The sequence below is a fragment of the Helianthus annuus genome, chromosome 2, assembly GCF_002127325.2.
Source record: "Helianthus annuus cultivar XRQ/B chromosome 2, HanXRQr2.0-SUNRISE, whole genome shotgun sequence".
Taxonomy (NCBI): Eukaryota; Viridiplantae; Streptophyta; class Magnoliopsida; order Asterales; family Asteraceae; genus Helianthus; species Helianthus annuus.
Window position 1 is genome coordinate 40950189 of NC_035434.2, and position 144179 is coordinate 41094367.

Genomic DNA, 144179 nt, shown 5'->3' on the forward strand with positions numbered 1-144179 from the left:
TTCCCTTTCTTGGATCCAAGTTTCTTCTTCAAATTGTTGATGATGATCTTGTTGGATGATTCTGCTTGACCATTAGCTTGTGGGTGGACTGGTGTTGATGTTATCATCTTAATCCCCCAGCTGTCACAAAAGTTAGTGGTTCTGCCCCCAATAAATTGGGAACCATTATCACATATAATTTCAGAAGGAATACCAAATCTAGTTATAATATTTCTCTTAATAAAGGATATAACTTCCTTCTCTCTGACTTGGGCAAAAGCTTCAGCCTCTATCCACTTGGAGAAGTAATCAGTCATAGCAAGCATGAACACTTTCCCACCAGGTGCCTTAGGGAGCTTACCAACTATATCCATCCCCCATCTCATAAATGGCCAAGAGGAGGATATAGGATGTAGAAATTCAGCCGGCTGATGAAGGATATTGCTGTGTCTCTGACAAGGATCACACTTCTTAGCATATTCCACAACATCTCTTTTCATAGTTGGCCCATAGTATCCTGTCCTTAAGATCCTTGAGAACAATGCCCTGCCCCCAGTGTGGTTTCCACAATCTCCTTCATGGAATCTTTTAAAACTTCTTGGACTTCAGGATCCTCAATGCATCTTAAATATGGTCCTGCAAGAGATCGCTTATACAACATATTATTTAAGATTGTGAATTGAGATACCTTAATTTTGAAAGCTCTAGGGTTTTCTCCCATAGGAATCTCTCCGTGTTGTAAGTATCTCATGATTGGTGAGATCCATGATCCTGATCCTGAATGAGATTGAGTATCCTCACTAGGGATAATCGCAGAATCCACTCCTATTTCCATCGCCACATGATCCTCGATGGCAGGAGCCAGGATATGGATAATGGGAATGCTTATATCCTCCGGGATCTTCAAAGATGATCCCAAATTAGCCAGTGCATCAGCTTCTGTATTTTCTTCCCTTGGTACCTGTGTCAAACTAAAGGAAACAAAAGAGAGTGCCAATTCTTTGACTATCTCCAAATACTTGGTTAGCTTTTCACCTTTAATAGCATAGGATCCATTAAAGTGATTTGTAATTAACAATGAATCTACATGTACCTCAAGATACCTGATTCCCATATGCTTAGCAATTTGCAAACCAGCAATCAAGGCTTCATACTCAGCCTCATTGTTAGTGGTTTGGAACTCACAAGCTATGGAGTGGGGTATTATGTCCCCCTGTGGCGATTTTAGTAGTATACCAAGCCCTGTGCCTTTGACATTTGAGGATCCATAAGTATGGAGTATCCAAGGATCCTTCGTCTCTTCCAGCTGCTGGACTTCTAACTCGGCTTCCTTCTGTAAATCACTACTGAAATCAGCCACAAAGTCGGCCAATGCTTGGGATTTGATGGCTGTTCTAGGCTCATATCTTATATCATAGGCACTAAGCTTCACTGCCCACTTAGCCATCCTTCCAGACATCTCTGGTTTCCTGAGGACATTCTTAATTGGAAAATTAGTTTTAACGACAATAACATGAGTTTCAAAATAATGTCTCAACTTAGTAGATGCCATGATTAATGCAAGAATAAGCTTTTCAAGGTGTGAATACCTGGATTCAGCATCAAGTAAACTCTTACTTACATAATAGACAGGATGTTGTGTACCTTCATGATCCTTAACAAGGACTGCACTTACTGCTTTTGAGGATACCGCAAGATATAAGGATAACACATCTCCTTTTTCTGGTTTCATCAAGGCTGGAGCTGAGGATAGGTATTCTTTGAGAGCTCGTAAAGCACTCTCATGCTTCTCAGTCCACTCAAACTTCTTGTTCTTCCTTAGGATATCATAGAATTCTTTGCACTTCTCTGAGGATTTGGATATAAATCTGTTCAAAGCTGCTATCCTGCCTGTTAGCCTTTGTACATCCTTAGCATTGGCAGGAGATTTGATGTTCACTAAGGCTTTGATTTGTTCCGGGCTAGCTTCAATGCCTCTCTTGGTTACCATATATCCTAAGAATTTACCTGCTTTAACACCAAAGTGACATTTTGAAGGATTAAGTTTCATGTTATATCTGTCAAGGATATCAAATGCTTCCTCCAAGTCTCTTAGGTGATCCTCAGCTTTTATGGACTTTACCACCATATCATCTATGTAAACCTCCATAGTTTGTCCAATCTGATCCTTGAACATCATATTCACCAGCCTTTGATATGTTGCACCTGCATTCCTTAATCCAAACGGCATAGCAATATAACAATATATACCGGTTGGGGTCATAAAAGCCGAATCCTCTTGGTCAGATGGTTCCATCTAAATTTGTTGGAATCCAGATGAAGCATCCATAAAAGTCAACAGTTCATGACCCGCCGTTGCATCCACCATGGAGTCAATGTGGGGTAATGGGAAAGGATCCTTGGGACATGCCTTATTTAAATCGGTGAAATCGACACATACCCTCCACTTTCCATTTTTCTTTTGAACAACAACCAGATTGGCCAGCCATCTTGGATACTTCACCTCTCTAATCATACCTGCTCGGAGGAATTTTTCTACCTCTTCCTGGATAATGGCATTTCTTTCTGGTGCAAACTTCCTCCTTTTTTGATGGATTGGTTTGAATGACCTGTCAATGCCAAGTTTATGAGTAATAATATCCTTAGATATACCTGTCATATCCTCATGTTTCCATGCAAAGGTAGTCTTCCTTCTTTTGAGGAAGGATACAAGGTCTTCTTTCATCTTGCCAAGGATCCCTGACCCGATATAGATTTTGGATTCAGGATCATCAGGATCCATGAGGATTTCTACCACATCCTGCTCTCTTGCCTCCAAGACATCCCTCGGAGGATACTTTGATTGCTATTGATCCCTTGATTTTGAGGTTGGTTTCATTGATGAAGTATAACAATCCTTAGCCTCCTGCTGATCACTATCGATCTTGACTATTCCCCAAGAGCTAGGGAGCTTCACACATTGATGGTAGGTAGTTGGGACTGCCTTCATATCGTGTATCCAGGGCCTGCCAAGGATAACATTACAACAAGATAAACAGTCAATAACACAAAATTTCTGATAATTATGTAATCCTTCGACATAATGTTCATTGAGCTTCCTCCGTCAGGGTATTCTTAGTTTCGCCACTAAATCCCACAAGCACGGAGGATCTTGGTATGATATCTGATTCAGGGATACCCATTTTCAGAACATCTAGCTGGATAATGTTCATTGAGCTTCCTCCGTCAATAAGGATCCTGCGGACAAAATGGTTAGAAATAAAGAGAGTAATAACTAAACCATCGTGATGAGGATCCTGGATGTCAACACGAGCATCCTCATCAAAGGTTATGACTTTTCCCTCAGAGACACTTGATGTTCGAACAGGTCTTTCTGCATTATCCATTTTAGCTTCCTTTGCATGCCTTTTAGCTGCTGAGAAGGATGTACCACAGATGTCTGATCCTCCAGAAATAAAGTTTATCACTTGTGCATCTGCCGGAGGGGCTGGAGCTTTCTCAGGGATCCTTTCAGGATCCTGAGTCCTTGACTTTTTTCTACCCAGCAATTCTTTTAAATGCCCCTTGCTCAATAGATATCCAATTTCCTTTCTCAATGCGATGCATTCCTCTGTTAAATGCCCAAAATCCTCATGGTATGCACACCACTTTGATTTGTCTTTGGTTGCGGCCGGTCTGTCATTTTTTCTAGGCCATCTGGCTTTATCTCCTAGATTCTGCATTGCAAGGATTAGTTCATTGTTATCAACGGAAAAACAATATTCAGAAATTGGAGGCCTCAACAGCCATGGCTATATCCAAGTTAGGAATGTCTAAGGACTCTTTAGTAAATTTGGTTATGTAATCCCTTAATGATTCATTATGACCCTGAGTTATCCTATATAAATCACTAGTTAATCGTTCAAATTTTCTACTACAAGAAAACTGATTATTGAATAAGTTAACTAGATTAGCAAATGAGGTAATAGAGTAAGGGGGAAGACTTAGCAGCCACTTGAGAGCTGATCCAGTAAGAGTGGATCCAAATCCCTTGCATAGGTATGCGTCCTTTAACCTTTCTGGAATTGGATTGATCTCCATCCTCTCCCTGTATTGTGCTATGTGTTCCTCAGGATCCGTCGAACCATCATACAGCTTCATGGTTGGAACATGGAACCTTTTGGGTATCTCAGCATCACAGATTGGTGGTGCAAAACGAGATATCTTATGGCTTCCATCTGCAATCTCCGGGATAGGTTTGACCACTCCTGGAACACTTGATATCATATCCTTCAGTTTTTGCAACTCTCTGGCCATAGCATGGTTGATACCTGCATTCTGCATGAATCCATGGTTAGTGGTAAGAGAATTGTTAAAAGTGTTACCTCCCATTGGGTTCAAGTTAGGAACACTGGATGTGAATCCATATTGCTGGGACTCTGGGATGATGGAGGGACCAGTGGAAGCAATGGTCTGCATTGGAATAAAATCTCCCTGATGGACATCTGAACTTCCTGTTTGCAAACTCCTCAAGGATCCTGGCATCTGGAAGGATCCCTGAAACTGGGATGATCATGGAACAAAGGAGGATCCTTGAACCTGGGATGATCCTGGAACAAAGGAGGATCCTTGTACCTGGGATGATCCTGGAACAAAGGAGGATCCTTGAACCTGGGATGATCCTGGAACAAAGGAGGATCCTTGAACCTGGGATGATCCTGGAACAAAGGAGGATCCTTAAACCTGGGATGATCCTGGAACAAAGGAGGATCCTTGAACCTGGGAGGATCCTGGAACAAAGGAGGATCCTTGAACCTGGGACGATCCTGGAACAAAGGAGGATCCTTGAACCTGCTGCGCTCCTGAGTAGGCTCCTGAACTCATGAAGGATCCCATATGCTGAGGATAGGATCCTGCTGGCTGGAAATATGAACCTGATGCCTGAGTCATTACTGTTGATCCGTAGTGCACTCCTTTTGGTCCACCCACAATACTGAACGTCTGGAATCACCGAAGGCTGAGAGGTAATCACCGGAGTATCAGAATTCAAAGATCTGGGCAGCAGTGGGGAATGATCCTCTGCCCCTTTCTTTTGTTTCTTGAGATCTCTGATTTCTTTGAGGATCCTGTCATTGGTCTTGTCCTGTTGCTGTATGTGATCTCTCATCTGCAAAATCAAGGTAAACATGTCACTAGTAGTGGGGGTAGAAGAAGCAGAAGAAGTTGGAGGTTTAGAGAAAATGGGAGTTGGTTTCTTCTCAGCATTTTTCTGAGATCCATCAGGTGGTGGAGGCAAAGGTGGAATGCCCTGAGACGAATTGACCGCAGACATTGCCGTAGAGGTATTCTTCACTGATGAAGCCATGTATTCGTATGCAATGAACCGGAATGATCACCAACAGAAAACTTCTTATAAATGAAGCACTAATTGCCCCACGGTGGGCGCCAAACTGTTTTGGTCAAAAATCACACTAGGATAATGCAACCAAACACCAAGTTACGGGGAATGATGCTTGAAATGAAGAACTATGATAAGGATCACTATGATATAAATTGCACGAACAACACAAGGATTTATACGAGGAAAAAGCCCTTGATCAATGAATGATCTCCGGCATAAAAAACCTCGAGTGATGGAAACTACCAATCACCAAGCTCAAATAAATCAATTAAAGTTTACAACTTCGGATAGTGACGAGCTAAGTACAAGGATCACTATGCTTAAACGTGTAAAAGTGTGAGAAATGCTAAGTGTTTGCTGAGAGCTTTGTGACTGCAACTGTACGAGATTGTGTGTAAGCAAAAATGGCTAAGTGTTCTAATTTTAGCTCGTCACCCCTTTAAATATGAAAGCTAAACTAAGCTAACTAACTGCCCGACTTTCATGCCATTCTCCCACGTTCTCACAACGTCCATTTTCGTTCAAATGAGTGCGAAATACCCAGGGAATATTCCATAGTAACGTTGCCAAGACCAAGTCAAGCTCAATACTCCTGCAAAATAATACGAAATACAAACAGCCAATCGTTAGTATGAGGATCCTTAAGGTGATCCATGATCCTGATCCTGAAGCTCTTCTGAGGATCACTATCTGTCACATAAGTAAGGATCACTTGTCAGGATAATAAGTAAGGATCACTAATTGTTAGAAAATCCTCCCCTAACACTTGTTAAGCAAGGGGAACTAAAGGAACTTTTGGGGCGAAAGAAATCAAGAACCCAGGATCCTGAAAGGATCCCAGAAAAAGCTCCAGCTCCTCCAGCAGATGCACAAGTTATAAACTTCATATCCGAAGGATCAGACATCTGCGGTACTTCCTTTTCAGCAGCCAAAAGACATGCCAAGGAAACCAAGATGGATAATGGAGACAGACCCATTCGAACATCCAGTGTTACCAAAGATAAAATCATAACTTTTTATGAGGATGATCGTGTTGACATTCAGGATCCTCATCATGATGGTCTTGTTATCACTCTTTTTATTTCTAACCATTTTGTTCGCATGATCCTTATAGATGGATGTAGCTCTGTGAATATCATCCAGCTTGATGTCCTTAAGAAGATGAATATTCCCGAGTCTGATATTGTGCCAAGATCCTCAGTACTTGTGGGATTCAGTGGGGAGACCAAGAATACTCTGGGGGACATCAAACTCCCAATTTATATCGAAGGATTACATTCTTATCAAAAATTTTGTGTTATAGATTGTTTATCATGTTGTAATGTTATCCTTGGCAGGCCTTGGATACATGACATGAAGGCAGTCCCATCCACTTATCATCAATGTGTGAAGCTTCCTAGTCCATGGGGGGTGGTGAAAATTGAAAGTGACCAACAAGAGGCTAAGAATTGCTACACATCATCAATGAAACCAGCCTCAAGGCCCAAGGAGCAATAGCAGTTAAAGTATCCTCCAAGGGATGTCTTGGAGGCAAGAGAGCAGGATGTGAAAGAAATCCTTATGGATCCTCATGATCCTGAATCCAAGATTTATAAAGGATCAGGGATCCTTGGCGAAATAGAAGAGGATTTGGTATCCTTCCTCATGAGGAGAAAATCTACCTTTGCATGGAAACACGAAGACATGACAGGTATATCTAAAGATATAATTACTCATAAACTTGGCATTGACAGGTCGTACAAACCAATCCATCAGAAGACATGGAAGTTTGCACCAGAGAGAAATGCCATTATCCAGGAGGAGGTAGAAAAGTTACTCCGAGTAGGTATGATTAGAGAGGTCAAGTATCCAAGATGGTTGGCCAATGTGGTTGTCGTTCAAAAGAAAAACGGAAAGTGGAGGGTATGTGTCGACTTTACTGATTTAAATAAGGCATGTCCCAAGGATCCTTTCCCATTGCCCTACATTGACTCCATGGTGGATGCTACCGCAGGTCATGAACTGTTAACTTTTATGGATGCTTCATCTGGATTTCAACAAATTCCGATGGAACCATCTGATCAAGAGGTTACAGCCTTTATGACCCCAACTGGTATTTATTGTTATATTGCTATGCCATTTGGACTAAGAAATGCAGGTGCAACTTATCAAAGGCTAGTCAATATGATGTTCAAGGATCAAATTGGAGACACTATGGAAGTCTATATAGATGACATGGTGGTTAAGTCTATAAAAGCTGAGGATCACCTTAGAGACTTGGAGGAAGCATTCAATATCCTTGACAAGTATAATTTGAAACTAAATCCTTCCAAGTGTCACTTTGGTGTTAAAGCAGGTAAATTCCTAGGGTATATGGTGACTAAGAGGGGCATTGAAGCAAGTCCAGAGCAAATTAAGGCAATTGTGAACATTAAATCACCTGCCAATGCTAAGGATGTGCAAAGATTAACAGGCAGGATCGCAGCCTTAAACAGGTTCATATCCAAATCCTCTGAAAAATGCAAGGAATTTTATGACATCCTAAGGAAGAACAAGAAATTTGAATGGACTGAGAAGCATGAAAATGCCCTCAAAGCTCTTAAGGATTACCTATCCTCAGCTCCCGCTTTGATGAAACCAGAAAAGGGGGATATATTATCCTTATACCTAGCAGTATCCTCAAAAGTAGTAAGTGCGTTCCTTGTTAAGGATCACCAAGGTACACAACATCCTGTTTATTATGTAAGTAAGAGTTTACTTGATGCTGAATCCAGGTATTCACATTTAGATAAACTTATTCGTGCATTAATTATGACATCTACTAAATTAAGACATTATTTTGAGACTCATGCCATTATTGTTAAGACTAATTTTCCAATTAAGAATTGTAGGTCCCTTTTTAACAGGATCTGATCGACTGGAATGTAGATGAATCGGATATGATCAATGCGCGAAATTCATTGAATCGCTTCTCTCCCACGGTAACAAATTCAACTCTGAAATATCCAGAACGTAGATGAATCGCTTCTCTCCCACGGTATTCCTGGCTTCTCCACTAAATATCCAGAACGAGCAACATCGCCTCCTGTCCACTGTACTCGTCAGCTTTAGTGGAGAAGCCAGGAATACCGTGGGAGAGATTAAATTACCAGTATATGTTGAAGGGGTCAATTCAATACAGCGCTTCTGTGTGATGGACTCCTTATCCTGCTACAATATCATATTGGGCAGGCCATGGATCCATGATATGAAAGCCGTACCGTCAACTTATCATCAGTGCATCAAGATCCCTACACCCTGGGGAGTTTTCAAAGTAGATAGTGACCAGCAGGAGGCGAAGGAGGGCTACTCATCCTCCATGAAATCCTCTACCAAGCCTAATGCGGCATAACAATTAAAGATACCGGCCCATGATATTGCGGAGGCTTCGGAGCAGGATGTAAAGAAAATTATCCTGGATCAGGATAATCCGGATATCTCGGTGCTCGTGGGAACTAATATCCCTCAGGATATTGAGGACCAACTGACTAACTTTTTGAAATGCAGGATCTCAACATTCGCGTGGAAGCATGAGGATATGACAGGTATTTCCAAGGATGTTATAACACACAAGCTTGGTATTGACAGGTCGTTCAAGCCTGTCCAACAGAAAAGAAGGAAATTTGCTCCAAAACAAAATGCAATTATTCAGGAAGAAGTAGACAGATTGTTGAAGTCGAAAATGATCAGAGAGGTCTAGTTTCCAAGGTGGTTAGCAAATGTAGTGGTGGTACAAAAGAAAAACGGGAAATGGAGAGTTCTACACAGACTTAAACAAGGCTTATCCAAAAGACCTATTTCCTCTTCCTCATATTGACTCAATGGTAGATGCTACTGCCAGCCATGAAATGCTAACCTTCATGGATGCATCCTCAGGATTTCAGCAGATCTAGATGGAACCTTCAGACCAAGAGGATACTGCCTTCATGACACCAATAGGTATTTATTGTTACACTGCTATGCCTTTTCGTTTGGAAAATGCAGGTGCAACGTATCAAAGATTGGTAAACATGATATTCAAAAACAAATTGGGGGACACTATGGAGGTGTACATCGATGACATGGTAGTGAAGTCTAAGAAGGCTGAGGATCATCTTCAGGAAATTGAAGCAGCATTTGATATTCTGGATCAGTACAACATGAAGCTGAATCCTGCTAAGTGCCATTTTGGAGTGGGGGCAGGAAAGTTTCTAGGATATATGGTAACTAAAAGAGGGATAGAAGCGAGCCCAGAGCAGATCAAAGCCATCCTAGACATCAAATCACCTTCTAACATGAAGGATGTTCAAAGACTGACATGACGAGTAGCAACGTTAAATAGATTTATCTCAAGATCCTCAGAAAAATGCAAGGAGTTTTATGATATCCTAAAGAAAAATAAGAAGTGTGAATGAGGGGAGAAGCATGAAGCAGCCTTTCAGGAGTTGAAGCAATACCTCTCAACTGCACCTCTACTGATGAAGCCTGAGGATGGTGAACCATTATCCCTGTATCTTGCTGTTAGGGCAGGATTTTAATGACCTGTGATCCTTACATGATATCCTAACGAGTGATCCTTGTTTCTTTGGCAGATAGTGATCCTCAGAAGAGCTTCAGGATCAGGATCTTGGATCATCCTAAGGATCCTCATACTAACGATTGTTCTCTTTGAATTTAATGTTGTTTTGCAAGAATTACGAGTTGGACCTGGTCTTGGCAACGTTATTAAGGAATCTTTCACGTAAATCTCGCACATACACCGCCGGAAATAGACGTTGTGGAGAATAAGGAAACTCAGCACAATTTACGGGCAATTAGTTAGGCTAAATTTACTTCTATTTCTAAAGGGGTAACGAGCTAGTAGTTAGGTGACTTGCCTAAAATTCGACCACACACGCTTATATAAATTGCACTCTTGAGCATTCGGAAGACACAACACACTTCTTACACACTCTAGCATACTACACCATAGTGATCCTTGTACCTAGCTCGTTACCATCCAAAGTTGTAAACATTGTTTATTATATTGAAGTTTGGTGATCGTTAGTTTCCATCACCCGAGGTTTTTTATGCTGGAGATCATTCATTGATCAAGGGCTTTTTCCTCGTATAAATCCTTGTGTCACTTGTGCAATTTTCATTTAAGTGATCCTTATCTTTTTTCATCATACCAAGCATCATTCCCCGTTTACAAAGAGTTTGGTTGCATTATGCTTGTGTGATTTTTTGACCAAAACAGTTTGGCGCCCACCGTGGGGCAATTGGTGCTTCATTCGTAAGAAAGTTTTTCTGTTGGTGATCATTTCGGAGTGTTGCATGGCTTCATCGTTGAAGAATACATCCACAACGATATCTGCAGTCAATTCATCTATGGGCATTCCACCTTTGCCTCCACCACCAGCTGGATCTCAGAAAAATGCTGAGAAGAGACCAACTCCTATTTTCTCTAAACCTTCATCTTCTTCTGCTCTAACTTCTTCTGCTCCCAGTACTAGTGATATATTTACTTTGATTTTGCAGATGAGGGATCGTATGCAGCAGCAGGATGAAACTAATGACAGGATCCTCAAGGAAATCGGAGATCTCAAAAGGCAAAAGAAAACGGCAGAGGATCATTTCCCACTGATGCCCAAATCTTTGAATTTTGATACTCCGATGATTACTTCTCAGCCATCAGAGGTCCCAGACATTCAACATATGGGTGGACCAAAAGGAGTGCACCTCGGCTCATCAATAGTGACTCAGGCACCAGGCTCATATTTCCAGCCGGCAGGATCCTATCCTCAGCATATGGGACCCTTCGTGAATTCAGGAGCCTACTCAGGAGCGCAGCAATTTCAAGGATCCTCCTTTATTCCAGGATCATCCCAGGTTCAAGGATCCTCCTTTGTTCCAGGATTATGCCAGGGTCAAGGATCCTCTTTCGTTCCAGGATCATCCCAGTTTCAAGGATCCCTCCAGATGCCAGGATCCTCGAAGAATTTGCAGACAGGAAGTTCAGATGTCCATCAAGGAGATTTTATTCCGATGCAGACCATTGCTTCCACTGGTCCCTCCATCATCCCAGAATCCCAGCAATATGGATTCACATCCAATGTTCCTAACTTGAACCTGATGGGAGGTAACACTTTTAATAATTCTCTTACCACTAACCATGGATTCATGCAGGATACAGGTATCAACCATGCTATGGCCAGAGAACTACAGAAACTAAAGGATATGATATCAAGTGTTCCAGGGGTAGTCAAACCTATCCCGGAGATTGCAGATGGAAGCCATAAGGTATCTCGTTTTGCACCACCAATTTGTGATGCTGAGACACCCAAAAGATTCCATATTCCAACTATGAAGCTGTATGATGGTACAACGGATCCTGAGGAACACATAGCACAATACAGGGAGAGGATGGAGATCAATCCTGTTAGGGCTGGATTTTTAATGACATATGATCCTTACATGATATCCTAACAAGTGATCCTTGTTTCTTTGGCAGATAGTGATCCTCAGAAGAGCTTCAGGATCAGGATCATGGATCATCCTAAGGATCCTCATACTAACGATTGTTCTCTTTATATTTAATGTTGTTTTGCAGGAATTACGAGTTGGACCTGGTCTTGGCAACGTAATTAAGGAATCCTCCACGCTAATCTCGCACACGTATTACCAGAAATAGACGTTGTGGAGAATATGGAAACTTAGCACAATTCAAGGGCAATTATTTAGGCTAAATTTACTTCTATTTCTAAAGGGGTAACGAGCTAGTAGTTAGGTAATTTACCTAAAATACGACCCCACACACTTATATAAAAGGCACTCTTCGCCATTTGGAAGACACAACACATTTCTTACACACTCTAGCATACCACACCATAGCGATCTTTGTACCTAGCTCGTTACCATCCGAAGTTGTAAACATTGTTTCTTATATTGGAGTTTGGTGATCGGTAGTTTCCATCACCCGAGGTTTTTTATGCTGGAGATCATTCATTGATCAAGGGCTTTTTCCTCGTATAAATCTTTGTGTCACTTGTGCAATCTACATTTAAGTAATCCTTTACTTTGTTCATCATACCAAGCATCATTCCCCGTTTACAAAGAGTTTGGTTGCATTATCCTTGTGTGATTTTTGACCAAAACAGTTTGGCGCCCACCGTGGGGCAATTGATGCTTCAATTCTGAGAAATTTTGTTCATTTCATTTATTTCGGTTCATTACCTTCAACCACATGGCTTCTCCAGCGAAGAACACTCCAAGCTCTATGTCGGCGGTCACTTTTTCACAGGGCATTCCGCCTTTGCATCATCTCCCCATTGCATTCCAGAAAAATGCTGAGAATTCTCTGAAAAAGACAACCCCCGTTTTCACAAAACCAACTGTTGTTTCTTCCTCTACACTTACTAACAGCGATTTTTATGCTTTGATTGTGCAGATGAAGGATCACATGCAGCAGGACAAAACTAATGGCAGGATCCTTCGCGAAATTAATAAAATCAGCAGAGGATCACTCCCCTTTGATGTCGTGGTCGCTGAATTTCGACACTCCGGTCATAACTTCCCAGAACTTTGCAGCTCCACATGTCCAATACCATGGTGGATGAACAGGAATACGTTCTGGATCATCGGCAATGTCTCAGATTCAAGGATCCTCGCAGGTTCAAGGATCCTCTCAGGTTCAAGGATCCTCGCAGGTTCAAGGATCCTCGCAGGTTCAAGGATCCTCGTAGGTTCAAGGATCCTCGCAGGTTCAAGGATCCTCGCAGGTTCAAGGATCCTCGCAGGTTCAAGGATCCTCGCAGGTTCAAGGATCCTCGTAGGTTCAAGGATCCTCGCAGGTTCAAGGATCCTTTCAGGCTCAAGGATCCTCGCAGGTTCAAGGTTCCTCCTTCCAGAGTTTAGGTGACAAGGTTAGGTGGCCAAGGAAGAATGACAAACCGTCTGCCACCGAAGACGAATCGAAATGGTGTGCTTACCATGGGTATTCTGGTCATCTCATAGATGAGTGCATAGCATTTAGGAAGGAGATAGGTTATCTTTAGAGCAAAGGATACTTGAAGGAATTGCTTGGAAGGAAAAAGTCAAGGATCAAGTATCCTGAGAAAATTCCTGAAAAAGCCCCTCCTCCACCATCCGATGCTTGAATCATCCATTTCATCTCCGGAGGTTCTCAGCAGCTAAGAGACGTGCAAAGAAAACAAAGATGGAGAATGGGGGCAAACCTGTTCGGACCTCCATCCTTACCCAGAAGAAAGTGATATCATATGATGAGGATAACTGTGCGGACATTCAGGATCCTCATCACGACGGTGTAGTTATTACATTATTTATATCTAAGCATTTTGTTCGCAGGATTCTCATTGATGGGAAAAGCTCAGTGAACATAATCCAGTTGGATGTCCTCGATAGAATGAACATCCTTGAAACCGATATTGTCCAAAGATCATCTATCCTTGGAGAGACAAAGATTACATGGGGGGACACCAAACTTCCTATCTACATAGAGGGAGTAAATTATGTTTAAAAAAAAAATTCTATGTTATTGATTGCTTATCTTGCTGTAACGTTATCTTTGGCAGGCCGTGGATACACGATATGAAGGCAATCCCTCTCAACATATCATCAATGTGTCAAGGTCCCAACTCTATGAGATACGGTGAAGATAGAAAGTGATCAGCAGGAGGCAAAAAACTATTACACTTCTTCAAAAGAACCCAGCCTCCAAGGAGCAAGACATCATGGAGGCAAGAGAGCAAGACGTCAAGGATATTATGTTGAACTCAGAGGATCCTGAATCCAAAATTTTTATAGGATCTGGATCCTAGACAGTATTTAGCAGGATTTAGTATCCTTCTTGGAAAGAAGAAAATCTACCTCCGCTTGGAAACATGAAGATATGACAGGTATAACTAAGGATAGTATCACTCATAAACTTGGCATTGACAGGTCATTCAAACCAATCCACCAAAAAAGGAGAAAGTTTACACTTGAAAGGAATGCCATTATCCAAGAAGAGGTAGACAAATTGCTCAAAGACAAGTTTGAGTGGACTGATAGGCATGAAGCTGCACTTAACATTCTTAAGGATCATTTATCCTCAGCTCCAGCCCTGATGAAACCAGAAAATGGAGAATCGTTATCATTATACTTAGCTATTTCAGCTAACGTAGTGAGTGTGATCCTAGTTAAGGATCATGAAGGCTCTCAACATCCGGTATACTATTGATCTACAAAGGGAAGCTGAATTAGAAGTTCAACAACTTGAGAAGACCAGGGATCTTTGGACACTCTTCATGGATGGAGCTTCAAATGTTAAAGGAACTGGACAAAGCACACTACTAAAATCGCCACAGGGGGACATTATACCCCAATCCATTGCCTGTGAATTCCAAACCACTAATCATGAGGCAGAGTATGAGGCCTTGATAGCAGGTTTGCAATTAGCTAATAATATGAGAATCAGGTATCTTCAAGTATATGTAGATTCTCTGTCAATTACTAATCATTATAATAGTTCTTACACTGTCAAATGTGAAAAGCTAATCAAGTACTTAGAAATAGTCAGGAAACTGGCAGATTCTTTTGCTTTTTCAATCTACCACAGGTACCCAGGGAAGAAAATAACTTACCTTGGATCATTCCTAAAGATGCCAGAAGGTGTGAAAAATACTCATTACCCATGTTTTAACTCCTACAATTGAGGATCACATAGCCATGGAAATAGTGAAGGATTCTGCAATCATACCTGGTGATCCTGCACAGTCGAATTCAGGATCCTGGATTCCTCCAATCCTAAGATATATACAACATGGAGAGATCTCTACAAGACAAAATCCTAAAGCTTTCAAAGTCAAGGAGACTATGGAAACCACACTGGGGGCAAAGCACTATTCTCAAGGATCCTTAAAACAGGATACTATTGGCCTACCATGAAGACGTATGCTGTGGAATACACAAAGAAGTGTGATGCTTGTCAAAGACACAGTAATATTCTACACCAACCAACATAACATCTGCATCCTAAGAAGAAGCTTTCGCTCAAAGACAGAAAAAAGGAAATCGCCAGTTATCAACAAAGAATGGTTGGAGCGTACAACAAGAATGTCAGGATTAGAAAGGTTTCAAGTTGGTGATTTTGTGCTAAGAAAAGCATTCCAGAACACTACAAATCCTTCTGATGGCGAGCTATCACCAAAGTGGGAAGACCCCTATCTAATTGAAGCTGAATCAGGAAAGGGGGCATATCATTTGATAACAATGGATGGTGATCTCCTACCAAGAGCTTGGAATGCTGTTCATTTCAAAAAATACTTTAAGTAAGAAGGATCAGGGATCCTCAGCGATACTGGTATTTTGATTAAGGATCCAGGATCCTCAAAGGATATATGATTCTACATTTGGTAACACATTACTTTCATTTTCATTTTCACTCATTTTATACCTATTACTTATCATAAGTTAAAGATGTTAATCAGTTAACATCTATTTTCACAAAGTTTAAGCTTTTGCAGAGTTGTTATCATTTTACAGAAGATCAAAGTGGTTGGCCAACCCTCCAAAGTTTTGGGCCTGTCCCCAGTTTGGGCTTGTCCCCAGTTTTCGCCTGTAGCGCACAATGATCCTGGTATAGTTCACGTCTTTGTGACCAGTACCCGCTTTAGGGGCTGATAACCTCATCGTACTGGCTATACCTAGGATCCTACGTATAATGGTAGACGTACCATACATCCGTTCCTAAGGTTTCTAACGTTTTCACGTTAGCTAAGGTTTTGGCATTTTCATGTCACTAAGTTTGGATAGTCGCCAGTAAGGGCCATACTCCAGTTTACATACGATCCTTGGGCTTGTCCCCAGTTATCCTTCGGGCTTGTCCCCAGTTATCCTTTGGGCTTGTCCCCAGCTATCCTTTGGGCTTGTCCCCAGTGATCCTTTGGGCTTGTCCCCAGTTACTAACTTGTCTTTTATATTGGCTTAGTCCCAAGTTATGTTCTACTTTTCAGGTTTTCAAAGTTAAACAATTAAGGATCCTTAATCCTTATTATCCACTAAAAGTTTCACTTATAGTTATCCTGATTAAAGGTTAGGATCCTAACTTGGATCCTCAGGTATGATCCTTAACTATTTTTAATTTCATTCATTATTCATTTGAATAACCCTTAGACCTTGACAACTGAACCTATGATCCTTAAAATAAACTACTTTGAAAATTCTCGATTATAGGATATTTGATCCAGGATCATATCCTAAAATTCTTAAATATAATCTGCTCAACTTTTCTCACTCAAACAAACATGTATCAAAACAATTGGAAATTAAAAGGATAACAACACAAGATAAGCGACAAAAGTTTAAGATTTTACTTATTAACAAAAGGATTAACCCTTCAAAGGTTGTCAAAATTACCTACCCCAAGCATCTACCAGCAATACGTGGCCCGTCCGCTAGGGTAGGTAAAGGGTGTCCATGATAATAGGTTCAAAAGTAATGCAGGGATATAAAGGCGGCAGGATCACAATGGCTTCATCCCCCAAACAGAGGATCCCTCCACCATTTGCAATCCTACCTATTGTCTGAAGGATCCTGGATCCATAATCCTAAAACTATTGTTCAAAGTTACAAACCATCATCGTTTAAAACATCAACAAACACAAAAAAAAAAAAATTGGGCTCCGGCTATGTCTAGAAGTTTCCTTCATCGCCCAATCCTGCAGCTCAATCCTTGGCTGCACTATCACCACCAGCTCCACTAGCCTCCCCAGCATGATCCTTGCCTTCAAGCATCGGTATCTCCTCAGCCTCTTCATCATCCTCCAACTCTGCCAGCCTCGCCTTCCAGCCCTCCACGTCCCATGTGCTCTTGTCGAAGGAAGGATCCTGAGCCTCCGCAGCCATCTGCAGCTGGATCTTATACATGGTTATCGCAGCAGAGACCTTGGCATCCTGGGTAATGTCATGCTTCTCATAATCAAAATTGATCAGCATCCTGGCAGCTTTATCCTTGGTGGCCCGGAGCTCCTTCTCAAGATCAGCAATCTTGAGATCCTTCAGCACACCCATCTGTTGGAGGTCAGCAATTTGGCGATCTTGATGCTCGACGTGGCCAACATAAGTTTCTATTTCAGCAAATTTCTGCAAGGAAAGCAAGGCATAGCGTCAGAAACAAGTGATCCTCAAAACTGTCAGGATAACAAACAGGGGCAGTGATCCTTACCTCGTTGAAGTAGTCCAGAAACTGTTGGCGGAGTAGGGGCAGACCTTGTAAATCCTCAGAGGCCTTTCTCTTCTTTCCTTTACCCCTAATAGGTGCTTTAGGGGCTGAAGCAGTTGGGCTAGCAGCAGGAGTCTTCTTCCTTGCAGATTTGACATTAGCAAGATCATCAATACCGAACTTTGAAGCAAACTTAGAGGATTTTCCAGCACCTACACAACCAAAATAAGATAAGTATTCTAATTAAACTTGAAAATCCTACATAGAATTACTTTTTAAATGAGGATACTTACTTGACATTGTGACAGAGGCAGAGGATACTTCTTGGGAATCCTGGGTAGCAACCTGGAAAGTTCTTGTCTCCGGATCAAGCTTCTTAAAGGCCAAAAGTCTCTCTTTTGCAGCAGGTGTCAACTTCAGATGAGAGATGGAGATAGCTGCACAAAAGATAACAGAACATCAGTAATCCTTATGCTAAAAGATAGGTCCTACGGTGATCCTTCCAGGAACCTCTATCCTACCATGAGTAGCCCACTCCTTGGGCAAATCCTTCCCATCAGGGATGGTATCTCTCCTAACAAAAAAGAACCGTCGCTTCCAGTTCGTGTCGTTCTTGGTAACTTTGAAGACAGGATGATCCTCTCCAGCTTTTCGCTTAAACAAGTATCGGTGGGATCCGAAAGTGGTAAGATCATACATCTCAGCTAACTCCGCCATGCCAAGGTCAATACCCTCTTGCCCAATGATCCTTTCAAGGGTGTATAACACCCTCCAGATCATCGGCATAGCCTGGATATAGCTGATGCCGGTAAGGGAGAAGAAAGATTGGGTGAATTGGGGAAAAGGATACGAATATCCTATCAAGAAAGGAGTGACCAGGAAAGCTACCCAAGTCTCAGAGATGAAATCACTCAAACCGGTAGGACTGAAGGACTTGAAGAGGGTGTTCGCCGGAAAGTAATGACGGATTTTGTCGATTTGAGGGTCGGTAAAACAACACCTCTCGGTGGGAGAATCCTTGATGATCCCTTGACCCTTCAAGGGGCTGTTCTTTTTGGGATCCTTGCATGGAGAATTCCGGAGCAACATACTGAACGAGATATGAAAAACAGAGTAAGAGAGAAGAAGATGAAAAGGAGAATACCTGGTTGACCTTCTGAATACGGTTATAAAGGGAGTTGCTTTGAATTTAAATGCATTCGATCCTATCCCTATTTCTATTTATAATGATGATTTGTGCAGGGCTGTTACTTCCATGACGTCAGATCGCAACGGATAGTTCCATCTTAACGGCTATATATCCGTTGAGTTAGTTATGGATAAGACCGGCAAAATATAACTCGTCTATATTAGATAAATACTCCTTATATTTTGGGGGCAATTGTTAGGGCTGGATTTTTAATGACATATGATCCTTACATGATATCCTAACAAGTGATCCTTGTTTCTTTGGCAGATAGTGATCCTCAGAAGAGCTTCAGGATCAGGATCATGGATCATCCTAAGGATCCTCATACTAACGATTGTTCTCTTTATATTTAATGTTGTTTTGCAGGAATTACGAGTTGGACCTGGTCTTGGCAACGTAATTAAGGAATCCTCCACGCTAATCTCGCACACGTATTACCAGAAATAGACGTTGTGGAGAATATGGAAACTTAGCACAATTCAAGGGCAATTATTTAGGCTAAATTTACTTCTATTTCTAAAGGGGTAACGAGCTAGTAGTTAGGTAATTTACCTAAAATACGACCCCACACACTTATATAAAAGACACTCTTCGCCATTTGGAAGACACAACACATTTCTTACACACTCTAGCATACCACACCATAGCGATCTTTGTACCTAGCTCGTTACCATCCGAAGTTGTAAACATTGTTTCTTATATTGGAGTTTGGTGATCGGTAGTTTCCATCACCCGAGGTTTTTTATGCCGGAGATCATTCATTGATCAAGGGCTTTTTCCTCGTATAAATCTTTGTGTCACTTGTGCAATCTACATTTAACTAATCCTTTACTTTGTTCATCATACCAAGCATCATTCCCCGTTTACAAAGAGTTTGGTTGCATTATCCTTGTGTGATTTTTGACCAAAACAAATCCGATTCCAGAAAGGTTAAAGGAAGCATGCCTATGCAAGGGATTTGGATCCACTCTTACTGGATCAGCTCTTAAATGGCTGCTAAGTCTTCCCCCTTACTCTATTACTTCGTTTGCTAATTTAGTTAACTTATTCAATAATCAATTTTCTTGTAGCAGAAAATTTGAACGATTGACTAGTGATTTATATAGGATAACTCAGGGTCATAATGCATCATTAAGGGATTATATAACCAAATTTAGTAAAGAATCCTTGGACATTCCCAACTTGGATGTAGCCACAACTGTCGAGGCCTTCAAAATGGGGTTGCTTAGGGATTCATTGTTCTATGATGATCTTGTTATGACACCATGCAGGAACCTAGACGAAGTAAGGACTCGGGCACTCAGGTTCATCCGGCTAGAGGATGACAAGAGGATCCAGGAGAGACAAGTAGGATCCTCAAAACAAGAAAAGCAAGGATCCTCTTTCAAAAGCAACAAATTCAAATCCTACAATAGAACTGACAACCAGAACGTGCATGCTGTTGACCAAGAAGAGGATGATGAGGATTATCCTCCAATTTCTGAATACTATTTTTCCGTTGATAACCATGAACTAATCCTTGCAATGCAGAATCTAGGAGAAAAAGCCAGATGGCCCAGAAAAAATGACAAACCAGCCGCAGCTAAAGACAAATCAAAATGGTGTGCATACCACGAGGATTTTGGGCATTTAACAGAAGAATGCATCGCATTAAGAAAGGAAATTGGATATCTGCTGAGCAAGGGGCATTTAAAAGAGTTGTTGGGAAGAAAAAAGCAAAGGACTCAGGATCCTGAAAGGATCCCTGAAAAAGCTCCAGCCCCTCTGGCAGATGCACAAGTGATAAACTTTATTTCCGGAGGATCAGACATCTGTGGTACATCCTTTTCAGCAGCTAAAAGGCATGCAAAGGAAGCTAAAAGGATAATTGAGAAAGACCTATTCGAACATCAAGTGTCTCGGAAGGAAAAATGATAACCTTTGATGAGGATGATCGCGTAGACATCCAGGATCCTCATCATGATAGTTTAGTTATTACTCTCTTTATTTCTAACCATTTTGTCCGCAGGATCCTAATTGACGGAGGAAGCTCAGTAAACATTATCCAGCTTGATGTTCTGAAGAAAATGGGTATTCCTGAATCAGACATCACACCAAGATCTTCTGTGCTTGTGGGATTTAGTGGCGAAACTAAGAAAACCCTAGGGGACATCAAACTCCCAATTTATGTGGAAGGATTACATAATTATCAAAAATTTTGTGTTATTGACTGTTTGTCTTATTGTAATGTTATCCTTGGCAGGCCCTGGATACACGATATGAAGGCAGTCCCATCCACCTACCATCAATGTGTGAATCTCCCTAGCCTTTGGGGAATAATCAAGATCGATAGTGATCAGCAGGAGGCTAAGGATTGTTACACCTCATCAATGAAACCAGCCTCGAAATCAAGGGAGCAATAGCAATTAAAGTATCCTCCAAGGGATGTCTTGGAGGCAAGAGAGCAGGATGTGGACGAAATCCTCTTGGATCCTGATGATCCTGAATCCAAAATCTATATCGGATCAAGAATCCTTGGACAAATGAAAGAAGACATTGTATCCTTCCTCAAAAGAAGAAGATCTACCTTTGCATGGAAACATGAGGATATGACAGGTATATCTAAGGATATTATCACTCATAAACTTGGCATTGACAGGTCAGTTAAACCAATCCATCAAAAAAGGAGGAAGTTTGCACCAGAAAGAAATGCCATTATCCAGGAAGAGGTAGAAAGATTACTACGAGCAGGTATGATTAGAGAAGTAAAGTATCCAAAATGGCTGGCCAATGTGGTTGTTGTTCCAAGGAAAATAAGGCATGTCCCAAGGATCCTTTCCCATTACCCCACATTGACTCCATGGTGGATGCAACAGCGGGTCATGAACTGTTAACCTTTATGGATGCATCATCTGGATTCCAACAAATTCAGATGGAACCATCTGACCAAGAGGATACGACTTTTATGACCCCAACCGGTTTATATTGTTATATTGCTATGCCGTTTGGATTAAGGAATGCAGGTGCAACATATCAAAGGCTGGCGAACATGATGTTCAAAGATCAGATTGGACAAACTATGGAAGTATACATAGACAATATGGTAGTAAAATCCAAGAAAGCTGAGGATCACCTAAGGGACTTGGAGAAAGCATTTGATATCCTTGATAGTTATAACATGAAGCTTAATCCTTCAAAATGTCACTTTGGTGTTAAAGCAGGCAAATTCTTAGGATATATGGTGACCCAGAGGGGCATTGAAGCAAGTCCGGAACAAATCAAAGAATTGGTGAATATCAAATCCCCTGCCAATGCTAAGGATGTGCAAAGGCTAACAGGCAGGATAGCGACTTTAAACAGATTTATATCCAAATCCTCTGAAAAGTGTGAAGAATTCTATGATATCCTAAGAAAAAACAAGAAATTCGAATGGACTGAAAAGCATGAGAATGCTTTACAAGCCCTCAAAGAATACATGTCCTCAGCTCCAGCATTGATGAAACCAGAAAAAGGAGATGTGTTATCCTTATATCTTGCGGTATCCTCAAAAGCAGTAAGTGCAGTCCTTGTTAAGGATCATGAAGGTACACAATATCTTGTCTATTATGTAAGTAAGAGTTTACTTGATGCTGAATCCAGGTATTCACACCTTGAAAAACTTATTCTTGCACTAATTATGGCATCTACTAAACTAAGACATTATTTTGAAACCCATGTTATTATTGTTAGAACTAATTTTCCAATTAAGAATGTCCTCAGGAAACCAGAGATGTCCGGAAGGATGGCTAAGTGGGCAGTAAAGCTTAGTGCCCATGATATAAAATATGAGCCTAGAACAGCCATCAAATCTCAAGCATTAGCAGACTTTGTGGCTGATTTCAGTAGTGATTTACAAAAGGAAGCCGAATTGGAAGTCCAGCAGCTGGATGAGACCAAGGATCCTTGGATACTGCATACTGATGGATCCTCAAATGTTAAAGGCACGGGGCTTGGTATACTACTAAAATCGCCACAGGGGGACATAATACCCCACTCCATAGCTTGTGAGTTCCAAGCCACTAATAATGAGGCTGAATATGAAGCCTTAATCGCTGGTTTGCAAATTGCTAAGCATATGGGGATCAGGTATCTTGAGGTATACGTGGATTCATTGTTAATCACTAATCACTTTAATGGATCCTATGCTGTTAAAGGTGAAAAACTAACCAAATATTTAGAGATAGTCAAAGAATTGGCACTCTCCTTTGTTTTCTTCAGTTTGACACAGGTACCAAGGGAAGAAAATACAGAAGCTGATGCATTGGCCAATCTAGGATCATCTTTGAAGATCCCAGAAGATATACGCATCCCCATCATCCATATCCTGGCTCCTGCTATTGAAAATCAGGTGGCCATGTAAATAGAAGAGGATTCTGCAATGATCCCTAGTGAGGATACTCAATCTTGTTCAGGATCATGGATCTCACCAATCATGAGATACTTACAACACGGAGAGATTCCTATGGGAGAAAACCCTAGGGCTTTCAGAATTAAGGTATCTCAATTCACAATCTTAAATAACATGCTGTATAAGCGATCTCTTGCAGGACCATATTTAAGGAAGGATCCTGAAGTTCAAGAAGTTTTAAAAGACTTCCATGAAGGAGATTGTGGAAACCACACTGGGGGCATGGCATTGTTCTCAAGGATCTTAAGGACAGGATACTATGGCCAACTATGAAAAGGGATGCTGTGGAGTATGCTAAGAAGTGTGATCCTTGTCAAAGACACAGCAATATCCTTCATCAGCCGGCTGAATTTCTACATCCTATACCATCCTCTTGGCCATTTATGAGATGGGGGATGGATATAGTTGGCAAGCTCCCTAAGGCACCTGGTGGAAAAGTGTTCATGCTTGCTATGACTGATTACTTCTCCAAGTGGATAGAGGCTGAAGCCTTTGCCCAAGTCAGAGAAAAGGAAGTTATATCCTTTATTAAGAGAAATATTATAACTAGATTTGGCATTCCTTCTGAAATTGTATGTGATAATGGTTCCCAATTTATTGGGAGCAGAACTACTAACTTTTGTGACAACTGGGGGATTAAGATGATAACATCAACACCAGTCCACCCACAAGCTAATGGTCAAGCAGAATCATCCAACAAGATCATCATCAACAATTTGAAGAAGAAACTTGGATCCAAGAAGGGGAAATGGGCAGAAGAATTACCTTATGTGCTTTGGGCTGATAGGACAACCCCCAAGAATGCTACTGGTCAAACACCATTCTCTTTGGTATTTGGGGCAGAATCAGTGATCCCAACAGAAATGGTGGTTCCAACTGCTAGAACAAATACCCGTGATCCTGAGGAAAATGATGCAAACCTAGCTCAAGACTTGGATACTATTGAGGAAATCAGGGATCTGGCTAGGATAAGGATGGCTAGCTACCAACAAAGAATGGCTGGTGCTTATAACAAAAATGTCAGGATAAGGAAATCCCAAGTTGGGGATATGGTATTGAGAAAAGCATTCCAGAATACCACCCATCCTGCTGATGGGAAATTGGCACCAAAATGGGAAGGCCCTTATTTGATCGAAGCCGAAGCAGGAAAGGGGGCATATAGACTGCTAACCATGGAGGGTAATTTTTTACCAAGAGCCTGGAATGCTGTCCACTTGAAGAAATATTTCATGTGAGCAGGATCCTTCTGGCACATATGATCCTTACATTAGAAGTATCCTTCAAGGATCCCTGAAGTATCGGTAATCCTTGCTCTGGTAATGTCCTAAGCTCGAACTCTTATTTACATATTTTCTTATTTAAGGATAAGGATCATGTATCCTTCATCCTTCTCTCACGAGATTTTGAGTTCTGATAGTCCAGGTATCCTTAGCATATTGTCGACAATCTTCAGAAGCAACTCAGATCCTTAGGTTCAACCCCAGTTGTTTGGGCTTGTCCCCAGTTATCCTCGGGCTTGTCCCCAGTTTCGCCTGTAGCGCACGATGATCCTGGTATAGTTCAAGTCTTTGGGACCAGTAGTCGCTTTAGGGGCTGATAATTCCATCGTACTGGCTATACCTAGGATCCTACGTATAATGGTAGACGTACCATACATCCGTTCCTAAGGTTTCTAACGTTTTCACGTTAGCTAAGGTTTTGGCATTATCATGTCACTACGTTTGGATAGTCGCCAGTAAGGGCCATACTACAGTTCACCTATGATCCTTGGGCTTGTCCCCAGTTATCCTTTGGGCTTGTCCCCAGTTACCCTTTGGGCTTGTCCCCAGTGATCCTTTGGGCTTGTCCCCAGTTATCCTTTGGGCTTGTCCCCAGTTACTAACTTGTCTTTTATATTGGCTTAGTCCCAAGTTATATTCTATTTTCAAGTTTTCGAAGTTAAACAATTAAGGATCCTCAATCCTTATTATCCATTAAAGTTTTTCTTATGGTTATCTTGATTAAAGGTTAGGATCCTAACTTGGATTCTCAGGTATGATCCTTAACTGTTTTGATTTCAATCATTATTTTGAATAACCCTTACACTTTGACAACTGAACCTATGATCCTTAAAATGAACTATTTTTTGGAAGTTTTCGACTATAGGATATTTGATCCTGGATCATATCCTAAATTTCTTAAACATAATTTGCTTAACTTTTCTTACTCAGACAAGTATAAATCAAAACAATTGAGAATTTAAAGGATATACAAGGATAACATCGCAAGATAAGTCAAAAGTTAAAGTTTTATTCATTCACAAAATAGTTAACCCTTTAAAGTTGTCAAAATTGCCAACCCACGTTTCTACCAGCAAAATGTGGCCCGTCCACATGGGTTGGCAAAGGGTGTCCATTGTTCATGCGGTCATAGCAGTGCAGGAAATAAAGGTCGGCAGGATAACAAGTGGCTTCATCCCCCAAACAGAGGATCCCTCCACCACCTATTATCCTACCTACTGTTCAAAGGATCATAGATCCTTACCCTAAAAACTATTGTTCAAAGTACAAACCATCAAACTATTCAAATAAACAACCACCAAACAAAAAAAAATGGGCTCCGGCTAAGTCTCGAAATTTCCATCATCGCCCAATCCTGCAGCTCAATCCTTCGCTGCACCATCACCACCGGCTCCACTTGCCTCTCCACCCTGATCCTTGCCAGTGTCTCCACCCTCGAGCACCGGGATCTCCTCAGCCTCCTCATCATCCTCCAGTTCAGCCAGCCTAGCCTTCCAGCCTTCGACATCTCAGGTGCTCTTATCAAAAGCAGGATCCTGGGCTTCCATGGCCATTTGCAGCTGGATCTTGTACATAGCTATGGCGGCAGAGACCTTGGCATCCTGGGTGATCTCGTGCTTCTCATAGTCAAAGTTGATCAACATCTTGGCAGCATCATTCTTGGTGGCCTGGAGCTCCTTCTGAAGATCGGCTATCTTGAGATCCTTCAACACCCCAACCTGTTGAAGGTCAGCAATCTGGCGATCCTGATCCTCAACATGGCCAACATATGTCTCTACCTCAGCAAATTTCTGCAAGGAAGACAAGGAATGATCTCAGAAACCAAGTGATCCTTAGACTAGCAGGATACACAAGCAGGACAGTGATCCTTACCTCATTGATGTAATCCAGACACTGTTGGCGGAGCAGGGGCAGACCTTGCAAATCTTTAGCTTCAGGGGCGTTTCTCTTCTTGCCTCCTTTTCCCCTGATAGGTGCTTTAGGGGCCGAAGCAGTTGGGCTAGCAGCAGGGGTCTTCTTCTTAGAAGATTTGACGTTAGTAAGATCAGTGATGCCGAACTTTGAGGAAGATTTGGTGGATTTTCCAGCACCTGCACAACCAAAACAAGATAAGTATCTTAATTTTATTTGACTCTCATTATACTCCTTAAATAAGGATACTAACTTGACATTGTGACAGAAGCAGAGGATACTTCCTGAGAATCCTGGGTAGTAATCTTGAAAGTTCTGACTTCAGGATCAAGCTTCTTAAAGGCCAGGAGTCTCTCTTTTGCAGCAGGAGTCAACTTCAGATGTGAAACAGAGATAGCTGCACAACAAGAAAACAACAGAACATCAGTGATCCTTATACTAAGGGACAAGTTCTACGGTGATCCTTCCTAGGATCCTCTATCCTACCATGGGTAACCCACTTCTTGGGCAAATCCTCCCCATCAGGGATGGTATCTCTCCTTACAAAGAAAAACCGCCGCTTCCAATTAGTATCATTCTTGGTAGCCTTGAAGATCGGATGCTCCTCCTCGGGTCTACGTTTGAACAGATAACGATGGGAACCAAAGGTGGTCAGATCATATAGCTCACCCAACTCGGCCATACCTAAGTCAATCCCCTCTTGCTCGATGATCCTCTCAAGGGTAAACAAAACCCTCCAGATCATCGGCATGGCCTGGATGTAAGATATGCCGGTCAAGGAAAAGAAGGCTTGGGTGAAGGCTGGAAAGGGATACGTATAACCTATGGAAAACGGGATCACAGGAAAGGCAACCCATGAATCGGAGGTGTGATCACTCAGGGCAGAAGGATCATAAGCTTTGAACACCGTATTTGCAGGAAAACAGCACCGAATCCTGTCAATCTGAGGATCAGCAAAGATACAGCGTTCTTTAGCAGAGTTTGTGATGATCCCTTGGCTCTTAAAGGGGCTTTCTTTCTGCTGATCCTTGGCAGGAGAATTCCGGAGCAACATTTTGAACACAAGAAGAAAAACAGAGCAATCGAGAGAGAAGATGAAGGGAATACCTGTTCAATCCTCTGGTTGCGGTTAAAAAGGGAGAAGTTCTTGATTTTAAATGCAAACGATCCTATCCCTATCTCTATTTATAATCATGATTTATGCAGGGCTGTCACCTCCGTGACGTCAGGATTGCAACGGATAGTTCGTTCACAACGGCTATATATCCGTTGAGTTAGTTACAGATAAGATCAGCAAAATATAACTCGTTAATATTACATAATTACTCCTTATATTTTGGGGGCAATTGTTAGGGCAGGATTTTAATGACCTGTGATCCTTACATGATATCCTAACGAGTGATCCTTGTTTCTTTGGCAGATAGTGATCCTCAGAAGAGCTTCAGGATCAGGATCATGGATCATCCTAAGGATCCTCATACTAACGATTGTTCTCTTTGAATTTAATGTTGTTTTGCAGGAATTACGAGTTGGACCTGGTCTTGGCAACGTTATTAAGGAATCTTTCACGTAAATCTCGCACATACACCGCCGGAAATAGACGTTGTGGAGAATAAGGAAACTCAGCACAATTTACGGGCAATTAGTTAGGCTAAATTTACTTCTATTTCTAAAGGGGTAACGAGCTAGTAGTTAGGTGACTTGCCTAAAATTCGACCACACACGCTTATATAAATTGCACTCTTGAGCATTCGGAAGACACAACACACTTCTTACACACTGTAGCATACTACACCATAGTGATCCTTGTACCTAGCTCGTTACCATCCAAAGTTGTAAACATTGTTTATTATATTGAAGTTTGGTGATCGGTAGTTTCCATCACCCGAGGTTTTTTATGCCGGAGATCATTCATTGATCAAGGGCTTTTTCCTCGTATAAATCCTTGTGTCACTTGTGCAATTTTCATTTAAGTGATCCTTATCTTTGTTCATCATACCAAGCATCATTCCCCGTTTACAAAGAGTTTGGTTGCATTATCCTTGTGTGATTTTTGACCAAAACACTTGCAGTATCAGGGAATGCAGTAAGTGCTGTCCTTGTAAAGGATCATGAAGGTCAACAGTATCATGTTTATTATGTTAGCAAAAGTTTATTAGATGCTGAAACTAGATATCCTCTTTTAGAAAAGTTGATATTGGCCCTAGTTATGGCATCAACAAAGCTTAGACATTACTTTGAGACCCATAGGATTCATGTTAAAACCAATTATCCTGTTAAGAATGTGCTTAGGAAACCTGAAATATCAGGTAGAATGACTAAATGGTCAATAAAGTTAAGTGCTTATGAACTAGTGTACGAACCTAGAAATGCCATAAAATCTCAGGCTTCAGCTGACTTTGTGGCTGATTTCAGTAGTGATATTCAAAATGGAGTGGACCTAGAAGTACAACAACTAGGAGAAACCTTAGAATCCTGGACATTATATACTGATGGTGCATCTAATGTTAGAGGAGTAGGATTGGGTATACTACTAAAATCGCCACATGGGGACATAATACCCCAGGCTATTAGATGTGAATTTCCTGCTACTAATAATGAAGCAGAATATGAGGCTTTGATTGCAGGATTAGAATTGGCTAAGAACATGAATATTAAAAGTTTGCAAGTATATGTTGACTCCTTATTAATCACTAATCATTTTAGTGGATCCTATGCAGTTAAAGGTGAGAAGTTAATTGAATATCTCGATATTCTCAAAAAATTAGCAGGATATTTCGATGTTTTTACACTTGAATAGGTACCAAGAGAGGATAATGCTGAAGCGGATGCCTTGGCAAACTTAGGATCATCAATCAGGATACCGGAGGGAACCCAAATACCGATACTTCAAATCCTGTATCCTGCCATGGATCCATTTAGAGCTCAGGATAAAGAGGTAACAAGCATTCAGGATCCTGGTCATGATCCTGAGGAGGATACTGGATCCTGGATAACTCCAATCGTAAGATATCTCAAAGAAGGACACATTCCTGACAACGAGAATCCTAAGGCATTTAGGATGAAGGTATCATGATTCACCATTATAAGTAATATTTTGTATAAGAAATCTCTTGCAGGTCCGTACCTAAGATGCTTGAAGGATCCTGAGGCCATGGAAGTGCTTCAGGATATACACGAAGGGGATTGTGGTAACCATACTGGGGGCAGATCTTTATTCTCGAAAGTGTTGAGAACAGGATACTATTGGCCGACAATGAAGAAAGATGCTGCAAAATATGCTCGAAGATGTGATGCATGTCAGAGGAATAGCAACATATTGCACCAACCGGCTGAACCATTATATCCTATAGCCTCCCCTTGGCCATTCATGAAATGGGGAATGGACATAGTAGGAAAGTTGCCGAAAGCTCCGGGAGGAAAAGTTTTTATGCTAGCAATGACCGACTATTTTTCTAAATGGGTTGAAGCTGAAGCATTTGTCCAAGTTAGAGACCAAGAAGTAGTATCCTTCATAAAGAAAATATCCTGACCAGGTTTGAAGTACCAGCTGAGATAATCTGTGACAATGGTTCTCAGTTCATAAGCAAGAGGACCACTGACTTTTGCAAGAGTTGGGGGATCAAAATGATCACGTCTACCATGGTACATCCTCAAGCAAATGGGCAAGCAGAATCCTCAAACAAGATAATAGTCAACAACCTGAAAAAGAGACTAGGAGCTAAAAAAGGAAGATGGGCAGAAGAACTACCCTTTGTTTTGTGGGCTGATAGAACAACAATAAAGAGTGCAACTGGCCAAACTAATTTCTCCTTAGTATTTGGAGCAGAAGCGGTGATCCCAACAGAAATGGTGATACCTACGGCAAGATCCAATCTCCAGGATCCTGGGCAGAATCCTGAAGCAATGTGCCAAGAATTAGATACTGTGGATGAAACAAGAGATGCAGCAAAGCTAAGGATGACAGCATATCAACAGAGGATATCCAGAGCATACAACAAGAATATAAGGACTAGAAGGTTCCTGTTAAGGGAGGATTTTCCAATGATCAGTGATCCTCAATTGCTGTTGGGTTTAAGGATCCTTAATTATGTTTGAGTTTAGGATCCTCAGAGAGTATTGAAGGATCAGGATCCAGGATCATCATAGTGATCCTTACACTAACGATTGTCTGCTTTGAATATGGAATTGTTTTGCAGGAATACGTGCTTGGACTTGGTCATGGCGATATTCCTGGAGCATATTCTCTTTTATTCCACACGTGCTTGACCATTGTGAACGTTATGGAGATCGTGGGGAGAGTGCACGAATTGCGGATAGTTAGTTATCTTATATATTTACTAAATTTAAAAGGGGATAGCGAGCTTGATTAGGACACTTGGCTATTTTTGGCTAAACACACACACTTATAACTGCTCTGATTAGCTCTCAACTGTTCGTTCGGCGATTACACACTTTTTTGCACTTTATACTTTAGTGATCCTTGTAACAAGCTCGCTATCATCCGAAGTTGTAACACATTTTGTTTAATCTGAGTTGGTGATCGGTAGTTTCCATCACCCGAGGTTTTTTATGCCGGAGATCAACTCTTGATTAAGGGCTTTTTCCTCGTATAAATCATTGTGTCACTTGTTTATTACATTTTTGAGTGATCCTTAATATTGTTCATTGATTCAAGCATCACACCTCACATCTAAAGATTTGGTTGCATTATCCTTGTGTGATTTTTGACCAAAACAGTTTGGCGCCCACCGTGGGGCAATTGGTGCTTCATTTCTGAGAAATTTCGTTCGTTTCGGTCATTTCAGTTCATCACATTCAACCAGATGGCTTCTCAAGGAAAAACCACTTCAAGTGCAATGCCAGCGATCAATTTATCCCATGGCGTTCCGCCTTTGCCTCCACCACCTTCTGGATCCCAGAAGAATGCTGAAAAGAAACCGACTCCTATTTTCTCAAAACCTCCAACTTCTTCTGCATCTTATACTCCTACTACTAATGACCTTTTTACTTTAATTTTGCAGATGAAGGATCACATACAGCAGCAGGATAAGACTAACGAAAGGATTCTCAGAGAAATTGGAGATATCAAGAAACAGAAGAGATCGGTAGAGGATCATTCCCCATTGATGCCTAGGTCTTTGAATTTCGACACTCCGGTCATAACCTCCCAGCATTCTGCAGCTCCAGATGTCCAATACTTGGGTGGAATAAGAGGAGTGCATTACGGGTCATCAGCAATGACTCAGGCCCCAGGATCATATTTTCAACCAGCAGGATCCTTCTCTCAACATCAAGGATCCTTCGCTAGCTCAGGAGGATACATGGGGACGCAGCAGGTTCAAGGATCCTCGCAGGTTCAAGGATCCTCTCAAGTTCAAGGATCCTCACAGGTTCAAGGATCCTCTCAAGTTAAATGATCCTCGCAGGTTCAAGGATCCTCTCAAGTTCAAGTATCCTCGCAGGTTCAAGGATCCTCTTCTCAGCCTCAAGGATCCTCTTAGGTTTTCGGATCCATGGATTATCCTCCAAGACCCCCATTCACAGTGTATCAAGGATCCAGTGTTTCTCAGGATCAAGGATCCTTAAGAAGTTTGCAGAATGGAAGTTCAGATGTCCATCAAGGAGACTTCATCCCAATGAAAACCATTGCTTCTTCTGGTCCTTCAATCATACCAGAATCTCGACAATATGGATTCACATACAGGATTCTGAACTTGAATCCACCAGGAGGTAACACTTTCAATAATTCTTATACTACTAACCATGGTCTTATGCAGGATACAGGTATCAATCAGGCTATGGCTAGGGAGTTGCAAAAGCTTAAGGATATGATATCCAATGTTCCAGGGGTGGTTAAGCCTATTCCTGAAATTGCAGATGGAAGCCACAAGATATCTCGTTTTGCATCACCTATTTGTGATGCTGAGATACCCAAAAGGTTCCAAATACCAACCATGAAGTTATATGATGGCTCAACAGATCCTGAAGAACACGTGGCTCAATACAGAGAAAGGATGGAGATTAACCCCATCCTAGAGAGGTTAAAAGAAGCATGTCTATGCAAGGGTTTTGGATCCACACTGACAGGATCAGCTCTTAAATGGCTGCTAAGTCTCCCCCCTACTCTATTACTTCATTTGCTAATCTAGTTAACCTGTTTAATAATCAATTTTCTTGTAGTAGAAAGTTTGAACGTTTAACTAGTGATTTATATAGGGTAACTCAAGGTCAAAATGAATCACTTAAAGATTATATCACTAAGTTTAGTAAAGAATCCTTAGATACTCCTAACTTGGATATAGCCACGGCTGTAGTGGCCTTTAAAATGGGATTACTTAGGGATTCATTATTCTATGATGATCTTGTTATGACTCCATGCAGGAATCTCGATGAAGTAAGAACCAGGGCCCTTAGGTTCATCCGTTTAGAGGATGAGAAAAGGATCCAGGAGAGACTAGCAGGATCCTCGAAACAGGAAAAGCAAGGATCCTATTTCAAGAATAACAAGTTCAAATTCTACAACAAGTCTGATAACCAGAATGTGCATGCAGTAGAACAAGAAGAGGATGATGAGGATTATCCTCCAATTTCTGAATACTGTTTTTCTGTTGATAACAATGAACTAATCCTTGCAATGCAGAATTTAGGTGAGAAAGCTAGGTGGCCAAGAAAAAGTGACAAACCAGCTGCCACGAAAGACAAATCAAAATGGTGTGCATACCACGAGGATTTTGGGCATCTCACCGAAGAGTGCATTGCTCTAAGAAAAGAAATTGGTTACTTTTTATGCAAGGGGAACTAAAGGAACTTTTGGGGCGAAAGAAATCAAGAACCCAGGATCCTGAAAGGATCCCAGAAAAAGCTCCAGCTCCTCCAGCAGATGCACAAGTTATAAACTTCATATCTGAAGGATCAGACATTTGTGGTACTTCCTTTTCAGCAGCCAAAAGACATGCCAAGGAAACCAAGATGGATAATGGAGACAGACCCATTCGAACATCCAGTGTTACCAAAGATAAAATCATAACTTTTGATGAGGATGATCGTGTTGACATTCAGGATCCTCATCATGATGGTCTTGTTATCACTCTTTTTATTTCTAACCATTTTGTTCGCAGGATCCTTATAGATGGAGGAAGCTCTGTGAATATCATCTAGCTTGATGTCCTTAAGAAGATGAATATTCCTGAGTCTGATATTGTGCCAAGATCCCCAGTACTTGTGGGATTCAGTGGGGAGACCAAGAATACTCTGGGGGACATAAAACTCCCAATTTATATCGAAGGATTACATTCTTATAAAAAATTTTGTGTTATAGATTGTTTATCATGTTGTAATGTTATCCTTGGCAGGCCTTGGATACATGACATGAAGGCAGTCCCATCCACTTATCATCAATGTGTGAAGCTTCCTAGTCCATAGGGGGTGGTGAAAATTGAAAGTGACCAACAAGAGGCTAAGAATTGCTACACATCATCAATGAAACCAGCCTTAAGGCCCAGGGAGCAATAGCAGTTAAAGTATCCTCCAAGGGATGTCTTGGAGGCAAGAGAGCAGGATGTGAAAGAAATCCTTATGGATCCTCATGATCCTGAATCCAAGATTTACATAGGATCAAGGATCCTTGGCGAAATAGAAGAGGATTTGGTATCCTTCCTCATGAGGAGAAAATCTACCTTTGCATGGAAACACGAAGACATGACAGGTATATCTAAAGATATAATTACTCATAAACTTGGCATTGATAGGTCGTACAAAACAATCCATCAGAAGAGTAGGAAGTTTGCACCAGAGAGAAATGCCATTATCCAGGAGGAGGTAGAAAAGTTACTCCGAGCAGGTATGATTAGAGAGGTCAAGTATCCAAGATGGTTGGCCAATGTGGTTGTTGTTCAAAAGAAAAACGGAAAGTGGAGGGTATGTGTCGACTTTACTGATTTAAATAAGGCATGTCCCAAGGATCTTTTCCCATCGCCCCACATTGACTCCATGGTGGATGCTACCGCGGGTCATGAACTGTTAACTTTTATGGATGCTTCATCTGGATTTCAACAAATTCAGATGGAACCATCTGATCAAGAGGTTACAGCCTTTATGACCCCAACTGGTATTTATTGTTATATTGCTATGCCATTTGGACTAAGAAATGCAGGTGCAACTTATCAAAGGCTAGTCAATATGATGTTCAAGGATCAAATTGGACACACTATGGAAGTCTATATAGATGACATGGTGGTTGATATTCGCTAATTTACACATATTTTAGTCCCCCGTTTTACCCCTATTTTATGCGTTTTCGGCCGTAAAACCGTCATTCGGATACTTAATTATCTACACTTTTGTTTACAGGCCTAAAACAGCATACCAGACAAGATGATAGCAAAAACGAGGACTTTCCGGACAAAACGATGAAGCTGCGAAACTTCTGTTAGAAAACTGACCTGGGCGTGTGGAACGGTCGTGCGACCTGATGCACGACCGTGCATCTCCGATAAATCAAGAAGAACCCGGCATTGAACGAGGGTGCAACACCGCGTGCAACAAGAACTCGGAACAGAACGACCGTGCCACATGAAGAATGTGACAACTCGAATTTTCACGATTTTTATCTTCGCACTTATTACACGTTAATTGGTTGGATTGTTTGTTTGTTTGTTTATTTGTTTGGGTTGTGGTTTATAATTATGAGGTGCAATATAAGTGTTACCGTGTATATTATGTATGTATATGTATGCATATCATGGTAAATGATGGAACTTTGGCCAACACATTAACCCACACGAAAACACATTCCCTTGAAAACACCCCTGATGAAAACCCCCTTACTCATGAAAACACTTTTAGATGAAAACACAAATGTGTTTTCGTCCACTGATACCCAACGAAAACCAAATGGGCCTTAGCCCACTGTTGATTTAGTATATGTTGGATTTCGAGACTTTACGTGATAACTTTTAATCGGCAAAAACCCTAGAGCACCTCTCTAACTGTGACGGCAACTGCAAGCCTACGGAGCCTTCGTTTTCGGTCAATCCACTAATTTTTCCATCTCGGTTAGTTCGCACCGTAGTTCATTGTGTATAACTTTCGACAGATTGTTACATGCCTGCGTATGTGTATATAACTGGTTATAATATATATGTGTGATTGGGATAATATCGATGATGATGATGCAATTTGATTGTTGTAGTTCCGTGAGTTTTGGTTATACAAATTGGTAGTTAAAGATAGGGTCATGACTGTGATCGGTTGTATGAAGTTATCAAACAGATCGTGATTTCATGTGAAAGCATATGTGATTAATTTAGTGATTTGCTGATGGATTGTTAATCTTAATATCTCAATGATTTGGAAATTCTTATGTGCACACACATTGGCTTAGCTTGGTCGAATTTATGAGGAAATTGATGAACTGTTAGAATTATGGGGACTCGTAACTGTTGCTGTTGATGATGGCGGTGTACCAGCGAAATCATGGGGGGGCTACGAAAACACACAGACGAAAACACAAGTGTTTCCGTCACAATTGAGGCCCGACGAAAACCAAAAGGGTTTTCGGCCCAAGGTGTTTTCGGCCCAATTGTGTTTTCGACCAGCAAAGTGAATTCGGCCCATCTAGCATTTTCGGCCCAAAGTGATTTCGTCTATTAAAGGGTTTTCGGCCCAATCAGATTTCGGCCAACTAGTGTTTTCGGCTATAACTGTTTTCGGCCCAAACCAGGTTTTCGTCCATTAAGTGTTTTCGCTTGGTGATCTGTAACTGTGTATCTCGTATGTTAATATTGTTGCTGGGTTAGCTCTGTTAGGTTTAACTATGTTAGTTGATAAACCATGTTAAATTGATTAACGTAGTTAAGCACTTTATTAACCAAGTTATATGTGTTAACTCTGTTGGGTAACCAATGCTATTAGTTTGATAAATTAACACTGTTTGTTTGGTAAAACTGTAAAGGGTTAACTCTGTTAAGTTAAGCTCGCAACCCCGTTGAATATGTAACTCAGTTAAAGGTGTTGATTCCGTTAATCTTGTTGACCTTGTTAAGTGTTGGTATTGTTAAACCTGTTAATTGATTTGACTGCTTACGTGACATATGATATTAAATACTAAGCACCTTATGACCTAGATTTAACTGTGAAACATTTTGAGTTCGAAACTGATTATACATACGTGCGTACAATAGGTCGTGACTGATTAACAGTGAGCGCGTGTATTTCTTTAGCATACCGAGCAAACCCAAGGTGAGTTCACACTCTTACCAAGGCATGGGATTCCCGGGGTGTTGGGAATGGGATTGAAAGGTTGATTAGATACACTATTGACACTATGACTAGACTACCACATTACTATCCTCGGATGTGAAGGATACTTATACTGATCACTATCCTCGGATGTGAAGGATACTTATACTGATCACTATCCTCGGTTGTGAAGGATACCTATAGTTACGAGTAGTCTAGTGGTTATACAACGTGGAACACCACCACCAATAACGTGGAACACCACCACCAATAACGTGGAACACCACCACCAATAACGTGGAACACCACCACCAATAGAACATACAAACGGCCCAGTAGAGCCACCTGTTACAAACGAACTTACTATTACGCATTTACTTTCTGTGAACTCGCTCAACTAGTTTGTTGATCATTCTGTTACATGCCTTGCAGATCGTTAGGTACTTGGAGCTTGCACTGGAGAAGCGGGTCGTTGTGGACAAGGATCGTGGCTTTTCTGTTGAGCTATTATGACACTTAAAACTGTTAACTACTACTGGTTTATTTACTATGCTTCCGCTACATTTTGAAACGATGATTTGTTTGATCACCTTTTGTATTGAATGGATGGTTTTTAGTTATTTTACTTAATATTAAATGCATGTTCAATATGATTGGTGGCTTGATCCTGGTCGGTCACGCTCCCAAGCGGTGATACTCCGCGTGTGGATTTTGGGGGTGTGACAGATTGGTATCAGAGCCATTGGTTATAGAGAACTTGGTTTTAATATGGAAAAACGTTTTTATTCAAAACCAGACTATAACCAGAACAGTGCTCTCAACGATCCACAACGACGCTTCGCTCCACGTGCAAGACTCAACTTCCTAGGTAATAAGGTTTATGTTTATTGCCTACATGCTAGAATTTGCATAGAACTTTGCTCGTAGTATGCTTACATTACCTTGCTCACAACTTGTCATTGCATGAGAATACTTATGTGCTTACACTCTTCTGTCATCGCACTATTCGCGAACCTTTCTCACTTATGTTGCCTTTGATGTGAAGATCAATGGCCGCACGAATTACCATGACTCAAGCCCAGCTAGAGGCTCTCGTTGCTGCGGCAGTTGCAGCCGCCCAAGCAGGTAGTATACCCTGCAGTATAGACACTAGGATCCTTAGATCCTACATTAATTCTCGTACTTAACTTTGCCCTATTCGTACACAATAGGTCAACCCGCTCAGCAACAACCTGGGTGCACCTTCAAGAATTTCATGGAATGTTGTCCTAGCTCGTTCAGTGGCACGGAGGGAGCAGTTGGACTCCTCCACTGGTTTGAAAAGCTCGAGTCGGTTTTCGAAATGTGTGAATGCCCTGAGGCTCGCAGGGTGAAGTTCGCCACTGGCACACTTGAAGGGATTGCGCTCACTTGGTGGAACGCACAAGTGCAGATCTTAGGGTTGGCAGCTGCTAACGCCACACCCTGGAATGAATTCAAAGAACTGATCAAGAGGGAATACTGCACTAGAGAAGACATTCACAAGTTGGAGGACGAGTTGTATAACTTGAAAATGGTTGGTTCGGAAATCGAAGCTTACACCAAGAGATCGAATGAGTTGGCTGTGTTATGTCCAACTATGGTGGACCCTCCATACAAGCGTATTGAGTTGTATCTCAAAGGTTTGGCACCAGAAATACAGAGCCACGTTACCTCGGCTAACCTCAACAACATCCAGGAAATCCAGCGTCTCGCTCATCGCATCACCGATCAGGCAGTGGATCAGAACAAACTGCCAAAGCGTATCAGTGCTACTGCTACCACTACTGCTTCTACTACACTTGCTACTCCCAGTGAAAGTAAGAGAAAATGGGATGGGGATTCTAGCAAGGGATCAGCTTCAGTGCAGTCGCAAGCTCAACAGCGAAAGACAGACAGTTACCAGAGTCCAAGTCAGCACTCCTCAGGCAGCCACAGACAGGGAGGGTATCGAGGAAATCTCCCAAAGTGTAACACCTGCAACAAACATCACAGTGGCCAGTGTAATAAGGTCCGTTGTCAAAGATGCCTCAAGATGGGTCATGAGGCCAAAGATTGTAGAAGCGCTCGACCTGCAAACCAGAATCAGCAGCAGCCACCAGCACAGCAGAATCAACAGCAGGGTAACAAAGGGTGTTTTCAGTGCGGTGCAGAGGGTCACTTCAAAAGGCATTGCCCTCAGCTGAACAGAAACCAGAACAACAACAACCGTAACAACAATCAGGGTAATGGTAACAACAACAACGGGGGAAACAACAACAACAACGGCAATGAAGCTCGTGGTCGTGCTTTTGTGTTGGGTCGAGGAGATGCAGTGAATGATCCCAATGTGGTTATGGGTAAGTTTCTTCTCGACGATATTTATGTTACTGTCTTATTTGATTCGGGTGCTGATACAAGCTATATGTCATTGAAAATGAGTAAATTATTAAAACGTACACCAACACCCCTAGACACCAAACACGTCGTAGAACTAGCCAATGGTAAAAGTGTAGAAGCCGCACAGGTAGTCAAGGGTTGTAGTATTGTTCTAGCGGGTCAGACTTTCTCGATTGATCTCATACCCATAGTTTTGGGTAGTTTCGACGTCGTCATCGGTATGGATTGGTTATCCCAACATCACGCGGAGATCTTATGCAAGGAAAAAGTTATTCGTATTCCTCGCTCCAGTCAGGAACCCCTCGAAGTACAAGGTGACAAGAGTGGTGCTGTGGTTGGCATCATCTCTTACTTAAAGGCGCAGAAATGTTTACGAAAGGGACATACTGCCGTTCTGGCACTTGTCACTGACGCATCAGCAAAGGAAAGGAAGCTGGAGGATATACCAGTTGTGCGTGATTTTCCTCAAGTGTTTCCTGAAGATTTACCTGGTTTACCTCCTCATCGTCAAGTCGAGTTTCAGATTGAGTTAGCTCCTGGAGCAGCACCAATAGCCCGCGCACCGTATCGTTTGGCTCCAACCGAACTGGAAGAACTGTCGAAGCAGCTACAAGAGCTCTTGGAAAAGGGCTTTATTCGCCCAAGCTCTTCGCCTTGGGGAGCTCCAGTGTTATTTGTAAAGAAGAAAGACGGTACGTTCAGGATGTGCATCGACTACCGCGAACTCAATAAGGTGACGGTGAAGAACCGTTATCCTCTTCCGCGCATAGATGACCTATTCGACCAATTGCAAGGGTCGTGTTACTATTCCAAGATTGACTTAAGGTCAGGGTATCATCAGCTGAGAGTCCGGGATGAGGACGTCTCCAAAACCGCTTTCAGAACTCGCTACGGTCATTACGAGTTTCTTGTCATGCCATTCGGGCTTACGAACGCGCCTGCAGTCTTCATGGATCTTATGAACAGGGTGTGCAAACCGTATCTTGACAAGTTCGTTATCGTTTTCATAGACGACATTTTGATCTACTCCAAGAGTCAGGAGGAGCACGAGCAGCACTTACGCCTTATCTTGGAACTTCTTCGGAAAGAGCAACTGTACGCAAAGTTTTCAAAATGCGACTTCTGGCTTCGTGAAGTCCACTTCTTAGGCCATGTGGTGAACAAGGATGGGATTCATGTTGATCCATCCAAGGTTGATTCGATCAGAAACTGGCCAGCACCGCGTACACCGACAGAAATACGCCAATTCTTGGGTTTGGCGGGTTACTACAGGCGATTTATTAAAGACTTCTCCAAGATCGCGCAACCACTTACTATGTTAACACAGAAAGGTGTCGTTTACAGATGGGGTAATACGCAAGAGACCGCTTTTCAGTACTTAAAGGATAGGCTTTGCAGCGCACCTATTCTCTCACTGCCCGAGGGCACGGATGACTTCGTGGTTTATTGTGACGCATCGATACAGGGGCTTGGTTGCGTATTGATGCAGCGGGATAAAGTTATTGCATACGCCTCTCGGCAACTCAAGGTTCATGAACAGAATTATACGACGCACGATCTAGAGCTGGGAGCTGTTGTTTTCGCGCTTAAGATATGGCGACACTACCTGTACGGTACCAGGTGCACGATTTACACCGATCACAGGAGTCTCGAGCATATTCTTAAGCAAAAGGATTTGAATATGCGTCAACGGAGATGGGTTGAACTTCTGAACGACTACGAATGCGCCATCAAGTATCATCCAGGCAAGGCCAATGTTGTGGCTGATGCCCTCAGTCGGAAAGACACTCTACCTAAGCGCGTGCGAGCGCTACAGCTTACTATTCAGTCCAGTCTTCCTGCACAGATACGAGCTGCTCAGTTAGAAGCACTGAAACCCGAAAACGTCAAAGCTGAAGCCTTACGCGGCTCAAGGCAACGCATGGAACAAAAGGAAGACGGCGCCTACTATGTAACGGGGCGTATTTGGGTCCCACTTTATGGCGGTTTACGCGAACTTGTAATGGATGAAGCTCACAAGTCTCGCTATTCGGTACATCCAGGGTCGGATAAAATGTACCACGACATCAGCACTACTTACTGGTGGCCTGGTATGAAGGCTCACATCGCTACGTACGTTGGAAAATGCTTAACCTGTGCGAGAGTCAAGGTTGAATACCAGAAACCAGCAGGCCTACTTCAACAGCCCAAGATACCTCAATGGAAATGGGAAGGAATTTCCATGGATTTTGTTACAGGCCTACCTAGATCCCAGCGTGGGAATGACACTATTTGGGTGATCGTTGATCGACTCACAAAGTCTGCTCACTTCTTGGCTATCAAAGAAACGGATAAGTTTTCTACCCTAGCAGACATCTACTTGAAAGAAGTTGTTTCGAGGCACGGAGTGCCCACCTCTATTATTTCGGATCGCGATGCACGGTTCACGTCAGAGCTTTGGCAAGCGATGCACAAATCCTTCGGCTCACGATTAGACATGAGCACAGCATATCACCCTCAGACGGATGGGCAGTCTGAGCGCACGATTCAAACCCTAGAAGACATGCTTCGAGCGTGTGTTATCGATTTCGGCAACGGCTGGGAAAAGCACCTCCCTTTAGTGGAGTTTTCATACAATAACAACTATCATACCAGCATTCAAGCCGCTCCATTCGAGGCATTGTACGGACGTAAATGCCGGTCACCTCTCTGTTGGGCAGAGGTGGGGGATAGTCAAATTACGGGTCCAGAGATTGTAGTGGACGCCACAGAAAAGATTGCGCAGATACGACAACGCATGGCGGCAGCACGCGACCGTCAGAAAGCCTACGCGGACAAGCGTAGAAAGCCATTGGAATTTGAGGTCGGGGACCGGGTTTTATTGAAAGTTTCACCCTGGAAGGGTGTGGTTCGATTTGGTAAACGAGGCAAACTGAATCCGCGGTACGTCGGACCATTCGAAATCTTAGAAAAGATTGGCAAAGTAGCCTACAGATTAAACCTACCAGCTGAACTCGGTGCAGTTCACAATGTATTTCACGTGTCGAATCTGAAGAAATGCCTATCAGATGAGACCCTTATAGTTCCTTTTAAGGAACTCACTATCGATGAGCGGTTGCAGTTCGTCGAGGAACCAGTTGAAATCACGGACCGGGATGTTAAGGTCCTCAAACACAAGAGAATCCCTCTTGTTCGAGTTCGTTGGAACTCCCGACGTGGCCCAGAGTACACCTGGGAACGCGAAGACCAAATGAAAGAAAAGTATCCCCAGTTATTCGAAAACCGTGCAACCACTGCTGAGGCTGAAGCTACTACTACAGAATTTCGGGACGAAATTCCAAATCAACAGGGGGATGATGTGACACCCCAGGAAAACCAGTGAACGATGCAACTCACCTAGCTTCCTCAGTGAGTGCGTACCAAATTTCGGGACGAAATTTCTTCTAAGTTGGGGATAATGTGACAACTCGAATTTTCACGATTTTTATCTTCGCACTTATTACACGTTAATTGGTTGGATTGTTTGTTTGTTTGTTTATTTGTTTGGGTTGTGGTTTATAATTATGAGGTGCAATATAAGTGTTACCGTGTATATTATGTATGTATATGTATGCATATCATGGTAAATGATGGAACTTTGGCCAACACATTAACCCACACGAAAACACATTCCCTTGAAAACACCCCTGATGAAAACCCCCTTACTCATGAAAACACTTTTAGATGAAAACACAAATGTGTTTTCGTCCACTGATACCCAACGAAAACCAAATGGGCCTTAGCCCACTGTTGATTTAGTATATGTTGGATTTCGAGACTTTACGTGATAACTTTTAATCGGCAAAAACCCTAGAGCACCTCTCTAACTGTGACGGCAACTGCAAGCCTACGGAGCCTTCGTTTTCGGTCAATCCACTAATTTTTCCATCTCGGTTAGTTCGCACCGTAGTTCATTGTGTATAACTTTCGACAGATTGTTACATGCCTGCGTATGTGTATATAACTGGTTATAATATATATGTGTGATTGGGATAATATCGATGATGATGATGCAATTTGATTGTTGTAGTTCCGTGAGTTTTGGTTATACAAATTGGTAGTTAAAGATAGGGTCATGACTGTGATCGGTTGTATGAAGTTATCAAACAGATCGTGATTTCATGTGAAAGCATATGTGATTAATTTAGTGATTTGCTGATGGATTGTTAATCTTAATATCTCAATGATTTGGAAATTCTTATGTGCACACACATTGGCTTAGCTTGGTCGAATTTATGAGGAAATTGATGAACTGTTAGAATTATGGGGACTCGTAACTGTTGCTGTTGATGATGGCGGTGTACCAGCGAAATCATGGGGGGGCTACGAAAACACACAGACGAAAACACAAGTGTTTCCGTCACAATTGAGGCCCGACGAAAACCAAAAGGGTTTTCGGCCCAAGGTGTTTTCGGCCCAATTGTGTTTTCGACCAGCAAAGTGAATTCGGCCCATCTAGCATTTTCGGCCCAAAGTGATTTCGTCTATTAAAGGGTTTTCGGCCCAATCAGATTTCGGCCAACTAGTGTTTTCGGCTATAACTGTTTTCGGCCCAAACCAGGTTTTCGTCCATTAAGTGTTTTCGCTTGGTGATCTGTAACTGTGTATCTCGTATGTTAATATTGTTGCTGGGTTAGCTCTGTTAGGTTTAACTATGTTAGTTGATAAACCATGTTAAATTGATTAACGTAGTTAAGCACTTTATTAACCAAGTTATATGTGTTAACTCTGTTGGGTAACCAATGCTATTAGTTTGATAAATTAACACTGTTTGTTTGGTAAAACTGTAAAGGGTTAACTCTGTTAAGTTAAGCTCGCAACCCCGTTGAATATGTAACTCAGTTAAAGGTGTTGATTCCGTTAATCTTGTTGACCTTGTTAAGTGTTGGTATTGTTAAACCTGTTAATTGATTTGACTGCTTACGTGACATATGATATTAAATACTAAGCACCTTATGACCTAGATTTAACTGTGAAACATTTTGAGTTCGAAACTGATTATACATACGTGCGTACAATAGGTCGTGACTGATTAACAGTGAGCGCGTGTATTTCTTTAGCATACCGAGCAAACCCAAGGTGAGTTCACACTCTTACCAAGGCATGGGATTCCCGGGGTGTTGGGAATGGGATTGAAAGGTTGATTAGATACACTATTGACACTATGACTAGACTACCACATTACTATCCTCGGATGTGAAGGATACTTATACTGATCACTATCCTCGGATGTGAAGGATACTTATACTGATCACTATCCTCGGTTGTGAAGGATACCTATAGTTACGAGTAGTCTAGTGGTTATACAACGTGGAACACCACCACCAATAACGTGGAACACCACCACCAATAACGTGGAACACCACCACCAATAACGTGGAACACCACCACCAATAGAACATACAAACGGCCCAGTAGAGCCACCTGTTACAAACGAACTTACTATTACGCATTTACTTTCTGTGAACTCGCTCAACTAGTTTGTTGATCATTCTGTTACATGCCTTGCAGATCGTTAGGTACTTGGAGCTTGCACTGGAGAAGCGGGTCGTTGTGGACAAGGATCGTGGCTTTTCTGTTGAGCTATTATGACACTTAAAACTGTTAACTACTACTGGTTTATTTACTATGCTTCCGCTACATTTTGAAACGATGATTTGTTTGATCACCTTTTGTATTGAATGGATGGTTTTTAGTTATTTTACTTAATATTAAATGCATGTTCAATATGATTGGTGGCTTGATCCTGGTCGGTCACGCTCCCAAGCGGTGATACTCCGCGTGTGGATTTTGGGGGTGTGACAAAGAACAGTCGTGCCATATCGAATCCGGTCAACGATCTGATGACATCATGCAGTATGGTGGCCCACCACCAATAATTGCTTAAAGTGCACGATCGTGCGATCCGTGCACGACCGTGCGACATCGAAAAAGCATAAAAACAGAACAGAACCATTCTGTTAGTAACTCTGGAATTTTGGAGAGCTTTGCAGGCGATTTTGAGGCTCCGAAGGCTTCTGCTTTCACTCGGATTCAAGCCACATTGCCCGGTTTTGCTCGTTTACTATCCGGATTCTTAATCTTGTGCTTGTTTATGGTTTGGATTTCTAATCTTTCCAGAATTTTGTTAATGTTTCAAGCATTTAGATTAATATTTATGTATTATTGTAGCCTTAGGGCAAAAACACAACAATCCCTTGCTTGATTATAGCCATTAGTAAGTTAATCTTTGTTTGTAATGACATTTTGAAGTATTTTTTATGATTATCTTTGATGATTAGTTTGCAACCTTGTTATTGATATTGATTTCTTGATTATAAGTAATTGTGTTGGATGATTGGTGCTTGGTTAGTTAAGATAGTTGAAAAATGAAGCTTAATTAATCATGTATTAGTAAACTTTTAATTTGGTTAACTAGTTTAACTTGGTTAAAATGTGGGCACCATGATACTAGAAATGGTTAGTGGTTTAATAAAATGTAATTATTGTTAATCAAGAAAGCTTGCCCTCACGGAAGGACTCTAACGGGTTAGATGGTGTTGTTATGAATTCTTGCCATGATTTGTTAGCTTAGTTAGTAGTTTCGGCCAAAATTGCTATCTTGGTGAATTTATGTGCAAGATTTGTAAAATGAACTCGGTTGTGATATAATCTAGTTTATGTTTGTCTCGGTGGTTGCATTGTGTTTATCGGTGTCGCTTTCCTTGATTAAGTGAGGTTAGAAAACTCCTAACGGATGACTAACTTATTTTTAGGAGATTTTTATAGACATTTATCAATTGCACGTTAAAGAACAATTTTAGGTGGTTAAAGTGTGTTTATCGTTTTAACTTTCCGAATGATTGTCATGTTAGGATTCCCGAAAGGGATACTAATTGTCTCAAAATGGAAAATTGACCGAATGCTTCTAGTGCCAAAACCGACTTAGTTAACATGCTTTGGTTGTATACTAAGCAAGGCTATTTATCTATTTTAGTATTTGAAATCTACTATGTTTTATAAGTATGTATTTATGCTTACCTTAGTTTAGTAAAATCAAACAACTTATGTTTTTACCGGTAGCTTAGTGACAAAGGTCTAGTATTATTTCTCCGCCCATTTCCATGGATCGATACTTGGTTCTTACCGATACTTTATTACATATATGACGGGGTACACTTGCCTCTTTCGTGTGTGTTTTGATGTAAAAGTAATAATCACTTTTATAAATTTAAAACCAAATCGTGTGTAATTTCATTGTAAAAATATGTGTATATACGCACACGCCAGTGGTTAAGTCTATAAAAGCAGAGGATCACCTTAGAGACTTGGAGGAAGCATTCAATATCCTTGACAAGTATAATATGAAACTAAATCCTTCCAAGTGTCACTTTGGTGTTAAAGCAGGTAAATTCCTAGGGTATATGGTGACTAAGAGGGGCATTGAAGCAAGTCCAGAGCAAATTAAGGCTATTGTGAACATTAAATCACCTGCCAATGCTAAGGATGTGCAAAGATTATCAGGTCGCAGCCTTAAACAGGTTCATATCCAAATCCTCTGGAAAATGCAAGGAATTTTATGACATCCTAAGGAAGAACAAGAAATTTGAATGGACTGAGAAGCATGAAAATGCCCTCAAATCTCTTAAGTATTACCTATCCTCAGCTCCCGCTTTGATGAAACCAGAAAAGGGGGATATATTATCCTTATACCTAGCAGTATCCTCAAAAGCAGTAAGTGCCTTCCTTGTTAAGGATCACCAAGGTACAAAACATCCTGTTTATTATGTAAGTAAGAGTTTACTTGATGCTGAATCCAGGTATTCACATTTAGATAAACTTATTCTTGCATTAATTATGACATCTACTAAATTAAGACATTATTTTGAGACTCATGCCATTATTGTTAAGACTAATTTTCCAATTAAGAATTGTAGGTCCCTTTTTAATAGGATCTGATCGACTGGAACGTAGATGAATCAGATATGATCAATGCGCGGAATTCATTGAATCAAACTACAGATGTACGATAACAAATTCAACTCTGAAATACTGTCTGATCTTTCATTAATTGATTATAAAAGTACACAAGCTCCTTTGAAAGGTCAGACTGACATGAGTTCGCCAGAGAGTCAAAATAGCAAAAGTTACAAATGAGCTGCTCGGCCAGCTATTTATAGATAGAATCAGGATAGAGTGAGTGCTTGTCGATCGGCTGGGCTAGCCGATCAGCTAACATTGCTTACCGATCGAACAGCCTATCCGATCGGTTGGGCTGTCCGATCAACTGGGCTAGCCGATCGGCTGGCATAGTCAACAAAAGTCATCACTTAACAAAAATGCGCCATATCCTGACTTGCTATACAAACTAAACATACAAACATAAACTATTCACAAACATACAAAAACATGACTACATGCTGAGGTAAGCTACAGACGTTATTGTACTAACAGACTCCCCCTCGGATGTAGCTGTAGTTCCTTCCAGCATAGTCTTCATTTCTTCTTGTTCCTCCTTCGCTCTTTCGCCTTTTGTCTCTTCTTTTCTTCTCTTTCTTCTAACATCCTTTGTCTCTTGTGTCTACCTTCAGTCATCCACCATTTCCTGTAATCTGGGTCACCATCACGCTTTCAATCCCATTTAGGAATTTTATTTTCTTCAGATTCAATTGGCGTCTGATCTGTAGGTGGCACAAACCCCATTTTTCGTCTTCCTAATTCGGCTGCTCTCTTTGCTATCTCTTTAGATCTTTGACTGCGCTTGTATCTTTTCAAGAACTCATCAATTTCAATGTCTCTCCATTTAGACTTCCAATATCTTCCTGAATTAATGTCTTGAGCGAAGCATACATCCACAATCCCTTGATATTGCATTGCTTGAGCCTTGTCTCTCTTCTCATAAACAATCTTGTTAAGGAACAAGCAATCAATGTCTTTCTTTGAGCAATTAATTAGCCACATCGGATCCAATATACTGATTCTTCTAGATTTTCCAGTGGACTTATCATAAAGAGAGATAACTGCCTCGGCCGTAGTTTCATTGTAAAACCACCCTTGAAATAGATCATGAAAATCTTGCTCGATGGCTCTGAGAGGCATGTTCTTCAGACACTTGGGCAGCTTCACATCCAGAGTTATACCTTTCTCTCCGTTTTCCAAGTATGTGACAATCTGTCTTGGATACTGTGGCTTCCAATCAGGATAGCCATTCTTTGCTTGCAATTTGATGTAGTTCCACAGATCTTGATCATGTTGTCTAACTTCAGGACGATAGTAGAACTGCTTGATGTTCTTTGTCTTTACCAACTCATCCACATCCCACCATAGTAGAGAACTAATATCAGATAAGAACTCGAAGTATTGAACTCCTTCTTCTCTCCTGATGGCATACACTTTGAGATCTTCAAGGTATCCCCAAGATAGAATATCTCCCCATGATAGATTTTTGTTATGAGTGAAGTACTAGAGAGCTCTGAGAGTTTTTCTTTCTTTAGGCATATTTTTGAACCATTTCTTTCTTTCTTCTGCAAGAATCTCTCTCGGAATAGTTTCAGGAACACCTTTTGTGGAGATCTTTTCAACAATCTTTCTTTTAATTTCAGCTTCATTTCTGTCTTTAAACGTCTCAGCCAATGAAGGAAACGTTTCATCAACCCCAGCATAGTGAAAATCAATTTCATCTTCAGAAGAATCTGAAGCATCTTCAACAATTACATCATCATAGTGATCTGCTTCATATGCATATCTTGACTCAAAGTCTTTTGCTGGTGACTGAGGAATCTCGTCCTCAATATCAAACTTAAACTTTCCTTCTTCTAACCCCAACTCCTCTAGCATTTCAGCTCTAGTTCTTTTAACCTCAACCTCACCTTCTTGTTGAACATTCAAGTAAATAATAGTTGGGTTTGAAAGGAATACCTGATCAACATGCTGCTTTCCTGATGATGAGGCTTCATTTTGCAAATCATCCTCTTGTTCATTGATCTCATCATTCATCAATTCATTGATTCTTTTTTGAACAATTAGATCTCTGATCAATAGCCCGGAAGCACCATGATCGTTATCATCATCTCCTTTATCATCTTTATCATCATGATCATTAGGCTTGTCATTCTTATCATCATTTTCATCTTCATTTTCTTCTTCATCATCTCCAAATAACTCAACATCGGAGTCATCATCAACTATTTCTCCACGAGCTTTCTTTGCCTTTCTTCGCCTTTCTTTGACTTTCATTTCACGAGCAACTTCTTGAACATTGTAAGGCACTGGATAGGCATCACCAACAAGTACAAACTGATCTGTCTTCCACTCTTGTAAAAGCATTTCTCTAGCCTTTCTCTTTCTTTGAATAATAATCACTTTTCTAAGAACATTTTCAGCATCCAAAGGCTCAGAAGACTCTCCAACCATCTTGAAATCTTGATCAACATGTTTCTGAACATTTTCAGCATCTCCAACCATCATGAAGTCTTGATCAACATGTTCCTGAACATCTTCAGCATCAACCATTTCTATATCTTCTTGGTTTGATGATCCACCAATTTCAGGTTGACTTGACGATCCACCAGCTTCTTGAGTATCATCAATCACACCTTTGTTCTTTTGGGTGGCTTCTTCAGCTAGACGTCTTTCACGTTCCATTCTTCTTTCTTCAGTTCTTTTTACTTCTATTTCATTGAATGCAACATGAACATCCGTCTTGAAATGACTCTCCATGACAGAATATAGCATATGAAGTTGTTCATCTTTTACCACCTTGTCTGCCTCCATGGCTTCCATCTCTAACTTCATCGCCTTCATTTCGTTTGATGCAGCTTCACTCATCTTACTGAGAAGCTGATTAAGCGTCTGATTCACATCTTCCAAATTCTTTATCTTCACATTCAACGAAGCAATTTCTGCCGTCAACAGTTCAAACATCTTTGAATTATTATGAGCTTCATTCTTCATTTTGTTCATTGTTTCTTCTTGATCTATCAGCACTGCTATGACTTAATCAGAACCTTTCATCAAATTGTCAACTTGTTTCTTTAGAATATCATGCTCTAATTCTGTTTTGGCTTTTTCTTTTTCCAACTTGTTGACTTTTTGTAACAATTCTTTAACTGCTTGATCAACTCTCTACTTTGGTTTGTCTTAAAATAAAGCAGAAGAAAAATCTTTTTGGATTTTTTAAATGCACATTCTAAACTAGAAATGAATTTACAGAAATTAAAGTACGGAATGTAATGAAAGTAAACTATTTACAAACCTATTTTTGGAGAGTGTGTTAGGGAATCATATCAGCTACTGACAAATTTCAAGTACCGTTAAGCTTGACAACATTATAAGCATTAAGCAATTCACATTGATTGTCAACATATTGATCCATTTTAAATTTTTATACTAGTTTCAATCTGTTCAGGATACGAATTAGGTGAATTAAGAACTTAAACTTATTCGAGTGTCCTACCTCTTGAATATACTCCCGTATCCAGATCCCAATATTCAGTCTTATAGGTGAATATACCATAGATGATATCTGTAAAGGTTTAGATGTGAGGGTCGTGAGAGCTCAGGTTGATACTTCCGTATACCCAGAGAGATGACGGCTTCGACTTTTCGGTGTGTCCCCTTTAGAGAATCTTTTATACAACAGCAATGACTATCAATTTTATTGTTTCATCAATTTGCTGAGGGCTGTGCTATGTTTCAAGCAATGCGGAAAGCATTATTCGGGGACTAGGTCAGAACTTCCATTCAGCAGAAGTCCCGGAATAATACCCCAGATATCACTGAGTATAAAGACCTAATATTTCAGAAAGAGGGATCTTTCAAACAAGATTTCAGGGGTTACCTATATATCCAAGTAGTGTTCCCCACGAAATAAGTAAGTTAATGTTTTATGTTTATATCCTGAACAAATCTATTAAGTGTATAAAAACCTATTGACACATCATCAGCGAGATTGTTTAATGCTATATTCATTACATATCTTTAGCTTACTGAAACTGTCTAGCTGATGTACTATCATTTTCCCTTTTTACACAAGCTCCTTTTCAGTTTTCTATTGTTTTTGTATTTTGGAATTTTCTCATGTTTTTGGGTTTTTCAATTTTTTAATGTTTTTGGATTTTTTGAAAGTATATACAAATATACCTATCTCCCCCTAAAGACCAAAATAGGTAAAAAATCGACAAACCATTGCAGATTGTTTTTCAACATCATCTACAGTGGACTCTTCATCAATGCTAACAATTTCCTCCATTACCGACAAAAGCTTCATACCATTCAATTTTAGCAGATATAGAAAACGTTTTTTTTATCAAATGCTTTGGTATGTAAATCAGCTTTTTGCTCGTCAGCATGGATTTTCTCAATTCGTATCAACTTCTTCTCGAAACAATCGCGAATGAAGTGATGACGAATTTCAATATGTTTTGTTTTAGCATGATGAACGGGATTTTTAGTGATGTTTATTGCTGCCTCATTATCAACAAATATAGGGGAGTTCAGAAATTGCAAACCATAATCGCGCATCTGTTGCTGAATCCACAAGATCTGAGAGCAGCAACTGCTGGCAGATACATACTCAGCTTCACAGGTGGATAAAGCAACAGAGGTCTGCTTCTTGCATTGCCAGGTGACCAATCGTGGTCCGAAAAACTGGCACCCTGCTGTTGTTGATTTTGCATTGACTTTGCAGCATCCAAAGTCGGAATCAGAGTACCCTTCGAGTGTGAAGTCGCCTTCTTTAGGATACCACAACCCCAAAGATGGAGTTCCTTTCAGGTAGCGTAATATCCTTTTCACGATTACCAAATGCGAAGCTCTGGGGTTTGACTGAAACCGTGCTGCGAGGCAAGTGGGATACATAATATCCGGCCTTGAAGCAGTCAGGTACATTAGCGAACCGATCATTGAGCGATATAATGTTTCATCCGCTTTATCTTCGGTGAGATCAGGATGTATTCCATGGTTCGTTGCTAATGGGGTGGACATTGGTGACAATCCTGACATCTCGAAGTTTTCCAAGATATCATGAACGTACTTTGTCTAATGTATGAAAGTTCCCTCGGGTAGTTGATCAACTTGTAGTCCCAAGAAGAACTTCATCTCACCCATTGATGATATTTCAAACTTCTGCTTCATAACATTTTCAAAGTCTTTGCAGAGTTGTTCATTTGTAGACCCGAAAATTATGTCATCCACATAAATCTGTACTATTAGAAGATGTCCGTCGACTTCATTTGTGAAGAGGGTGGCGTCTATCTTTCCTCGGATGAAGTGATTGGCTAGCAAATGCTGAGACTGAGTCTCATACCAGGCTCTCGGGGCCTGGTGTAAGCCATATAATGCCTTATCCAAAAGATAAACCTTGTCTTTATGGTATGGGTCGGTGAAGCCCGGTGGCTGTCCGACATAGACTTCCTCCTTCACTTTACCATAGAGAAATGCCGACTTAACATCAAGCTGGTACACTTTGAATCCCTTCCATGATGCAAATGCTAGGAAGATACGAATTGCTTCAAGCCGAGCAACGGGCGCATATACTTCTGTGAAGTCTATACCCTCCTGCTGACTGAAGCCTTGGACAACGAGTCGAGCTTTGTTTTGAATAACAACCCCTCAGCCGTCTCTTTTGCACTTAAAAACCCACTTGGTGTTTATCTTTCTGTGACCTTCTGGCAAATCCACCAGCTTCCAAACACCCAATTTTTCAAACTGGTTCAGCTCCTCTTGTATAGCGTTGACCCACGAATCTTCAGTAAGTGCTTCCTTGTACGTTTGTGGCTCAATCTGCGAAATGAAATAACTGAGTCAAAATTCATTTTGTAAAGGAGCAATACTAGAATAAAAGCAATTAAGCCCTTGATCAATCTGTCGTCTGGTGCGAATGCATGTTTGTAACTCTCCAATTATCAGCTCTTCAGGGTGATATGAAAGAGTTCTTGGCATCACCTCGCCTAGAACGTCTACCTCTCCTTCCAAATTTGTGACATTTTGGTTTGCATTTTGCTCACTGATAGGATTTGTTTGATCTGAAATCTGGATCTGCTCCCCCTCAGACTCTGAATCACCATGATCAAATGTTGGACCGATATCAGGTGTTAATTCATCATTTGTTGTTGTCTGATTATCGAGAGCTTGTTCTTGTTCAGAAGGAGTTTGAAGAATATCATCATGTTCTCCAACATTACTAGGACCTGCTTGATCGTCATTTGAAGTTTGTTGTGGTCGCCTAGAATATTTAGCTGGAAATCTTTCGTCTGATGACTCATAATCTCTCAGAATATCCAATTCATCAAAGAATTCCGGTTCATCTTCTATCTGTTCTTCTACGTCAAGTGAATCCCATAACTTGTCATAATTAAAACGCCATGAATCTCCAGGATTTTGCGGAGGCATTGTATGACCTTGACATTCAACATTGTGAGCCTCAATAATCCTTTTCAAACTCGGAATGAACACTCGTCGTAATGTACTTGAATACCCAATATACCATCAATGCTTTTCACATTGAACTTTCCAAAAGGTTATAGAATGGTACAAGGTGACCCGAATGGTTCAAGATACTTCAGATTAGGTTTGCGGTTATTGATTAACTCAAAACATGTTTTGTTGAACTTTTTGACAGTGAGAACTCTGTTGAGCGTATAGCATGCGGCGGAAACAGCTTCTGCCCAAAAATTTATCGGAAGTTTTGAATCTGCGAGCATTGTTCTAGCCGTCTCGATTAGTGTCCGGTTTTTACGTTCTACGACTCCATTCTGCTGTGGAGTGTATGGAGCACTAAATTCATGCAATATACCTCTTTCATCACAAAATTCTTCCATCTTGCTGTTCTTGAATTCAGTACCATTATCACTTCTGATTTTCTTGATACGCCTTTGGTACAGATTCTCAATCTTTTTGAACAATGCCATCAAACTTTCAAACGTTTCATCTTTTGACTTCAAAAACGATACCCATGAAAATCTGGAATAATCATCAGTAACGACCAAACAGTAGTAATCTCCTGCAATACTTTTGACATTCACAGGACCAAACAAATCCATGTGAAGTCTCTCCAGAGGTCTTGAAACTGAATTGACTTGCTTTTTAGGGTGTGACTTCTTCTTCTGCTTGCCTTTGATGCAGCAAATACACTCCCCTTCCAGATGAAAACCTTTCACATGAACACCCAGAACTAAATCGTTATGTACTAGGTGATTCATCTTTCGTAGGTGAATGTGACCCATTTTCCTATGCCACAATCTTGATTCTTTCTCCGTTGCTCTAGACACAAAACAATTAGCCTGACCTGTGGTTGTAGTAGCTACACTCATGTCCAACACGTACAGGTCATTAACTCTTGGTGCCCTCATGATTATCCATTCCTCAGGGATAACAAATCCTGGTTTCAAGATCAAACACTCTTTGTCAGTGAAATGAGTGGTATACATTCTGCCACAAATCTGCGAGATACTCATCAGATTATTCTCCAGCTCAGCAATGTAGTTAACTCTTTCAAACGTCACAATTCCATTGGATAAAGTTCCTTCACCAATAATCCTACCACCTTGATTTCCTGCAAATCCTACATAACCTCCATTGAAGTTTCTAACATCATATAACAACGCCGTCTGCCCCGTCATGTGCCGAGAAGCTCCACTATCCATAATCCAACGTGAAATGGATCTTGGAAGCCGCTGCACATATCAAAAATACTTAGTTATATTTTGATGCTACCCAAGCCTTCTTTGACTCGGGTAACTTGACATTGATGTGAGTTGTTTTTGTGTAAAGCGGGGGGAAATTTTTGTCGTTTATCTTCAAGCTCTCCTCAAACCCAATCTCAACCTCTTTGTATAAAGAAACATCCTTTTTCGGAGGTTGACTAGATGATTGGTCTTTCTTCACCACATATTTCTTTTCAGAATTTGATTTTTGTTTCTGAAGTTTCTCATACAAATCCAAAGGTACATACATCTTCTTGGTTGAAGATGATGACTTTTCAGTCTCAGAAACCTTTGGTTTTGGAGAACTTTCTTTCTGATCAACACATTTTGGCTTCCAAGTTTGTTGAGATGAGGCAGCTCGTTTGTAAAACTTGTCATTTTTAGTTACCTCAATCTTAACAAATTCGGTTTTGATTTTGGTGTTATCATTTTTCAAAACCTTTTTCTCAACAAGTAATGGAGCTTTTCCTTTTCCATCAACTTCCCTTTTCTGAAACTCATCAACTTCAGTCTTAGGCTTCAAGTTGGTACACTTTCGTGCAATATGTCCAACTTGATTGCATTTAAAGCATGTTCAGGTGTCAACAGTCCGACTTGTTCCTTCAGACTGAGGTTGTGAGGCCTTCTCCTCAAAGAACTCTTTGTTTGATTTTGAAAAGATTTTAGGTTCTTCATCAGAAAGTGAACTTGAACTCGAACTTTTCACAAATACTTTCTTCTCTACAAATTTTTTGTTTTGAACATTCTTTCTTGGATAATTCTTTCCCCCTGATAACCGTCCGAGCAACTGTTTTGATTGTTGTTATGAAAACGCAGAGGTATACCAGGTTTTTTGTAGTAAGATTTATCTTTTTCAAAGTTCATTTCCTTCTTAGCACTTTTTAACCCATCAATTTCAGACACATTGATTTCAATTAATTTGAACACATTTTTTATTTTGTCAACATTCACATTTTCTATCAGAAAATCAAAATCCGAATACAACTTATCAGATCCAACCATCTTGTACATTACAAGATTTGGTTCCTCATTTAAGTTGTTTTTGGATTTCGATTTTGGAATGTATTTGTCAAGAAAACATTCATCTTCCTCAGAAGTGTCACTTTCAGATTTCAAAACATTTTGAATAACACTTTTCACAACTTTCGATTGAACACTATCTTCATCAGAAGATGAAGTGAATGTTATATCGATTGTGTCCGGAAGTTTTACTTCATTAACTTCCTCATCATTAACCAACCCAGATTTCTTCTTTGAGAAATTGTTTAGAACTGGTGGTAGAACTTGATGAAATCCCACACCAGTTCCATCAGAGTATACATCTTCTCCAGCTTTGTTCTTTCCAATTGGTTTTGGAACAATATGTTGAAGAACAAAACTAGCGGAGTTGTAACTGTTCAATTTCAACTGGATGCGTTCATTTTCAATTTTAGCTTCTTGAAATTGAAGCTTCAACTTTGCAATTTCATCCAGTTGTTGATTGATCAATTCCTCTTTTACTCTAAGCACTCTTGACAGTTGAAGATTTTCTTTTGTTGTTTTTCCATTTCGTTCATCAGAATCTTTAACCGTTCGTTTAAGCTTCTCAAAATTTTCGGTGATGTGACGATTTTCATGATTCAGTTTTTCATTTTCTTTTCTAATTCTTTCTTTGTCACTTTTATCATTTTCAATTTTTTCATTTAACTCTTTAGCTCGTTCGTTTGAAGCTTTCAACATTTTATCCTGGTTTAAGATTTGATCTTCAACATCTCTGACTCTTTTTGTCAGATCTTCAACCTTTTTGTTCTTAAGGTAAGCAATAGTACTACAATCCTTGCAGTTTCTCATGCAATTCTTGCAGTCATTTTCAATGTTAACTTTCTTACCTGACTCTTTGTTTGTATCAATCTGACTGACCTGGCTTTTTGACTCAGTTCCAAAACTAGAAACTACCTCTAGCTCCTTTGCAGCAAGAACTCTGTCAGCCATCTTCATCAGATTTTCAGCAGTAAACTCTTGTGATGTATCGATAATCCCATCATCAATCTTCTGTGTCTGCTGCTTCTTCTCTGCCTCCTTTTCTTTTTCAACTTTCTCTTCCATTTTCTCTTCACCACCACCCCACTATTCTTTTTGTCTAGCTTCCTCTGCATCAGCAAATTGTTGAATGAGAGCTTTGACACTAATGGATTCAGGATCAACTGCAATGTTACCTTGAGGATCAAGATAACACTCTCTGTCTACATCCCATCTCTTTGCCTTTTTGGCTTCTCTGTAAGTGTTGTAGATTCTGCTCATTCTTGATTGGGCTTTCATTCTTCGGTTGACAAACTTTTCTTCTTCCGTTCGGTTGTCCTTAAAAGGAACAATCTTTGCAACAAAAGCGTAACCAACCGCATCCTCTTCCGGTAGCAACTCACTCCAGTCATAACCTTTGTCATCATGAATCATGGCGAGAGCTCTGGATTTTTCTTTTGAGGTATCCTCAAGTTGTTTCATCCTCGGCGGTTCTGATTTATTCTGATGATAAATCGCTCTCTTGTAATAATCTTCTCTGAACGGATTTTCAGATTCATAAACATAAGCATTTCGACTCTCGCGCTTAAACTGACCTTTCTGCTTACATTTGAAACACATCACTTTTGTCTTGTCAAACCCTAACTTGGTAGATGGTCCACCAATAGTTTTTCTCCTAGTTATCTCCATGAAACGCTGTGCTCTTCTTACAGCACTGGCCATACACCACCTTATATCAATCAATTCCATTTCCTCTGGATCGATTTGATCATAGTCTTCTTTCGTAAGGTTGGTATTGCCTATCTTCCCAGCCACAAGACTTTCATATGACTCTAGCACAGAGGCTAAGAACACCATCTGTTGCTTTGTTGACTCCTCACTAAAATTTTGACCATTTTTCAAATCCACAGCGATGTTGCATTGAAATACATTCTTTAGTGCTGATTGCTGTTGACTTGAAGTAGTAGAAGACGATCCATGACTTGAAGCATTGAAAGACATTCCTCCATGGAAACCACTGTTTAAATTTTCTTGATTGGTCGGTTGTGAATTTTCAGCTGAGAAGGCTGTTTTGGGGGAAACTGTCTTCGGGATCATACTACCCCTATAATACAGTTCTACATTCTGCTGGTACGATGAGTGATTGACTTTGTTCAATTTCTTTATTTCCAGCTCATGACTTTCTAGTCTCTCAATCAGCAGATCAACAGTCAACTCTTCCGGCTTTATCGTGTTCTTTAACATTAGGGCAAAGTATTGCCAATCTTTGTCATCTGGTAAAGAATCAAACAGCTTATCGACTAGCTCTTCTCGAGAATATATGACTCCATGTCTTGCCAGCTCCATCTTTAAGTGCCTAAATCGCTCAATCATTTTAGAAATAGACTCATTTTTTAAACATCCGAACAAGTCAAATTCTTTTCTCAATAACTTTTTCTTGTTCTTGACTATTTCAGCAGTACCAACACATTTAACTTTTAATTTTTCCCAAAGATCTTTTGCGTTTGTGTATTCAATCAATGAGATTATATCGTCCCTCACTGACTGGTGAATCAATGCTATGCATTTCCGCTCAGCCACAAAATTTTCGATGTCTTCTGCTTTTGTCAGATTTTCACAGTCTATTCTTCCATTGTTGAAACCGTTCTTTAAACTTTTCCAGCTTGGGTATGCGAATGCTTTCAGCCATTCATAGAATCTTTTGCCCACCTATTATACTCTTCGATCGCCATTAACTTTGGTGGTTTGTTATATGTACCATACGCGCTCTCTACGCTTAAGGCATCGGACAAAGTCTTCTTTGTACTTGGAGAATTTTCATTTGTTCGGTTTGACGTATCATCTCCGGTGTTTCCAGCAAATGCATACATGTCACTAAAAGGGTTCATGAACTCGTCCATTTTTAAGTACCCGAAACAGTTAATCAAACACTTAGAAGAATCTTTGTGATTTTCAGAAATCTAACACAAATGCACTTGGATCGAATGACTTGTTCGATCAAACGGTACACACTCAATCGGTTAGCTTGTTCGATCGATCGGCTTGTTCGATCGAACTACCTGTTCGATTGGATGTCAAATGATGATAGTAACAGCAATCAATTACTGTCTGATCGGTCGGCTTGTCCGATCGGCTAGCAATATGACGTAAGCAAAAGATATCAAAGATCAACAATGCTGTCCGATCGATCAGATTATTCGATCGGGTAACACTGATGACGTAATCCACACAATCTGTAAGCACTCTAAATCAAATCGTTCGATTGAGTTGATGATGTCAGCAAGTCTTAACAATAGCTAGGTAGTCCGAACGGCTGACATCAGCAACCAAGAACAGTTTTTCATAGTTTTTGATGAATTTGAACAAGTTTTTGATCGAATTTTGTTATGAAAACTTGAAGAATTATACTTCTGATGATTGTGAATCGATCTATAGCAGATTTATCAAATTTTAACCGTAAAATCACTCTCAATTTTAAGTTTTTCCTATTTTATGGTGACAAAATGAAAAATAAAGCTAGATCTGAGTAGAAAGTAGAAGAATCTGTCAAATTTCCGGTGAAATTTGAATCGAATCGGCAGAAATAACAAATTTCCGGTGAATTGTCTCTAAATCAGCAAAAGAAGCTCAAATTCCGATGAATTCGTCATCGTATATCTCGATTCAGCTCCCTGATGCTCTGATACCACTTGTAGGTCCCTTTTTAACAGGATCTGATCGACTGGAACGTAGATGAATCGGATATGGTCAATGCCCGGAATTCATTGAATCAAACTACAGATGTACGATAACAAATTCAACTCTGAAATAGTGTCTGATCTTTCATTAATTGATTATGAAAGTACACCAGCTCCTTTGAAAGGTCAGACTGACATGAGTTCGCCAGAGAGTCAAAATAGCAAAAGTTACAAATGAGCTTCTCGGACAGCTATTTATAGACAGAATCAGGATAGAGTGAGTGCTGGCCGATCGAACAGCCTGTTCGGTCGGTTGGGCTGTCCGATCGGCTGGGCTAGCCGATCGGCTGGCATAGTCAACAAAAGTCAGCACTTAACAAAAACGCGCCATATCCTGACTTGCTATACAAACTAAACATACAAACATAAACTATTCACAAACATACAAAAACATGACTACATGCTGACGGAAGCTACAGACGTTATTATACTAACAAGAATGTTCTCAGGAAACCTGAAATGTCAGGAAGGATGGCTAAGTGGGCAGTAAAGCTCAGTGCTTATGATATAAGATATGAGCCTAGAACCGCCATTAAATCCCAAGCCTTAGCTGACTTTGTGGCAGATTTCAGTCGTGACTTGCAAAGGGAAGCTGAATTAGAAGTCTAACAGATGGAGGAAACTAAGGATCCTTGGATACTCTTCACTGACGGAGCTTCTAATGTCAGAGGAACAGGACTTGGAATACTACTAAAATCGCCACAGGGGGACATAATACCCCACTCTATAGCTTGTGAGTTCCAAACTACTAACAATGAGGCTGAATATGAAGCCTTGATAGCTGGTTTGCAAATTGCCAAGCATATGAGGATCAGGTATCTTGAGGCACATGTAGATTCATTATTAATCACTAATCACTTTAATGGATCCTATGCTGTTAAAGGTGAAAAGCTAATCAAATACTTAGAGATAGTCAAAGAATTGGCACTCTCTTTTGTATCTTTTAGTTTGACACAGGTACCAAGAGAAGAGAATGCAGAAGCTGATGCACTGGCCAATTTAGGATCATCCTTGAAGATCCCAGAGGATATCAAAATCCCTATTATCCATATCCTGAATCCTTCTATTGAAGATCATGTGGCTATGGAGATAGGAGAGGATTCCGCAATCATACCTAATGATGCTCCGCAATCAGGATCCTGGATCCTCTCAATCATGAGATACATCCAACACGGAGAGATCCCTACAGGAGAAAACCCCAGGGCTTTCAAAATTAAGGTATCTCAATTTACAATATTGAATAACATGCTATACAAACGATCTCTTGCAGGACCATATCTAAGATGTATTGAGGATCCTGAAATTCAAGAAGTTTTAAAGGATCTCCATGAAGGAGATTGTGGAAATCATATTGGGGGCAGGGCACTATTCTCAAGGATCCTGAGAACAGGATACTACTGGCCTACTATGAAGAAGGATGCTGTGGATTAAGCTAAAAGATGTGATCCTTGTCAAAGACATAGTAATATCCTTCATCAACTAGCAGAGCTCTTGCATCCTATATCCTCTTCCTGGCCATTTATGAGATGGGGAATGGATATAGTTAGTTAACTTCCCAAGGCACCTGGTGGTAAAGTATTCATGCTTGCTATGACTGACTATTTTTCAAAGTGGATAGAGGCTGAAGCCTTTGCTCAAGTCAGAGAGAAAGAAGAGATATCCTATATCAAAAGAAATATTATTACTAGATTTGGTATCCATTCTGAAATTGTATGTGATAATGGATCCCAATTTATTGGGAGTAGAACTACTAACTTTTGTGACAGCTGGGGGATTAAGATGATAACATCAACACTAGTCCACCCACAAGCTAATGGCCAAGCAGAATCATCCAACAAGATCATCATCAACAACTTGAAAAAGAAACTTGGATCCAAGAAAAGGAAATGGGCAGAAGAGTTACCTTATGTATTATGGGCTGACAGGACAACTCCCAAGAATGCTACTGGCCAAACTCCATTCTCTTTGGTATTTGGAGCAGAATCAATGATCCCTACAGAAATGGTGGTTCCTACTGCAAGAACAAACATCTGTGATCCTGAAGGAGATGCTGAAAACTTGGTTCAAGATCTGGATACTATAGAAGAACTCAGGGATTTAGCAAGGATAAGGATGACCAGTTATCAACAAAGGATGGCTGGAGCTTACAATAAGAATGTCAGGATCAGGAAATTCCAAGTTGGTGATATGGTACTGAGGAAAACATTTCAGAATACCACCAATCCCGATGATGGAAACTTGGCACCAAAGTGGGAAGGCCCTTACTTGATCGAAGCTGAAGCAGGAAATGGGGCATATCGGTTGGTAACAATGGAAGGTGATTTGCTACCAAGAGCTTGGAATGCTGTCCATTTGAAAAGATACTTCATCTAATAAGGATCCATGATCCTTAGCCAACAATAATCCTTGAAGGATCCTTGATCAACGGGGGATCCTCGTTATGGTAATAATTTAACCTCAAACTCTTTAACTCCTTATATATCATGTACTTAAGGATAAGGATCCTGGATCCTTTATCCTTCTTTCACTTGTTTCTAAGTTATGCAGAAGGTTTGAGTATCCTTGGCAGAGGATAAGTCTTCACAGAAGTATCCAGTTATTTGGGCTTGACCCCAGTTATTTGGGCTAGTCCCCAGTTTGGGCCTGTCCCCAGTATCGCCAGCAGCGCACAATGATCCTGGTACAGTTCATGGCAATGGGACCAGTACTCGCTTTAGGGGCTGACAATTTCATTGTACTGGCTGCATCCGGGATCCTACGTATAATGGTAGACGTACCATACATCCGTCCCTAAGGTTTCTAACGTTTTCACGTTAGCTAAGGTTTTGGCATTTTCATGTCACTGAGTTTGGATAGTCGCCAGTGAGGGCCATACTCCAGTTTACACAAGATCCTTTGGGCTTGTCCCCAGTTATCCTTTGGGCTTGTCCCCAGTTATCCTTTGGGCTTGTCCCCAGTTATCCTTTGGGCTTGTCCCCAGTATATTGGGCATGTCCCCAGAATTGTTGGGCTTGTCCCCAGTTACTAACTTTTCTCTTATAGTTTGCTTAGTCCCAAGTTATATCCTATTGCAGATCTTTGAAGCTAAACAACCAAGGATCCTTGATCCTCAGCTTTTATTAAGGTTTGTCTTTTGATTATCCTGATCATAATTGTTAAGGAGTTAGGATCCAAACTTGGATTCTCAGGTATGATCCTTTATCACTTTGATTGTATTCATTATTTATATAAGTGTCCCTTATCCTTTGACAACAGAACTAACGATCCTTAAGTTTCATAACTTTTCTGAATTAGTTGACTTTAGGATATTTGATCCTTGATCATATCCTAAAACTTTTAAACGTGATTTATTAAACTTTTATCCTTTATTTATAAATTCAAACAAAATATACAACAACAGTGGAAAAGAAAAGAATTCATAAGGATAACAATACAAAAAATAGCCAAAAAGTTAAAGTTTTATTTTTTCACAAAATTAAACCCTTTAAGGTTGTCAAAATTGCTAACCCAAGTTTCTACCAGCAATACGTGGCCCGTCCACTTGGGTTGGCAAAGGGTGTCCATTGTTAACGGGTCTTAAGAGTGCAGGAAATAAAGGGCGGCAGGATAACGAGTGGCTTCATCCCCCTAACAGAGGATACATCCACCACCTATTATCCTACCTGTTGTCTGAGGATCCTTGATCCATAAACCTAATAACTATTGTTCAAAATACAACCCATCATTGTCTCAAAACATCATAACCAAAAACCACTACCAAACTATAAAAAATGGGCTACGGCTGCGTCTAGAAATGTCCATCATCGCCCATTCATACAGCTTATACCTTTGCTGCATCACCTTCACCAGCTCTCCCAGCTCCACCATCTCCACCAGCCTGATCCTTGCCACTGTCGGTTGCCTCAATTGCCAGAACCTCATCAGCCACTTCTTCGTCCTCCAGCTTAGCCAGCCTAGCCTTCCAGCCCTCCATGTCCCAGTTGCTCTTGTCAAAAGTAGGATCCTGAGCTTCTTGGGCCATTTGCAACTTGGTTTTGTACATGGAAATGGCAGCGGAGACTTTAGCATCCTCCATGATCTCATGCTTCTCATAGTCAACGTTGATCTGAGCTGCAACCGCCTGTGTCTTTGCATCATTGAGGTCCTTTTCTAGGGAGGAAATCTTATGATCCTTGAGCAATGCCACTTGTTGGAGGTCCGAGTATTTTTCCTCAATTTCTTCAATGCTCCCTACGTAGTCTCGGATTTCAGCAAATTTCTGCAAAGTAAAGGATACAATTCAGGATCCCTTAGCCTCGGTATGGAAGGATCATGTACAGGAATCATATTTAAGGATCGGTTATTCTTACCTCAGCAACATATTCCTCAAACTGATGCTGGATCAGAGGTATACCTTCAAGGGTACCGGCAGCCTTCCTTTTCTTTCCACCTCTTCCCTTCGAAATGGTTGCCTTGGGGACTATGACGGAAGGGCTAGCAGCAGACTTCTTCTTTGCAGATCGGACGGTATCGAGGTCAGTGATACTAAAACGAGAAGCAGACTTTGATGATTTTCCAGCACCTACACACCCAAAACAGATAAGTATCCTTATTTCATTTCTATTTATCTATTTATTTAAACATCTAATTGTGCAAAAACAGGATACTTACTTGACATTGTTACAGAACCTGAGGATACTTCTTGAGAATCCTGGGTATTGGCTTGAAATGATCTTACTGCAGGATCAAGTTTTCGGAAAGTAGCAAGCCTCTCCTTTGTGGCAGGTGATGGGATAATATGTGAAACAGTGATAGTTGCACAGAAGAAACAAAAGGATGTTAGTGATCCTTATCAGAATCAAGGTTATTCGGTGATCCTTCTAAGGATCCTCTATCCTACCGTGGGTGGCCCACTTCCTTGGCAGATTCTTTCCATCCGGGATGGTATCCCTTCTGACAAGGAAGAACCGCCTTTTCCAGTTGGTATCATTCTTAGTGGTCTTGAGGATGAGGTGTTCTTCTCCTGGTTTGTGTTTGAGTAGATATCAGTGGGATCCGTGGCTTACAAGATTGTACATCTCTGCTAACTCCGACATTCCCAGATCAATGCCTTCATGCTCAATGATTCTTTCAAGGGTACTCAAGACCCTCCACATCATTGGCATCGCTTGGATATAGGAGATGCCGGTGAGAGAGAAGAAAGACTGGGTGAATTCAGGGAAAGGATACGAGTATCCTATTGAGAATGGGGTGACCAGGATAGCTACCCAGGTTGCAGAAACAAAATCGCTCAGAATGGTGGGATCAAAAGTTTTAAAAATGGTGTTCGCCGGAAAACAATGGCGAATCTTGTCTATCTACGGATCAGTGAAACAGCATCGTTCCTTCGCAGAGTCTTCGATGATCCCCTGGCTCTTAAGAGGACTATCTTTTGTGTGATCCATAGCCGGAGAGGATCTTAGCATCATCTTTTTCATGATGAGGGTAAAGAAGAAGATGAACAGAAAGAAAACGTAAAGGGAGAAAAGGAAAGAGAAATACCTGCCTGATCTTCGAATGTGGATTTAAAGGGAGTCTAACTTGAATTTAAATGCACATTTATCCCTATCTCTAATTTATAATCATGATTTTGCAGGGTAGTCACCTCAGTGACGTCAGATTGGTAACGGCTAGTCCGACTACAACGGCTATTTATCCGTTGGTTCGTTGCGGATAAGAACGAGAAAATATAACTCGTTTATTTACATTTTTACTCCTTATATTTTGGGGGCAATTGTTAGGGGAGGATTTTCCAATGATCAGTGATCCTCAATTGCTGTTGGGTTTAAGGATCCTTAATTATGTTTGAGTTTAGGATCCTCAGAGAGTATTGAAGGATCAGGATCCAGGATCATCATAGTGATCCTTACACTAACGATTGTCTGCTTTGAATATGGAATTGTTTTGCAGGAATACGTGCTTGGACTTGGTCATGGCGATATTCCTGGAGCATATTCTCTTTTATTCCGCACGTGCTTGACCATTGTGAACATTATGGAGATCGTGGGGAGAGTGCACGAGTTGCGGATAGTTAGTTATCCTAGATATTTGCTAAATTTAAAAGGGGATAGCGAGCTTGATTAGAACACTTGGCTATTTTTAGCTAAACACACACACTCATAACTGCTCTGATTAGCTCTCAACTGTTCGTTCGATGATTACACACTTTTTTGCACTTTATACTTTAGTGATCCTTTTAACAAGCTCGCTATCATCCGAAGTTGTAACACATTTTGTTTAATCTGAGTTGGTGATCGGTAGTTTCCATCACCCGAGGTTTTTTATGCACGAGATCAACTCTTGATCAAGGGCTTTTTCCTCGTATAAATCATTGTGTCACTTGTTCATTACATTTCTGAGTGATCCTTAATATTGTTCATTGATTCAAGCATCACACCTCACATCTAAAGATTTGGTTGCATTATCCTTGTGTGATTTTTGACCAAAACAGTTCCAAGACGGAGATTGGGTGTTAAGGAAACCTTTTCAGAATACTACGAATCCTGCTGATGGAAAGTTGGCTCCATAGTGGGAAGGACCCTATGAGATCAAATCAGAGGCAGGAAAAGGAGCCTATCGACTCAAGAGTATGGAAGGAGATATGCTACCAAGATCCTGGAATGCTATACACCTAAAGCTCTATTTCAAGTGAGTTGGGAATTTAATTTCTGACTCAGGATGGTATGAGTTCTATCTCTTTTAAATATGTTTGAATTTATTTGAATCCAATACTGACTTAAGCATCGAAGGGGTGTTAGCCAGGCTAACACCCACCTTAGTTTAAGGTTGTTTTGCAGAATATGCTTCAGGATATACCTCCAGGATATGCACTCAGGATAATCCGGAAGATTAGAGGATTGGCCCCCTCTCTCACGTTTAAGGGATCCTGATCCCTTCACAGGTTTAAAGGTATTCACCTTTCTCTCGAATTGGGTTTAAACACCCCGCCTGGAGCGCAAGTTATCTAGGGATAGTTCAAGGTAGCAGGACCAGTCCAGGTAAAAGTGGCTGACAATTTCGTTATTATTGGCTATATCCTGGATCCTAAAGGTATATGAGGATTGATCACCTTCTCTCACGAAAGGGTATTTTCATACTCTCTAAGGTTTAAAGGTTTTCGCCTTTCTAAGTTTTGGAGTTTGTACACTCTCGCCTGTAGCGCATGAAAATCAGGGTTTATCCCCAGGATATCAGGATTTATCCCAGAATATTAAGGATTTGTCCCAAGATATTCAGGATTTATTCAGTAAAAGCTAAAGTATGAATTGTGTTTTCATTCCTAAGTCTCCAAATATATTGAACGCAGGGGACATGTATTATACAACTGTTAGTGCAGGATTTTTAATGACCTATGATCCTCATGTGTTATCCTATTAGTGATCCTTACTTCTGTGACAGATAGTGATCCTCAGAAGTGCTTCAGGATCAGGATCATGGATCACCCTAAGGATCCTTATTCTAACGATTGTTTACTTTGAATTTCGTACTGTTTTGCAGGAGTAACAAGTTGGACTTGGTCTTGGCAACGTTACTAAAGAATATTCCACGGTTATTTCGCACGTGTTTGACTGGAAATGGACGTTGTGGAGAACGTGGGAGCATGGCACGAATTGCGGATAGTTTGTTAAGCTAGTTAACTTCTATTTTTAAAAGGGGTAGCGAGCTAGCTTTAAAAAACACTTGGCTAATTTTGGCTGCACACACTCGTACAACCGCACTCTTGAGCATACAGCAAAACACTTAGCAATTTTACACATTTTTGCACGTTACACTATAGTGATCCTTGTACCAAGCTCTCTATTATCTGAAGTTGTAAACAATTATTGAGTAATTTGAAGTTGGTTATCGGTAGTTTCCATCACCCGAGGTTTTTTATGGCGGAGATCATTTGTTGATCAAGGGCTTTTTCCTCGTACAAATCTTTGTGTCACTTGTGCAATTTACATTTAAGTGATCCTTATCGTTGTTCCTCAATTCAAGCATCATACCCCATAACAAAGAGTTTGGTTGCATTATCCTCATCTGATTTTTGACCAAAACAGTTTGGCGCCCACCGTGGGGCCATTAGTGCTTCGTTCCTAAGAAGTTTTTCTGTTTGTGATCATTCCGGTTCATTGCATTCAAATACATGGCTTCATCATCAAAGAATACTTCTACTGCAATGTCTGCGGTCAATTCATCTCAGGGCATTCCACCCTTGCCTCCACCACCTGCTGGATCTCAGAAAAATGCTGAGAAGAAACCAACTCCCACTTCTCAAAACCTCCAACTTCTTCTGCTTCTTATACTCCTACTACTAGTGACATGTTTACTTTGATTTTGCAGATGAAGGAGCATATACAACAGCATGATAAGACCAACGAAAGGATTCTCAAAGAAATCGGAGATCTCAAGAAACAAAAGAGATCGGCAGAGGATCATTCCCCACTGGTGCCCAGATCTTTGAATTTTGATACTCCGGTGATAACTTCTCAGCCTTCAGTGATTCCAGATGTTCAATATGTGGGAGGGCCAAAAGGAGTGCACTACGGATCAACAACAGTGACTCAGGCATCAGGTTCATACTTCCAGCCAACAGGATCCCATCCTTAGCATATAGGATCCTTCACGAATTCAGGAGGATACCCAGGAGTGCAGCAGATTCAAGGGTTCTGGCCGTTTCAAGGATCATCCCAGGTTCAAGGATCTTCCTTTGTTCCAGGATCATCCCAGGTTCAAGGATCCTCCTTCGTTCCAGGATCATCCCAGGTTCAAGGATCCTCCTTTGTCCCAGGATCATCCCAGGTTCAAGGATCCTCCTTTGTCCCAGGATCATCCCAGGTTCAAGGATCCTCCTTTGTTCTAGGATCATCCCAGGTTCAAGGATCCTCCTTTGTTCCAGGATCATCCCAGTTTCAAGGATCCTTCCAGATGCCGGGATCCTTAAGGAGTTTGCAAACAGGAAGTTCGGATGTCCATCAGGGAGATTTTATTCCAATGTAGACCATTGCTTCCACTGGTCCTTCGATCATCCCAGAGTCTCAAAAATATGGGTTCACATCCGGTGTTCCTAATTTGAACCCGCTGGGAGGTAACACTTTTAATACTCTTACTACTAACCATGGATTCATGCAGGATACAGGTATCAATCATGCCATGGCCAGAGAATTGCAAAAGTTAAAGGATATGATATCAAGTGTTCCAGGAGTGGTCAAACCTATCCCGGAGATTGCAGATGGGAGCCATAAAATATCTCGTTTTGCACCACCAATCTGTGATGCTGAGATACCCAAGAGGTTCCACGTGCCAACCATGAAGTTGTATGATGGTTCAACGGATCCTGAAGAACACATAGCACAATACAGGGAGAGGATGGAGATCAATCCAATCCCAGAAAGGTTAAAGGAAGCATGTCTGTGCAAGGGATTTGGATCCCCTCTTACTGGATCAGCTCTCAAATGGCTGCTAAGTCTTCCCCCCTACTCTATTACCTCATTTGCTAATCTAGTTAACCTATTTAATAATCAGTTTTCTTGTAGTAGAAAATTTGAACGTTTAACTAGTGATTTATATAGGATAACCCAGGGTCATAATGAATCATTAAGGGATTATATCACTAAATTTAGTAAAGAATCCTTAGAAATTCCTAACCTGGATATAGCCATGGCTGTTGAGGCCTTTAAAATGGGATTGCTTAGGGATTCATTGTTCTATGATGATCTTGTTATGACTCCATGCAGGAACCTAGATGAGGTAAGAACCCGGGCACTCAAGTTCATCCGGCTAGAGGATGATAAGAGGATCCAAGAGAGATTAGCAGGATCCTCAAAACAAGAAAAGCAGGGATCCTCGTTCAAGAACAACAAGTTCAGATCCTATAACAAATCTGATAACCAGAATGTGCATGCTGTTGATCAAGAAGAGGATGATGAGGATTATCCTCCAATTTCTGAATATTGTTTGTCTGTTGATAACAATGAACTAATCCTTGCGATGCAGAATTCAGGTGATAAAGCTAGATGGCCCAGGAAAAATGATAGAACAGCTGCAACTAAAGATAAATCAAAGTGGTGTGCATACCATGAAGATTTTGGGCATCTCACAGAAGAATGCATTGCACTGAGAAAAGAATTTGGATACTTGTTGAGCAAGGGGCACCTAAAGGAATTATTGGGGAGAAAAAAGTCAAGGACTCAGGATCCTGAAAGGATCCCTGAGAAAGCTCCGGCCCCTCCAGCAGATGCACATGTAATAAACTTTATTTCTGGAGGATCAGACATTTGTGGCACATCCTTCTCAGCGGCTAAAAGGCATGCAAAGGAAACCAAAATGGATAATGGAGATAGACCCATTCGAACATCAAGTGTCTCTGAAGGAAAAGTCATAACCTTTGATGAGGATGATCGTGTTGATATCCAGGATCCTCATCACGATGGTTTGGTTATTACTCTCTTTATTTCTAACCATTTTGTTCGTAGGATCCTTATAGATGGAGGGAGCTCTGTGAACATTATCCAGCTTGATGTTCTCAAGAAGATGAATATCCCTGAGTCTGATATCATACCAAGATCCTCTATGCTCATGGGATTTAGTGGCGAAACTAAGAATACTCTGGGGGACATTAAACTCCCAATATATATCGAAGGCCTACATTCTTATCAAAAATTTTGTGTCATTGACTGTTTATCTTGTTGTAATGTTATCCTTGGCAGGCCTTGGATACACGATATGAAAGCAGTCCATCCACCTACCATCAATGTGTGAAGCTCCCTAGTCCTTGGGGAATAGTGAAGATTGATAGTGATCAGCAGGAGGCTAAAAACTGTTACACTTCATCAATGAAACCAGCCTCAAAGTCAAAGGAACAATAGCAATCAAAGTATTCTCCAAGGGATGTCTTGGAGGCAAGAGAGCAGGATGTAGTAGAAATCCTCATGGATCCTGGTGATCCTGAATCCAAAATCTATATCGGATCAGGGATCCTTGGCAAAATGAAAGAAGACCTCATATCCTTCCTCAAAAGGAGGAAAACTCCTTTGCATGGAAACATGAGGATATGACAAGTATATCTAAAGATATTATCACTCATAAACTTGGCATTGACAGGTCATTCAAACCAATCCATCAAAAAAGAAGGAAGTTCGCACCAGAAAGAAATGCCATTATCCAGGAAGAGGTAGAGAAATTACTCCGAGCAGGTATGATTAGAGAGGTCAAGTATCCAAGATGGTTGGCCAATGTGGTTATTGTTCAAAAGAAAAATGGAAAGTGGAGGGTATGTGTCGATTTCACAGATTTAAATAAGGCATGTCCCAAGGATCCTTTCCCATTACCCCACATTGACTCCATGGTGGATGCAACGGCGGGTCATGAACTGTTGACTTTTATGGATGCTTCATCTGGATTTCAACAAATTCAGATGGAACCATCTGATCAAGAGGATACGGCCTTTATGACTCCAACCGGTATATATTGTTATACTGCTATGCCATTTGGACTAAGGAATGCAGGTGCAACTTATCAAAGGCTGGTGAATATGATGTTCAAGGATCAGATTGGACAAACTATGGAGGTTTACATAGATGATATGGTGGTAAAATCCAGAAAGGCTGAGGATCACCTAAGGGACTTGGAGGAAGCATTCGATATCCTTGACAAATATAATATGAAACTTAATCCTTCAAAATGTCACTTTGGTGTTAAAGCAGGTAAATTCTTAGGATATATGGTGACAAAGAGGGGTATTGAAGCCAGCCGGGAACAAATCAAAGCTTTAGTGAATATCAAATCTCCTGCCAATGCTAAGGATGTCCAAAGGCTAACATGCAGGATCGCAGGTTTGAACAGATTTATATCCAAATCCTCAGAGAAATGCAAGGAATTCTATGATATCCTAAGGAAGAATAAGAAATTCTATGATATCCTCAAGGATTACCTGTCCTCAGCCCCGGCCTTGATGAAACCAGAAAAAGGAGATGTGCTATCCTTATATCTTCCAGTATCCTTAATAGCAGTAAGTGCAGTCCTTGTTAAGGATCACGAAGGTACACAACATCCTGTCTATTATGTAAGTAAGAGTTTACTTGATGCCGAATCCAGGTATTCACACCTAGAAAAGCTTATCCTTGCTTTAATTATGGCATCTACTAAATTAAGACATTATTTTGAAACTCATGCTATTATTGTTAAAACTAATTTTCCAATTAAGAATGTCCTCAGGAAACCTGAAATGTCAGGAAGGATGGCTAAGTGGGCAGTGAAGCTTAGTGCATATGATATAAGATATAAGATATGAGCCTAGGACAACCATTAAATGTCACACCCCCAAATATCCACACGCGGAGTACCACCGCTTGGAGACGTGACATGACCAGGATCAAGCCATCAATCATATTGAACATAGCATAATATAAATAAGATAGTTCGTAAAACCCAATTCAATACAATTGATGTTCTAAACCAACATAGTAAGAATAGCGGAAGCGTAATAATGAAATTCCAAAGTATGTAAGTGTAAACCCAAAGAAATGTTAAGTTTGATTGTTTAAACGTTTTAACATGGCATCCACGATCCATGCTCCACAACGACCTGCTCCTTCCTAGTGCAAGCTCCATAAGTACCTAAGGTCCTGCAAGGCATGCAGCAGAGAGTCAACAACTAGTTGAGCGAGTTCACAGTTAATAGTTCAGTAATAGTATAGTGTGAGTAGCAGTGTGTTCGTTCGTTATGTCATGTATCGTATTAGTTTCCATCGCGGCCTCCCAGGCAGGTATGCGAAGATATTAGGGGATGTTTTTCCCAAGTATTCTAGACTAGGTTTATTTGTATCGCGGCCTCCCAGGCAGGTGTGCGAAGATTAGTACATTTAGTTCGCGGCCTTCCTATGGCAGGTGTGCGAAGTCAGTCATAATATCGCGGCCAACCCTTGGCAGGTGTGCGAAGATCAGTTCAATAAGTGTTACTAGTCTAGCCGTATCTTATCGTGAGGTTCTACCATCTGAGTATATACAATAAGTCATCCAATCCCATTCCCACCCGGGAACCCCATGCCTTGGCTGTGTGAACTCACCTTGGTTTGCTCGGCAGATACACAAAAAGGGTTCCTTGGGCTAAGAGTGATCAATCACGTCCTAACAGGATTATCATACAAGTCAGGTTTTGACTAAAGTAATGCACGTATGTGGCATAGCAAGTTAATACGTCATAAGCACGTAGATCATGGCAAGCACATAATTTCATATTAACAGTCAAAGTATAACACTCTCAAACTTGTGCGACACAGATGGTTGGGCCGTTGAGCTTGTGCGCCCCAACCATATTGTGCGATATAAATATCTAAGCCCAAACAATACCCGGCCCAACATATCAGTCCAATAACATACTCTCGGCCCAATAACAAATAGTGGTCTTGTGCGGTCCGGCTGATCTTGTACAATCGGGTTGGGTTGTGTGTTTGTGACTTGGGCTTCAAGGCCCAACAGTTATCAAAAGAACATAACTTGTGCGATCCAATGGTCTTGTGCGACCATTGGTATCTTGTGCGATCCAGTCAAGCTTGTACGACTGGACAAGCTTGTGCGGTCCGAAGTCTTGTGCAAAAGGACTCCTTGTGCGAGTGGACCTCTTGTGCGAGCAAGAGGTTTTGTGCGATCAATCTTAAACATCCGGAACTCATGCTATTCAGTTACAACATTAATCTAGCCAATCAGTTACAAGGTTTCCAAGTTTATCATAAATCCATTAACAAGTTTCCCACTATTCGTTTGACATACAATCGATCAAAACATAGTTTTTATCACATAATCCACATGAACCCTAATCATGTTTAAGGCAATCAAACAACTTACAATATTAAACCATCCGATTAAATCACTTAACACATCCAAACCGTTGTGTAACAATCCGAAAACTTATAACATAATAGCCAATCTAACAAGCATCATCAAATACAATCCGAATCAATACATGATAGCCGATTATCATTCAAATCGATTCACAAGAACATCATTCAATACATACATGTGGGCCGATTATTAGTACACAAATCATTTAACAACATAATCAATCAATCAGGAAAACAATCATAAGCACACTAACCGATTAAGAGGGTGAACAAGAATTGATCCAAAGCAGAAAAGATCTTCAATGGAGGGGATGCTTGGCTGCCGTCGGGTTTGTGAGAGGGAGAGAGGGAGCACTAGGGTTTTGTGTGTGAAGGTGTTTTGGTAACAATGGGTGATGGTTACAAACACCCTAATTGTTAATCGATCAAAGGGGGATGGGCCGAACCCCACTTGGGCTGTCCATTGATTTCGGTTACAAGCAATGCGGCCCAAATGGCCTTGTGCGCTCGAGTGATAGTTGTGCGGTTCGGGTTGGGCTCGATTAACATACATACACATATTATACATAGCACATAACCACATAATAATCATTCACTTTCGTAAATTCACATATCGTTCACATACGTTACATAAATCACAAGAATAGGTTCTAATACTACGAGTTGTCACATTATCCCCAACTTAAAAGAAATTTCGTCCTGAAATTTGGTACGTACTTATTGAGGAAGCTAGATAGGTTGCATTGTTCACTGGTTTTCTTGGGGTGTCACATCCTCCCCCCGTTGATCTGGAATTTCGTCCCGAAATTCCGTGGTAGTAACTTCAGCCTCAGCAGTGGTTGTATTGGTTTCGAATAACTGGGGATACTTTTCTGTCATCTGGTCTTCGCGTTCCCAGGTGTACTCTGGGCCATGACGGGAGTTCCAACGAACTCGAACAAGAGGAATTCTCTTGTTTTTGAGGACCTTAACATCCCGGTCCGTGATTTCAACTGGCTCCTCGACGAACTGCAACCGCTCGTCGATAGTGAGTTCCTTAAAAGGAACTATGAGGGTCTCATCTGACAGGCACTTCTTCAGATTCGACACGTGAAAGACATTGTGAACTGCACCGAGTTCAGCGGGTAGGTTTAGCTTGTAGGCCACTTTGCCTATTTTCTCAATGATTTCAAATGGTCCGACGTACCGCGGATTTAGTTTGCCCCGTTTGCCAAAACGTACCACACCCTTCCAGGGTGAGACTTTAAGTAAAACCCGGTCCCCGACCTGAAATTCCAAAGGCTTCCTACGCTTGTCCGCGTAGGCTTTCTGACGGTCGCGTGCTGCCGCCATGCGTTGTCGTATCTGCGCAATCTTTTCCGTGGCGTCCACTACAACCTCTGGACCCGTGATCTGAATATCCCCCACCTCTGCCCAACAGAGAGGTAACCGGCATTTACGTCCGTACAATGCCTCGAATGGAGCAGCTTGTATGCTGGTGTGATAACTGTTATTATACGAAAACTCCACCAAAGGGAGATGCTTTTCCCAGCCGTTGCCGAAATCAATAACACATGCCCGAAGCATGTTTTCAAGAGTCTGGATCGTTTGCTCAGACTGCCAATCCGTCTGAGGATGATATGCTGTGCTCTGTCTAACCGTAAGCCAAAAGATTTGTGCATCGCTTGCCATAGCTCTGACGTGAATCGTGCATCCCGATCCGAAATGATGGAGGTGGGCACCCCGTGCCTCGAAACAACTTCTTTAAGATAAACGTCTGCGAGAGTGGAGAACTTATCCGTTTCCTTAATAGCCAGGAAGTGTGCAGACTTGGTGAGTCGATCCACAATCACCCATATTGTATCATTCCCACGCTGGGATCTGGGTAGGCCTGTAACAAAATCCATGGAAATTTCTTCCCATTTCCATTGCGGTATCTTAGGTTGCTGAAGTAGGCCCGCTGGTTTCTGATGCTCCACTTTGACTTTTGCACATGTCAAACACTTGCCAACGTAAGTCGTTATGTGGCCTTTCATGCCAGGCCACCAGTATGTTGTGTTGGGATCGTGGTACATTTTATCCGTCCCTGGATGTACCGAGTAGCGAGACTTGTGTGCTTCGTCCATCACAAGCTCTCGTAAACTGCCATAAAGTGGGACCCAAATACGCCCTGTTACATAGTAGGCGCCGTCTTCCTTTTGTTCCATTCGTTGCCTTGAGCCGCGTAAGGCTTCAGCCTTGACATTTTCGGGTTTCAATGCTTCCATCTGAGCAGTTCGTATCTGTGCAGGAAGACTGGACTGAATAGTGAGCTGCAAGGCTCGTACGCGTCTAGGTAGAGTGTCCTTTCGACTGAGAGCGTCAGCCACAACATTGGCCTTGCCTGGATGGTACTTGATGGCGCATTCATAATCGTTGAGTAACTCGACCCATCGTCGTTGACGCATGTTCAAATCCTTCTGCATAAGAATATGCTCGAGACTCCTGTGATCGATGTAAATTGTGCACTTGGTACCGTACAGGTAGTGTCGCCATATCTTAAGTGCAAAAACAACAGCTCCCAGCTCTAAATCATGCGTCGTGTAGTTTCGTTCATGAACCTTGAGTTGACGAGAAGCGTAAGCAATAACCTTATCCCGTTGCATCAATACACACCCAAGACCCTGTATCGACGCGTCACAATAAACACAAAGTCGTCCGTGCCCTCTGGCAATGAGAGAATAGGTGCGCTGCAAAGCCTATCCTTTAGGTACTGAAAAGCAGTTTCCTGAGTGTTGCCCCAACGGTAGGTGACACCCTTCTGTGTCAGTAGTGTAAGCGGCTGAGCAATCTTTGAGAAGTCCTTGATGAACCGTCTGTAATATCCCGCCAAACCCAAGAATTGGCGTATTTCCGTTGGTGTACGTGGTGCAGGCCAGTTTCTGATCGAATCTACCTTGGATGGATCGACATGGATCCCATCCTTGTTTACTACGTGGCCTAGAAAGTGGACTTCACGAAGCCAGAAGTCACATTTCGAAAACTTAGCGTACAGCTATTCCTTTCGTAGGAGTTCCAAAATAAGTCGTAGGTGCTGCTCGTGCTCCTCCTGACTATTAGAGTAGATCAGGATGTCGTCAATAAACACTATCACAAATCTGTCTAAGTACGGCTTGCACACCCTGTTCATCAGATCCGTAAATATGGCAGGCGCATTCGTTAACCCAAATGGCATGACAAGAAACTCGTAGTGACCGTAGCGAGTTCGGAATGCGGGTTTGGAGACGTCCTCATCCCGGACTCTCAGCTGATGATACCCTGACCTCAAGTCTATCTTGGAGTAGTAACTCGACCCCTGCAACTGGTCGACTAAATCGTCTATACGCGGAAGAGGATAACGGTTCTTCACCGTCACCTTGTTGAGTTCACGGTAGTCGATGCACATCCTGAAAGTGCCATCCTTCTTTTTCACGAATAATACTGGAGCTCCCCAAGGCGATGAGCTTGGACAAATAAAGCCCTTTTCCAAGAGCTCTTGTAGCTGCTTCGACAGTTCTTCCAGTTCGGTTGGAGCTAAACGATACGGTGCGCGGGCTATTGGTGCTACTCCAGGAGCTAACTCAATCTGGAATTCGACTTGGCGGTGAGGCGGTAAACCGGGTAAATCTTCAGGAAACACCTGAGGAAAGTCACGTACAACTGGAATATCCTCCAGCTTCTTTTCCTTTGCTGATGCGTCAGTGACAAGTGCCAGAATTGCAGTGTGCCCCTTTCGTAAACATTTCTGCGCCTTTAAGAAAGAGATGATGCCAACCACAGCACGACTCTTGTCGCCTTGAACTTCGAGTGGTTCCTGACTAGAGCGAGGAATACGAATGACCTTTTCCTTGAATAAAATCTCTGCGTGATGTTGGGATAACCAATCCATACCGATGACGACGTCGAAACTACCCAAAACTATGGGTATAAGATCAATCGTGAAGGTCTGACCAGCTAAGACGATGCTACAACCCTTGATTACATGTGCGGCTTCTACACTGTTACCATTAGCTAATTCTACGACATGTTTGGTGTTTAGGGGTATTGGTGTACGTTTTAACAATTTACTCATTTTCAAGGACATATAACTTGTATCAGCACCCGAATCAAATAAGACAGTAACATAAATATCGTCGAGGAGAAACTTACCCATAACCACATTGGGATCGTTCATTGCGTCGCCTCGACCCAGTACGAAAGCACGTCCCCTTGCTTCGTTGCCATCGTTGTTGTTGTTTCCCCCGTTGTTGTTGTGCCCGTTGCCCTGGTTATTGTTGTTGTTGCGATTCTGGTTCTGGTTCAATTGAGGGCAATCACGTTTGTAGTGGCCTTCAGCCCCACACTGGAAACATCCCCGGTTTCCACGCTGTGGCTGCTGCTGCTGGTTCTGTGGAGCTGGCGGTGGGAGTTGCTGGTTCTGATTTGCTGGCCGTGAGCTTCTACAATCCTTAGCCTCATGACCCATCTTGAGGCATCTTTGACAACGTTCCCTGCGACATCTTCCACTGCGGTGTTTGTTGCACCTACTACACCATGGGTGAATTCCCCGATATCCACCCTGTCCCTGACTGCCTGATGATTGCTGATTCGGACTCTGGTAGTCATTTGTCTTGCGCTGCTGTCCTTGAGACTGAACAGAAACTGATCCCTTGCTGGAATCCCCCTCCCATTTTCTCTTGTTGTCACTGGGAGTAGTAGAAATAGTGATAGCAGTAGTGGTAGCACTGATGCGTTTTGGCAGCTTGTTCTGTTCCACTGCCTGATCGGTGAGTCGATGAGCAAGACGCTGAATGTCTTGGATGTTGTTGAGGTTAGCCGACGTCACGTGGCTCTGAATCTCTGGCGCAAGCCCCTTGAGATACAACTCAATGCGCTTAACTAGAGGGTCCACCATCGTTGGACACAAGATGGCCAGTTCGTTTGACGGTTTCGTATAAGCTTCGATTTCGGACCCCGTCATTTTCAGATGATACAGCTCCACCTCCAACTTGTGGATGTCATCTCGCGTGCAGTGTTCTCGTTTGATCAGTTCTTTGAAATCTTCCCAGGGTGTGGCGTTAGCAGCTGCCAACCCTAAGATCTGAACTTGGGCGTTCCACCAAGTTAGCGCAATCCCTTCCAACGTGCCAGTGGCGTACTTGACCCTGCGAGCCTCGGGGCATTTACACATCTCAAATACCGACTCGAGCTTTTCAAACCAATGGAGGAGTCCCACTGCCCCCTCGGTGCCACTGAAAGTGCTTGGACGACAGTCCATGAAGTTCTTGAAAGTGCAGACAGGTTGTGGAGCGTGTTGACCTGCTGGTGCAGCTGCAAGTGCCGCAGCTACTCGTTCATTGATAAGAGCCGTCAACTGGGCTTGAGTCATGTTCACACGTCCATACATGATCTTCATAGTAAAAGTAGGGTAAGTGAGAAAGGTTCGCGAGTAGTGCGATGACAGAAGAGTGTAAGCACATAGGTGTTCTCATGTAGTGACGTATAGTAGGCAATGTAATCTAAGCATACTACGAGCAAAGTTCTATATAGTTCTAGCAAGTAGGCAATATTAACCTTATTACCTAGGATGTCGAGTCTTGCACGTGGAGCGAAGCGTCGTTGTGGATCGCTGAGAGCACTGTTCTGGTTATAGTCTGGTTTTAACAAAAATGTTTTTCCCATATTAAAACCAAGTTCTCTATAACCAATGACTCTGATACCAATCTGTCACACCCCCAAATATCCACACGTGGAGTACCACCGCTTGGAGGCGTGACATGACCAGGATCAAGCCATCAATCATATTGAACATAGCATAATATAAATAAGATAGTTCGTAAAACCCAATTCAATACAATTGATGTTCTAAACAACATAGTAACAATAGCGGAAGCGTAATAATGAAATTCCAAAGTATGTAAGTGTAAACCCAAAGAAATGTTAAGTTTGATTGTTTAAACGTTTTAACATGGCATCCACGATCCGTGCTCCACAACGACCTGCTCCTTCCTAGTGCAAGCTCCATAAGTACCTAAGGTCCTACAAGGCATGCAGCAGAGAGTCAACAACTAGTTGAGCGAGTTCACAGTTAATAGTTCAGTAATAGTATAGTGTGAGTAGCAGTGTGTTCGTTCGTTATGTCATGTATCGTATTAGTTTCCATCGCGGCCTCCCAGGCAGGTATGCGAAGATATTAGGGGATGTTTTTCCCAAGTATTCTAGACTAGGTTTATTTGTATCGCGGCCTCCCAGGCAGGTGTGCGAAGATTAGTACATTTAGTTCGCGGCCTTCCTATGGCAGGTGTGCGAAGTCAGTCATAATATCGCGGCCAACCCTTGGCAGGTGTGCGAAGATCAGTTCAATAAGTGTTACTAGTCTAGCCGTATCTTATCGTGAGGTTCTACCATCTGAGTATATACAATAAGTCATCCAATCCCATTCCCACCCGGGAACCCCATGCCTTGGCTGTGTGAACGCACCTTGGTTTGCTCGGCAGATACACAAAAAGGGTTCCTTGGGCTAAGAGTGATCAATCACGTCCTAACATGATTATCATACAAGTCAGGTTTTGACTAAAGTAATGCACGTATGTAGCATTGCAAGTTAATACGTCATAAGCACGTAGATCATGGCAAGCACAGAATTTCATATTAACAGTCAAAGTATAACACTCTCAAACTTGTGCGACACGGATGGTTGGGCCGTTGAGCTTGTGCGCCCCAACCATATTGTGCGATATAAATGTCTAAGCCCAAACAATACCCGGCCCAACATATCAGTCCAATAACATACTCTCGGCCCAATAACAAATAGTGGTCTTGTGCGGTCCGGCTGATCTTGTACGATCGGGTTGGGTTGTGTGTTTGTGACTTGGGCTTCAAGGCCCAACAGTTATCAAAAGAACATAACTTGTGCGATCCAATGGTCTTGTGCGACCATTGGTATCTTGTGCGATCCAGTCAAGCTTGTACGACTGGACAAGCTTGTGCGGTCCGAAGTCTTGTGCAAAAGGACTCCTTGTGCGAGTGGACCTCTTGTGCGAGCAAGAGGTTTTGTGCGATCAATCTTAAACATCCGGAACTCATGCTATTCAGTTACAACATTAATCTAGCCAATCAGTTACAAGGTTTCCAAGTTTATCATAAATCCATTAACAAGTTTCCCACTATTCGTTTGACATACAATCGATCAAAACATAGTTTTTATCACATAATCCACATGAACCCTAATCATGTTTAAGGCAATCAAACAACTTACAATATTAAACCATCCGATTAAATCACTTAACACATCCAAATCGTTGTGTAACAATCCGAAAACTTATAACATAATAGCCAATCTAACAAGCATCATCAAATACAATCCGAATCAATACATGATAGCCGATTATCATTCAAATCGATTCACAAGAACATCATTCAATACATACATGTGGGCCAATTATTAGTACACAAATCATTTAACAACATAATCAATCAATCATGAAAACAATCATAAGCACACTAACCGATTAAGAGGGTGAACAAGAATTGATCCAAAGCAGGAAAGATCTTCAACGGAGGGGATGCTTGGCTGCCGTCCGGTTTGAGAGAGGGAGCACTAGGGTTTTGTGTGTGAAGGTGTTTTGGTAACAATGGGTGATGGTTACAAACACCCTAATTGTTAATCGATCAAAGGGGGATGGGCCGAACCCCACTTGGGCTGCCCATTGATTTCGGTTACAAGCAATGCGGCCCAAATGGCCTTGTGCGCTCGAGTGATAGTTGTGCGGTTCGGGTTGGGCTCGATTAACATACATACACATATTATACATAGCACATAACCACATAATAATCATTCTCTTTCGTAAATTCACATATCGTTCACATACGTTACATAAATCACAAGAATAGGTTCTAATACTACTAGTTGTCACATTAAATCCCAAGCATTAGCTGACTTTGTGGCAAATTTCAGTAGTGATTTGCAAAAGGAAGCTGAATTGGAAGTCCAGCACCTAGAAGAGACCAAGGATCCTTGGATACTCTATACTGATGGATCCTCAAATGTCAAAGGCACAGGGCTTGGAATACTACTAAAATCGCCACAGGGGGACATAATACCCCACTCTATAGCTTGTGAGTTCCAAACCACTAACAATGAGGCTGAGTATGAAGCCTTGATAGCTGGTTTGCAAATTGCTAAGCATATGGGGATCGGGTATCTTGAGGTACATGTAGATTCGTTGTTAATCACTAATCACTTTAATGGATCTTATGCTGTTAAAGGTGAAAAGTAACCAAATATTTAGAGATAGTCAAAGAATTGGCACTCTCTTTTGTTTCCTTTAGTTTGACACAGGTACCAAGGGAAGAAAATACAGAAGCTGATGCATTGGCTAATTTAGGATCATCTTTGAAGATCCCGGAGGACATAAGTATCCCCATTATCCATATCCTGGCTCCTGCCATCGAGGATTATGTGGCCATGGAAATAGGAGAGGATTCCGCAATTATCCCTAGTGAGGATACTCGATCTCATTCAGGATCAGGATCATGGGTCCTGCCAATCATGAGATACTTACAACATGGAGAGATTCCTACAGGAGAAAACCCTAGAGCTTTCAAAGTTAAGGTATCTCAATTTACAATTTTAAATAATATGTTTTATAAGCGATCTCTTGCAGGACCATATTTAAGATGCATTGAGGATCCTGAAATCCAAGAAGCTTTAAAATACTTCCATGAAGGAGATTGTGGAAACCACACTGGGGGCAGGGCATTATTCTCAAGGATCCTGTGGACAGGATACTATTGGCCAACTATGAAAAGAGATGTTGTGGAGTATGCTAAGAAGTGTGATCCTTGTCAGAGACATAGCAATATCCTTCACCAACCAGCTGAATTTTTGCATCCTAAATTCTCCTCTTGGCCATTTATGAGATGGGGTATGGATATAGTTGGTAAGCTCCCTAAGGCACCTGGTGGAAAAGTGTTCATGCTTGCTATGACTGATTACTTCTCAAAGTGGATAGAGGCTGAAGCTTTTGCCCAAGTCAGAGAAAAGGAAGTGATATCCTTCATTAAAAGATATATTATTACTAGATTTGGCATCCCTTCTAAGATTATATGTGATAATGGTTCCCAATTTATTGGGGGCAGAACTACTAACTTTTGTGACAGCTGGGGGATTAAGATGATAACATCAACACCAGTCCACCCACAAGCTAATGGTCAGGCAGAATCATCCAACAAGATCATCATCAACAATTTGAAGAAGAAGCTTGGATCCAAAAAGGGGAAATGGGCAGAAGAACTACCTTATGTGCTTTGGGCTGATAGGACAACCCCCAAGAATGCTACAAACCAGACTCCATTCTCTTTGGTATTTGGGGCAGAATAAGTGATCCCTATAGAAATGGTGGTTCCAACCGCTAGAACAAGTATCCGTGATCCTGAGGAAAATGATGAGAACTTGGTTCAAGACCTGGATACTATTGAAGAAATCAGGGATCTGGCTAGGATAAGGATGGCCAGTTATCAACAAAGAATGGCTGGTGCTTACAACAAAAATGTCAGGAACAGGAAGTTTCAAATTGGTGATATGGTGTTAAGGAAAGCATTTCAGAATACCACCAATCCTACTGATGGAAAATTTGCACCAAAATGGGAAGGCCCTTATTTGATTGAAGTTGAGGCAGGAAAGGGGGCATATCGATTGCTGACCATGGAAGGTGATTTGCTACCAAGAGCCTGGAATGCTGTCCACTTGAAGAAATATTTCATGTGAACAAGATCCTCATAAAACAGATGATCCTTACATTATTGGTATCCTTGAAGGATCCTTAAAGCACAGATGATCCTTACTGTGGTAAACATCCTAATCTTGAAGTATTTCATTTACTTACTTTCTCACCTAAGGATAAGGATCCTGCATCCTTCATCCATTTCTCACGTGATTCTGAGTTTTGCAAGTTCAGGTATCCTTAGCAAAAGGATAGTTATCCACAAAAGCAACCACTCACTTGGGTTTGACCCCAGTTATTTGGGCTTGACCCCAGTTCCGCCTGTAGCGCATGATGATCCTGGTATAGTTCATGGCAGTGGGACCAGTACTTGCTTTAGGGGCTGATAATTCCATTGTACTGGCTATACCTAGGATCCTACGTATAATGGTAGACGTACCATACATCCGTTCCTAAGGTTTCTAACGTTTTCACGTTAGCTAAGGCTTTGGCATCTTCATGTCACTAAGTTTGGATAGTCGCCAGTTAGGGCCATACTCCAGTTTACAAACGATCCTTGGGCTTGTCCCCAGTTATCCTTGGGCTTGTCCCCAGTTGCTAACTTTTATCTTATATTGGCTTAGCCCCAAGTTATGTTCTATTTCAGGTCTTTGAAGTTAAACAACCAAGGATCCTTGATCCTTACTTCTCTCTAAGGTTTGTCTTATAGTTATCCTGTTTATGATATTAGAGGTTAGGATCCTAACTTGGATCCTCAGGTATGATCCTTAACTATTTTAATTTTGTTCATTGTTTATTTGAATAACCCTTGTATTTTGACAACTAAACCTGTGATCCTTAAAAATATACTACTTTTTGGGATTTTTCAACTATAGGATATTTGATCCTGGATCATATCCTAAATATTTTCAATCTAACTTATTCATGATTTCATATTTAGATAAGTATACATCAAAACAAATGAAAATTAAAAAGACAAACAAGGGTAACAACAAAAGATAAGCCAAAAAAAAGATTATAGTTATTTTATTAACAAAGATTAAACCATCAAAAGTTGTCAAGATTGCCAACCCACGTTTCTACCAGCAAAACGTGGCCCGTCCACATGGGTTGGCAACGGTTGTCCCTTGTTTGTGCGGTCTTAGCATGCAGGTAATTAAAAGGTGGCAGGATCACAATGGCTTCATCCTCCAAACAGAGGATCCCTCCACCATTTGCAATCCTACCTATTGTCTGAAGGATCCTGGATCCTTAACGCTAAAACTATTGTTCAAGTACAAACCGACAATTGTTCAACAAACTACCAACAAAACAAAAAAAATGGGCTCCGGCTATGTCTAGAAGTGTCCATCATTGCCCAATCATGCAACCTAAACCTTCGCTGCATCACCACCACCAGCTCCACTTGCTTCACCCCCATGATCCTTGCCACTGCTTCCAGCATCAATCGTCAAGATCTCCTCAGCTTCCTCCTCATCGTTCAGCTCACCCAACCTTGCCTTCCAGCCTTCCACATCCCAGGTGCTCCTGTCAAAATCAGGATCCTGAGCTTCTAAGGCCATCTGCAGTTTGGTCTTGTACATTGCTATGGCAGCAGAGACTTTGGCATCCTCGGTGATCTCATGCTTTTCATAGTCAGCATTGATCAACACCTTAGCCGTCTTGTTTTTGGCATTCTGGAGATCCTTCTGGAGGTCGGCAATCTTGAGATCCTTAAGCAGTGCAACCTGTTGGAGGTCAGCAATCTTCCTATCCTGATCCTCAACGTTGCCCATGTAATCCTCAATCTCAGCAAATTTCTGCAAAGAGGATAAAGGATAGTTCAAGACCAGGTGATCCTCAAACAAGCAGGATATACGAGCAGGGACAGTGATCCTTACCTCATTGAAGTACTCAAGGAATTGTTGGCAGATCAAGGGCAGACCTTGCAGATCCTCAGCTTCAGAGGCCTTTCTTTTCTTGCCTCCCCTTCCCTTGGAAGGTGCCTTGGGGATTGAAGCAGTTGGGCTAGCAGGAGTCTTCTTCTTGGAGGATCTGACATTGGCGAGATCGTTGACACTGAATTTGGAGGCAGACTTTGAGGATTTTCCAGCACCTGCACAACCAAAACAAGATAAGTATCCTTATCCTACTTATATTTAACTATTTATTAGATTTTTTAACAGGATACTTACTTGACATTGTGACAGAACCTGAGGATACCTCTTGTGAATCCTGGGTGGTTGTCTTGAATGATCTTATTTCAGGATTGAGTCTTCTAAAGGCAGCAAGCCTCTCTTTGGCAGCAGGAGACAGTTTGAGATGTGAGACGGTAACAGCTGCATAACAAAGAACAAAAGGGTGTTAGTGATCCTCATACAAAAGGAGACTGTCTGGTGATCCTTCTCAGGATCCTCTATCCTACCATGGGTGGCCCATTTTCTTGGTAGATCTTTTCCATTGGGGATGGTATCCCTTCTGACAAAGAAGAAACGTCGTTTCCAGTTGGTATCGTTCTTGGTGGCTTTGAAGATCGGGTGTTCTTCACCAGTCTACGTTTGAACAAGTATCGGTGGGATCCAAAGGTAGTGAGATCATACATCTCGCCCAGCTCTGACATTCCAAGGTCAATCCCCTCCTGCTCAATGAACCTTTCAAGGGTATTCAAAACCCTCCAGATCATTGGCATGGCTTGGATATAAGAGATGCCAGTAAGAGAGAAGAAGGACTGGGTAAAGGCCGGAAAAGGATAAGTGTATCCTATGGTAAACGGAGTAACAGGGAAGGCAACCCATGTTTCGGAAACGTGATCACTCAGGGCAGTGGGATCGAAGGATATAAATACGGTGTCCGCAGGAAAGCAATAGCGGATCCTATCGATCTGAGGATCAGTGAAACAACAGCGTTCCTTTGCGGAATCTGTGATGATTCCTTGACTTTTAAGAGGGCTGTTTTTCTGGTGATCCGTAGCGGGAGAGTTCTGGAGCAACATTTTTGGCAAGATGATGGTAAAAGCAATAAAACAGAGTAAGAGGAGGAAGAAGATGAAGAGAGAATACCTATTTGTTCTTCGGTTGAGATTATAAAGGGAGTCTCTCTAAGATTTAAATGCAAATTGATCCTATCTCTATCTCCTATTAATAATCATGATCTTGCAGGGTTGTCACTTCTGTGACGTCAGGATTGCAACGGATAGTTCGATTACAACGACTATATATCTGTTAGTTAGTTGTGGATAAGATCAGCAAAATATAACTCGTTTATGTTACATAATTACTCCTTATATTTTGGGGGCAATTGTTAGGGCAGGATTTTTAATGACCAATGATCCTCATGTGTTATCCTATTAGTGATCCTTACTTCTGTGACAGATAGTGATCCTCAGAAGTGCTTCAGGATCAGGATCATGGATCACCCTAAGGATCCTTATTCTAACGATTGTTTACTTTGAATTTCGTATTGTTTTGCAGGAGTAACAAGTTGGACTCGGTCTTGGCAACGTTACTAAAGAATATTCCACGGTTATTTCGCACGTGTTTGACTGGAAATGGACGTTGCGGAGAACGTGGGAGCATGGCATGAATTACGGATAGTTTGTTAAGCTAGTTAACTTTTATTTTTAAAAGGGGTAGCGAGCTAGCTTTAAAAAACACTTGGCTAATTTTGGCTGCACACACTCGTACAACCGCACTCTTGAGCATACAGCAAAACACTTAGCAATTTTACACATTTTTGCACGTTACACTATAGTGATCCTTGTACCTAGCTCGCTATTATCCGAAGTTGTAAACAATTATTGAGTAATTTGAAGTTGGTGATCGGTAGTTTCCATCACCTGAGGTTTTTTATGCCGGAGATCATTCGTTGATCAAGGGCTTTTTCCTCGTACAAATCTTTGTGTCATTTGTGCAATTTACATTTAGGTGATCCTTATCGTTGTTCCTCAATTCAAGCATCATACCCCGTAACAAAGAGTTTGGTTGCATTATCCTCATCTGATTTTTGACCAAAACAACAACTAAGGATGGATTCAAACTTATAAGTGTGCACTGGGGACATTCCTATAATTGAAGATTAGAATTGACTCTTTGGAAATCTCTGGTATGATCTCTCCTTTTTTATTTAGATGATTTAAGTTTTCTAAGTTATGTGGCAGTATCCTGACCATGATATCTCTCAAGATATTCTCAGAATATGTTCCCCAAGATGTTCAAAGGAAACTGTTTTCAGAATTAAATTTATGCACTAAAAGTATGACAACAAAGATAAGGTCAAAAGAGAGTTATATTATTAACATGGCAAAAGATTGTTGTTGTGGGTCATTTTCTGAGCATGTATATCCTGACTAATATTCAGCTTTTTATTGTTTACTTGTGATCAGGATGCCGGATCAGGATATTGGTAACATCCTGGGGCGATATCCTGGTACTAGCTAAATTAACCACGTGCAGATTAAGGGGTATGAGTCTCCAACGTTCAAGTGCACTATTTCTCCTTGAGACTCGGGCAAAACAGTTGGGAGAAAGACATTGAAGCCGGAAGATGTGGACTACAACGTTCACATGTGGAATATTCACCGGATCCCGGAAAAGTAGGATAGTTGGTTGCTTTCTATTTACTATAAATAGATTGATCGGATCAGATTAAGTCACATACACTCATTCGCACACTTTGCTCTCTAGTTACTAGCAACCACTACACACAAACACTTGTACTCAAATCTCATTGTAACACTTAGTTGATCCGCATCATATCCTGCAATGTATCCTGAAGTTTGAAGCAATAAGAAGAACTAGGCAGCTGCGATTGTCAGCTCCCGAGGTTTTGTGCCAGCGATCTAGATTGATTAAGGGCTTTCCTCGTACATCCTGTGTCATCCTTTACATTTTTTTGCTCATTGTTTGATCACAGATACATCTCTATATCCTGACCCGTGTCCTGAAAACTGTTTTTACAAACAACACAACAAGCATATTTTTAACACACTTTTTAGCACACTACCTCACTTAACTAATTTGATCACTTAATTGCTTCGGTAATTTTTGACCAAAACAATTTGGCGCCCACCGTGGGGCAAGTGGTGATATCTTTACTAAAAATCTTTGTGAAATCATTAATTGGTTTTCTGTTTTCAAAACTTTTTGCCATATTATTTGCAATGGCCACAAGATCAAGCATGAGCTCCTCCACTGTGTCTGCTACAGCTTCTGCTACTACTGGTTCGGTGCTTCCACCACCTGCTCCAAGGATGCCCGCTCCTTCACAACCTCAGGATATTATCCCTACTCGGAGTATTCAGGGATCTGCTCCCGTTTTAGCTTCTAATGATGAAATTCTAACCTTATTCGGAAGTGTGCTGGAACAAATAAGGCAGCAACAGGAAACAAACCAAATGCTGTTAAGGGAAATACAACACTTAAAATCTAGTTCGAGCAGATCCACTGAAGATATCGTCATTCCTCTACAGCCCAGGGCTTTGAACTTCAGTTCTGCAGTTTACACTGAGGATAACCGGGGAAATATTGTGCCTAGCCATCCCCAGAATCCTACTCCTGAGATGCCCTCTTCGGTTAGAGTGTCAACTGTGAGGAGCTCAGGATATGCTTCAAGATATGGCCAAAATCCTCAGATTGGTAACGTGTCTAATAATAATAATACTCTTGCCACTAACAGTGTTGGATCTTTGCAGGATACAGGTGTGACATCGACATTATCTAGGGAGCTTCAGAAGCTAAAGGATATGATATCCAATGTACCTGGGGTGGTTCAGCCGATCCCTGAAGTATCACAGGATAGCCACATGATATCTCGGTTTGTGCATCATATTTGTGATGCTGAAATCCCAAAAAGATTCCAAACTCCCAACATGAAGCTTTATGATGGAACCACGGATCCTGAGGAGCATATTGCACAGTATAGGGAACGGATGGAAATCAACCCTATCCCTCCGGAACTTAAGGAAGCATGCTTATGCAAGGGTTTCGGCTCTACCTTAACAGGATCAGCCTTAAAATGGTTGTTAAACGTTCCTCCTCACTCAATTACTTCTTTTGCTCATTTGGTTAACTTATTTAATAGTCAATTTTCTTGCAGCTGGAGTTTTGAGAAATTAACCAGTGATCTTTACAGGATAACTCAAGGACCTCAGAAATCCTTGAGGGACTATATGAATAAGTTTAGCCGGGAATCCTTGGATATCCCGCACCTTGATGTCGCAACAGCTGTGCAGGCTTTCAAGATGGGATTATAGAAGATTCCCAGTTTTACCAGGATCTTGTGATGAATCCCTGCAGGAATCTGGATGAAGCTCGTAACAGGGCATTGAGATATATCAGGCTAGAGGATGATAAGAAAATGCAAGAGAGGATGAATGCATCCTCAACATATGAATCAACTAACAGGAAGTCAGAATCCACGTACAAACCATATCGCTCTAAGCCGTATGGTAGAAATGATAACAAGAAAGTGAATGGTGTTGAAGACGAGGATCCCGAGGAGTATCCCGAGTTATCTGAATATTGTTTTTCTGTTAATATACCTGAACTAATGTATGCTATGCAGGGTTTAGGAGACAAAGCCGGGTGGCCTCGGAAGAATCAACAAAAGGCTGATTAGAAGGATAAGTCCAAATGGTGTGCCTTCCATGAAGATTTTGGACATATTATAGAGGACTGCATTGCTTTGAGGAAGGAAATAAGCTATTTCCTGAGCAAAGGTTATCTGAAGGATCTCCTGGGAAGAAAGAAAAACAAGGGTCAGGATACTGAGAAGGATCCTGAACGTGCAGCATCACCTCCTTTGGATGCCAAGATAATCAACTTTATTTCAGGAGTATCCGAAATTTTTGGAACTTCATATTCAGCAGCCAAGAGGCATGCAAAGGAGGCTAAAGCTGAAAGAGGGGAAAGGCCAACCAGGATGACAACTCTCACAGCTGATAAAGTGATCACTTTTGATAGCGATGACATGGATACTGTCCAGGATCCTAACCATGATGCTCTGGTAATAACATTATACGTGGCTAACCATTTTGTACGCAGGATATTGGTGGACAATGGGAGCTCCGTCAACATAGTCCAACCAGAGACGTTGAAGAGGATGAATGTATCCCCAATGGATATCACTTCAAAATCCACTGTACTCATTGGCTTCAGTGGAGAAGCTAGAAATACCGTGGGAGAGATTAAATTACGAGTATATGTTGAAGGGGTCAATTCGATACAACGCTTCTGTGTGATGGACTCCCTATCCTGCTATAATATTATATTGGGCAGGCCATGGATCCATGATATGAAAGTTGTGCCATTAACATATCATCAGTGCATCAAAATCCCTACACCTTGGGGGGTTGTCAAAGTAGACAGTGACCAGCAGGAAGCAAAGGAGTGTTACTCATCCTCCATGAAATCCTCTACCAAGGCTAATACAGCATAGCAATTAAAGATACGGGCCCAGGATATCGCGGAGGCTACGGAGCAGGATGTAAAGAAAGTTATCCTGGATCAGCATAATCCGGATATCTCTGTGCTCGTAGGGACCAATATCCCTCAGTATATTGAGCATCAATTGACTAACTTTTTGAAATGCAGGATGTCAACATTCGCGTGGAAGCACGAGGATATGACAGGTATTTCCAAGGATGTTATAACACACAAGCTTGGTATTGACAGGTCATTTAAGCCTGTCCAGCAGAAAAGAAGGAAATTTGCTCCAGAACGAAATGCAATAATTCAAGAAGAAGTAAACAGATTGCTGAAGTCGAAAATGATCAGAGAGGTCAAATTTCCAAGGTGGCTGGCGAATGTAGTAGTGGTACAGAAGAAAAACGGGAAATGGAGAGTTTGTGTGGATTATACAGACTTGAACAAGGCTTGTCCAAAGGACCCGTTTCCTCTTCCTCATATTGATTCAATGGTAGATGCTACTGCCGGCCATGAAATGTTAACCTTCATGGATGCATCCTCAGGATTTCAGAAGATCTAGATGGAACCTTTGGACCAGGAGGATACTGCCTTCATGACACCAACAGGTATTTATTGTTATACCGCTATGCCTTTCGGTTTGAAAAATGCAGGTGCAACATACCAGAGATTGGTAAACATGATGTTCAAAGACAAACTGGGGGACACTATGGAGGTGTACATCGATGACATGGTAGTAAAGTCTAAGAAGGCTGAGGATCATCTTCAGGATATTGAAGCAGCATTTCATATCCTAGATTAGTACAACATGAAGCTGAACCCTGCTAAGTGCCATTTTGGAGTGGGGGCAAGAAAGTTTCTAGGATATATGGTAACTAAAAGAGGGATAGAAGCGAGCCAAGAACAGATCAAAGCCATCCTAGATATCAAATCACCTTCTAACATGAAGGATGTTCAAAGACAGACAGGACGAGTAGCGGCGTTAAATAGATTTATCTCAAGATCCTCAGAAAAATGCAAGGAGTTTTATGATATCCTGAAGAAAAATAAGAAGTTTGAATGGGGGGAGAAGCATGAAACAGCCTTGCAGGATTTGAAGCAGTATTTTTCAACCGCACCTCTACTGATGAAGCCTGAGGATGGTGAACCGTTATCCCTGTATCTTTCAGTATCAGGGAATGCAGTAAGTGCTGTCCTTGTAAAGGATCACGAAGGTCAGCAGTATCCTGTTTATTATGTTAGCAAAAGTTTGTTAGATGCTGAAACTAGATATTCTCATTTAGAAAAGTTGATACTAGCCCTAGTTATGGCATCAACAAAGCTTAGACATTACTTTGAGACACATAGGATCCGTGTTAAAACTAATTATCCTGTTAAAAATGTGCTTAGGAAACCAGAGATGTCTGGTAGGATGGCTAAGTGGTCAGTAAAGTTGAGTTCTTATGACTTAGTATATGAACCTAGGAATGCCATAAAATCACAGGCTCTAGCCGACTTTGTGGCTGATTTCAGTAGTGACATTCAGGATGAGGTAGACCTAGAAGTCCAACAATTAGGAGAATCCTCAGGATCCTGGACATTGTACACTGATGGAGCATCTAATGTTAGAGGAGTAGGACTGGGAATACTACTAAAATCGCCATAGGGGGACATATTACCCTAGGCCATTAGATGTGAGTTTCCTGCCACTAATAATGAAGCAGAATATGAAGCTCTGATAGCAGGATTGGAATTAGCTAAAAATATGAATATTAGATATTTACAAGTATATGTTGATTCCCTGTTGATTACTAACCATTTCAATGGATCTTATGCAGTAAAAGGCGAAAAGTTAGCTGAATATCTTGAAATTGTTAAAAAATTAGTAGGATATTTCGATATTTTTACACTTGAACAGGTACCAAGAGAGGATAATGCTGAAGCTGATGCCTTGGCAAATCTGGGATCATCGGTCAGGATACCAGAAGGAACCCGAATACCAATATTACATATCCTGTATCCTGCGATGAATCCTCAGGATAAGGAAGTAGTAAGTATTCAGGACCCTGAGGACAAGTATCCCGACGAGGATCCTAAGTCCTGGACGGCTCCAATCACAAGATATCTCAAGGATGGATATATCCCCAAAGATGAGAATCCTAAGGCTTTTAGGATGAAGGTTTCACGATTTACTATTATAAATAACGTTTTGTACAAGAAATCTCTTGCAGATCCGTATCTGAGGTGCCTGGAGGATCCCGAGACCAAAGAGGTACTCCAGGATATACATGAAGGGGATTGTGGCAACCATACTAGGGGCAGGTCATTATTTTCGAAAGTATTGAGGACAGGATATTATTGGCCGACAATGAAGAATGATGCTGCGGAATATGGTTGAAGATGTGACGCATGTCAGAGGCATAGCAACATTCTGCACCAACCAGCTGAACCATTGTATCCTATAGTTTCCCCTTGGCCATTCATGAAATGGGGGATGGACATAGTAGGGAAATTACCAAAAGCTCCAGGAGGAAAAGTCTTTATGTTGGCAATGACTGATTATTTCTCTAAGTGGGTGGAAGCTAAAGCATTTGTTCGAGTCAGAGACCAGGAAGTAGTATCCTTTATAAAGAGAAATATCCTGACCAGGTTTGGAGTACCAGCTGAAATCATTTGTGATAATGGATCCCAGTTTATAAACAAGAGGACTACTGACTTTTGCAAAAGTTGGGGAATCAAAATGATCACATCTACCCCGGTACATCCCCAAGCAAATGGGCAAGCTGAATCCTCAAATAAGATAATTGTCAACAACTTGAAGAAGAGATTAGGAGCCAAAAAAGGAAGATGGGCAGAAGAACTACCCTTTGTTTTGTGGGCTGATAGAACAACGGCGAAAAATGCAACGGGTCAAACCCCATTTTCTTTGGTATTTGGAACAGAGGTAGTGATTCCAACAGAGATGGTAATACCTACGGCAAGATTCAACCTTCAGGATCCTGAGCAGAATCCTGAAGCTCTGTGCCACGAGTTAGACACTGTGGATGAAACAAGGGATGCAGCAAAGCTAAGGATGGCAGCATATCAACAGAGGATATCCAGAGCATAAAACAAGAATATAAGGACTAGGAGGTTCCAAGTCGGAGATTGGGTATTGAGAAAAGCTTTTCAGAATACTACCAATCCTGCCGATGGAAAATTAGCTCCAAAATGGGAAGGACCCTATGAGATTGAATCAGAATCAGGGAAAGGAGCATACCGACTTAAGAATATGGAGGGGGATATGCTACCAAGATCCTGGAATGCTATACATCTCAAAGCCTATTTCAAGTGAGTTTAGAATTTAATTTCTGTTAAGGGAGGATTTCTAAATGACCTGTGATCCTCAATTATTGTTCTGTTTGGTGATCCTCACTTCTATGTCAACTAGTGATCCTCAGAAGTGATTCAGGATCAGGATCATGGATCATCCTAAGGATCCTTATACTAATGATTGTCTACTTTGAATATGGTATTATTTTGCAGGAGTACCAACTTGGACTTGGTCTTGGCAACGTTCCTAGAGAATATTCCATGATTATTCCGCACATGCTTGGCTGGAAGTGGACGTTATGGAGTCGTGGAGGACTTGCATGATTTGCGGAATGTTAGTTAGTGTAGTTACTTTTTTATTTTAAAGGGGTAGCGAGCTACTTAGAGAACACTTGGCTATTTTTTTGGCTACACACACACTCGTGCAACTGCTCTCACCAGCTCTCGGCGAAACACTTAGCAATTTCACACATTATTTACACAATACACTATAGTGATCCTTGTACTTAGCTCGCTATCATCCGAAGTTGTAACACGTTTATTGTTTAAGTTGAGTTGGTGATCGGTAGTTTCCATCACCCAAGGTTTTTTATGCCGGAGATCATTCATTGATCAAGGGCTTTTTCCTCGTATAAATCTTTGTGTCACTTGTGCATTTCATTTCTGAGTGATCCTTATTGTTATTCTTCAATTCAAGCATCATACCTCACTACAGAAAGTTTGGTTACATTGTCTTAGCTTGATTTTTGACCAAAACAGTTTGGCGCCCACTGTGGGGCAATTGGTGCTTCATTCCTAAGAAATTCTTCTATTTGTGATCATTTTGGTTCATTGCATCCAACCAGATGGCTTCATCATCAAAGAACGCTTCCAGTGTGATGTCTGCAGCCAATTCATCCCAGGGCATTCCACCTTTGCCTCCACCACCTTCTGGATCTCAGAAAAACGCCGAGAAGAAACCAACTCCCATATTCTCAAAACCTCCAACTTCTTCTGCTTCTTATACTCCTACTACTAGTGACTTGTTTACTTTAATTTTGCAGATGAAGGAGCATATACAGCAGCAGGATAAGACCACTGAGAGGATTCTTAGAGAAATTGGAGACATCAAGAAACAGAAGAGATCGGCAGAGGATCATTCCCCATTGATGCCCAGATCTTTGAATTTCGATACTCCGGTCATGACTTCTCAACCTTCAGTGGTTCCAGACGTTCAATATGTGGGAGGACCAAAAGGAGTGCACTATGGATCATCAGCAATGACTCAGGCATCGGGATCATACTTCCAACCAGCAGGATCCCTCCCTCAGCATATAGGATCCTTCGTTAGCTCAGGAGGATACTTGGGAGCGCAGTAGATACAAGGGTTCTGGCCGTTTCAAGGATCCTCTCAGACTCAAGGATCCTCGCAGGTTCAAGGATCCTCTCAGGTTCTAGGATCCTCTCAAGTTCAGGGATCCTCGCAGGTTCAGGGATCCTCTCAAGTTCAGGGATCCTCGCAGGTGCAAGGATCCTTTCAGGTTCAAGGATCCTCTCAGATTCAAGGATCCTCCCATGTTTAAGGATCCTCTCAGTTTCATGGATCCTTCCAGTTTCCTAGATCCTTAAGGAGTTTGCAATCTGGGTATTCAGATATCCATCAAGGAGATTTCATTCCAATGCAGACCATTGCTTCTCCTGGTCCTTCAGTCATTCCAGAGTCTCAACAATATGGATTCACATCCGGTGTTCCTAACTTGAACCCAATGGGAGGTAACACTTTCAATAATTCTTATACCACTAACCATGGCCTTATGCAGGATACAGGTATCAATCATGCCATGGCTAGAGAATTGCAAAAGTTGAAGGATATGATATCAAGAGTTCCAGGAGTAGTCAAGCCTATACCGGAGATTGCAGATGGGAGCCATAAGATATCTCGTTTTGCACCACCCATCTGTGATGCCGAGATACCCAAGAGGTTCCACGTGCCAACCATGAAGTTATATGATGGCTCGATGGATCTTGAAGAACACATAGCACAATACAGGGAAAGGATGGAGATCAATCCCATCCCAGAAAGGTTAAAGGAAGCATGCATGTGTAAGGGATTTGGATCCACCCTTACTGGATCGGCTCTTAAATGGCTGCTAAGTCTTCCCCCTTACTCTATTACCTCGTTTGCTAATCTAGTTAACCTGTTTAATAATCAGTTTTCTTGTAGTAGAAAATTTGAGCGTTTAACTAGTGATTTATATAGGATAACCCAGGGTCATAATGAATCATTAAGGGATTATATCACTAAGTTTAGTAAAGAATCCTTAGATATCCCTAACCTAGATATAGCAACGGTTGTTGAAGCCTTTAAAATGGGATTGCTTAGGGATTCATTGTTCTATGATGATCTTGTTATGACACCATGCAGGAACCTAGACGAGGTAAGAACCCGGGCACTTAGGTTCATCCGGCTAGAGGATGACAAGAGGATCTAGGAGAGGTTGGCAGGATCCTCTAAGCAAGAGAAGCAAGTCTGACAACCAGAATGTGCATGCTGTAGAACAGGAAGAGGATGATGAGGATTATCCTCCAATTTCTGAATATTGTTTTTCTATTGATAACAATGAACTAATCCTTGCGATGCAGAATCTAGGGGATAAAGCCAGGTGGCCGAGAAAGAATGACAAACCATCTGCAACGAAGGATAAATCAAAATGGTGTGCATACCACGAAGATTTTGGTCATCTCACAGAAGAATGCATCGCATTGAGAAAAGAAATTGGATACTTGTTGAGCAAGGGGCACTTGAAAGAACTATTGGGGAGAAAGAAGTCAAGAACTCAGGATCCTGAAAGGATCCCGGAGAAAGCTCCAGCCCCTCCAGCAGACGCACAAGTTATAAACTTCATTTCTGGAGGATCAGACATTTGTGGAACATCCTTTTCAGCAGCCAAAAGACATGCAAAGGAAACCAAGATGGATAATGGGGATAGACCCATTCGAACATCCAGTGTCTCCGAAGGAAAAATCATAACTTTTGATGAGGATGATCGTGTTGACATTCAGGATCCTCATCACGATGGTTTGGTTATTACTATTTTTATTTCTAACCATTTTGTTCGCAGGATCCTTATAGACGGAGGAAGCTCTGTGAATATCATCCAGCTTGATGTTCTTAAGAAGATGAATATTCCCTAATCCGATATCATACCAAAATCCTCTGTGCTTGTGGGATTCAGTGGCAAGACTAAAAATACTCTGGGGGACATTAAACTCCCAATTTATATCGAAGGGCTGCATTCTTACCAAAAATTTTGTGCTATTGATTGTTTATCTTGTTGTAATGTTATCCTTGGCAGGCCTTGGATACATGACATGAAGGCAGTCCCATCCACTTATCATCAATGTGTGAAGCTTCCTAGCCCATGGGGGATAGTGAAAATTGATAGTGATCAGCAGGAGGCTATGAACTGCTACACTTCATCAATGAAACCAGCCTCAAAGTCAAGGGAGCAATAGCAATCAAAGCAACCTCCGAGAGATGTCTTGGAGGCAAGAGAGCAGGATGTAGTAGAGATCCTGATGATCCTAAATCTAAAGTTTACATAGGATCAGGGATCCTTGGCGAAATGAAAGAAGACCTAGTATCCTTCCTCAAAAGGAGAAAAACTACCTTTGCATGGAAACACGAAGACATGACAGGTATATCTAAAGATATAATAACTCACAAACTTGGCATTGACAGGTCGTTCAAACCAATCCATCAAAAGAGGAGGAAGTTTGCACCAGAGAGAAATGCCACTATCCAGGAGGAGGTAGAAAAATTACTCCGAGCAGGTATGATTAGAGAGGTCAAGTATCCAAGATGGTTGGCCAATGTGGTTGTTGTTCAAAAGAAAAACGAAAAGTGGAGGGTATGTGTCGATTTCACTGATTTAAATAAGGCATGTCCCAAGGATCCTTTCCCATTACCCCACATTGACTCCATGGTGGATGCAACCGCGGGTCATGAACTGTTAACTTTTATGGATGCTTCATCTAGATTTCAACAAATTCAGATGGAACCATCTGATCAAGAGGATACAGCCTTTATGACTCCAACTGGTATATACTGTTATATTGCTATGCCATTTGGACTGAGAAATGCAGGTGCAACTTATCAAAGGCTAGTAAATATGATGTTCAAGGATCAGATTGGACAGACTATGGAAGTTTATATAGACGACATGGTGGTTAAATCCAAAAAGGCTGAGGATCACCTGAGAGATTTGGAGGAAGCATTCAATATCCTTGACAGATATAACATGAAACTTAATCCTTCAAAGTGTCACTTTGGGATTAAAGCAGGTAAATTCTTAGGACATATGGTGACAAAGAGAGGCATTGAAGCCAGTCCAGAACAGATCAAAGCTATAATAAACATCAAGTCCCCTGCCGACGCTAAGGATGTTCAGAGGCTAACAGGCAGGATTGCAGCCTTGAACAGATTTATATCCAAATCCTCAGAGAAATGTAAAGAGTTCTATGATATCTTGAGGAAGAATAAAAAGTTTGATTGGACTGAAAAGCACGAAAATGCTCTCAAAGCTCTCAAGGATTACCTGTCCTCGGCTCCTGCCTTGGTGAAACCAGAAAAAGGAGATGTGTTATCCTTATATCTTGTGGTATCCTCAAAAGTAGTAAGTGTCGTCCTTGTTAAGGATCACAAAGGTACACAACATCCTGTCTATTATGTAAGTAAGAGTTTACTTGATGCTGAATCCAGGTATTCACACTTAGAAAAACTTATCCTTGCATTAATTATGGCATCTACTAAATTGAGACATTATTTTGAAACTCATGCCATTATTGTTAAAACTAATTTTTCAATTAAGAATGTTCTCAGGAAACCTGAAATGTCAGGAAGGATGGCTAAGTGGGCAGTGAAGCTTAGTGCTTATGATATAATATATGAGCCTAGGACAGCCATTAAATCCCATGCATTAGTTGACTTTGTGGCAGATTTCAGTAGTGATTTGCAAAAGGAAGCTGAATTAGAAGTCCAGCAGCTAGAGGAGACCAAGGATCCTTGGATACTCTATACTGATGGATCCTCAAATGTCAAAGGAACAGGGCTTGGAATACTACTAAAATCGCCACAGGGGGACATAATACCCCACTCTATAGCTTGTGAGTTCCAAACTACTAAGAATGAGGCTGAATATGAAGCCTTGATAGCTGGTTTGCAAATCGCTAAGCATATGAGGATCAGGTATCTTGAGGTACATGTAGATTCATTATTAATCACTAATCACTTTAATGGATCCTATGCTGTTAAAGGTGAAAAGCTAACCAAATATTTGGAGATAGTCAAAGAATTGGCACTCTCTTTTGTTTCCTTTAGTTTGACACAGGTACCAAGGGAAGAAAATATAGAAGCTGATGCATTGGCTAATCTAGGATCATCTTTGAAGATCCCGGAGGATATAAGTATCCCCATTATCCATATCTAGACCCCTGCCATCGAGGATCATGTGGCTATGGAGATAGGAGAGGATTCTGCAATCATCCCCAGTGATGATACTCTATCTCATTCAGGATCATGGATCCTCCCAATCATGAGATACTTACAACATGGAGAGATTCCTACAGGAGAAAACCCTAGGGTTTCAAAATCAAGGTATCTCAATTCACAATATTAAATAATATGTTGTATAAACGATCTCTTGCAGGACCACATTTAAGATGCATTGAGGATCCTGAAATCTAAGAAGTCCTAAAGGATTTCCATGAAGGAGATTGTGGAAACCACACTAGGGGCAGGGCATTATTCTGAAGGATCCAGAGGACTGGATACTATTGGCCAACTACGAAGAGAGATGCTGTGGAGTATGCTAAGAAGTGTGATCCTTGTCAGAGACACAGCAATATCCTTCATCAACCGGCTGAATTTTTGCATCCTATATCCTCCTCTTGGCCATTTATGAGATGGGGTATGGATATAGTTGGTAAGCTTCCTAAGGCACCTGGTGGAAAAGTGTTCATGCTGGCTATGACTGATTAATTCTCTAAGTGGATAGAGGCTGAAGCTTTTGCCCAAGTCAGAGAAAAGGAAGTTATATCCTTCATTAAAAGAAATATTATAACTAGATTTGGTATTCCTTCTGAAATTATATGTGATAATGGTTCCCAATTTATTGGGGGCAGAACTACTAACTTTTGTGACAGCTGGGGGATTAAGATGATAACATCAACACCAGTCCATCCACAAGCTAATGGTCAGGCAGAATCATCCCACAAGATCATCATCAACAATTTGAAAAACAAGCTTGGATCCAAGAAAGGAAAATGGGCAGAAGAACTACCTTATGTGCTTTGGGCTGACAGGACAACTCCTAAGAATGCTACAGGCCAAACTCCATTTTCTTTGGTATTTGGGGCAGAATCAGTGATCCCTACTGAAATGGTGGTTCCAACTGCTAGAACAAGTATTCGTGATCCTGAAGAAAATGATGAAAACTTGGTTCAAGACCTGGACACTATAGAAGAAATCAGGGATTTGGCAAGGATAAGGATGGCCAGTTATCAGCAGAGGATGGCTGGAGCCTACAATAAAAATGTCAGGATTAGGAAGTTCCAAGTTGGTGATATGGTGTTGAGGAAAACATTTCAGAATACCACCAATCCTGCTGATGGAAAGTTGGCACCAAAATGGGAAGGACCTTACTTGATTGAAACTGAGGCAGGAAAGGGGGCATATCGATTGCTAACAATGGAAGGTGATTTGCTACCTAGAGCCTGGAATGCTGTCCATTTGAAGAAATACTTCATCTGATAAGGATCCATGATCCTCACATGATAAGTATCCTTGAAGGATCCTTAGAGCACAAATGATCCTTATTTTGGTAACATTCTAATCTCAAACTATTTCATTCTCTTACTTTCTCACCTAAGGATAAGGATCCTGCATCCTCTATCCTCCTTTCACGTGATGCTGAGTTTTGAACGTTCAGGTATCCTTAGCAAAGGGTTGGTTATCCACAGAAGCAACCAGTTATTTGGGCTTGACCCCAGTTTCGCCAGTAGCGCACGATGATCCTGGTATAGTTCATGGCAGTGGGACCAGTACTCGCTTTAGGGGCTGACAATTCCATTGTACTGGCTATACCTAGGATCCTACGTATAATGGTAGACGTACCATACATCCGTTCCTAAGGTTTCTAACGTTTTCACGTTAGCTAAGGTTTTGGCATTTTCATGTCACTAAGTTTGGATAGTCGCCAGTGAGGGCCATACTCCAGTTTATATACGATCCTTGGGCTTATCCCCAGTTATCCTTGGGCTTGTCCCCAGTTATCCTTTGGGCTTGTCCCTAGTTGCTAACTTTTATCTTATTTTGGCTTAGTCCCAAGTTATATCCTATTTCAGGTTTTTGAAGCTAAACGTCCAAGGATCCTTGATCCTTACCTTTTCCTAAGGTTTGTCTTATGGTTATCCTGATTATAATATTAAGGGTTAGGATCCTAGCTTGGATTCTCAGGTATGATCCTTAACTATTTTTATTTTATTCATCATTTATTTGAAATAACCCTTATACTTTGATAACTGAACTTGTGATTCTTAAACTATATTATTTTTCAGAACTTATCGATTATGGGATATGTGATCCTTGATCATATCTTAAACTTTTTGGATATTTTTCAAATTTTTCAAGGCTTGATAAGTTTGAACAAAGTGAACATTATAGCGGTTGAAAAGTAAAATAATAACAAGGATAACATCACAAGATAAGTCAAAAGTTAAAGTTTTATTTATTAACAAAAGTTTAAACCATTTAAGGTTGTCAAAATTGCCAACCCACATTTCTACCAGCAAAACGTGGCCCGTCCACATGGGTTGGCAACGGGTGTCCATTGTTTATGTGGTTATAGCAAGTGCAGGAAATTAAAGGGCGCAGGATCACAATGGCTTCATCCCCCAAACAGAGGATCCCTCCACCATTTGTAATCCTACCTATTGTCCAAAGGATCCTTGATCCTTAAACCTAAAACTATTATTCAAGTACAGACCGTCATTGTTTAAAACATCACAATCACAAAAAACCACTACCAAATTTAAAAATTGGGCTCCGGCTATGTCTAGAAGTGTCCATCATTGCCCAATCATGCAGCCTACACCTTCGCTGCATCATCATCCCCTCCAGCTCCAGTATCCTTCACCTGATCCTTTCCGCTGTCTCCAGCCTCGATTGCCAAAACCTCTTCAGCCTCTTCATCATCCTCCAGATCAGCTAGCCTCGCCTTCCAGCCCTCAACATCCCAGTTGCTTCTGTCGAAGTCAGGATCTTGAGCTTCTTGGGCCATCTTTAGTTTTGTCTTGTACATTGTGATGGTAGCGGAGACTTTTGCACCTTCCACGAGCTCATGCTTCTCGTAGTCAATGTCAATCAGGATTTTAGCTGTCTGGGTCTTGGCGTCTTGAAGGGCCTTTTCAAGATCAACAATTTTGAGATCCTTGAGCATTGCGACTTGTTGGAGGTCAGCAATCTTCTTGTCCAGCTCCTCAACGCTCCCAACATAGTCTTCAATCTCAACAAATTTCTGCAAAAAAGATAGAGCACAGTTCAAGATCAAGTGATCCTCAAATAAGCAGGATACCTAGGCAGAATCAGTGATCATCACGTCATGGAAGTATTCAAGGAACTAGTGGCGGATCATTGGCAGGCCTTGCAGATCCTCAACTTCAGAGTTTTTCCTCTTTTGCCACCTCTTCCCTTAGTGGGTGCCTTGGGGATCGAGACACTAGGGCTTGCAGTGGCCTTCTTCTTGGAGGATCGTACAGTGTCGAGATCGGCAATGCTGAAATTGGAGGCGGGCTTGGAAGATTTTCCGGCACCTACACATTCAAGACAGATAAGTATCCTTATCTTATTTATAGGATCGTGTTTTGACCCGAACGAGTCTATCAGAGGAGTTTTGATCAGATACAGGTGCGGAAAACAAGTACCTGACGTAGAAACAGCTAGATATTCTCTTAAATCACTTTGTTGATTGATATAACAGCCTTTACAATCAATTCTCACACCGGCAGCACCTCGGTATGGAAAATCAGAACGTTTACAAATGAGATCTGCTTATGGGTATTTATACTATTGGTAGGTTCCCATATTCGTACATGTCCAAATAAGCGAACCTAACAAGTTCCCATAATCGTACATGTCCAAATAAGCAAACCTAACAGGTTCCGATATTCGTACATGTCACATAAGCGAACCTAACAGGTTCCCATATTCGTACATGTCACATAAGCGAACCTACTAGCTAAAACACATATACTCTCCAGTTTTCTCGTAAAACACGCCCTAATCTATACAATACAATGTATAACATGATCCAAGACGAAATCAACAGATGTAGTGCACCAACAGACTCCCCCTCAGATGTTGATGGAGTCGACTATTGAGTCACATCAATGCTGTGTCTTCACATCTTCAGTCTTGATCAGTCTCTGGGCTTTTCTCTCTCAATCTTTTCTTGCAGATCTTCAGACTTCTCCTTGCGATATGCTGGCATTTCTTCAGTTCATCAGCATCATCAGCTTTAGGATTGTTGTCTGGCTTATAACAGATTCAAGCAATACAACTTGGATCACCTGCAATTGGATCACCTGTAAATTCTCTCCCCAAAACATAAGTTTCAATCACATACATATTTCAAACATAAACACATTTACTACCTTAGACTCACTTCTCAAAAACAAACACAGATTTTGATGAACCACTTGAAAGGTTAGATTATGAAAACATTTAATTCCAAACATACACTCCCCCTCAAATATTGCTCATCATGTTTAGCACTCGGAATTTTGAAAATCAGCTTTCCAATATCAGTTGTCAAAAATCTTTTTGAGTTTTTGAAACTTTATGCTAAAACACACTAAAATCTTTTTGAATTTTGAAAAGAAACATGTAATGCAGTAAAGAAATATTTACAGACAATATTTTTGTGAGTTCGTGTAAGAGGATCATATCAGTTTTTGAGACTAATCACCAACACCGTTAAGCTTCATTTCATTTTAAGTTTTAAACAATTCACCTAGATTGTCAGTATATTTGTCCACTTAAATTTTCACACAAAGTTCAATTGATCCGAGATACGATATTAATGTCTTAAGAACTTAAACTTATTCATGTGTCCCACTACTAGAATATACTCCCGTATCCAGATCCCAATATTCAGTCTTACAGGTGAGTATACCACAGCTGATATCTGTAAGGGGTTAGGTGCGAAACCGTGAGAGCTCAGGTCAGAACTTCCGTTCAGCAGAGATATGACGGCTCGACTTTTGGTGGGTCCCCTTTAGAGGATCTTTTTTACAACAGCAATGACTATCAATTTTATTGTTTCATCGATTTGCTGAGGGCGACGCTTTTTCAAGCATTTGCAGAAAGTATTATCCGGGGACTAGGTCAATACTTCCATTCAGCAGAAGTCCCGGGATAATACCCCAGATATCACTGAGCATAAAGACCTAGTATCTCAGAATAAGGGACCTTTCAAACAAGATTTCAGGGGTTACCTATATATCCAAGCAGTTTTGTTAACCCACAGAATAAGCAAGTTTGAATTTTTAGATTTATATCTCGTCACAATCTACTAAATGTGTAAAAACCTACTGGCATATCCGCAGTGAGATTGTTTATCACATCTTTATCTCTCCAGTTCTTTAGCATGTTGTGACAGTCCACTGATGTACTATTATTTCCTCTTTTAACAACGAAACTCATTTTTGAATTTTATCATGTTTTTGTCTTTTTCAAATTTTCTAATGTTTTTGGATTTTCTGAAATTTTCTACTCCCCCTAAAATGCAAACACATTAATGAAAATTGAAAACAAACTGTACAGAAACATGACAACCGATATCAAATCGCATCAATTCGCCATTCACTTGGCATAAACAATCAGAACTCCCCGTATCAACAAACTATTTTCTCATTTAGATTTCAAAACACTTAATTTTGTTTTAATCAAAATGATTTTTTCAGAAAATAAGTTTGGTTGATTTTACCACTTGTAGGTATATCAATACTAAGTTCGGGGATGTGGTTCATCATCTTGTCTCTCAATCACTTGTAGGAAAATGCAAGTACAAATTAATATCCTTGATTTACCATATGCACAGGTTATTCACAATCAAATCTTCTAACCACTTCTAAACAAACACAAACAAACCTTTTGTTTTACCGTTTGCATAATTGACATTACCGTAGTAAATTCCTCAAGAAAAATGCCGATACCTGCTCCTCGCTTACCAACATGGAAGCTCCGGCATAGTCCTTCAACATGAAAAATTTTAACAATTTCAAACACTTTCAAATTATCCTAATTAAACATGAAAGATGCCGATTCCTGATCCACGATTACCAACTTGGGATCTCCGGCAAGTCTAGTGTTTTACTCAAACATAATGTCCACCCAAGCCTCACCAGCCTTGGGTGACTTTGGAACACATCTGTCCCACCAACATTTTGATTTATAAAATTGTTTAGCACCCTTTACCTTCTTATCAACCATCTTTCCAAAAATGTGTTTGACTTTCCCGTTGAAAGCCTTCTCAACATCAAATTCTCCTTTATCAGCGAAGAATTGATTTGAGATCTCAACCTTTCCAACTTTCTTCATCAAATATTCCTTTGACAATGACGGAAAATTCTCATCGTTCACCACTGGAACGGAATTCACAATATTTTTATCAACCAATGACTCCTCTGATTTTATGGAATCAGATTCATTGTCAGAACTACTTTCAGACTTTACAACCCATTTTTGTTTACTCAAATTGACTTGTCTTTTGTAAAAACGTTTTGAAGTTTCACCAACTTTCAAAGTCGATTTATCAACACATTTCTTTTTCATATCAGAGTTAGAAGACACTCCCTGTTTTGAATAAATGGACTCTTGGCAGTTCCAAGCAATGTGTCCAACTTTTTGACACTTGAAACAGCTTCTTCTATCAACTCTCGAAGCAAACTTCCTCACATTCTTCTTTACTTCAGCAAGAAACTCTTGATTCGACTGCTTCCAGAACGGTTTCTTCTATTCATCCTCTGAACTTCCTCCTGAAACAAATTTTGTTTTTGGTTTATAAGTTTTCTGATTTTTATAATTTTCTGAAGAATTGAAACCAATACCTTTCTTTTTTAGATTACCATTATGGTTTGGTTTCTTTCAATAACCTGAACCATAACCGTAACCCTTTTTCTTGTTCAATCTTTGTTGAACTCTTGAAGTGTACTTTTTAGGTTTTTCAGCAAGATTTAAATCTTTTATTTCAGAAATATTAATTTCTGTTAATTTGAAAACCTGTTTAATCATTTCAGTTTTGACACTTCTTATTGGAAATTCCTCATCAAAAAATAATTTGTCCGAATTATTCAAGGTATAAGCAACCTTAAACATTTCGTCATTCAAATTATTCTTTGATAACAAGAATTCTTTATTATAAACCCTGTTAACCGGTGAACTCGGACTCTTTTCTGACGAACTCGAATTTTCAGACTTAGACTCCGGTTTTGACTCTTCATCCATATCCAACACCTGATCGACAACTTTCTTAACTAACTCGGACTCATGATCAGTGTCAGACGCTGTGAATGTAACATCAATATTGTTTGGTAATTCATCAGTGATTTCAGACTTTAATTTCATGTTTAGAGCCTTATCTACCCGTTCCTCATTTGGTTTCCTAGGGGAATAACTCTCAAAGATAGGAGGCGGACATCTGTTATACTTGACACTTGATTTCTTACCAGTATCCTCTTCTTTTTCTTTCTTCTTGAAAGCTTCAAGACCTTCAACAGTAGGATAAACACAATCAATCAAATAATCACAAGTAGTATAACTCAAAAGTAATCGGTTGATCCTTTCACTCTCGATTCTCTCAAGTTCCAACTCCTTCTTCAAATTTGCACAATCTTCAATGTAATCATTTATGACACTTTGCTTTGTCATCAAAGTTGCACTCATTTTATCATTTGCCTTTTCAATTTTTGCATTCGTTCTATTTAAACTGTCAACTGTCCTGTTCAGTACATCGTATGACTCTTTCACGTACTTCACATCTGACAGTAAATCTTCCTTCATTTTCTCTAACTCAGCAATCTTTTTGTCTTTCTCATCACAGTCTTTGCAAGATTCTGAACACTTCTCACAAGGCTTAGTAACTTCAACCACCTTTTCAACTATCTTTTCGACTTCGACAGTCTTTTCAACTTCTACAAGTTTCTCGACCTCAACAATCTTTTCGACAATCTTTTCTACTTCGACTATTTTCTCAACTTCCACGAGTTTCTCGACTTCAACAATTTTCTCCACTACTTTCTCTACTTCAAGAATCTTCTCTATTGCAATCTTAGCAGTTGCTTCATCTTTTGTCTCTACAGCTTCAGTCTTCGCTTTTTCATCAGCGAGTAGCTTTGCTGCTTTTAGCTCTCTCTGTAATCGAGCGATCTTCTTCTGATTCAGCATCTCAACTTTATCTGCATTGAAAAAATTAAAACTGTCAGGATCAATGCTTTTTCTACATTTGTTAAGATACTCTTCCTCATCATCCGTATCAATATCACTTCCAAGATCTGGAAATATCGGAATCCTTTTCTGACAATCCTCATTTTGATCGAGAATCCTGGTAACTAATGCCATATCTGATTTAGTTCCACTAGGTATATACTTGTCCCAGCTAAACCCCTGTGCAACAAACTCATCACTCTGATCTATTATTCCATAATAAGCTTTCCTATTGGCTTCTTCTATCATTTTCCCATGAGCAGTTTGCGGTTCCTTTTGTTGAGGTTTTTGATCGATTTGTTGAAAGATTGATTTCTGATAATAATTGCTCTTTTCTTAACTTCCAGTTGACTCTTGGTTTTTACACTCCCGTTTAAAGTGACCTTTTCCTTTACATCTGAAACAGGTAACCTTTGACTTGTCAAAACAAAGTGGAGAGGTAGCCATTCCTCGATACTCGTCTCTGCCAGTAATCTGTTGAAATTTTTCAGCTCTCCTATAGGCACTAGCTAAGCACCACTTTACATCCATCAGCTCAAGCTCTTCTGCATCGATTTGGTCGTAATCTTCTTTTGTGAGCATCGGATTACCAATTCTTCCAGCAATCAAACTTTCGACTCTAACATGGCGACAAGAGATGCCATGTGTTGCTTTGCCACCTCAGGAGAAAGATGTTGACCATTCTGAATGTTCAAGGTCACATTACACTGCAGATTTCTAGAATTTTGATTTTGAGGGCTAGGTGTGTTGTTGTTTGGATCAAAGCTTGAGAATGATGAAGTAGATCCACCACTTTGAGTTGTAGTACTTGAATTTGGACTTGCAGAACCATCAGTACTGAATGCAGTACTAATCTTTGAACTTTGACTGGGAGTGGCCTCAAACTTGTTCCCTCGATAGTACAGACTGACATCTTGCTTTGCATTTGGATTTGTCATGATAGTTGTCTTTTGAATATCCAGCTCCTACTCTTCGATTTTCTGAATAAACTAAGCCAAATTCATGCTCTCGGACTTTCTCATAAGTTTCACAACCATCAAATATGTTCCCCACTTATGCTGTGGTAACGCCTCAGCTAGTTTGTCGACCCACTCATCGTCCTCTTTCTTGATATCCAACCTACCCATTTCCAATACTAGATGACAGTCTCTATCTATAGTCTGCTTGGTTGTTTCATGATCAAATGCAGTAAACATGTCAAACGATTTCTTCAATAATGCCTTCTTGTTTTTGATCATATCAGCACTCCCTCTGAATTCTGAATCAACGCTTCCCAGATTGATCTAGCTGTACCATTATGTTGAAGTAAGACAAAGATGTCATCTTTAACTGCTTGCTGAATGATGCTGATCATCATCTTTTCACTTGTGTATTTTAACTTGTCAGCTTCTGTAAAATCATTAAAACCCTTCTCTAATCCACGTTCATTCTTTGGTTTCTCATAATCTTTCAGCAATGAACACCATGCGTCGAATCTGTAAGCTTGAACCCAGTTCTCGAATCGGTTTTTCCAACCCTGAAAATCTTCAATGTACATGAGTTTCGGTGGTTTTTGATGAGTTCCCGTCTCATTCTCATTATACAAAGCTTCAGCAGCGGTTACAGGAGCAACAGGTGTCGCGAATGCATTGTAGAACTCTTCAGCCATGTTTCGAGAAATACCTGACGATCTCGAATTACCTGATGTTCTTGAATTACCTGACGTACACAAACAAACAAAACACAATCAGTTTAAATCACTTATCAAAGCAACTGAATCAAACTGATACTCTATGTGAACTGAAACACTCGAACTGATGCCTATTCCGTGCGGACTGAAGATTGACACACTGTGCAGACTGAAGTTTGACAAACTGTGTGGACTGCTGACCCAGATCAAACTCAAACGACCAGACTTACTATGTATGAACTGATGAACCTTTGATAATTTTGAACTCTAATCCGTTCGAACTGAAACTAGCTTCCAAGCGAAATGATTTCTTTCAAACGAATCGGATCTTTTCACGTGACCTTACTAAACCACACGACCTTGAACTAGTTTGAATTCAAACAGAATGAATCACCTCTCTTATGAACTGGAATCGAATTCAAACCGAGTGACACAAAATTCACTTTCAAACTTCCTTGACAAATTTTAAAACCAGTTTCACAATCCGAAAATCTGTTATGCTTTGAACTTGGGCCGTAAATCACATACCCTGTTAATTGGGCTTGAATCAACACAATCAAACCTTGGGCCTCTATGTAAAACTGATTGACAACAATTCTGATGTATGAATTTTTAATCAACTCTATCCAACAAATCCTATCACAATTTCATGTTAGTTCTTAATGATTGGACCAAAATTTTTGATACCCTTTCTTTAAACTACTCCCATTGGACCACACACATCACTAAATGATTAGGCCGCAATTTAATGAACACTTTGATTGGTCCACAATTCTACTACAAACTGACTTTTTAATAGTAATCACATGTGTCACAACCCCAAAATCCACACGCGGAGTATCACCGCTTGGGAGCGTGACTGACCAGGATCAAGCCACCAATCATATTGAACATGTAATTAATATCAGGTAAAATAAATGCAAACCAATCATTCAATACGATAGGTGTTCAAAACGTAATTAAAGTTTCAAAGTGTAGCGGAAGCATAAGTATGAAAACCCAATGTAAGTAATAAGTTCAAGTGTTATAAAGTTTAACATAACATCCACGATCCATGCTCCACAACGACATGCTCCTTCCTGTGCAAGCTCCATAAGTACCCAAGGTCCTGCAAGGCATGCAACAGAGAGTCAACAACTAGTTGAGCGAGTTCACAGTTAATAGTTCAGTAATTGTAATAGTATAGTAAGCCTTGTGTTCGTTCATTAAGTCATGTATCATATTAGTTCGTATCGCAGCCCTCTAGGCATGTATGCGAAGATTAGGGAAAGTTCTCAAGTATTCTAGACTAGGTATATTTGTATCGCGGCCACCCGGCACCTGTGCGAAGTTTAGCGTATAGTTCGCAGCCTTCCCAGGCATGTGTGCGAAGATTAGTCATATTATCGCAGCCAACCCTGGCATGTGTGCGAAGATCAGTCATATTATCGCAGCCAATCCCGGCGTGTGTGCGAAGATCAGTTCTATAAGTATCACTAGTCTAGTAGCATCGTATCAATAACCATCCTCACCCGAGGATCATATCATTAATTTCCATTATCTAGGTAAGTACAAGTAAACATTCAATCCCATTCCCACCCTGGGAACCCCATGCCTTGGCTGTGTGAACTCACCTTGGTTTGCTCGGTATGCTAGGTTATGCACTCACAAGTAATCAGTCAAGTCCTATTGTATGCACGTATAATAAATCAGTTCAAGTTTGTAAAGTTTCACGTGCAATTTAATACCATAGAGCATGTTTGACAATCGATATCATGCATCATTCATCAGTTAATCACATTCGTACAGAATCCACGTTTCACATAAGGGCTTTCTTAATTTAATCTAACCATATCATCCGCACTTAACTGGATTAATGCACTTTGCATAGTTCACATGCATAATAGAGTTAAATCAGAACCATATTATAGTTAATTCACGCAACGTGGTTATCATGCGGAGTAAATCATATTTAACATACATAGCATATTTAACAGCGTTAGTAGCTTAGCAAAGTAACCTTCATATCTTAACAGATTCCACATGTTATAACATACACTCATAGCTTCATTTTAAATCAACACACAAGTCGGACAGGGCCTTGCCCTTCTTAAAACTCGGACAAGTGTGTGGGGGGGGGGGGTTTCCCCTGTTAAAGGTCGGACAAGAGTCCCTAGGCCAAAATTCGGACCATGGGGGTGGGTTTAAAGCTCGGATCATGGGGTTTAGGGATTAAAAGTCGGACAAAAGGGGGCAAGGGTCACAAAGTCGGACCCCCTTAAATGTTTAAAGATCGGACAAGGGTTTGGGGGGGCCTAAACTCGGACAACAACAACATTACAAAAACTCGGACCACTCTAATGATCACTAAAGGTCGGACCATTCATACAAGCAGAACTCGGACCTTCATACATTGTACAAAGGTCGGACCAATCAAAACATTTCAAAAGTCGGACCCCTTGATCCTTACAAAAGTCGGACAAAGCTTTCTTTGATATCAATAAAGTTCGGACATGTTATATTTTAAAGAACTCGGACAAGCATGTTATATAAACATCGGATCACTTATAACTTCCAAAAATTCGGACCATAATGCATATGAAACTCGGATCAAGCACAACTCATGAAACTCAGACAATAATCAATCACACATACGAACATTCCATTTCTTTGCGATTTTGTCAGTTACGTTTTCATATTATCACGACTAAGAACCCTAATTACATTGCATTCTGTCTAGCAGCAATTCAATTATCAATTCAATCATTCTAACATGTCTTGTGTCTTAACATTAGGCAATTGATCATACACTAATCAACATTATTTCTAAACCATCAGAACTCAACCAAAAACCACAGAACTATCATATGAAAGCTAGGGTTTTCATGAACACATACTCAAGAGTAAAAACAACAATCAAACATTAACAATTTACCTTGGATTGAGTCTAACTAGATTGCAAGATTAAGACTGATGCAGGAGACTTGTGCTTGTAATGAAAATGATGATGATTGCCAGGGATTCAGAGAATAACAGTACGTGCTTTGGTTTTTGTGTAATGATTAGTGAAAAAGGGATTAGGGTTAAGTATCACTAAGATTTCACTAATTGCTCTCTACATCCTCAAGTATTAACTTTTACACAAATACACCATCTCACAACAATTTCACAGTTTCACCACCAAGTTTATGCATTTAACAAATTTATCACAATTAACACATAACCATGCACATTCAGACAATACACTTCATTGTATCAAAACGTATACAATTCCATAGCAACTAATTGTGCAAATAATTAACTACACAAACAATGAACGTGCAATAAATGCGAAATAGGAATCTTGGAAATTCGAGTTGTCACATTATCCCCAAGTTGAAAGAAATTTCGTCCCGAAATTTAGCATGCGGTTACTGAGGAAGCTAGGTAAGTTGTATCGTTTACTGGTTTTCCTGGGGTGTCACATCATCCCCCCGTTGATTTGGAATTTCGTCCCGAAATTCCGCAGTAGTAGCTTCAGTCTCAGTAGTGGTTGCATTGGTTCCGAATAACTGGGGGTACTTTTCTGTCATCTGGCCTTCGCATTCCCAGGTGTACTCTGGGCCACGTTTGGAGTTCCAACGAACTCGAACAAGAGGGATTCTCTTGTGTTTGAGGACCTTAACATCCCGGTCCGTGATTTCAACTGGTTCCTCGACGAAGTGCAACTGTTCATCGATAGTGAGTTCCTTCAAGGGAACTATGAGGGTCTCATCTGACAGGCATTTCTTCAGATTCGACCCGTGGAAAACGTTGTGAACTGCAACGAGTTCAGCTGGTAGGTTTAGTCTGTAGGCTACCTTGCCTATTCTTTCAGTGATTTCGAATGGTCCAACATACCGTGGATTGAGCTTGCCTCGTTTACCAAATCGAACCACACCCTTCTAGGGTGAGACTTTAAGTAAAACCCGGTCCCCGACCTGAAATTCCAATGGCTTCCTACGCTTATCCGCGTACCTTTTCTGGCGATCACGAGCTGCCGCCATGCGTTGTCGTATTTGTGCTATTCGTTCAGTAGCGTCAACTACCATTTCTGGACCTGTAATCTGACTATCCCCCACCTCTGCCCAACAGAGAGGTGACCGGCATTTACGCCCGTACAATGCCTCGAATGGAGCGGCTTGTATGCTGGTGTGGTAACTGTTATTGTACGAAAACTCCACTAAAGGGAGGTGTTTTTCCCAGCTGTTGCCGAAATCGATAACACATGCCCGAAGCATGTCTTCTAGAGTTTGAATAGTGCGCTCAGACCGCCCATCCGTCTGAGGGTGATAAGCTGTACTCATGTCTAATCGAGAGCCAAAAGCTTTGTGCATTGCTTGCCATAGTTCTGATATGAATCGTGCCTCGAGACTACTTCTTTCGAGTATATGTCTGCTAGAGTGGAAAACTTGTCTGTTTCTTTGATTGCCAAGAAATGAGCTGACTTGGTGAGTCGATCCACGATCACCCAAATAGTATCGTTCCCGCGCTGGGATCTAGGCAGACCAGTAACGAAATCCATGGAAATTTCCTCCCATTTCCACTGTGGTATCTTTGGTTGCTCAAGTAAGCCTGCTGGTTTCTGATACTCTGCCTTGACTTTTGCACAAGTCAAGCACTTGCTGACATAGGTAGCGATGTGGGCCTTCATGCTAGGCCACCAATACGTAGTTCTGATGTCGTGGTACATTTTATCCGACCCTGGATGTACCGAGTAGTGGGACTTGTGAGCTCCATTCATTACAAGCTCGCGTAAGTTGCCATAAAGTGGGACCCAAATACGCCCCGTTACATAGAAAGCACCGTAATCCTTCTGTTCTAATCGTTGCCTTGAGCCGCGTAAGGCTTCAGCCTTGACATTCTCTGGTTTCAATGCTTCTACCTGAGCATCTCGTATCTGTGCAGGAAGACTGGACTGAATGGTGAGCTGCAATGCTCGTACGCGTCTAGGTAAAGTGTCTTTCCGACTGAGGGCGTCAGCCACAACATTGGCTTTGCCTGGATGGTACTTGATAGCGCATTCGTAATCGTTAAGTAGTTCAACCCATCGACGTTGACGCATGTTCAATTCCTTCTGCTTGAAGATATGCTCGAGACTCCTGTGATCGGTGTAAATAGTGCACTTGGTACCGTACAGGTAGTGTCGTCATATCTTGAGCGCGAAAACAACAACTCCCAGCTCTAAATCGTGCGTCGTGTAGTTCCGTTCATGAACTTTGAGTTGCCGCGAGGCGTAGGCAATAACTTTATCCCGTTGCATCAATACCCAACCAAACCCCTGTATCGATGCGTCACAATATACTACAAAATCGTCCGTGCCCTCTGGCAATGAGAGAATAGGTGCGCTGCAAAGCCTATCCTTTAAGTACTGAAAAGCGGTTTCCTGGGAATCTCCCCAACGGTAGGTGACACCCTTCTGTGTCAGTAGGGTAAGCGGCTGAGCAATCTTTGAAAAATCCTTGATAAACCGTTTGTAGTAGCCTGCCAAACCTAAGAATTGGCGTATTTCCGTTGGTGTACGTGGTGCAGGCCAGTTCCTGATCGTGTCTACCTTGGATGGATCAACATGGATCCCATCCTTGTTTACTACATGGCCTAAGAAGTGGACTTCACGAAGCCAGAAGTCACATTTCGAAAACTTGATGTACAGCTGTTCCTTTCGTAGGAGTTCCAAAATAAGTCGCAGGTGCTGCTCGTGTTCCTCCTGACTCTTGGAGTATATCAGAATGTCGTCGATGAAGACAATGACGAACTTGTCTATATAGGGTTTGCACACCCTGTTCATAAGATCCATGAAAACTGTCGGCGCGTTCGTAAGCCCAAATGGCATGACTAGAAACTCGTAGTGACCGTAGCGAGTTCTGAATGCTGTCTTGGAGACGTCCTCATCCCGGACTCTCAGCTGATGGTAACCGGACCTAAGGTCGATCTTGGAGTAGTAACTCGACCCTTGCAACTGGTCGAATAAGTCGTCTATACGAGGAAGAGAATAATGGTTCTTCACTGTGACCTTGTTCAGTTCACGGTAATCGATGCACATCCTGAAAGTGCCATCCTTCTTTTTCACGAATAATACAGGAGCTCCCCAAGGCGAAGAGCTTGAACGATTAAAGCCTTTATCCAAGAGCTCTTGTAGTTGCTTTGAAAGTTCTTCCAGTTCAGTTGGAGCTAAACGATACGGTGCGTGAGCTATAGGTGCTGTCCAGAACTATAGGAATGGGGTCGTTAGGGAACGTCCGACCAGCTAGGATAAGATTACAACCCTGAACTATGTACGGCCTCTAGGCCTTTACCATTTACTAACACTACGACACGTTGGGTGTTCAAGGGAGTTGGTGTACGTTTTGACATTCGACTAACTTTCAAAGACATATAATTGGTATTCACACCCGAATCAAACAATATAGTAACATAGAAGTCGACAAGAAGAAACTTACCCATTATTACGTTAAGATCGTTCCTTGCGTCACCCTGACAAATCATGTACACGCTGCCCCGGCGTCATTGTTTCCATTGTTTCCCCAACACTATCCCCACTGTCGCCCCTATTTCCATGGTCGTGGTTCTGAGTCTGGTCCTGGTTTATTTGTGGGCAATGCCTCTTGTAGTGCTCTTTTGCTTCGCACTGAAAACATGCTTTAAAACTCTGTTGTTGCTGCTGATTCTGTGGAGGTTGAGGCGGTCGTTGTAGTTCTTGAGTTACAGGACGTGAGTTTCGACAATCCTTAGCTTCATGACCAATCTTGAGACACCTCTGACAACGACCCTTGTTGCACTGGCCACTGTGGTGTCTGTTACAATTGTTGCACCATGGGTGAATTCCTCGATATCTTTTCTGCCCGCGACTACCAGAAGGCTGCTGGCTGGGCTCTGGTAATCATCTATCTTACACTGCTGCTGCGCCAGCGGCTGGACCAAAATTAATCCCTTGCTCAGGTTTTCATCCCACTTGCGTTTGTTATCACTAGAAGCACATGCAGTATCAGTTTTAACACGTTTCGGTAGTTTGTTTTGTTCTACAGCCTGGTCTGTGAGACGATGAGCAAGTCGAGTGACTTGCTGGATAGTGCCAAGGTTAGCTGCGGTCACCTGACTCTGAATTTCGGGCACCAGACCCTTGAGATACAGTTCGATGCGTTTGGTGGGAGAGTCTACCATAGTGTGACAAAATGTGGCTAATTCATTAGATCTCTTCGTATAAACTTCAATTTCAGACCCCGCCATCTGTAAGTTGAGAAACTCCACTTCTAGTTTGTGGATGTCTTCACGACTGCAAAACTCTTCCTTAGTTAGGTCCTTGAACTCGTTCTAGGGAGTGGCATTAGCAGCTGCCAGTCCTAACATTTGAACCTGTGCTTCCCACCAGGTTAATGCAGCACCTTCGAGTGTTCTAGAAGCAAAACTTTACCCTACGAGACTCAGGGCAATCACACACCTCGAAGTCAGTTTCGAGCCTTGCGAACCAGTGGAGGAGGCCTTCAACTCCCTCAGTTCCACTGAAGGTACTAGGTTGGCAATCCTTGAGATTTTTGAAGGTGCAAGCAGGTGACTGAGCGTGTTGACCTATTGTGTATAAGAATAGGACAAGGTTAACCACAAGAGTTAGCTTAGGAGTGTAGGATCTAAAGATCCTAATTATGACTGCAGGGTATACCTCCTGCTTGGATGGCTGCAAGTGCCGCGGCAATTCGTTCGTTAATGAGAGCCGTCAACTGGGCTTGTGTCATGTTGATATGTCCGGCCATGATCTTCATAGCAAATGTAACGTAAGTGAGAGAGGTTCGTGAATGGTGCGATGACAGAAGAGTGTAAGCACATAGGTGTTCTCATGTAATAACAGATAGCAAGTAATGTACTCTAAGCATACCCCGAGCAAAGTTCTATGTAATTCTAGCATGTAGGCAATAAACATAAACCTTATTACCTAGGAGGTTGAGTCTTGCACGTGGAGTGAAGCGTCGTTGTGGATCGTTGAGAGCACTGTTCTGGTTATAGTCTGGTTTTAATAAAAACGTTTTTCCCATATTAAAACCAAGTTCTCTATAACCAATGGCTCTGATACGAATCTGTCACACCCCCAAAATCCACACGCGGAGTATCACCGCTTGGGAGCGTGACTGACCAGGATCAAGCCACCAATCATATTGAACATGTAATTAATATCAGGTAAAATAAATGCAAACCAATCATTCAATACGATAGGTGTTCAAAACATAATTATAGTTTCAAAGTGTAGCGGAAGCATAAGTATGAAAACCCAATGTAAGTAATAAGTTCAAGTGTTATAAAGTTTAACATAACATCCACGATCCATGCTCCACAACGACATGCTCCTTCCTGTGCAAGCTCCATAAGTACCTAAGGTCCTGCAAGGCATGCAGCAGAGAGTCAACAACTAGTTGAGCAAGTTCACAGTTAATAGTTCAGTAATTGTAATAGTATAGTAAGCCTTGTGTTCGTTCATTAAGTCATGTATCGTATTAGTTCGTATCGCAGCCCTCTAGGCATGTATGTGAAGATTAGGGAAAGTTCTCAAGTATTCTAGACTAGGTATATTTGTATCGCGGCCACCCGGCACCTGTGCGAAGTTTAGCGTATAGTTCGCAGCCTTCCCAGGCATGTGTGCGAAGATTAGTCATATTATCGCAGCCAACCCTGGCATGTGTGCAAAGATCAGTCATATTATCGCAGCCAATCCCGGCGTGTGTGCGAAGATCAGTTCTATAAGTATCACTAGTCTAGTAGCATCGTATCAATAACCATCCTCACCCGAGGATCATATCATTAATTTCCATTATCTAGGTAAGTACAAGTAAACATTCAATCCCATTCCCACCCTGGGAACCCCATGCCTTGGCTGTCTGAACTCACCTTGGTTTGCTCGGTATGCTAGGTTATGCACTCACAAGTAATCAGTCAAGTCCTATTGTATGCACGTATAATAAATCAGTTCAAGTTTGTAAAGTTTCACGTGCAATTTAATACCATAGAGCATGTTTGACAATCGATATCATGCATCATTCATCAGTTAATCACATTCGTACAGAATCCACGTTTCACATAAGGGCTTTCTCAATTTAATCTAACCATATCATCCGCACTTAACTGGATTAATGCACTTTGCATAGTTCACACGCATAACAGAGTTAAATCAGAACCATATAATAGTTAATTCACGCAACGTGGTTATCATGCGGAGTTAATCATATTTAACATACATAGCATATTTAACAGCGTTAGTGGCTTAGCAAAGTAACCTTCATATCTTAACAGATTCCACATGTTATAACATACACTCATAGCTTCATTTTAAATCAACACACAAGTCGGACAGGGCCTTGCCCTTCTTAAAACTCGGACAAGTGTGTGTGGGGGGGGGGGGTTTCCCCTGTTAAAGGTCGGACAAGAGTCCCTAGGCCAAAAGTCGGACCATGGGGGTGGGTTTAAAGCTCGGATCATGGGGTTTAGGGATTAAAAGTCGGACAAAAGGGGGGCAAGGGTCACAAAGTCGGACCCCCTTAAATGTTTAAAGATCGGACAAGGGTTTGGGGGGCCTAAACTCGGACAACAACAACATTACAAAAACTCGGACCACTCTAATGATCACTAAAGGTCGGACCATTCATACAAGCAAAACTCGGACCTTCATACATTGTACAAAGGTCGGACCAATCAAAACATTTCAAAAGTCGGACCCCTTGATCCTTACAAAAGTCGGACAAAGCTTTCTTTGATATCAATAAAGTTCGGATATGTTATATTTTAAAGAACTCGGACAAGCATGTTATATAAACATCGGATCACTTACAACTTCCAAAAATTCGGACCATAATGCATATGAAACTCGGATCAAGCACAACTCATGAAACTCAGACAATAATCAATCACACATACGAACATTCCATTTCATTGCGATTTTGTCAGTTACGTTTTCATATTATCACGACTAAGAACCCTAATTACATTGCATTCCGTCTAGCAGCAATTCAATTATCAATTCAATCATTCTAACATGTCTTGTGTCTTAACATCAGGCAATTGATCATACACTAATCAACATTATTTCTAAACCGTCAGAACTCAACCAAAAACCACAGAACTATCATACGAAAGCTAGGGTTTTCATGAACACATACTCAAGAGTAAAAACAACAATCAAACATTAACAATTTACCTTGGATTGAGTCTAACTAGATTGCAAGATTAAGATTGACGCAGGAGACTTGTGCTTGTGATGAAAATGATGATGATTGCCAGGGATTCAGAGAATAACAGTACGTGCTTTGGTTTTTGTGTAATGATTAGTGAAAAAGGGATTACGGTTAAGTATCACTAGGATTTCACTAATTGCTCTCTACATCCTCAAGTATTAACTTTTACACAAATACACCATCTCACAACAATTTCACAGTTTCACCACCAAGTTTATGCATTTAACAAATTTATCACAATTAACACATAACCATGCACATTCACACAATACACTTCATTGTATCAAAACGTATACAATTCCATAGCAACTAATTGTGCAAATAATTAACTACACAAACAATGAACGTGCAATAAATGCGAAATAGGAATCTTGGAAATTCGAGTTGTCACAACATGCGTTGAGCCGACAATCAACCACACATACACCTTTAATTGGGTCGTATATATCACTATATGACAATTTCATATGCATAACAAACTATTGGACCAATAAGTTGAATGGCGGCACTTGTTAACTGTTTTCATTGGCCCAACATAAAAGTGAATCGGTTTATATTTTTTTATTTAAATTTGCAGACAATGTTATCAGTTCAACTCATTTGGCCGATTGCTTTGAATGAGACAATGTTATCTAATCTATGATTGGGCCGATGTTTTGGTTGTAGAAATGTAATAGGGCCGAGAAATCCACTTAACCTACAACTTGATTGGACCACAAATGTCCACAAAATAATAAATGATTGAATTTTTTTATTGGGCCGCTAAGTTTGACCTGGATTGTTTATCAAAAAATTAGTGTCCGACACTATTGTTTATTAATATTCTTTTATTGGACCTCAATTAGAATGTGGCCGACAAACTTTTAATACTCAGTTTTAATTGTTTGTATTCTGTCGATGAATGATAAGCGAATCAACTGACATTGGTCAAATGAGCGGACCTATGTGTTTTGTCACTAAGAGCGGACCATGAATTTTCACAAAAGCGGACAACAGTGATGTCTAAAAAGCGGACCTACTAAAGATGTGACAATGGAGCGGACATGAAAGGTCTTATGAGCGGATCTACTGACAAGATATCTTTGGAGCGAACCTGATCTTTATTTGGAGCGAACCTAACAAAAATTGTCCCTAAAAGAGAACCTGAAGTGCCAAATAAGCGAACCAAAAGTATTGTTTGAAGCGGATCTTCCAAATGTTCATAAAAGCGGACCTAAATCGGAGACTGATTTGACCCATTTTTACTATGAATTTTAACACCAAACTTTCCAGGGTTTGTCTATATACTGTTACGCACAATCTGTGAAATTTTAAGCCGATTTTGACCGTAAAATATCGTTCTGATGAAGAAAGAAGGTGTAGAAGTAAGAATTTGTGATGAAATCCAGCAAATCTCTAGAGAACTCCTCCTCCTGAAGCTCTGATACCACTTGTAGGATCGTGTTTTGACCCGAACGAGTCTATCAGAGGAGTCTTGATCAGATACAGGTGCGGAAAACAAGTACCTGACGTAGAAACAGCTAGATATTCTCTTAAATCACTTTGTTGATTGATATAACAGCCTTTACAATCAATTCTCACACCGGCAGCACCTCGGTATGGAAAATCAGAACGTTTACAAATGAGATCCGCTTATGGGTATTTATACTATTGGTAGGTTCCCATATTCGTACATGTCCAAATAAGCGAACCTAACAGGTTCCCATATTCGTACATGTCCAAATAAGCGAACATAATAGGTTCCCATATTCGTACATGTCACATAAGCGAACCTAACAGGTTCCCATATTCGTACATGTCAGATTAGCGAACCTACTAGCTAAAACACATATACTCTCCAGTTTTCTCGTAAAACACGCCCTAATCTATACAATACAATGTATAACATGATCCAAGACGAAATCAACAGATGTAGTGCACCAACATATTTCTATTTAAACTATTTATTTAAGTCTTTAACTATACAAGAAACAGGATACTTACTTGACATGGTGATCGAACCTGAGGATACTTCTTGTGAATCCTGGGTGTCTGTTTTGAATGACCTTGTTGCAGGTTCGAGTCTTCTAAAAGCAGCAAGCCTTTCCTCAGTGACAGGTGATGGTATAAGGTGTGAAATAGAGACAGCTGTACAACAAAAAACAAAAGGGTGTTAGTGATCCTTATACAACAACAAGATTATCTGGTGATCCTTCTCAGGATCCTCTATCCTACCATGGATGGTCCACTTCGTTGGTAGATACAAAGAAAAAATGTCGTTTCCAGTTCGGGTTTTCGCTTAAACAGATATCGGTGGGATCCAAAGGTTGTGAGGTCATACATCTCTGCCAACTCCGACATTCCTAAATCAATCCCTTCTTGCTCAATGATACTTTCAAGGGTATATAAGACCCTCCAGATCATTGGCATAGCTTGAATATAGGAGATGCAGGTGAGGGAGAAGAAAGACTGGGTGAATTCAGGGAAAGGATACGAGTATCCTATGGTGAAAGGAGTGACCGGGAAAGCTACCCAAGTCTCTGAAATATAATCGCTCAGAACAGTAGGATCGAACGATTTGAAAAAGGTGTTCGCCGGAAAGCGGTGCCGGATTCTGTCAACTTGTGGATCAGTAAAGCAACACCTCTCATTCGCCGAATCTTTGATGATCCCTTGGCTCTTCAAAGGGCTGTTCTTCTGGTGATCCTTAGCGGGAGAGGATCGGAGCATCATTCTTGCCGTGATGATGGTAAAGAAAGAAAAACAGAGTAAAAAGAGGAAGGAGGAGAGAGGAATACCTGATTGATCTTCGGATACGAATATAAAGGGAGTTTCTCTTGAGTTTAAATGCGGATCGATCCCTATCTATAACTCTTATTTATATTCATGATCTTGCAGGCTAGTCACTTCAGTGACGTCAAAAGGGTAACGGCTAGTTCGATCTTAACGGCTATATATCCGTTAGTTCGTTGCAGATAAGAACGACAAAATACAACTTGTTTATTTACATAACTACTCCTTATATTTTGGGGTCAATTGTTAAGGGAGGATTTCTAAATGACATGTGATCCTCAATTATTGTTCTGTTTGGTGATCCTCACTTCTATGTTAACTGGTGATCCTCAGAAGTGATTCAGGATCAGGATCATGGATCATCCTAAGGATCCTTATACTAATGATTGTCTACTTTGAATATGGTATTATTTTGCAGGAGTACCAGCTTGGACTTGGTCTTATCAACGTTCCTGGAGAATATTCCATGATTATTCCGCACGTGCTTGGCTGGAAGTGGACGTTATGGAGTCGTGGATGACTTGCATGATTTGTGGAATGTTAGTTAGTGTAGTTACTTTTTTATTTTAAAGGGGTAGCGAGCTAATTAGAGAACACTTGGCTATTTTTTTTTGCTACACACACACTCGTGCAACTGCTCTCACCAGCTCTCGGCGAAACACTTAGCAATTTCACACATTATTTACACAATACACTATAGTGATCCTTGTACTTAGCTCGCTATCATCCGAAGTTGTAACACGTTTATTGTTTAATTTGAGTTGGTGATCGGTAGTTTCCATCACCCTAGGTTTTTTTATGCCGGAGATCATTCATTGATCAAGGGCTATTTCCTCGTATAAATCTTTGTGTTACTTGTGCATTTCATTTCTGAGTGATCTTTATTGTTATTCTTCAATTCAAGCATCATACCTCACTACAGAAAGTTTGGTTACATTATCTTAGCTTGATTTTTGACCAAAACAATTTCTAACTCAAGATGGTATGAATTCTGTCTCTTTTAAATATAATTTATTTTATTTGAACCCAATACTAACTTAAGCATCGGAGGGGTGTTAGCCAAGCTAACACCCACCTTAGTTTAAGGTTGTTTTGCAGAATATGATTCGGGATGTAGCTCCAGGATACACACGCAGGATACTTCGAAAGATCAAAGGATTAGCCCCCTCTCTCACGTTTAAGAGATCCTGATCCCTTCACAGGTTTAAAGGTATTCACCTTTCTCAGGAATTGGGTTTAAACACCCCTCCTAGAGCACAAGTTAACCAGGTTTAGTTCAAGGTGGCGGGACCAGTTCATGTAAAAGTGTCTGACAATTTCGTTACTGTTTGGCTATGCCCTGGATCCTTAAGGTATATGAGGAATGATCACCCTCTCTCGCGAAAGGGTATTTTCATACTCTCTAAGGTTTAAAGGTTTTCACCTTTCTAAGTCTTGGAGTTTATACACTCCCGCCTGTAGCGCACGAAAATTTGGGATTTTCCCCAGGATACTAAGGATTTATCCCCAGTATATCTTTGGGTTTTACCCCTGTAATGCAAGAATTGTCTATACAGTTGGAACTAATGTTCTAAATTTTTCTAAGTGTTTAAAGACTTCATGCACAGGGGACATTCCTTCTAGAGCAATTATGTGAAGCTTAAAAGATCAAGGTTGGGCTAAGTGTCTCGGACTGGGGACATCTTAGTGGGAAAAGTTGCAAAAGGGGTTGGAGTTTGATACTAAGGTTACACTCAATTCCTAGTATGATCTTTCCTTTGTAAATCTTACACAACTTGATTGGACTTTTGAAATCATGTTTAAAGTTTAAGTATCCTAATCAGGATATATCCCTAGGATATATTCTAGAGATATATTCTCGGGATATGATTCAGGATATTTGGTTGGAACTTTTGGGATGCAATACTTGGCTTTAAAAATCAGAGTTGGATTTGTTTATAAATTCTGAGTAAACTATCTTTTTTCCTTTGAAAATTTTATTCGAATTAGTTGAGATTTTGAAAAATAAACTATTTTGAGGAACTTCTCCAAATTGTTTGGATATTAAGAAGCCCTATTTTACGAAAGTCTGCATAGGATATCACTGAGTATATTGATCAGGATACCTTCACAGAAATGATAACACTGATTCCGCAAAGCCAAAATCTAAACTAAGCGATGCATGGCAAAAATTTAAAGGGATACAACAAATAAATTTAAAGAGGGTTATATTATTAACATAACAAAAGTTGTGCTTTTGGTTTCACCTCAAACCGAGGCCCATCCACCAAAAGCACAGTTAGTTTTTACCATATTTACGCAACGGTTGAAGGTTTCGTCTCAAAACAAGACCTATCCGCCTCCAACCGTTGCGTCATTCAAAACAAATTATACTAACTGATGACCAAGGGCTTCATCCTGAAACCCAGGACCCATCCACCTTTGGTCATCATATTATTCTAATGCAGGAAATATAAAGTGTTCAAAGACAGGAAATGTAAATTGTTTAAACGAACCACAACAACCAAATCTAAAAAAGTGGGCTCCGGCCTTGGCACATACATCCATCATCGCCCACATTGTTGCGCTTAGGGGGCAGCTCCCTCTTCCATCGTGTCCTCTCCAGCAGCATCCTCTCCAGCATTCATCCCAGCCTCATCAGCAGCATCTCCACCAGCATCCTTTATAGCACCAGCATCATCTACCTTCTCGGTCACCTTAGCGGGTTCCTCTACAGCAGGTTTTGAGGGGGGCTCCACAGGGTTGCCACCAAGATCCTTCAATTTCATCTGCCAGGCTTTGATATTCCATGAAGGGCATTCAAAGCCCAAAGCCCTGGCCTCGTAAGCCATTTTTAGTCTGGCCTGGAGGAGGGAGATGATAACTGAATTCTTAAGGCTCTCCCGGTACGAAGCCATATCTTGCTCATGTTAAACCTGGGCCGCGTCGGACTTAGCTTGAGCCTCTTAGGTGATCTTCTGGATGGCAGACTGTTGGTCTTGAGTCATGGCCTTGTACTTAGCTTCATAGTGTTCTGATTTGGCGGTGGCGATTGCTGCTTGATCTGCGATGGTAGCCTCAGCCTTCTTAAGTTTGCTCTCTAACATGATGTTCAAGCCACATGCATCCTCATAGAGGAATACCAGGCGTTCAAGGCCCTACAAGGTAAGGAAACAGGTATCAGCCTAAATTAACATTTGTAATTAGCATATGGTGCAGGATATAGGTCAGGATACTAACCTGGTTAAGGAAACCTGTCATGAATTTGCTGGAATCCATGAACCCATGATTCTCAAATAGGAATACATGGGGAGTAGTAGGATGATCTGCTTCCTTCCTCTTCCGGGAGCTGGAGGCCCAGGTCCTGGATGCTGGAGGAGCTTTGGGAGCGGTAGTAGTCTTTGAGCTGCTGGGCTTTAGAGTATCAGCTGGCTTCGGATTGATCTCTTGTTTGATGGGTGCAAGGCTGGAATAACTATCCAACTCATCGAGTTGGAAGCCTTCAAGGTTGATGAGCGGCACTGTGTTTAGGGAGAAGTGTTTAATTTATGTCATTTATATTCTATAGTCAATTTGCTCACGTATACTTACCAGACATTTCTGAACTAGATTTCTGACTTGAGTTTGTGAGAGACAGGGAGAAAGTTCTTTCAACGGCAGGAAGTCGGTAAATCTCTTTGATCCTGGGTTGTGATTCTGCACTTGGGGATGCCAGGTCTCTGAAATTCGCTGCACAAATATTAGGATATCAGTCAGAATACAGTTAAGGATATATTTAGGGATATTCCTAAAACCCTAAATCCTACCCTTGGTTAGCCATTTAACTGGCAGATCAAAACCCCCATCGATGGAGTCCCTTTTTACGAAACAGAACTTTCGTTGCCACTGATCTTCGTTCTTAGTGTCTTTAAGGATTAGGGGATTTTTGGAAGTGGAGAACAAGAGAAAACGACTATTGCCATGAGATCTCAATCGATATGCTATGGGAAGGTCTTCAATACACAAGTCAGGGCAATGACGAGATTTGATTTGGTCAAGCACCAAAACTCGCCAGACTATTGGCATAGTTTGGGCATAACTAAGGCCGGTGAGCTCGAAAAAACGAGAGATGAAGTGTGGAAATGGGTACCAGAGTCCTAAAGAAAAGGGGTAGGCAAAAAAGCAAACCCACTCGTTTGATGACGCATCTGATCGGACCTCCCGATCAAAAGGGCGAATCCTTTTGATCAGCGATATCGGCATTGTTGAAGGATCAGATCTCTTTTTCTGGTTCTCGTATGAGGTTTTGACTCACGAGGGATGGGACGGTTCATTCGAGTGAGATCTTGTTCGTGATGCCATGAGAGGTATCAAGTACACTATAAGAAATTCAAAGAAAAACAGAGGATGAAAGAAAGGATGAGTACCTGAAAATTGCTTGAAGAGTAATGATCATAATGAGAAATGTTTCAGCTTATTATAGGCTGAATATAGGGGGTGAAGAGTAAAAGTAGCATGGGAAGTTGCACAATGTCATCTCAAACGTCACCTCGTTTTAATTGTCTCGGTTTACGAGAAAGAGTTTTTAAAATATATCCGTGGGATTGGTATACCAACAGATATATTTTGGGGACAATTGTTGTGGGTCATTTTCTGAGCATGTATATCCTGACTAATATTCTTCTTTTTATTGTTTAATTGTGATCAGGATGCTGGATCAGGATATTGGTAACATCCTGGGGCGATATCCTGGTACTAGCTAAATTAACCACGTGCAGATTAAGGGGTATGAGTCTCCAACGTTCAAGTGGACTTCTTCTCCTTGAGACTTGAGCAAAACAGTTGGGAGAAAGACGTTGAAGCCGGAAGATGTGGACTACAACATTCACATGTGGAATATTCGCTGGATCCCGGAAAAGTAGGATAGTTGGTTGCTTTCTATTTACTATAAATAGATTGATCGGATCAGATTAAGTCACATACACTCATTCGCACACTTTGCTCTCTAGTTACTAGCAACCACTACACACAAACACTTGTACTCAAATCTCATTGTAACACTTAGTTGATCCGTATCATATCCTGCACTGTATCCTGAAGTTTGAAGCAATAAGAAGAACTAGGCAGCTGTGATTGTCAGCTCCCGAGGTTTTGTGCCGGCGATCTAGATTGATCAAGGGCTTTCCTCGTACATCCCGTGTCATCCTTTACATTTTTTGCTCATTGTTTGATCACAGATACATCTCTATATCCTGAGCTGTGTCCTGAAAACTATTTTTACAAACAACATAACAAGCATATTTTTAACACACTTTTTAGCACACTACCTCACTTAACTAATTTGATCACTTAATTGCTTCGGTAATTTTTGACCAAAACAATTGTGCTTTCGTTTTCATTTCAAACTGAGATCCATCCACCAAAAGCACAATAAGTTCGTAGTTATATAACAGTTGTAGGTTTCATCTCAAACTGAGACCCATCAACCTCCAACTGTTATATTGTTCAAAACAGATTATACTAATTGATGACCAAGGGCTTCATCATGAAACCCAGGACCCATCCGCCTTTGGTCATCATATTGTCTAAGTGCATGAAAGTAAATTGTTTTAAAGACAAGAAAAGTAAATTGTTCAAAGGACCACAACCATCAAATCTAAAAAATTGGCTCCGGCCTAGGCATCAACATCCATCATCGCCCACTCAAATGCCCTCACACGGTGGCGTCTTCACCAGCCTTCTCCGTCTTCTCAACTTCAGCATCCTGAGCAGCATCCTCACCAGCATCCTCCCCAGCATCCTTCTTCTCTTTAGCCTTGTCCACCACTTTTGCTGACTTAGAAGATTCCCCGGTCTTGCCAGGATACGGCACCGCCTTGCCTCCAAGCTCCTTTAGCTTTGCCACCCAGGATTCAACCGGCCAGGCTGGGCACTCAAGCTCTGTCTCCTTGGCCTCATAAGCCATCTAGATACGAGCCTGTAGAAGAGAGACAATGGAAGAAGCTTCATCCCTTCCTGGAATGAAACCATGTCCTGTTCATGCTCCATTTGGACGGTAGCCAGCTTGACCTCAGCATCCTGGGTGACCTTCTTTTGTCCTCATAATGCCTAGTCTTGGCTTCGGCAATAACACCTTGGTCAGCAATGGTAGTCTCGAGCTGTTTGATCCTAGCCTCGTGGAGTGCAGCAGTACCACAGGCATCGTTGTAAAGGTGGAGCAGATGCTGGAGGCCCTGTAAGTTGAAATTCATGTGTAAGTCAATATTCACTAACCTGAATATCCTGTCAGGATATTCTATTAGGATATTATGCAGGATATAGTGCCAGGATATTACCTTGTTAAAGAAGGACGTCATCGGTTCCAAGGAGTCGGTAAAGCTGAGCTCATTATAGGAGAACCCCTCGGAGCTTGGGGCACTAACTTCAGAGCCCTTCCTCTTTTTTGCGGTGGAAACACGAGCCCTCATAGTGGGCTTGGGAGGCGGAAGCGGTTTTGAGCTGGTAGAAGCAGGAGCCTCTTTCTTGACAATGGGTGGGGTAGGATAACTGTCAAGCTCGTCAAGATCGAGGAGGATTGGAACTTTGCTGGAATCTGCATACAGGGAGTAAAATTCTTTCCTAGATATTTCAAATAAAAACATACATGCAGGATATCGAGCAGGATCCTTACCAGACATGTTTGCACTAGAAAGTGGACTCGGAGATGGTGGGGATGGATTGAAACTTTTTCAGCTTCTAGGAGAAGTCTGATGGCGTTGATTCTCTTCTGTGAGTCGGCTAAGGGGGGTGCAAGTTTCCTAAAGTCAGCTGTGTACAAGAAAACAAAAAAGTCAATACAAGATATAAAGTAGGATACAAGACAGCATCATCCTAAAGCCCTAAATCCTACCCTTTCTCAACCACTGCACTGGATATTCCATTCCACGAGGGATTGAGTCTCTTTTTACAAAGAAAAACTTGGACTTCCATTCCTCCTCATTCCTGGTCGCCAGAGGTAGAATAGAATAAGAATCGGCAAGAACCATGGCATCTAAGCCGATATGCTAAGGGGAGGTCATGAATGGAAAGGTCAGGAATATGGTTGTTCTTGATTTGGTCAAGAACAAGCAGGACTCGCCATAGCATTGGCATTGTTTGACTGAAACAGATTTTTGTGGTATCGAAGAACTCGGTGATGAAGTCGGGAAACGGAAATTGTAACCCTAAGGTAAAAGGAAAAGCATTAAAGCATATCCACTCGTCAGAAACCATATCTGATCGGATTTCCCGATCAAATGGCCGGAACACCATCCCTTTCGGGAAGATGCCGGAGGTTTTATGAGCTGACAAATGTGCACTATCAAAGGTGCATATTTCCTTCTCCGGATCTTGGAGAATATTTTGGTGAATGAACGAGGGAGCAGAGTCACCGGAGCTTGATCTTGTCTGTCTCGCCATATCTTCGCCGGAATAGTGTAGAGGAAAGAAATGAGAAGAGAGAGAGAGAAGATTTTTACCTTTTTTCTTCTTGATGAAGATTAAATGGAGATGAGAATGAGAAGATATAGGGGAGCAATGAGTAAAAGTAGGCTGCGTGGTTACAAGTAGTCACATCAGGTCATATCTCTTAATTGCCCTGGTTATCGTGAAAAATGTAATCGTTAGGACTCAGGATCCTTAACGGCAACATTTTTGGGGACAATTGTTATGGGTGAAATTCTGAGTCTATATCTTGGTTAATATTTTGAGCTATATCCTGACTATATGATATCTGTTCATACCCCGGGTTACACATTCAGGATATTGGTAACATCCTGAGTGGTATCCTGAGGATCACTAATGAATTATGTGCAGGAATATGAGTTTAAGGTCGCAACGTTCATGAGGACCCTCTCTCCGGAAGACTCGGTCTAAGTAGTTCGAAGAAAGACGTTGAAGCCGCTTTACTCGGTCCACAACGTTCACTATAGAATATTCGGGAGCATCCCTTATTTATAGGTGTTTTTGTTTGTATTTCATAACTATAAATAGATGGATAACTCGGATCGAATAGGACACAACACGAACACTCACTACTCTCTCACACTTTTCTCTCTCGCAACTTTCACTTTCACAACAAACATTATAACACTTAGCGATCTGTTCAATATCCTGCACTGTATCCTGACGTTTAAAGCAATAAGAAGAACAAGGCAGCTGCGATTGTCAGCTCCTGAGGTTTTGTGCCGGCGATCTAAATTGATCAAGGGCTTTCCTCGTATATCTCGTGTCACCTTTTACCTTTTTTGCTCATTGTTTAATCGTAGATACAGCTCAATATCCTGAGCCGTATCCTGAAACTGTTTTTGCAAACCACTTAGTTAACACATTTTTTAACACATTCTCTAAGCACACTACCTCACTTAACTAATTTGAGCACTTAATTGCTTCGGTAATTTTTGACCAAAACAGCTGCTAAGTCTTCCCCGTTACTCCATTACTTCATTTGCTAATCTAGTTAACTTGTTTAATAGCCAATTCTGATGCAGTAGGAAATTTGAACGTTTAACTAGTGATCTATACAGGGTAACACAAGGTCATAACGAATCACTTAGGGATTATATCACAAAATTCGGTAGAGAATCCTTAAAAATTCTTAATTTGGATATTGCTACGGCTGTAGAAGCCTTTAAAATGGGATTACTTAAGGATTCACTGTTCTATGATGAATTGTCATGACCCCTTGCAGGAATCTTGCTGAAGTTAGAACCAGGGCCCTTAGATTCATCCGATTAGAGGATGATAAAAGGATCCAAGAAAGATTGGCAGGATCCTCGAAGCAGGAAAAGCAAGAATCCTACTTCAGGAACAACAAATCCAAATCATACAACAAGTTTGATAATCAGAACGTGCATGCGGTGGAGCAAGAAGAGGATGATGAGGATTATCCTCCCATTTCTGAATATTGCTTTTCTGTTGATAATAATGAACTAATCCTTGCAATGCAGAATCTAGGTGAAAAAGCAAGGTGGCCCAGAAAGAGTGATAAGCCAGCTGCAACAAAAGACAAATCTAAATGGTGTGCATATCATGAAGATTTCGGTCATCTTACTGAAGAGTGCAATGCACTCAGAAAGGAGATTGGTTACTTATTAAGCAAAGGGCATTTGAAGGAGCTGCTTGGAAGAAAAAAGTCAAGGATCCAGGATCCTGAAAAGGTTCTAGAAAGAGCTCCTGCTCCTCCTGCTGATGCACAAATCATCAACTTCATATCTGGTGGATCAGCCATGTGTGGCACTTCCTTTTCAGCAGCCAAGAGGCATGCCAAAGAAACCAAGATGGATAATGGAGATAGACCCATTCGAACCTCAACCCTTACACAGGAGAAAGTTATAACCTTTGATGAGGATGATCGTGTGGATATTCAGGATCCTCATCATGATGGCCTTGTTATTACATTGTTTATATCTAATCATTTTGTTCACAAGATCTTGATAGATGGAGGAAGCTCAGCGAACATCATTCAGCTTGATGTCCTCAAGAAGATGAACATCCCTTAATCAGAAATTGTCCTTTGGTTCTTGTAGGATTCAGTGGCGAAACCAAGAACACATTGGGGGACATTAAGCTTCCCATTTACATTGAGGGAGTTAATTCTTTCCAAAATTTTTGTTTTATAGATTGTTTATCCTGTTGCAATGTTATCGTTGGCAGGCCATGGATACACGACATGAAAGCAGTTCCATCTACATATCATCAATGTGTGAAACTCCCTACCCCATGGCGTGTGGCCAAGATAGAAAGTGACCAATAGGAGGCTAAGAATTGTTACACTTCACCCACGAAGCCAGCCTCAAGACCTAGGGAGCAATAGCAATTAAAGTATTCTCCAAGAGATGTCCTGGAGGCAAGAGAACAAGATGTGAAAGTATTCTAGGATCCATAATGACATTGAACGGGATTTCATATCCTTCCTCAAGAGTAGAAAAACTACCTTTGCCTGGAAGCATGAAGACATGACAGGTATTTCCAAAGATATTATCACTCATAAACTTGGCATTGACAGATCATTCAAACCTATACATTAAAAGAGGAGAAAGTTTGCACCTGAAAGGAATGCTATCATCCAGGAGGAGTTAGATAAACTACTCAGAGCAGGTATGATTAAAGAGGTTATGTATCCAAGATGGTTAGCCAATGTGGTTGTTATTCAAAAGAAAAATGGAAAGTGGAGGGTGTTAGGGGTGGATTTTATAATCCTAAGGATCACGGATCCTCAAGTGCTGCCAGGATCATGGATCCTCAATTCTATTTGAATTAAGGATCCTCAGCAGGTGTTGCAGGATCAGGATTCAGGATCCTTATTGTCATCCTTATATTAAAAATTGTGTACCTTGTACGTAAGCTTGTTTTACAGGAACGAAGGCATGGACCAAGCCTCACCGAAATTCCTGGAGCATATTCCCTCAATATTCCGCACCTGCTTGGCTTATATGTGTTTTGGTCAAAAATCAGATGAGGCTAATGCAACCAAACTCTTTGTTACGGGGTATGATGCTTGAATTGAGGAACAACGATAAGGAACACTTAAATGTAAATTGCACAAGTGACACAAAGATTTGTACGAGGAAAAAGCCCTTGATCAACGAATGATCTCCGGCATAAAAAACCTCGGGTGATGGAAACTACCGATCACCAACTTCAAATTACTCAATAATCGTTTACAACTTCGGATAATAGCGAGCTAGGTACAAGGATCACCATAGTGTAACGTGCAAAAATATGTAAAATTGCTAAGTGTTTTGCTGTATGCTCAAGAGTGCGGTTGTACGAGTGTGTGCAGCCAAAATTAGCCAAGTGTCTTTTAAAGCTAGCTCGCTACCCCTTTTAAAAATAGAAGTTAACTAGCTTAACAAACTATCCGCAATTCGTGCCATGCTCCCACGTTCTCCACAACGTTCATTTCCAGTCAAACACGTGCGAAATAACCGTGGAATATTCTTTAGTAACGTTGCCAAGACCAAGTCCAACTTGTTACTCCTGCAAAACAATACGAAATTCAAAGTAAACAATCGTTAGAATAAGGATCCTTAGGGTGATCCATGATCCTGATCCTGAAGCACTTCTGAGGATCACTATCTATCACAGAAGTAAGGATCACTAATAGGATAACGCATGAGGATCATAGGTCCTTAAAAATCCTACCCTAACAATTGCCCCCAAAATATAAGGAGTAATTATGTAACATAAACGAGTTATATTTTGCTGATCTTATCCGCAACTAACTAACGGATATATAGTCGTTGTAATCGAACTATCGGTTACAATCCTGACGTCACAGAAGTGATAACCCTGCAAGATCATGATTATAAATAGGAGATAAAGATAGGATCAATTTGCATTTAAATCTTAGAGAGACTCCCTTTATAATCTCAACCAAAGAACAAACAGGTATTCTCTCTTCATCTTCTTCCTTCTCTTACTCTGTTTTATTGCTTTTACCATCATCTTGCCAAAAATGTTGCTCCGGAACTCTCCCGCTAAGGATCACCAGAAAAACAGCCCTCTTAAAAGTCAAGGAATCATCACAGATTCCGCAAAGGAACGTTGTTGTTCACTGATCCTCAGATCGATAGGATCCGCTATTGCTTTCCTGCGGACACCGTATTTAATCCTTCGATCCCACTGCCTTGAGCGATCATGTTTCCGAAACATGGGTTGCCTTCCCTGTTACTCCGTTTACCATAGGATACACTTATCCTTTTCCGGCCTTTACCCAGTCCTTCTTCTCTCTTACTGGCATCTCTTATATCCAAGCCATGCCAATGATCTGGAGGGTTTTGAATACCCTTGAAAGGATCATTGAGCAGGAGGGGATTGACCTTGGAATGTCAGAGCTGGGCGAGATGTATGATCTCACTACCTTTGGATCCCACCGATACTTGTTCAAACGTAGACCTGGTGAAGAACACCCGATCTTCAAAGCCACCAAGAACGATACCAACTGGAAACGGCGTATCTTCTTTGTCAGAAGGGATACCATCCCCAATGGAAAAGATCTACCAAGAAAATGGGCCACCCATGGTAGGATAGAGGATCCTGAGAAGGATCACCAGACAGTCTCCTTTTGTATGAGGATCACTAACACCCTTTTGTTCTTTGTTATGCAGCTGTTACTGTCTCACATCTCAAACTGTCTCCTGCTGCCAAAGAGAGGCTTGCTGCCTTTAGAAGACTCAATCCTGAAATAAGATCATTCAAGACAACCACCCAGGATTCACAAGAGGTATCCTCAGGTTCTGTCAAGATATCAAGTAAGTATCCTGTTAAAAATTCTAATAAACAGTTAAATATAAGTAGGATAAGGATACTTATCTTGTTTTGGTTGTGCAGGTGCTGGAAAATCCTCAAAGTCTGCCTCCAAATTCAGTGTCACTGATCTCGCCAATGTCAGATCCTCCAAGAAGAAGACTCCTGCTAGCCCAACTGCTTCAATCCCCAGGGCACCTTCCAAGGGAAGGGGAAGCAAGAAAAGAATGGCCTGTGAAGCTGAGGATCTGCAAGGTCTGCCCTTGATCCGCCAACAATTCCATGAGTACTTGAATGAGGTAAGGATCACTGTCCCTGCTCGTATATCCTGCTTGTTTGAGGATCACCTGGTCTTGAACTATCCTTTATCCTCTTTGCAGAAATTTGCTGAGATTGAGGATTACGTGGGCAACGTTGAGGATCAGGATAGGAAGATTGTTGACCTCCAACAGGTTGCACTGCTTAAGGATCTCAAGATTGCCGACCTCCAGAAGGATCTCCAGAATGCCAAAAACGAGACGGCTAAGGTGTTGATCAATGCTGACTATGAAAAGCATGAGATCACCGAGGATGCCAAAGTGTCTGCCGCCATAGCGATGTATAAGACCAAACTGCAGATGGCCTTGGAAGCTCAGGATCCTGATTTTGACAGGAGCACCTGGGATGTGGAAGGCTGGAAGGCAAGGTTGGCTGAGCTGGACGATGAGGAGGAAGCTGAGGAGATCTTGACGATTGAGGCTAGAAGTAGTGGCAAGGATCATGGGGGTGAAGTAAGTGGAGCTGGTGGTGGTGATGCAGCGAAGGTTTAGGCTGCGTGATTGGGCAATGATGGACACTTCTAGACATAGCCGGAGCCCAATTTTTTTTGTTTTGTTGGTAGTTTGTTGAACAATTGTCGGTTTATACTTGAACAATAGTTTTAGGGTTAAGGATCTAGGATCCTTCAGACAATAGGTAGGATTGCAAATGGTGGAGGGATCCTCTGTTTGGGGGATGAAGCCATTGTCATCCTGCCGCCTTTTTAATTACCTGCATGCTAAGACTGCACAAACAATGGACACCCATTGCCAACCCATGTGGACGAGCCACGTTTTGCTGGTAGAAACGTGGGTTGGCAATCTTGACAACTTTTGATCGCTTAATCTTTGTTAATAAAATAACTATAATCTTTTTTTGGCTTATCTTGTGTTGTTACCCTTGTTTGTCTTTTTAATTTTCAATTGTTTTGATGTATACTTATCTAAATATGAAATCTTGAATAAGTTAGATTGAAAATATTTAGGATATGATCCAGGATCAAATATCCTATAGTTGAAAAATCCCAAAAAGTAGTATATTTTTAAGGATCACAGGTTTAGTTGTCAAAATACAAGGGTTATTCAAATAAACAATGAACAAAATTAAAATAGTTAAGGATCATACCTGAGGATCCAAGTTAGGATCCTAACTTGGCATCTTGACAAAGCCTGGTACGTCTACCATTATACGTAGGATCCTAGGTATAGCCAGTACAATGGAATTATCAGCCCCTAAAGCGAGTACTGGTCCCACTGCCATGAACTATACCAGGATCATCATGCGCTACAGGCGGAACTGGGGTCAAGCCCAAATAACTGGGGTCAAACCCAAGTGACTGGTTGCTTTTGTGGATAACCATCCTTTTGCTAAGGATACCTGAACTTGCAAAACTCAGAATCACGTGAGAAGTGGATGAAGGATGCAGGATCCTTATCCTTAGGTGAGAAAGTAAGTAAATAAAATAGTTCAAGATTAGGATGTTTACCACAGTAAGGATCATCTGTGCTTTAAGGATCCTTCAAGGATACCCATAATGTTAGGATCATCTGTTTTATGAGGATCCTGTTCACATGAAATATTTCTTCAAGTGGATAGCATTCCAGGCTCTTGGTAGCAAATCACCTTCCATGGTCAGCAATCGATATGCCCCCTTTCCTGCCTCAGCTTCAATCAAATAAGGGCCTTCCCATTTTGGTGCCAATTTTCCATCAGCAGGATTGGTGGTATTCTGAAATGCTTTCCTTAACACCATATCACCAATTTGAAACTTCCTGATCCTGACATTTTTGTTGTAAGCACCAGCCGTTCTTTGTTGATAACTGGTCATCCTTATCCTAGCCAGATCCCTGATTTCTTCAATAGTATCCAGGTCTTGAACCAAGTTCTCATCATTTTCCTCAGGATCACGGATACTTGTTCTAGCGGTTGGAACCACCATTTCTGTAGGGATCACTGATTCTGCCCCAAATACCAAAGATAATGGAGTCTGGCCTGTAGCATTCTTGGGGGTTGTCCTATCAGCCCAAAGCACATAAGGTAGTTCTTCTGCCCATTTCCTTTTTTGGATCCAAGCTTCTTCTTCAAATTGTTGATGATGATCTTGTTGGATGATTCTGCCTGACCATTAGCTTGTGGGTGGACTGGTGTTGATGTTATCATCTTAATCCCCCAGCTGTCACAAAAGTTAGTAGTTCTGCCCCCAATAAATTGGGAACCATTATCACATATAATCTCAGAAGGGATGCCAAATCTAGTAATAATATTTCTTTTAATGAAGGATATCACTTCCTTTTCTCTGACTTGGGCAAAAGCTTCAGCCTCTATCCACGTTGAGAAGTAATCAGTCATAGCAAGCATGAACACTTTTCCACCAGGTGCCTTAGGGAGCTTACCAACTATATCCATACCCCATCTCATAAATGGCCAAGAGGAGGATATAGGATGCAAAAATTCAGCTGGTTGGTGAAGGATATCGCTATGTCTCTGACAAGGATCACACTTCTTAGCATACTCCACAGCATCTCTTTTCATAGTTGGCCAATAGTATCCTGTCCTTAGGATCCTTGAGAATAATGCCCTGCCCCCAGTGTGGTTTCCACAATCTCCTTCATTGAAGTCTTTTAAAACTTCTTGGATTTCAGGATCCTCAATGCATCTTAAATATGGTCCTGCAAGAGATCGCTTATACAACATATTATTTAAAATTGTGAATTGAGATACCTTAACTTTGAAAGCTCTATGGTTTTCTCCTGTAGGAATCTCTCCACGTTGTAAGTATCTCATGATTGGCAGGATCCATGATCCTGATCCTGAATGAGATCGAGTATCCTCACTAGGGATAATTGCGGAATCCTCTCCTATTTCCATGGCCACATGATCCTCGATGGCAGGAGCCAGGATATGGATAATGGGGATACTTATGTCCTCCGGGATCTTCAAAGAAGATCCTAAATTAGCCAATGCATCAGCTTCTGTATTTTCTTCCCTTGGTACCTGTGTCAAACTAAAGGAAACAAAAGAGAGTACCAATTCTTTGACTATCTCTAAATATTTGGTTAGTTTTTCACCTTTAACAGCATAAGATCCATTAAAGTGATTAGTGATTAACAACGAATCTACATGTACCTCAAGATACCTGATCCCCATATGCTTAGCAATTTGCAAACCAGCTATCAAGGCTTCATACTCAGCCTCATTGTTAGTGGTTTGGAACTCACAAGCTATAGAGTGGGGTATTATATCCCCCTGTGGCGATTTTAGTAGTATTCCAAGCCCTGTGCCTTTGACATTTGAGGATCCATCAGTATAGAGTATCCAAGGATCCTTGGTCTCTTCTAGGTGCTGGACTTCCAATTCAGCTTCCTTTTGCAAATCACTACTGAAATCTGCAACAAAGTCAGCTAATGCTTGGGATTTAATGGCTGTCCTAGGCTCATATCTTATATCATATGCACTAAGCTTCACTGCCCACTTAACCATCCTTCCTGACATTTCAGGTTTCCTGAGGACATTCTTAATTGGAAAATTAGTTTTAACAATAATAGCATGAGTTTCAAAATAATGTCTTAATTTAGTAGATGCCATAATTAAAGCAAGGATAAGCTTTTCTAGGTGTGAATACGTGGATTCGGCATCAAGTAAACTCTTACTTACATAATAGACAGGATGTTGTGTACCTTCGTGATCCTTAACAAGGACTGCACTTACTGCTTTTAAGGATACTGCAAGATATAAGGATAGCACTGTCACACCCTGGCTTTGCGGAAGCGTGGTTAATTTGGTGTGACTTCTTAATACCATAGCTTAATCATAACAAAGCTATATGAATTAAAATATGCAAGATCATCCATTAAAAATAAAATAGTAAAACATTGTCTTAACGGGTTAACACCCAACAACAATAACTTTGTCTAAACATTACAAATGCAAACTTAACATAAACATGATTCAAGGACTGTGACTTGTCCAGGAAAGAGTCACAAGCCTCGAACCCTGGATGACCTCGGGCCTAATGCAGCGGAAAACAAGCCATACCGCGCCAGATCGTTAGTTTCCTGAAATACATGTAAGTTGAAAAATCAACAATAATGTTGAGCGAGTTCATGCGAAAGTGCGTAAACAAACCTTTATCTTTATCAAAAACCTGGTATGTAGCAAATAAGGAAAAAGAGATCACCAATGGTTTGCAAGGCCATTGATATGTGTGAAGTGCAAGTAGGGATGACTCAAACCTAGCGGATTTATGCGTCGGGCACTAAGTCACCCCGAGGTCCGTTATGCTGGACCTGGGGCTGGGCTCGCTACACCCAGATAGATCTACCGCTCCTGTCCCTCGGTCCTACTACGAGGATTAATGGCCTCAAGTTGTGCCTACCCACTCACATGATCTAAGTAGTAAACCTCGTTACGCTAACCATACCATGTATAAACATATTCATAATCATAGTAACATGTATTTCACCCCCGCAGTTTATAAAACTGAAAACAGTTAAGAGAAAAGGGGGACATGAACTCACAGTGAGTGCGTCACAATACCAAGTAATCCAAATATCCAACTGCTGCGCAACGACCTACATGTGCTAATTCTATTTGACGGATGGCCGTGCCTTAGCTTTATAGTTTAATTTTCGGGAAACAGTTAGACAACTGTTCCTTGTACATATTTGGTAGTTAATTTCCTTCCCAAGGATGGGGGAATAAATACATGTGCGTTTATAATATTAAGTCTCACTTAATATATTTTATTTCTCATTCCAAAATATAATTATTTTTCTCAAAAATAATATATTTTCTTTTTACATAATACTTTCCAAAATAATACGTTGACAATATCCGCATTCATGAATATCTCCGTATAAAGCGTAAGTTACGTTTTGGCGATTAAGTGGTAATAGTAATTACCGTTGTAACTTATATGTTTGTCGTATAAGCGTTTGTATTATTTTGGGTTCGACAAAGTTAGTAAATATTATTTTTACTCTAAAAATAATATTTATACATTTTCACAAAATAATCATAAACAGTGTTGTGAAAAATATATTTATCGAATAAATATTTATCACGTTTATTTTTGTGAAAACCCCACCTCCGAATATTTGTAATTAAAGTCATGGCGAAATATATTTGAAAATATGTCAAAAGTAGTCTAACACTTGTAAATAATTCTAAGTGTTAGATTTTAGAAAATTTCGTCAGAGTTTCCCCTGTAACTGGAGGTGGCCACGCTTTTAAGCGTATCATTTTCTTTTACAAAATCATTTCAACACTTCTTTAAATCAACCAATCAATTTCCAACACATTAAACAAGTTTCAACACTTCAAACTTGTAGACTAGTATGTAAAATCGCATTATTACATGAACTTGTAATTTTTCCGAAAGTCGTAATGTAGATCACCTTATATTTAGTGGATCTATGTATAAAATAATTTAGTCTTGTAAAAACCCCGTTTTTGGAACAAATCATCCTTTACAACTTCCCGACAACTTTTATAAAAATTGTTATTTTGTCGGATCTTTCGTTTCACAAGTGTTTATACACTTGTAGTTTATAAAAATCATCTTTGTTAGAATGTTATCCAACTTATATAAAACATGGTTTTCTCGACACTTGGTTCTACGAATGTACCACTTGTACATACGTAGATCGGCTCGTTTTAAATACTATTTTTCATGTCAAAACACTTTTACACAAGTTCATGTTTCCCGTGTGGTGGAGTTTCACCTTTTAACCCTCGTACCGCTAGAAACAAGCTTATGTTAAGATACATGATCTTAACAAAGTCGGGTTAAACGATGATAAGAGCCACCACATCGTAGATCGGGCCTCAATAATCAACATATTCGAATACTACGACTTTTACACGCGTTATAAGCTTTTAACCAACAATATTCGAGTTTTAGTAGCCTTTAAAGATTTAAAAGATGGGTTTCCGACTTTTAACCGTTAAAAATCCTTTTAACCACTTTAGATACGATCAAGAGCGAGTTTTAAATGTTATACCTCTAGCTCGGGGCTAGGGAAGATCTTTGGCGAAAATGGCGTGGATAAAAGCAAATGAACGAGGTCCTTCAACTTCCGCTTGCTTCAAGCTTCCTCGTACGTGACCCTCGACACTTGTATAAGCTTGGAATGGCAAGAAAAGAACCGAAAGATGGATGTGTGGGTGTGTGTAGTTTCGGCCGAGAATGGGGAGCAAGAGAGAGAGTAGAAAATGTTGGTGAAATGTGGATGACAAGTCTTGTGTGTTTAGTCTTGATTTTATAGACAAAAATTGGTTCATCGTCCAACGGATTTTTATGCTCTCTAGATATCCACAACCAACAATAAAATATTAAAAGGTTGTACTCCTAGTTCCATTAGGATGGAACCGGCCCAAAAGGGGGGGGGGGTATCCGGTTGGGTCTCGATTGTTCAGTTAGAGTTCAGTTACATTAAGTTGGTTACTTTTAGAGATTAACCCCGTTAGTTGCGTGACGCGTTATAAAGCGGGTGTTAGGGTAATCAGGGACCCTAACTGGCTCAGAAAAAGGCTAATAATATTTTTGGCAATATTTTTATGTTCCGGGTATAGTCCGGTTGTTCGGTTGGATAGTAATCCGTTAAAGTGCTTAAGTAATCCTTTAAGCGTCGTAAATAATATTTTTAGCGACACAATTTATTCTGCAAAGTGTCAGGAATATTTCCCCATGTTTTGCCACTTTATTAATTAGCTAGAAGCTAGTATGTTGATAAAAGTGCTGTGTTTTGTGCTTAGAGTACGTTTTAGGCACATCCAAATCTCTATATCTTATTCCTAGAGACGCAATTATACAACCCTTGTATCCCTACACACACTATGGGTGTAGTAAAATATTTCTGGCTCATTCAGGCCTTTAGAGGCAGTGTTTGCCTGATGCTGGCTATATCAGCATGTTCAATAGGTTATCCGTTCAAATGCTACTGTGCTTTTGTGCATCATGTTTGTCACTAGAGTTCAGTAAGTAAATAATGTAGTGACGGAAAAATCAAAGTATGATGCAGATATGTACAAGTATCAACAATCAAGTAGCAGTTTATCAGAAATCTCAGTTAAGCACAGTAATTAGGCAACAATTAATAGTTAATTAAGTCGTACGGATACCTGGTTTTGTGAGGGTTGTCACATTCTCCCCCCGTTAAATAAATTTCGTCCCGAAATTTTAAATTCTGTTTGAAGAAGCAGGGTTCTCAGGAAATAAGTGGGGGTATTTCTCTTTCATTCGGTCTTCACGCTCCCAGGTGAACTCAGGACCATGTCTAGCATTCCAGCGAACTTTGACGAGGTTGACACTGCTCCGGCGGGTCTTGTTTACTTTCCAATCCGTGACCTCGACAGGTTCTCCAACGAAGTGGAGCGTGTCATCAATATGAATTTCGTCGGTTGGAATGGCAACGTTAACTTGAGTTGGACTTCTCTTCAGATTGGATACATGAAATGTATCGTGAACATTATTCAGTTCGGCAGGCAGATCCAACTTGTATGCTACGGTCCCAATTCTTTCCAAAACCTTGAAAGGACCAATGTAGCGCGGATTCAACTTCCCACGCTTCCCAAAGCGTGCCACACCCTTCCAGGGTGATACCTTCAACAAAACCATATCCCCAACCTCAAACTCCTGAGGTTTCCTTTTCAGATCTGCGTAGGTCTTCTGACGGTCACGAGCCGCATTAATGCGATCTCGGATTTGCGCAATCTTATCTGTAGTTTCCTGAACTACATCGGGACCTACCAATTGTCTATCACCTGCGTCAGCCCAACAAAGCGGCGACCTGCACTTGCGCCCATATAAAGCTTCAAACGGCGCGGCACCAATACTGGTGTGGTAGCTGTTGTTGTATGAAAACTCAACCAGGGGTAAATGCTTATCCCAGCTACCGCCCAAATCCATCACACATGCTCTCAGCATGTCTTCTAACGTCTGAATCGTCCGCTCGCTTTGTTCGTCGGTCTGCGGGTGAAAAGCTGTGCTCATATTCAGCTTTGAGCCAAAAGCTTCCTGGAAGGATTGCCATATCCTCGATACGAACCTCCCGTCTTTATCAGAAATAATCGAGAGAGGTACTCCATGGCGTGTAACAATCTCTCTCATGTAGATTTCAGCCAATTTGCTTGTATTATCCTTCTCGCGGATAGGTAAGAAGTGTGCTGACTTCGTTAATCGATCCACTATCACCCAGATAGTGTCATGGCCTTTTGGCGTTCTTGGCAACTTTGTAATAAAATCCATGGAGATTTGTTCCCACTTCCACTGGGGAATTTTTGGTTGCTGCAGAAGTCCCGAAGGCTTCTGGTATTCCGCCTTAACTTTGGCGCATGTCAAACATTTGCTCACGTAAACTGCAACATCGCCTTTCATCCTAGGCCACCAATAATAATCTTTAAGATCCTGGTACATCTTATCCGCTCCAGGGTGGATAGAGTACCGTGACTTGTGAGCTTCATCGAAAATAACCTTTCTTAAACCACCAAACAAAGGAACCCAAATCCTGTTCTCAAAACACAACGTTCCTTCCCTGTTTGGTACCAATACTTCTCCATCCCACGGAGATACTCTTCTGCAAGGTTTCTTTCTTTGAGAGCTTCTTGTCGCGCTGCACGAACGCGCGAGGAAAGATCGGTCTGAATGATCATCTCCAAAGCTCTAACCCTTATGGGCTTAATTCTCTCTTTTCGACTTAGGGCCTCGGCGACCACATTCGCCTTCCCTGGGTGATACTTAATCTCGCAGTCGTAGTTGTTCAACAACTCGACCCATCGCCTTTGCCTCATATTCAACTCCTTCTGGTTGAATATATGCTGGAGGCTCTTGTGATCTGTGAAGTTCGTATGCTCTGTACCGTAAAGGTAGTGTCTCCAGATCTTCAAAGCGAAAACCACTGTGCCAAGCTCCAAATCGTGCGTGGTATAGTTCTTTTCGTGCACTTTCAGTTCTCGTGACGCATAGGCAATAACCTTTTGACGTTGCATCAACACACAACCCAATCCTTGACGCGATGCGTCGCAGTATACCACAAAATCATCTGTACCTTCTGGTAGAGCTAAGATTGGCGCGTTACAAAGCTTATCCTTCAATATCTGAAATGCTTCCTCCTGTTTGATTCCCCAATCAAACTTCTTGTCCTTCTGCGTGAGGAGTGTCAATGGTTGAGCGATCTTTGAAAAGTTCTCGATGAACCTTCGATAATAGCCAGCCAATCCCAAGAATTGCCGAACCTCGGTTGGCGTCTTTGGCGTTTCCCAATCTTTGATCGCCTCGATCTTGGTGGGGTCCACGTGGATTCCATCTCCATTCACCACGTGCCCAAGGAATTGCACTTCTCTTAGCCAAAACTCACACTTAGAGAACTTGGCGTACCACTGTTCCTTCTTCAGCAACTCTAGAATAGCTCTAAGATGTTGCTCGTGCTTAGCCTTCGTCTTTGAATAAATCAAGATGTCGTCGATGAATACAATCACGAACTTACCCAGGTATGGCTTACAAACTCGGTTCATCAAGTCCATGAACACAGCAGGTGCGTTTGTCAACCCAAACGGCATAACGAGGAACTCGTAGTGTCCATATCGAGTTCTGAAGGCTGTCTTCGGAATACTCTCTTCCTGTATCCGTAGTTGATGGTATCCAGATCGAAGATCGATCTTTGAATAGAAGCTTGAACCTTGAAGCTGGTCGAATAGGTCATCGATTCTTGGCAAAGGATACCTATTCTTGATCGTCAGCTTGTTCAATTCTCTGTAGTCAATGCACATCCGAAAACTACCGTCCTTCTTCTTCACAAACAAAACTGGAGC